The sequence below is a fragment of the Pseudopipra pipra genome, chromosome 4 (genome assembly GCF_036250125.1).
Source record: "Pseudopipra pipra isolate bDixPip1 chromosome 4, bDixPip1.hap1, whole genome shotgun sequence".
In the NCBI taxonomy this organism is placed as follows: Eukaryota; Metazoa; Chordata; class Aves; order Passeriformes; family Pipridae; genus Pseudopipra; species Pseudopipra pipra.
The window spans coordinates 31,393,906-31,538,084 of NC_087552.1; the positions used below are offsets into that span (position 1 = coordinate 31,393,906).

At 40.6% G+C, this 144,179-nt stretch overlaps 3 protein-coding genes across 7 annotated transcripts; 2 read left to right on the plus strand and 1 right to left on the minus strand.

Annotated features, from left to right (window-relative positions):
- Positions 1-2,941: 2,941 nt before the first annotated feature.
- On the minus strand, positions 2,942-5,936 carry TIGD4 (tigger transposable element derived 4). Its single transcript, XM_064652242.1, has one exon. It carries the CDS (start codon positions 5,744-5,746, stop codon positions 4,214-4,216), a length of 1,533 nt encoding a protein of 510 aa, XP_064508312.1. The 5' UTR covers positions 5,747-5,936; the 3' UTR covers positions 2,942-4,213.
- Positions 5,937-5,972: 36 nt separating this feature from the next.
- ARFIP1 (ADP ribosylation factor interacting protein 1) lies at positions 5,973-47,031 on the plus strand. 5 transcript variants are annotated; one of them, XM_064652243.1, is made up of 10 exons: positions 5,978-6,122; positions 10,187-10,266; positions 15,020-15,121; positions 23,467-23,581; positions 26,075-26,170; positions 27,603-27,712; positions 32,223-32,444; positions 35,874-36,031; positions 38,132-38,306; positions 45,440-47,031. In XM_064652243.1, exons 2-10 carry the CDS (start codon positions 10,189-10,191, stop codon positions 45,593-45,595), a joined length of 1,212 nt encoding a protein of 403 aa, XP_064508313.1. In that variant the 5' UTR covers positions 5,978-6,122; positions 10,187-10,188; the 3' UTR covers positions 45,596-47,031. The 5 variants fall into 5 exon arrangements, with proteins under 5 accessions (XP_064508317.1, XP_064508313.1, XP_064508314.1 ...); XM_064652244.1 differs by having other exon boundaries at positions 5,981-6,122; positions 26,075-26,146; XM_064652245.1 differs by lacking the exon at positions 26,075-26,170 and having other exon boundaries at positions 5,983-6,122.
- A 5,470-nt stretch (positions 47,032-52,501) lies between these two features.
- Positions 52,502-88,706, plus strand: FHDC1 (FH2 domain containing 1). The gene is made up of 12 exons (XM_064652250.1): positions 52,502-52,588; positions 56,978-57,610; positions 64,426-64,487; positions 65,063-65,165; positions 73,263-73,348; positions 73,430-73,530; positions 76,073-76,143; positions 76,246-76,353; positions 77,248-77,318; positions 79,666-79,783; positions 81,970-82,134; positions 84,623-88,706. Exons 2-12 carry the CDS (start codon positions 57,128-57,130, stop codon positions 86,666-86,668), a joined length of 3,414 nt encoding a protein of 1,137 aa, XP_064508320.1. The 5' UTR covers positions 52,502-52,588; positions 56,978-57,127; the 3' UTR covers positions 86,669-88,706.
- The last annotated feature ends 55,473 nt before the right edge of the window (positions 88,707-144,179 follow it).

Sequence of the window (144,179 nt, forward strand, 5' to 3'; positions counted from 1 at the left end):
CTGACAGAAAGAAAAAATGGAGACATCTGAAAGGAGAGAAAGATGCGTGTTTTGTTACCAGTTCTCTCAGACATCCTGGGAGACTGCAAGAAAAAGCACTGCTCATCCTCCTCTACAAAAGGAAGAGACAAAAAAAAGTAAGGACATACTCAGTGTTCTTAGCTAAATGAAGCAAGGATTCGGGAAGGCCACTAAATACAGCAATGGAGAAATTAGGGCCTGAGATCACGAGGATGTGTACCAAGAGGGTGATACTGGCTGTCACATGAGACGATTCAAAAATACCACCTGCAAAGATAATATTAGAAATAGGGAGAGTAAGGAGGAAAGCAGCTTGCCAGAAGGTTGGGCCAACAATCCTAACATTAACACTAGAATTAGCAGGATACAAATGAATATTAAATGATAGAAGGCAATGGATAAAAAAGGGCGGAAGGGGAAAAAAATAGAATTCTGAATAGCAAAATATCATCTTGCATCATTTATACAGGTTAGAAGTATGAGGCACCAATGTTGCCAGAAGCAGTGCTTTCAATAGGTTGTCTCCTTCTATGGATGATACAGCGGCAGCCCCACACTACATCTCTCAAGAGAAGTGGATGACTTCAGATGAGAAATCCAGCAACTAGTTAACACACGTTGAAGTGATTCTTGATTAGCGAGTGTTTTGTAAGAACAGCTCCAGAGAGCAGAGCTCTTTGAGCTTTGCTACTGAGCAGAGGCCAGGAGAGCTGAGACCACTTGCCGCCCTCCTCAGCAATCCCAGGTCTCACCCTTTTCAAAGAACAGATTATGAGTTATTTCATTTGGCATTTGGGGTGAGGTTGCACCATCCCATCAGACCACAACTTTCTCAGACAGGTGAGTCACTACCCCGGTGATTATAACTAACCCTTACACAGGCACACAAAGCAACACAAGTGCAGAAGCGGAGGATGCAAACCAGCTCTGGAGCTCACCCCCACAATGATACAGCCAATGAATGACCTGTGTGCAGGCTGACAATTCACATGGATTGTAGCTACGTGTCTGGTGAAGTGTAAAAACTTGTTAAATAATTTCCTTTTACCATTAGAGGTGGGCAACCTTCCTTTCAGTAACAGTTTAAAAAGAAAATGTAGTTTTATAGATCTGAAAGGTATTCAGAACAGCAAACACAAAAAAAAATCACAGTGTAATATTTATTAAAATTTGCAAATAAAGATGTATTTTTGAAGAATATACTTAATTTTACATATTATTTGTCTCAAGAATGAATCTGAGGATGCTTTTGATATATCAAACATACCGTCCAAATATTTTTTCTATTTTGGCCTTGTCTAGAAGTCAGTTATGTTTTTAAAACTTCCTATGTTCAGTTCATACTTCTAGAATTCACTTTGGGTTACTGAAAGCAACCTCACTGACTTGATGCTGAAGAGCATAATAACAGTCTAACCATGGCATAAGCAAAAAAGCTACAGAGAAAAGCATGCAGTTGTCCACACTAATACCTGAATTATTATAGCAAATGATGGCCTTAGTAACCTGCCTTTGGTAGAAAAGGTTCTTCTTTTTAAATATGGTGTAGTCTAGAGCAATATTCTTCCTCTCCCTCCAAACGAAACCACTACAGACACAAAAAGCCAGTGTCCGGGTGGTTTACCCAGACAACGCAAAGAAATCTCTAGCTCAAACTGTGTACACTAAATTGATTAACATTTACATAGCTGAATTGATGAACATTTACATAGCACACCACTTCCTTTTTTGCCGTTAGCATTTCAGATCTGTGAGTCCGCATTTCCCTGTGACAGACACCCAAAACAGCAACAAGCTTCAGAATGGTTTTCAGGTTCTCTGACTATCAATGTGACCAAAATCCAAGTGAAGAAAAATATTTGGGCTCCTAAATAATTTTGAAAGCTATATAAAGTGTGTGACCTACAAAATCAGTTTCAGTGAGTGCATTTTAACTTAGTTTCTCAAATGAACTAGGAGGCTAGGAAAAAGTCGTATATTCTGTAAAGATACAGGATTTTGATGGGTTGTATGTTTTTTAAAGCAAGTTCCACAACTCACCTTCAAAGTCCAGGTCAAACAGTAAATCCTTCCTGTTATTTACATGTCATGAGTATGACAGCACTCAGTAATTTACTTCCCTCATTACCAGCTAACAACGTTATTTCCCATCTCCTGATTTCCTAAGCTGCTTCTTGTAAAGATTACACTTCCTGTAGGTTGAACTCTTGGTTAACCAAGATTTGCTGCTTATATACACAAGTCTTTCTCATTCAGATCCAACATTTTCACAGTCTTCACTCTCTCAGAAGGAAACAGAGGGTCTCTTTATCTGGGACTTGGGCCAATAAGGGCCACAGGGAGTCACATCGTAATAAATATACATATTTACTATATGGATAATAGAAACTTTTTCCTAAACTTGCTTTTAGCTGGAGAAGCTGTTGCAAAGAAACATATTTTAAATCAAAGGATTACTGTAGGAAAATTATCTGCAGGTCTCAAATAAGCTTAGACAAAATAGAAAGTACATTTCACAAGTTTGTTCTGAAGTATTTAAGCAAGCAAAATGTCACACAGCTTTCTAATTTAAAAGACTTTGCATTTGTATTTGAAAAGAATAAAATAATAAATAGTTAAAAGAGCTAATTCAGGAATCTATAAATCTCCATGGAGGACTTTACCTATTGGGATTTCAACAGAAATTTCCTATTTAGTCAGAATATCCTTTGGAAGGAATTCACATCAGGTATTTCACAAAAAAAACCCAGAAGTTTGAGTGGGTTTTTTGGTAGGGGTTCTAGTAAAACATTCATACAGTTTAGCCATATGCATTTTCTCACCAAACCACCCTGGTATTTTCACAGTCTTCCAACAATTTTCTCAAATGCTTTCACAAACTGATAAAATGTCCTACACCAGAAAAAAGGGTAAACAAAGCTTTAGCCAAACTATTTATTGAAAAGTGAAGAATCAAATAAGCATGAGATTTTTTTCCATGGTTTAATTATAGGCACCATAATATGATCGTTATTACACAGGCTTCCTAAAGGGCTTCCATAAAATATTTTCTTCTTCCTCTAAATTAGAACAATTATATCTAACTTCTGAAAAAAATTTTAACTGATAGATACAGAAAAGATTTAAAACAGGTTTTGAAAAAAGCCACAAGCAGGGCATTTCATATAGACTCTGGTTTTTGGCTCTGCTATGATTACGTTGCCTGAAACACATACTCAAAGACATGTAAATGTACAATAATTTACTCAACTTCATACTGCACTTGTGCAAACAGCACTCTTCTTAATGGGACTTAAAATGACAAACCACATTAATGCATTGAATCCTATAGCAAAGTCTTCAAGTATTGTAAATAAAACAAGAGTTCAGTGAGGGTTTTAGTGCAGATGCTGCAAAAACTGATTCTTTTTTCTGTATTTACTGTAGAAATACACGGAGTTGCAGAGGAAGACCTACATCAAATCCATGTACCGAAAAGGCTGAAAGGGAGAGAATGATCTTCCTTTTTGACCTCTTCACAGCCCAAGTAAAGCTTTGTTTGTCTTCTGACTCTTGGATAAATGATTATGCCATTCGTGTGTATCCACATGTGAACAGTTTTAAGAAAACAAAACAAAACAACACATCCAAAGCTGTGGTAACTTTCCGCTGTTCATCACTTGCTCCAAGAATAAATGATGGCCAGAATTCTTGACTAAGGACAAAAATGTTTATTTTAAAAAACCCTTACTTCTCAGAATTTAGGCATGTATTTTCCGTGTTATCCAATTTCTTGCTTATGTATCAAAGGCACCGAGCTGATAAATATTTACTACTGCACCGTCAAAAAACCAAAGACACCAGTGGAATTATTAATGCGTAGAAGTGCTAATCTCTTCCTGAAGAAAGAATTCCAAGTGGTCATGAGTTTATCCTGAGCGCACCGAACTTCTTTTTCCTCCACTATACTTACTACAGTTATCAGTTTCAGGATTTGGCTCACTCCAAATTTGTGTCATTTGTTCCTAATTTTGTGTAAAATTTCGGTTTCAGCCCTTTTCCATAATTTCAAATTTCTTTTGTTATGTACATCTAGTCACCTGAGCAAAACACACCAGAGAACATTTCAGCAATCCTTGTTTTAAACTGTCTTTGTTTACTTACATAATCTCATTTTTTTCTAATTACATGCTTCCCCACTTTGCTAAAATATTTATTTACTTGCTACATGTTGAATAAAATTCTCCAAGTCAACTAGGGAATCATAAAGACAATCATCCGTGTCTTGACTTCTGAGAAACTTCCGAAGGGTATCTAAAGCACTCAAAGCCTCATTTTTCGATGGCAAAACCTGTTCAGCTCCCTGAAATTGATCACCTTCATTCTCATCCTCATCTTCATCACCGAAAAATGTCCCAGCTTTATCTGACACACTTTCTTTGGCACACATCATTCCATTATTTATGTGCACTTCATAAGTTAGCAAGTCATCATCTAGAGCTGCATATTCCTCCAAAGATAAGCCTTCTGGAAACTCCACTCCAGCTGCTTGTGCGTGAGCAATCAAATCAAGATCACTTTCAATCTCTTTGTTGTTACCATTTGTCTCAGTTTCTAATTTGAATTCTTCTCCATTATAACTTTTTACAATAGTCTGTGGTGTTACTTCCCTCCAGCACAGGTACAACATCTCAATTGCATCAAGAAGGGTCAGCATAAACTCTTTATTACCTTCTACACAATCAACAAATCTCTTGATAAGACAGTGCCTGTATTTAACCTTCAGACTTCTGATAACCCCTTGTTTCACAGCTATACATGAAGAGGAGTCTGAAGGAAAGAAAACTAATTTGACAGACTTCAGGTTCTTTACCTCTGTGTGAGCTGGGAGAGAATCAGCAAGAATAACCACTCGGCGCTGCTGTGCTTGAAATCTGCCATCGAGTTTATGCATCCACTGTTCAAACACTTCTGGAGTCATCCATGCCCTGTCATTTGCTTCATAATCCACAGGAAGCGACTTCACATCTTTGAAAGACCGTGGACTTTTGCTTTTTCCTATAACAAGCAGTGGAAGTTTCTCGGAGCCATCCATATTTGCCCCCACCACTACAGTTATTCTCTCTTTGCTTAGTTTACCTACAGAACAAGTTTCCCCTTTAAATGCAAATGTGTTATGTGGCAACATCTGATACAACAATCCAGTCTCCTGTATATGAAACACATTTTTTGGCTGATAATCATTTAAATAATAAGGAAGCACATTCTGGTACCAAAGGGTTGGAGCATCCGCTGTAGTAGTTGCAGCTGCTTCTACAGGCTGAGCTCTGAAAACTAAACCATATCTCGACTTGAAACGATCGAGCCAGCCATTGCTGCACCTAAAATCACTGTGTCCGAGCTGCTGGGCAAAATCATTCGCCTTGAGGCGCAGCATGGGACCGTTCACCGGCACCTTCAGGCACTGCGCGATCCTGTACCACTTCATCAGTGCCTCCTCCAGGTCGGCATAAAAAGCCGTCCTCAGCCTTTTCCTTTTGGGATCAAACCGCAAAGTTTCAAAGGCTTCCAAAACTTTTTCCTTATTCTTCATAATCGAAGACAGGGAGTTCTTCTTTATGCCATACTTGGCTGCAATGTCCGCCTTTTTCTTGCCACTCTCCACGGCGCTTATGATGTCGATTTTCTCCTCGATAGATATGCTTTTTTTCCTCCTCACTATGTGTTCGGGCAGCGCCTCTGCCATGGCACCGAAGTCCGCTCATCCACATCCACACGCGGGCACGCGCCCTCCTGCTCTGCCGGCTGGCTTTCCCGGACGGCGCTCCGATCCCAGGGGCACGGCACTTGGCGAGCCTGGAGCCGCCTCCCCGGCAGCGCTGCCCCCGGTTGCCATGGCCGCGACCATAGACACGGCAGCCCAGAGCGGCCGCCGCCCTCCTCCCCTTTCCGGCACGGCGCTTCCGGCTCCTGCTGCCACCGGAGAAGGAAGAAAATAAAGCCGGAGAGGGGCCGCCGGCGCCGCCCTGCCCGGCTGCTTCTTGCCCCCTCTCCCTGTCTCCGTCCCGCCCTGCCGTCCCCCGCAGCACGACGCCCCCGGGGCCGCCGCGGCGCCGCCGCAGGTGAGGGCCGGGCCGGGGCAGCCGCTGGGCCCCGCGTTCGGGGCGGGCGGGGAGGGCCGGGCCGCGCCTCCCGCTCCGGCCCGTCCGACGTGTCATCCCGCGGGGCTCCCGGGAGGGGCGGGCGGGGGTCTGCCCATCTCGTACGGCCCCGCTCCGGGGGGCACTGGGCGCCCGGACAGGGAGGGCAGAGCCTGAGCTTGGTTCGCGAGAGAGAGAGAGGGAAGCGGTGTGAATTTCGTGCCCCCGAGACTTACTCCACACCCTGGCAATTACTGTTTTAAGTGTGCCAATTTGTCTTTTGCTTGCTGCTCTTCGAGCATGGGAACGCTGTGGTGTTGTGTGACAAGCAGGTGTTGTGTCTGGTGTTTGTTTACAAACTAGACGCAGTTCTTCCAGTGTTTCTTATAGTAAATCTCTAATATGTCATTTTTAACTGGCACCACCTCATAGCCTTTCATCTCGTATGAAGGGCTCTAAGGGGGATCATCCTGAACGTCCAGTTCAGAATGTAGTTTCAGTGTCTAATGTGTGCTTTCTTATGCTTGGTGGCACCAGTAGCAAGGAATTATCGCTTTGCAGTCGGTGGCTGTACGTGTTGACTCTCTAGAAAAGATAACAGAAGGGTTCTTTTGCAGGGCTGGAAAAGGACGTTACTTGATCGGTGCAGCTCCAAAAATGTCTGAATCATATATATGTTTATGTGTATATGTGTGTACACACACACAGTTAAAATGTAAAGATTAAGTAACACAGAAGAACAGATTGGAAGCATTAGGAAGCTGAGGCAGTATCTTGATTCACTGTTTCTTTCTGTTTTGGTAGAAGTTGAAATCATAATGGGAGCCCGTGGCTTACCTAATCTGGAGACGAGCAGAGCATTAAGGCATTCAGGGGCAGGTTGACCCATCATGGGGTTGTGGAAGTTAGTAGCAGCCTTGTTCTCTGGTCTTTATCTCCATCATGTTTTCTAACTCTCAGTCATAATTAGATCTTGTAAGTGGAGCAGCCAGGGAATTCAAGAGCATTAAAAAGAAACTATGGTGTGATTGCAGCAGAAACTGTTTAATGCAGTTCTTTACAGTCTTTTTAAAAAAGCAGTGGATCTTTATCTTGACAAGAATTAGTGAAAGTATTCTTAGTTAGAAATCAAAATTAAGAAAATATGTGTAAAATCATTATTTTAGTGGATTTTCTACAGTGTTACAAAAACTTGTATTGCTTATCTATGCCTTGGAGTAATAAGACAGCAATAAAAGTGTGTAGTAACTTAATTTGGGCAGAAGCTATCTTGCTTTTGCCTTATTGGCAATTAATTAAAAAAAAACAAGCAAAGGAGCCAGTGCATCCTGCTTAGAAAAGGAGATTTGGTTCTTGAGAATCCCATGGTTCTCATTTCTGAAACCAGAAGTCGTTTACCTAAGTGATGTAACTATGTGAAGAATAAACTCCTTATTCAAAACTAATTTATTGTTGATGACATTTAATTCATATTTGCATGAATAAGCAAATATGAATTTGCCTTTTTTATTAAAGGTTCATGAGTGTGCTCTTCTAACCACTAATTATAATTGGTTAAATGTCTCTGAAGTCTTTATCCTAGAGTAAGCTTATTATGTTGTTTATAAGTTTTTGCTTTGCTATGCTTTTTACTTTGCCAGATGAAGAAGTGATATATAAATCCCTAGGAATTAGAAATTGTGTGGTTTTATTTACGGTGAGCAAAGCTTAAAATGACTGAACCTGTAATCTAATATGCATTAAGGTAGCTTCACCATGGGGGGCTTGATTTTAGTCTATGTCCTCTCTTCTACTCTGGTGCAGTATTTGTGTGGATTTGCAGAACTGGTCTAGTGGGGGAAAAATGAAGATCCAGAAGGGTGGGAGTGATACAGACAGGGTTTCAGGCTTAAATTCATGTCAGGATATGGATCAAGCATATTTTTCCCAAGTAGAACATCTCTGAGTTGTTGTAATTGCAACTAATAGTAGTAAATGTTCTAGTACACCAGCCAGTCACCTAACATATTCCAAAGTTGGGGCTGCTTTAGTGGGAAAAAACCCCCAACAACCAGATAATGCAGAATTCATGCTGTCCTGAGGATCAGCAACCTCTGATAAAGAACAGCACTTTGGCACCTGCAAGAACTATGGAGATGCAAAAGTCTGTAGGCATTTCTGTAATGGAACCTTAAATATAAATGATAAATGTATGTAGATGCCATCATTGCTGTAATTTCACATAAATGTCTTCACTTCTGAATCTTGGTGAAGATGTAGAAAGTTTTCATCCTTGCATACAGCATTCAGTGTTTATTTCCCTATTTTTTTGCTGTGCAAGCAGTCATCAGGAAATTCTGTAGTTAAATTAGAATGTGCAATTGAACTTTTTATGAAAGCCACCTTTAATCTACATTTTTTCCTCTTGTGTTTTAAAGGTGGTCAGTGTGGTCGTGCAGAGCTGGATCATAGAGCTGGCAAGTGTTGGCACTACTTGCAGGAAAAGAATATTGTACAACAAAATTGGTGAATTAACACAAATAGTGAATTAATTTGGATTTTAAAAAATGAATTGTCTTTATGCAGTGTCTTCTCCATGAGTTTGTGAGATGGTTCATGCCTCTAGATTAGGTTATTAAAAGTTCTTAAGTCTATCAAAATTATTTTTACTGCTTGTAGCACTTAATATTTTTAAACAGCGTTACTGTGGTATGTAAGTTTGTATATGATATAAAAATATAACTCTAGGAACACAAGCCTGGGAAAACTGAGGAACAGATTGCCTTAACAAAGACTGCACTACAACATGAATTTAGCTTCTTGTTTAACCAGCAGAGCGTGGAAATCTCACGTATTCTTCTAATCCATAATGGACTTTTTTTAGCTACTCAGAAATAAGCTGTTAAGCGCAGAGGTTGTTTTCAACCACAAGCATAGTTTGGACAGGACTGTGGGAAAACAGCACCTCTGCCATATGGTCTTTCATATTCAAAAGAAATTTGAAAAATTAAGAAAGATATGTGAAGGAATTTTGTATTGATAGTAGAAAAATCCAACTTCATTCAGTGATATCTCTGAATGAATTGTTTTTCTGGAGAAAGTGTCTTATTTTACGTTTGATTTTTCAGAGTAAAGGTTAGTCAATGTAATATGATCTGGATGATTTAGGTGATTCAGTTTCTCAGGCTTTGGTCATGCGAGCTGCTTACCTTATTAATTATTTGCTTTAATTAGAATTTTTTATAGCTTAGGCATTTTAAATAAAATATAAATACAAATAGTGATCTCTTTATAATTTTTCTTAATCTGGTATTTGTCTGAACATGTATAAAATGGTGCAATACTTAATGAACTGAAGTCATGCGTGATTATACTCAATACTGACAGACTGTTTAATTTTTAATGATTGGTTGTCTGCTCCTCTCAAACAGCTAGGTGAGTTGTGGTGTCACCTGTAGGTACCAGCTATTTGAAATTGAATTTAGATACTTTTCTTATTTAAGCTATATTAGGTATGTAATTCATCTTCCATGATCACTATACTCACTGAGCTGATTTCTTGTGCATGTGCTCAGTGTCATTGCCTTTCTTTGCCTCCGTAGCTGAGATCTTTTTGAGACTAAAATGAAAGGGATTCTGTTTCTAATAGGCTTAACAGACTGAGCAGCTTAGTAGGTTTCAGTGGCTTAGCATCAATATAAACTTGAAATATTTGGATAAGTTTCATGTAAACAAAGTAGCGATCTTTGCAATGGTAGTCAGTGTATTGTTGCAGGTGACAGTATACATCAGCTGAAGAACCTTGTTTGACTTCCTAGGTTTTATGTTGCAAGCTTAGTCGTCTGTGGGGGAAGGTTGCTTTGGCAGTGGAAACTTATAGTAGATTGTATTCCTAGTCTCTGTTAGATTTGTGGAGAGCTGAAGGCATCAAAGGGAGGAGGTTTCACTTTGGTTTAGCAGAACTTGTAAAAGAAGTGTTTTCTGAAAGCCTGCCTCAGTTTCTGTGAGGTTCAGCGCCCAGCTCCTTTCACATCAATTAATGCATGCCAAACCTATTTGGTTTTCAGGTATGTCAGAACACAGCAGCGAATCCACAACACTTGATGAGTCTCACCCTGCTGCAGAAGAGGTCCAGTCTGGCTCTGAGGTGATTGGGTGATAGTTATATTAGTGTAAAATCAACCAATCCTAACAACAGTTTCAGACTACCAAAAATTCTACATAGCACAGTGGTATTAGTATGGGGCTACGAGCTCATGCACAGCATCTTGAGTGGGTGGGTTGGTTTTGAGACACTATTAAGAACATTCTTATTAATTCATAGTGAAGGATTGCTTCAGCCAGTAGTCTGTTGCTGTGCTGTAGTATTTGTTTTGTAAGTTGAATAGATTTAGGCATGGATTCTGAAATGTGTAAGTACTGCAGGGAAAAGGATTGGTATTTGAAAGGCAACAATCTGTGTAATCTCACTACAACAAGGTATTCTATCTACTGCTGAAGTAGTGAATCTTTTTTTTGGGGGGGAGCAGAGACAGCTTGTTCCTTCTTTATGGAGAAGTCTGTGACATTTTGAAACTATGAACAAATTCCTAAGGTTCCTAATATTATTTAGCTGATCAGAATGTGTTTGGGAGGCTGTTTCAGAAAAATAAACATTTTTTGACTGTTCTAGAGTAAAAATGAAAAAACTAATGCTGATTTTATCACTATTAGAGTTTCAATGCCAGTTAATTGTTTTTAAACTTTTAGAAAAACAGTATAGTGATTCCACAGCTATTTAGCATATCTCCAAATCTGATATTTGTAAACAGATATGTGCAAAGAAAATACTGATTGTTACTGAAGGATGATTCTATTTTTTTCTAAATAAAAAGTCCATCTGAAGCGTCATGTTTTTCTGTAATGCTTGTGTCATTCATGCTTAATACATCAATACAAATTTAGTAACTTATTAAGATTTACTTCAGGCTGTTTCTACATATGATAATTTTTTTTCTGAGGATTCAGTTTCTTTGTATGCTTAGTTTAAGCCAGCTGTGGGTTACACTTGCCAAAGGGGCACTTGATTCAGCAATCATACTCACTGTTTCAACAGAAGTACTGTTGTGGTTTGATGCTTTAGTTTTCTCTCAGATCAATAAGCTCACCATGATTGTGTGAGGTTACAGGAACACACATGCAGAGGTAAAGAGAAATGACTGCTTGTTTTTGGTAGTAGCCTACAGTTGAGTAAGTATTTTGAGGTATTGCACTGCTAAAGTAAGCTGATGCTGTGGCCAAGAGCAGTCCTTCATTCTCAATATATTCTTATGGCATTATTACCCCCTCAGTTTCATAGGTGCAAGTGTAGGACCCATGTGATGAACTGTTTTGGGGAACTGATGTGAGTGGAAAAATTATCCATCCTCTTTTTGAGCACAGGTCACCTTCTTCTAACCTGCAGTGTTTCTGGAATCTTGTTTGCTGTACAGATACATTGCTCTGGCTCAGGGAAGAGGTGAAGGAATGGTGAAAGCTGATAGGAGGAAGAGTTGGGGAAAAGGGCAAGGACTTTTTTTGACAACAGTGTTAGCTTAAACTGTTGACTAAAATGCAGGCGGTGGTTTCTTGTTATGTCTGAGTCAAATTAGCAGCTTATCCCACTTCCCCTTTTCAGCTGCTCGTTTCACGTCTTTGGTACTTGTCTTACCTCACTGCAAACTGATTCAACTCACTGACACTGGAAAATTAACCTGGTGAAAAGGTCCATTGCCAGGTTAGTGAGTTGTGTGTGGTGACTGCAGTCAGGTGAGTGGTTCAGAGGTGGGACACTGTGTGGCTCACAGTAGGGACTGGAAAAGTAGAGTGGTGAAATGTCCTCCTTTCAGCAAAGGAAAATTATATTACAGTTCAAACATAGTATGAAACTGAAGTTAGCAAGTAATTTTTTGCTTTTTCTGAACTACATACATAGTTTGACTCAAGTAGGAATGCCTAAAAAAATAGGTGAATTGCTTCTAGGTTGTAGTGATTTCAAAAGTTGTCCAGAGAAGCTGATGAATTTGATTTTTTAATATATGTATTTGCTAGAGATGTGCGTATGCCTGAGTGTGTATATCTTTGAATAAATGTATAAAAATATATCAATGTCAATATTTGCAAGGTGATTTGAGACTCTTGATGAAAAGCTCCAAAGCCAAGTATTTGTTTTGCCTTTAGTTAAATTTAGAGGTGCATTTTTGTTTGTGATCCCTGCCAAACAAAACGTATTCTCTGACAGTACAGGAGTTCCCCTTTGCACTGTGTTCTCTGATAATTTGCAGAAAGAAGACCAAAAGTATCTGTGTTAGCCTATGCCAATGTTTCCGTATTGTGCAGGTAGCTGTGACAGGCCAAGCATTTGAACAATACCACACTTGACCGTGTCAAGTAGAAGTGTGGTTCCTAGCAGTCTTAGAGCTTAAGCAGATGTGAGATTCAGAGCAAGCTTAAGAAGCTTGATCTATTGGGCAGATTTCCTAAATCAAAATCTAATATGATACATAACTAGAACATTTGATCTGATGGTGTTGTGTAGCAATTCCCTGTGAAGAGTAGGGAGTTGGACTTGATGATCCTTCTGGCCCTTCTTGTGGATGGGTGTCACATTAGCCACCTTCCAATCATCTGGGACCTCCCCAGTGAGCCAGGACTGGTGATAAATGATAGAGAGCAGCTTGGCGAGCTCTTCTGCCAGTTCTTCATCACCCTAGGATGGATCCCATCTGATCCCATAGGCTTGTGAGAATCCACGTGGCTCAGCAGGTCACAAACTTCTTCCTCCTGGATTACAGGGGGGCTATTCGGCTCCCGGTTGCTGTCTACCAGCCCAGGAAGCCAGTTATCCTGAGGACAACCTGTCGTCTTGTTGAAAACTGAGGCAAAGAACGTGTTCAGTACCTCAGCCTTATCCTCATCTTTGCAACTATGTTCCCCTCCATGTCCAACAAAGAATGGAGGTTTACCTTGCCCCTCCTTTTCCTACCGATGTATTTAAAAAAACACTTTTTGTTGTCCTCAACCGAAGTGGCCAGATTAAGTTCAAATTGTGCTTTTACCTCTCAAATTTTCTTTCTACATGACCTAACTACATTCTTAAACACTACATGAGTTGCCTGCCCTTTTTTCCAAAGGCGATAGACTCTCTTTTTTTCCCTAATTTCCTGTAAAATCTCCCTGTTCAGGCAGGCCGATCTTCCCCACTGGCTCGCCTTTCACCACATAGGGCTGACCTGCTCCTGCGCCTTCAAGATTTCTTTTTTGAAGTGTGTCCATCCTTACTGGTCCCCTTTGTTTTTAGGGCTGTTTCCCAAGGTACTCTCCTCGTTCTTTCTCTTCTCTGCATGGGTAAAAGGCAGTGTTCATTCAGAACTTGGTGGACGTTTTTATGCTGCCAATTGAAGAAGCTTATTACACATTCAGATTTTGTCATAGATACCAAAGGAAGTTTGAGTTGTGACCTCTGCTTCAAAAGACCAACTGAGGTGAAGTCTCAGTAATTTACATTTTTTGGAAGAAGTTATGGTAGCAAAGCTTTGAAAGCTATCTGGAGTTGGAGAAGCACGTTTATTGGAGCCCACAGACAGTGCCTAGTTAGAAAAAAGCTGAGAGGCCTCAAAACTTACTGAGGAAATCAATCTCACTAATGTAAATGAAGTGTTGATACATGAAAATGGAGGAAATATTAGCAATGGGATATGACGGAAGATGTTGCCATATTAGAATGATGCAGGTGATGCTCAGTAAGTACCAGTAAAATCTTTGTGTTACATTGTTATCCTGTAAAGCTTCATGTGTGGTTGGAGAAGCTGCTGGTACTTCAGCCTTGTCTCAGGCTGGTTCTCTTCCTGACCCTTAGACTGAAAAGAACTAGTTTGGTTTGATGATTTAGGAGCTTTAAGGGAAGAAAGGTACCTATTCTCAAGTACCTGTTGATGGTATACCTTGTCTTGCCAGTCTTGCACAAGTGCATGGGCTGGTTTGAAGACTTCAGACAACTTTTATGTAAGTAATTGAACAAACACTGCCTTGGTTGTGTGTTGATTTTTCTACTGTTTACACTTTAGATGACTAATGAAGCTCCCTTGCAGAGGTAGGAGTAGCTTTTTGAAAGGGATGAAATTTTCAGTTTCTCTTCATTTTGGAGAGTGTTAGGGTGCCATTCTCTCTTCAGGTGCTTGTAAATGATGTGCGGTTCTCCTGGGAATGTCTCTCCTAGGTTATACCTTAGGTCATTTTTGAAATCAGTAGTTTCACAGCTGCTGCTACTGTTCATGATGCAACTGCATTTGAAAGTAACTTTGATTCTTGAATTCCGTTGGTGCTTTTGAGTTCTTTCAGTGCTTCTGCATTTCACTTCCAAGTGTGCTGCTGTTGACTGCATAAGAGTTGCATACCAACACTTTAGTCAGAAGGTGGCACTATGTTATGGCTAAATAAGAAGCAACTTAAACTATTTTAAGGTTTGGAATCATAGCTTTTCTTGTAACACATGAACTCATTGCACTTTTCTAGTATTTATTGCTGTTTATAGCTAGTACAATTTTTTTAGCTAAGCTCACCTTTTTTATATTTTGAAACACAGAAACTAAGGCTCAAGTGTGCATGGAAAACATTTGTCTGGCCCCACGCCTCATTTGTGTCTTACTCCCCCAATATCAATGGGCTAAATTTTAGTGTTTCTTTTCTGTTAGATCTTTAAGTTACTTCTGACTGAGCTGTGCTAATGTGTAACTGTGATTTGGGGATGTGATTAAACAAATGTATGCAGACCAAGTATATCAGAATATTTCCAATAGGAGTTTGAAATAAAGTCAACTGTTTTCATAGGGATTACTCATTGGATATTTAAGATAAATCACCTGTTTCTTCTTATACTATAGGAAAGTGCAATGGCTCAGGAGTCTCCCAAAAATTCAGCAGCAGAAATTCCTGTGACTAGCAATGGACAGCTGGAAGATTCTCATGAGCACGGCTTTAACAGGGTAAGGATTTTCTTCGCTGTCTGCCGAAGTATCATTATCAGAAATGCTGAAGTTACAGTGCAGGGCATACCAGACTTCACTTGAGGTTTTCTGGAGGTTTAATGGAAAAACTCCTTTGAAGCTCATAGGTCATTGTTAAAGTTGACATAGCATAGTGTCATCATACATTGTAATAATCTTTTTTGTATAAAAGACATGTTAACCGTGGCAAATTTTGATTCCTTCCCCTAACCTTGATTCGTATGGATCAGTTTCCCTTGCGTTCAGACATCCAGCAGAGAGCGCCATGGTACAGCTTGTGGAATTTGGGGTTGGGTTTCTTTTCTTTTTACTTTGATTTTCATTTGGAAACACGAAGACTAGTTAATTGTCCATGTTTATTTGACATCTGCTGAGTCTTAGATTTTAAGGAAATCTCTAAGTTTTAACAGTCCCATACTGACTTGCACTGCAGGATTATTTTTAAAATGAATGCTTAGCAGAACTTCAGCATTTTATTCTGTCCTACTAAAATGCTGATTAGAGGGGAGAACCTTTATAAGTTCAAAAACAAATTACATATACATGCCGAATATTGATACAATAAGAATTTGTTTAATTTTGTCTTCTATTTTTACTTTAATGTAAAAAGTCCTTCAAAGATGATAAATTATTGTTAAAGTTGACTAAAAAAAAACAAAGCACATACTGCACATTGCAGTGCAAAGTGTATTAGTAATGATTTTTTTTCCTGAATGCTAAATGGTGTAAAGTACTGGGTACTCTGTAATATGCAATCAAGTGTATGCATTTCTAATTATTGATTCTGAGCCTTGAGAGTACTGATCTTTAATCCAGGAATTTTATTCATAAGACAGAAAAATGGCATTTAAATATATTTACTAAAATTATGGTTTAAAACATGTATAATTTTAATTATAAATATTCTATTTAAATGTGCATAAATGTGTATTTTAAGAAATAAAAAAAATAAAATATATCGTGAAAACAAGATCTGAGACCATTTGACTATGATTGTATGGTAGCTGTATAGTGAGCATGGCTGTAAAAAAAAGTGTAAAACTTCATGAGATGGAAATGCATTCATATTAAAAATACTGCACTTGTTACTGGGCATTTTTTCTGCTTCTGATGTATGGGGATTTTTTTTATGAATAGCACTGCAATGAGGGAAGGTTATGTTTCTTAAGATTTGTCATTCAACTAAGCTCTATCAGTAACATAATGTAAAAATTAGGACAGTATCTAATGAAATAAAGTTAAAACTACATTTCTATAAAGATGTACCATATGCCTAAGATACATTAGGAAATGTATCTTGAAGTAGTAATGAATTTGGGTTCACCTCGGAGTAGAGAAACAGATTTACTATTTTTAAGCTACTGCTGCTGTGACTTGACTGCTGTCAAAGTTACCTTTTCCTTACATTATGGTTGCTTCTTCAGTGTAGTGCATGCAATACTTACAGACAGCAAGTGGAACCTGCACTCCTGTTCAGTCAAAATGTAAAGGTGAAATTTTAAGGTAGTTTCTGTCTATGACCATATATATATATATATATATATAAAACTTGGAGTAGGTTTTTGCTGGCATGCTAATGATTTTGTTGGCTTGAAGTCAACTATATTTTGAAACTTCTACTTCCACAAAAGTGGGTCAAACATTTGGTCAAATTGCAGAAAACTTACACTATGCAAGCATAGTTGAACTTGTTGCTGTAATTATTTCTCAGTGCTTATTCTGAGATCAATGAAGAAGTGCACTTCAATTATTTTTTTGAACTGTCTTATACAAGTTAACACCCGCATGTGTGACCTAAACTCAGAATATGTGATAAACAGGGTTTCTTCTAAACAAAACAAAGAAAACAAACTTCTTGGAATTAACATCTAGGTCTGTTTACTAATCTGGTAGTCTTGAATTCTAGTATTTAGTCTTCTATTCATCTTGATTCATGTTTGTTATTTCTAATGCTTAATGCCGTGCTTTCCCTTTTTTTCCTTGCCAGATAATTTTTTTTTTAACTTAAAGCAATATATGCATTGCACCACAAAATTTCTCTGCTGAGTTTTCAGGGGTCATTTTTCCTATCAACTTACAGAAATGACAAGCCAAGTACTGATTTTTATGAGATTGCTTAAGAAAGGGGCAGGAAACCACGACTATTTTAATTTGAATTGTTATCACAGTGCTTGGTAAGAGTATGTGACCACAGTAGAGTTTAGAGCACTCAAATTCCAATATACTGATTTTGATTGCACCTTCTTTAGGAGCTGGAGAACAAGGTTATTTTGGCTTCCTGCTTTTTTATTTTTATAATCAGGTACATGTTCATCTAGGTGTTTTACAATTCAGATGTAAACAATAAAATACCATTTATTCTGTATTTTTTTGTCTTCTACAGCTATTTTGCGTTGAAGACTTGAGCAGCTTAGATTGTATGTTTTTGATAGACTGAGTAAAGAGGTAGTTGTACAACCTTTTTCTTAGATTTCTTTAATGACAACACTACACTTTCCTCTAGACTCGTGTTCTGTTTAGCACTTCCATCTGACCTCAGGCTGCTCAGGCTTGAAAATGCACATTTATTTTTCAGCAAATGCAGTATTAGTATGCACTCAAGTGTGAGAAATATTTAATTTTGCAAGGCAGTGCAGTGTTGCTCCTCCTTTGAAGAAAAAACTCCTCCTTTAGTTTTGCAGAACATCAGACAGCATAGATTGTCATAATGTCATTTCAGAAGGAAGCATGTTAGTTCCAATCCTGTGGGAATGCGATATAGCACAAATTGATGCATCTTCTTGGTATAAAGCATACATACAAGGTAACTTAAATAAATGTTTTCCTACCTGTAAAATCTCATTCAGAAATATGCTGCTACATTCTAATTCTATAATAAAACATGCCCATGGAATTCCAACAAGTTTTGTCCTGCCTGTATGATGGATGGAAACTCTTTAACTAAAAAAAGCTGTAGCTTCAGTCATCATTGGATCAAATATCTAATGTTCTTTCATTAAGAAAAAGCTTGACCCAGTGCTTTCCAGCTCTCTGAGCTCTGTTGGAACTCACTTAAGCTTTAAGAACTTGGTGTATAGAACGGTTTGCAAATATTTGAGTATTGCTGGTTTATATAATTCACGTTTTTGTTTCATTTATCCCTGACTTCTAGTTTTCCTGCCATGCTATTATAATTATGTGATTAGCACAGTGGTGTTTTAATGTCACTGTGGGGATTGAGAGCTGAGATCTGTAGGAAGGAGTGAGGAAGTATATTATCTCTATTTTCTATTTCTATATTCAATAACATGCCATACAGTGTGAAAGCTGCATAGGATTAAATTTAATTTTTCAGAAAACTGTTTGGTCTACCTGTAAAGATACTCAAGCAGCTTTAAGTGATTTGTTACATTTAAACTATTGTACAAAATCTATATAACATTCATATCAGTTTGAGTCTCTGAATTGGTTGTTTCAATTGTTTCCTTTTAATTTCAGCATAGACTCTTTTTCATGGATCCTACTGTACTCTTATGGGAACAAAATCATTGTTAAACATGTATATAATACTAGTAATAAACTTCAGACTGCAAAAGATAAATCAACTGTATTGTGTCTTCAATTTATCTTATTAGAATTATGAAATAAGCTCTGGAATCTGATGAATCTGAATGCCTGTGTTCAGTATCTTGTTCTGTAATTTTATTGCCAGACTGCACAAATAGACAAGGTCAATTCTTTTTTATCTTTTGCCTTCTGAAAAAAAAGACACCAGCCTTGTCACTCACATTCTGCCTGCAATATCTGAGTTCATCTCTTAGGTTTTACTAGGTTCACTGACATAGTCGGATTTTGGTAATTATAGTTTAATTAATGTAGGCTGATTTAAAATTCATTTCTGTGTGTCAGTTCTAGAAAACTGTTTTCAGGAAATAAAACAAAAAAGTCAAGTGGTCTTTGTACAGTCTGAAAAACCAAAAATATGCATGTTAATGATGAGAGTAGAAGGGAAACTAATTTAAAACTGGATTGTAGTGTTATGTTAGGTGAATCAAAAGGGATATGGTAGAAGGGGTCTTTTGAGTAAAGAACAATGTATTGGAGAATACATGTATTTATGCTTGAATTTAAACTGATTGGAAGATCTAGTGGCTTAGTGGAAAATAAGAACTGAGTGATATAATAGGGCAAAGAGAAGAAGAAAATGCTGAATATATACAAGGAGCTGTACTTGTACATGACTTTGGATAAAAGGTAAAGTTCAGAGCCCATCTGTCTTACTGGATAGATGTTATGTGTATCTACACAACTTTCTGTATCATTGGACTTTAAACTGTGAACTTTACGATAAGATGGGTTGCAAATTTTTCCTGAAGGCAACTGGAGTCATCCATCATTAAAAAATTTCCAAATCAAATTGCGTATAGTGGCCTGAGTTTAAAAAATAAACAAGCATATGATTGGTCCCGGTTTAGTTGCTCCACATATGTTTATTGAACGAGCTAGTGATGTGGGGTTTTAAAAACAAGGTAGTAAAGGCAAGTAAAACCATATCTGGTAAACCTACTGCTGGTACTAAGGAGAAGATAATGCTTAGTCATGCATTAATAATGGACTGGCATAACTAAGAAATTAATACAGTGATACCTCCTTAGTTGCCCCTTAGTTAAGTAAGTTTCTTCAAAATAAGCAAGTTTTGGCTAGGTTGGTTTCTACTGTTGGGGAAAATACAGTTCTGGTCTTTCCCTTCTTCATTTTAGATTAATATGGATAGCATGGATGGGAAGTATTGTTTTGAAAATAGTCTTGTAATTCAGCCAACATTCCTTCATGAACATGCGTTCTGAGTGACTTCTTTGCTGTGTCTACTGTCTCAACAGGATTGCTATGTCAAAAATGCATACTGGTACCTCTAGATGATCTGTATAATAGACTGATAATATCCCTGTTAGAGTTGTGTAAATAAGGCTAACCTGACTAAAACATGTTTAGTTTAATGTGGTGATTTGAAGTAATTAAAATGGGATTTTAACAAATGGTTGAAGTGGCATAAGTGTTCTGTGTCATGTAAGTTTGGACTGTCTTGAGCAGACCTAATTAAGTTAGTGCAGCTGTTCTGTGTCCCTATATTTAATGCTTTGCTTCTTTGAGCCTTAAGCATGCTAAATGGCTGAGAGTGGGATAGGTAGTCCAGCATTTAACTCCTTGGGAAACTTCTGAGCTGTGTTTTTTTATACCTCTAGCTCTGTGTCTCAGAAGTTACAATACTGAAATACTTTTTCTAGAAGGTAATTGCATAAACAATGTCATAGAATTGAAAATTACGAAAGAAGCGTCTTTCTCTTTAGTTTTTGGTAATGGTGATCTGTTAACAGATTTGTGGTTTTGCAACGTATCAACAAATTTTGATTAATTCTAGAGACTTGGACTTACCTTTTACAAAGAAAGGGAGAAATCTTACACTTAGCTAAAAGAGCAGTATGTTGTCAAAATATAATCACCTTACTCTAGTAGGGGAATCTGTCCTCCCTAAGTTATCCTTCTTTGTAAATTTTTGAAGGGATAAATTGCTGGATACTGATAAATCAGTATGATTACAGGGTTTTTTGCTAGCTTTTTTGTTTATCTACACTTCTGTAAAAAAAAAAGGCAAGCACAATCAGTTGTAAGAATGACATGTCAAAAATTGAAGTTTACATGCAGCACTGTTTATCCACTGAACAGTAACTTGCATGTTTATAAGTAACAAAAAGGTATTGTTTTGATAGTCACTGACTTTGATGACAGTTCTGGTCATGTATGCTATGATAGGTCTTTCTTTTAAATTGTTATGCGAGGATGGCGTTCTTCATCAGGATATATTTGAACTCATTAATAAGTGTTTAAAAAGAGGTTTGAATGCAGTTCTTTAGACTGAACTTTGCCTTTTTGGCAGTGAAAAAAATTAGATCTCTTGGAACAAATACATGTGTGTGTACATACACATATGCATATATTTATGTAAAACACCCTGGTGTGTATATATATACACAGTTGGAGATCTTAATAATTTTCATAATCCAAATACCAAGTTTTTATTGAAGAGAAAGATGTGTTGTAACATTCTGATTTATTTAGCATTACAGTTGGTCCAGCCTCTGTTTAGCTTCAAATTAGAATTACATTGAATGTACAGAGTAGTACAATTGCTTAAGTTTATGTCTAAACTTTTATCTTTACAAAGCAGATGTTCTGCATTTTAACATTAAATACAGATGATTGCTTAGATTCCTATTGCAAACATGCTTAAGCAGGTTAGCTGTCTACATTTGTTTGGCTACAGGTTTAGATATTTCTGAAAACTACAAGGCGCCAAGGTGCCTTGAGGAAAAAAAATAATTCATGCCATGTCCTTTTTGTTAAATCAGTGCATCTTCTCTGCAATCTAGTTATCCTTTTTCAAGTCTCTCTAATTTTTCAGCGTCTGGTGACTTGCTACATTTTGAGTTAAATGGACTCTGTGCATTAGCTAAACTAAGTTGAAGCAAAGGCTTTCCATCGTACCACCAACTGTGAGTACTTAAATGGAAGCCCCAGTGTTAAGTCAGTTGTGAAGACTGAAAACAGTATGTATCCAATGTTGCGATATGCTTAATTTGTGAGATCAGGTTCTGCATGTGACTACTATTTGTTGTTCATGCTGGATGATTTCTTAGTTTTGCAGTTGGGGTTTTTTTGTTTTGTTTTTGTATAATGCCTTAGATACACAAATATGGCATACTTTATTATTAGCCAGTTCATGTAAGTAAAAATATGACTGTAGGAATTGGTTACCCTGTTTGCAGTAACATCCTGGGTTTTTAACGTTAGCAAGATTTCTCTGTCCATTCATATGTTTGTAGCTCTTCCTTTTTTTCCTCTTCCCAGGAGTTTATCCTAAACTAGAGACACCTAACTAAATCTGTGGGGATGTGATCCTGTGATCCAAAGCCACTTATTGACAATCTGAGCCTCTAGGCAGTACCATTCTTATGCACTATCCCGCTTCTGGTTTGTGGATCAAGCAACTACAGTAATAGGTCAAACATGAATTGGATTTTAAAGGTTGTGTTTTCTTTGTAATTAGAAGCATTGCATATATCATAAACAGTTACTACACCTTAAAGCTATGTGTAGCTTTTCTGTGCAAATTTCACTAGTGCTCCTCTATACTTTTTCCACTTTTTTGCCTCTGTATGGAAGCAGAGGGGATGCAAAAAAGTACCTGACTCCAGACACTGACAGTTTTCCAATTTCTTCATGTTTTATTTTTGTAACTGTATTTTACTGTTTTCCTTTCACTTCTACAGTAGTTTTTCAGACACTTCTTACTTTTATGAATTAATGGTTTTAAATTACTTTAAAACCTGAACTTATTTTAAAGCACTAAATATAATTCCATAACACCAGAGGCTTAAACCTCAGTCAGAAGGCTGGAAATATAGTCCAGGAAACCTTAGCAGGAGCTATTTGTAGAGCTGGGCAAGACAGCAAAAATGGGCAATGGGGATGGCGTGTGAATTGTGGTGTATGGATTCATAGTTCATGGTGTATGGATTTATAGGCCTGCTTTGGGTTTCAGTGAAGACTTCAGTTGCTTGAAAGTTGGTTGTAGTAGTTAATCTAGTTCTCCAAAGTTAAACAAGGCGATCTTAAGCAATTTTAAATCAATGAGTTTCAAAAGCAAACAGAAGTAAATGGCAGCTTTATGCTGTGAGCACTTGTGATGTAGGCTCAAAAGGAAGCTGTTGAAGTGATGCCTTTCCAGATGTTTCTCCCGTGTCAAATATTAAAAAGATTTCATGTGCTATTTATAAAAAATAAGGATGCTATGATTTTTAAAGCTATTTCTTGCTTAGAGTGATTTTTTTTTTTTATCTTTAACATTATGATAATTGCTTCCACATTTTTGGTTTTTAAGATGTTGTCTGCTTGATAGTCTTAGATCATTCTGCACCCCTGTCAGTCCAGTTTTTAACTGGAAGCTTTATTAAACTGATACGCTTGCTTGGACCAGCTTCAGACCATATAACATGATATTTCAGGCCACGGTTTTGGTAACTGCTGCTCTAAGAGATGGCATTCTAGTTATTCATCAATATAACAAAAAAGTCTAGAATAAATACTCAGGCTATACTTACAGTGTTTCTCTTTCATTTATGTTTTATTTGTGTAGCAGTAGAATGCTGTGACACCAACGAGGACATTCCAGGCTAAAGACTGAATTGCTTGTCTGAGAGCTGCTGAAATTGCATTTTAATACTTTTGAGTCACTTTAATTATTTTTTTTAACATTAACTTTCTTTTTTTATTCAAATATTTTCAAGGACTTGAAATATTCGTTACCAGTTGGACTTGGACTTTCTGAAACCAAAATAACATCTCGTGGCTTTGACAGTGCCAAAGAGGGAATTGTTGAGGCAGGACCATTTCCAAGTAAAGGTAAATGCTTTTTTGTATTTCTCAGTTTAAAATCTTTAGGCATATTTTTGCATGGTCAGGAACACAATGTTCTGTAGCTGCTTTGAGCAGTTTGGTGTAAATGTACACATTGAGATTTGCATTAGTGACAACCAGTTTATCATCTCTGGTAGCTGGGTTGTTAAAATACAGAATATACACTACACTTGCAGTATCAGTCAAGGGACTAGAGGAAACTACTTAGTGTTAAATTGGTCTGCATTTACAAGAAGGGAGGTCCTTGAGCACCTTGAACTGGTACCAGGCTGAAGAATTTTACTATTACATTGTGTAGAAGTTTTCTTTAAATTTTGCAGGGTATTATTCTGATTCGAAACATAACTGGAGAGTTATTTTTTCTTCACTTACCTAGAACAAATTATTAGGTGGAATTCTTCTTTGTTGTATTAATGTATGCCTTAGAGAGTCTAAGCTAGTATCAAACAATGAGAAATACAAAGTGATAAACAAGCCAATAATGTCAGTGCTTCCTATCTGTCAAAAAGCAATAGAATACCATAATACAGTATGTGCAAATGATATTTGATGAATTATGTAGCTTTGACAGTTTCTGAATTTGAAAGGTTGGAAATTATCTCAAATGCATAGCTGTGAAAATAAGTCTCTTTGTAGTCATAGATTTAATTTACATTTTCCTTCATTTCCTGTTTGGTAAAATTCTTTGCTTAGGAATACAGTGATTTATATGCTGTACATTACATATATTACAAAGTGAATGTTATGTTTCTTTAGCTTTGAAATTAGCAAAATATCTAGCTAAAAACTGGGCAGATGGCAAACTGCTCACCATTTTTGCCTTTTTATATTGTATTAGCAGGATAATTGTTGCAGCTGTTAAGTGCATTAGCCTATAAGGGAAATGTGTATAAGATGCGTTTAAAGCTACTCTAATACGTTTGAAATGCAAATGTTCTGTGAAAATTTTTGTATACAAATTATGAGCTTTGGACACTTTGGATGTCACAGTTTCCCTCCAAGGATATTTTCTTCAGATTTTTCCTGATGTTCTAATAAAATCAGACAGAGAGAAGTGATAAAACCTAGTACTTCCTATGAAAGTATGGACAAAACCTGAATGATTGCCCTATTTCTAAAAATTCTGTTTTAGTGCCTCTACTAGGGCTTCATTTTTGAATGCAGAGTAGACAATACTGGAGGGGAAGGGCTTTTAGGATTTGGGGGATGTTGAATGATGAAGCATGCATAAGGCTGCATTAATACTCTGTCAAATGATAAGGATTTTTTAATGCTTGTCTTGGCTCGCTTGCTGGAATGATTCAGTCTTGAGGCCTTTAGCAGGATCTTGCAGTCAAACTTCTACACCTGGATGAATCCAATTGCAGCTCTTATGCAATGTATTGCTACAGGAGAACACAGCAAGTGAGCTGTCTTTGTCTCATTTTTCTGTGCAGTTGGATCCAAATCATTGGATTTACTTAACCCCATGTTAGTAGTGCTCTGTAGTATGTTTAAAAGACAAAAGCTAATTGTTGATCCAGTTACTCTGAGTGGTGTTTTGGTGTTCCTGATAACTAAATTTTGTTGAAACCACTACTGTTCAGGTTTGATTTCCTTTCCTCTCGTTATTACACTATTAGCCCTGAAGTATATTGGAATTTTTCAGCAAAAGCAATGAAAGTTCCCCCCCAGTATGGGGGTCACTCATCACTACAGAGAAAAAGCTAATTTGTTTGGTTGGTTTTTAAATCCTGAAAATTTCATAAGGATACCACTTCAAATTTATCCACTATGATAGAGTGGCAAAGCTCTGAAAAGCATAATGCTAAAACAGCCTAGAGAACACACAGAGTGCTTGTCATTTAAAGTTAGTTGGGTTTTGTTTGGTTGAGTTTTTTTAAGAGAAAAAGCAAGTGATGTAAAATCTTTCTTTTGGGAATGAGCTTACACACTTCCACAGCTAATGACTCCTATGATCTTCAGGATAACTTATTGCTGCGTGTTTACACTGACTAAAGAGTTGATGTCACTGAAGTGTATCTGAAGCTGGCTGAGATTTCAGAGCTTACTTCACCTCTTAATGCTTTGAGTACCATTCAGTGACAGTGTAGAGTCAAATCTACCTGGACCTAAAAAAGGATGTTTCAGCTGTAGAAACTGTATATAACAATCGTACACGGAATTTTCTGTTTATGGTACGTACTTTACTGATGAAGCTGTCAGTTGTGCTTTGATTACTCTTACAGAAAAAAAAATCGTCATCATGATGTAGAGAAAAAGATTAAATCATGAAAACTTGGCGTAGTTCACATGGACAGCTGCACCTCTTAAAAAGCATTTCCATCAGAAATTACAGCACCTTTTCTGTGGATGCTTCTGTTGTTGCTGAAGCAAATGTTTCTTTGTTTTGAAAAAAAACCCCATGTCTGTGTAAAAGTGTGCGTTGATTTCTATGGGAAGATGATGGATTTTCATGGTTAAATGTCCCCTTTTCAGGTTCCTCAGCATCACCCAAATCATCTGTTATATCTCCTAGCAGTGCAGCAGCTAGCAGACTGGCTGGACAAGGTTGTGATTTAATTATTCCCACAGGTATCAAAGCACTGAGTGGATAACGCCCTCGTCTCTGCTGACAATGTACTAACCCCTCCACATCTCTAATAATTTGATTTACTATTAGTTGGAAATTCAACTTCTGGGGGTTTTTGATGGCTCTCATTTCTGACTTTTAACAGTTCACAAAGTAACCTCTGCTTTCCTCTCTGTCAGCTGCTTTTACTCTGTAAAATTAGAAATATAACTACCAAATATTAATAATAACAAACAGTTAAAAACCAACTAAAATAGGAGAGACCAAAATCTTTTATTTAGGTTAAAGCTGAAACTTTTGGATTTTTTTGCCAAAATGATCACATATTCCAATCGACTAGACTATGGAGGCAGCCATTAGGAATTCACAACACCCAAACTAGGCTTTGCCACTTGACTCATTTTGTGCCTCTGGGCAAATTACTTAACATCTTAGTCTGTTTCCTCCTGTATAAAAGGAGAAAACTTGCTCAGTTGCCTCATAAGGGTGTTGAGAGGGTTAGTTACTTTATGTTTGCACAGCATTTTGAAGATGTAAAGAACATAGTAGGATGCTAAAGGAGTATCTTGAGGCATCTGCATAGACTTTTTTCCAAAATCTTGCTTACAAAAATAACTTGGCAAGACTAAGGTGACTGTAAGTAGCAGTAGGGATTAGAGTTGGGAGTAGTCAGATTTGTACATGAAAATATAAAATGTTGCTTAAAAGTTACTATTTTTAGCAGTTTCTAGTATTTAGGACACTAGGAATTACTTTTGCAAAACTAAAACATAGAATTCACATGATATCTCATACTACCTTGAAAATGCTGAGTAAGGGTAATTTATGTGTAGTGATTGGCCCTGGATATTTTAATATGTTACTTTAAATCTGCTCTTTGTTGATATTTCCATACTGGTGGTTTGTAGAATTAATTGTTCCTAATACAATGAGCTAATAAAATTGAAATAAGTAAGATATTGACTGAACGCAACTTCTGGAAAGGAAGGTGCTCACTGGAAAAGATTAAAAAAACCTGTACTTGGGACAACAGTTTTTATATGCCAATAATTTTCATTTAATGGCCTGCAGGTTGTAAACAGACTTTTAGAATGGCTAAATCCAACAGGATGTTCAGCTGTTGGAGTTTTAAAACATAGCTTAAGTAATAAATGTCTCAAAAGCTGTTTTAAGGTTTGTTAGTAAAACATGCATTCAGTAAGCTTTGTACAGCCTATTACTACAAGAAATACTGGGATATAAAATATGTTTTATATCAGTTTTAAAATAAGTCTTTCTTTCTGGAAGTGATTTTGAGATCTGCTTATTCATCTTAAGTTCATACTGTCACCTTGCTCTGCTTTTGCACAAATCTTACATACCTCCTATTAATCCTTTATAAAAAAAAACCAAACAAAAACCCCAAATCCAAGGCCTTTGCTTTGTCTGACACAGGGAGCAGGGCCCAGCAGAAGAGTGGGCCTGTTGTGTTAGCAGATGAAGTAAAGAATCCAGCAATGGAGAAACTGGAATTGGTGAGAAAGTGGAGCCTAAACACTTACAAGGTATGCAAGCCATGTATTTGTGTGTATGTGTGTATGTATGTATTCTAGAAATGAGTTTGCTACTAGGTAGGACCAGAGCTGTATCAAAGTCATCTGTTGTTGTAGTGAGCATAAGCAAGAATGTGTAGGGAGGGTTTAGTTTTCTTCCAAGGGTAGCGTTCTTTGTTAGCCTTTTTAAATCCCTAGTTTTAAGTGGAAAATCTTTCATAGGTATTACTAATTTAGCAAGATAACGGATGTTCTGTTTCTAATGTCCCCTTCATCATTCAGAATGTACAGATTTCGGCACTAAAGCTTGCAATTAAATCTTTTTGCCATTTTTGAGTTGATTGCTAATACAATAAAATTTTAGCTGAGATGAAAACTTGGTCAGGCCCATTTACAAGTTCTGTATATCTTAACTGCTGTTCTGATGTTCTGTCTTGGCTGTTTGTTTTTTCTTAGTGTTGTAATTGTTGTTTAAATTCATGTGTGTTTTATATGCTGCTGCTTTGTGATCATTTGGGATTTGATGAAATTAAAACAATAACATAAGAATAATGAAAAGGTTCTTAAAGCACACCAGTTTACCAGAAGTGACTCTCATTAAAAAGCCATAAGATAAGGAGCAATTGTCAGGGAATATATTCCTGTCAAGAGTTTTAAACAAAGACAAATTTTGAAAAACAGCTTTTTGTTATGCCTGCAACTTAAATGACAGAGTTGTGGAGAGGTGGTTTGTGCATCAGTCAGATCTGTATCAAACCATGAAGAAATGAAGAATCTGTGGAAAAGAAAGTCTGAATCCCTCCAGTGATCTTTAAGTCCGGATAAGGACTTTTTCCCCAGTGAGAATGGGAAGCAGAGATGGAGACATTCTACCCACTAATAAGTGTTTATGCCGTCTTTCTGTTAGAATCAGAAGTTTCCTTTTTTTAATGTCTAATTAAATGGCTTCTAGGTTTTCTACTTTTCTTGTCATCTAAATTTCGTAGCAACTGCAGAAGTTGCAGGCCAGTGGTATCCTGGGGTACATTAGGAAGAGCACTGCCAACAGGTCAGGGGAGCTGATCCTGCCCCACTGGAGTGCTGTGTCCAGTTCTGGGCTTCTCAGTACAAGAGAGATATGGAGCTCCTGGAGTGTGTACCATGGAGAGCAACAAAGATGATTAAGGGATTGGTGCATCCCTCTTACAAAGGAAAGGGACAGGCCTTGACCTTATTCTCTCTCAACTGCAAAATGATTCTGAACTCACTGACATGAACCAACAACCAGAAGAGTAGTGAAAAATGCTGGGAAAAGTGGTCTTGGATTCTTGTTCAGAGCATTTTTTCTTTGGCTGTAGTCTTTGCAAAGTCTGGATTTTTAGATTTCTTTCATGGCTTAAGCCTCCCTCTCCCTGAACTTCAGAATCCCACCATTTATGGCATAGCAAACAAAGACTAGCACTTTCAGAAAAGTAAATGAATGTTTTCTTGAAATCTATTCCCAAACATGCCCAAGGAGATATGTCAGTTGTGGTCTGTCTAGAATCTCATATTGACTTCTTGTGCGCTCTTTTTTGGAGGAATAGTATTGTTCAGAGACCTTATGAATTCATTTTGAGTTGAGGAGGTATTACGGAAATGGACCTGGAGATGCCATACATTTGAAAGCACTTCATAAGTAGACTATGTACAAAATGCATATTTAATATGGTTAAGGACAGTATTTAAGTTTGTGGACATAGTGCTTTCCATCAGGAAGATCATGGGAAGAAGTCTCCTCCTTATCTCATAATAGCTAATTGTTCATAGGTTAGAAGATGAAGAAATAAAGGGCAGGAGTAAATGGTTAGGAGGAAGTCAGCACTGAGATTAATATCCCTGCTATTCAATGTACCAGACATTAATCTACAAGTGGAGTTAGTGGTGAAACTTGATGTTAGGAAGTTCTTTAGGAATTTCGTATGAGTAGTTCCTGTGCCATGGTGTCTGTATCAGGAGTTGTGAAATCTAAATTATTGGATATGCTCAGAAGCCATTCCCATCTGTGAATGCCTTTGCAACTGTTGTCCCCTGTCACTCTTCCCAGTTGTATGCTCCCTAGTAATCATGAGTTAGTGTCAAAAGAAATTGCCCTTCTTTCCTTAGTCTACTGACAAGATCTTTTTCTGTTCTTTTTTCTGCCCCACCCTTCCCCTTTGGATGAGAAAGAGGTTTTCAGTTTAGCAACAAGATTTAGGCACAGGAAAGTCATGAGTCTTCTTGACTTTCAGCAATTCTAACAAAAAGCTTATCTTTTTCTTTTTCATACAACTTCCTAAACTTTGAAGGGGGGAAAAAAAAAGCAAGCCTGTTTTACAAACCTCTCTAGTAGTGGGCTGTTAGTGGAACCTTTATTTCTGAGACATGCCCAGTAGTGTCTCTGTTCATTTTCAACATATGCAATTTAAAATATATTTCTCTCAAATGTATTTTGGTGGGGGTCTTTTTCTTTGAGTTGTTTTTCTTAAGCTTTGCATTGAGTGACTTCATTTTGAGTAGCATGGTCTTATTCATAACAGTTTTCTTTATAGATACTTTGAGAACAAAGCACAATGGAATTAATGTGTGGAATTTTCTTTGTTTGCTAGTGAGACTATACAGCAACTTGTGTGTTCGTACTAGTGTGCTTAGAGCCAGAGTAATTCAAAACAGATAGGGGCATCTTCTTTATCTTTCACTACATCTGAGTTTAACAAAGTATGCAGTGTATGTCTTTCCAATTACTGATTTTTCCTAATTTGTCACTGCTGGCCATTTTTAGGTGTTTTGCTGTAACTTCTGAAGCAAATACCCCTTGGTTGAAAATAATGTCTTCATTTGTAATTTATTCTTTCTTCCAGAAATGTTGCCTTCCATGATTCAGATTTTTCTCCTGCATTTCCATGGAGGTGTGCATGTGTGTGCCTCAGCTTTTTTGCAAAATAGCCAAAATTTGGCCATTACTTCCATAGTTCCTAGTGAAAGGTTTATTTATGCTTTGAGCACACATATTGCTAAGCTGTATTTTGCAATTTCTGTTGGAGACTTTGGTGGTAAATGTGTATTCTATGTTACAATTTGTTATGCTCTCCCAGATTTCTGATGCTTGACAGACAAATATCACCTAGATTAGCTGTGCTTTTTCTTGTGAATTAGTTGAATCTAATTAAGTAGCCCAAATAGTCTGTACCTTCTGACCTAAAGCTTATGAGTCATGACTAGCTTGTTCTGCTTGATCATTCTTGTGTCTTTCCTGTGTTCATCTATTACATTTAGAAAGGACATAAAAGTTCTAGCAGGTTAAATGTGTGTCTCCTCTGGACATGAGACTGGAATAAACAAAAGTCCTTGAACTGGGAAACCTGGGAAATCCAGTGCTGGTAGTGTATTTGGGGAGTATAATATAAGGTAGGCTTGGGCATTATTTCACAAAAAAAAATAGCAACTTTGCACTTAGTTTAAGTCCTTTCAGAGTAGTTGTGGCCTTGACTACTAAGTTTATTTCCTTGTAATTTTTGTTTCTGCCATAATTTTTAGTTTGTTTATATTGATTATCTCTTCACCTCTTGGGACCACAGATTAACTTCGAGTAACTTACTATAGCAGTAAATAATTCCTGCTTTTCATAGAGAAATTGTATGGCTTTGCTACACATCTGCTTTGCAAAAGGCTTCTCTGTGTCTCAGTCAAGGGAAACCCCAGTGTGCATCTTGGGAGGCTCGCTGCCAAGCTGGGCTTCAATCTCTGGCAGAGGTCACAGATAAGTGGAATGTGGTAGCAGCCTGATCTGTCACAGGCATACACAGGGTGAAAGTGTCTGGCCTTATAAGAGCACATTTTCTGCTCACTGTGTTAATGAGCTGCGAATTTCTAAGAATTTGACTTATGACGGAAAAGGAAGTCTTTCTGAGACAATCATCTCCATTTTATAGACTTGTAAATAAGAAGTGCATTTTAATACTTTTGTGTATTTCTTAGTAGGAGCTCCCAGTTTTCTAGTCAGCTTTCAAAAACGTGCTGAAAACCACCACCTTGTGACTTCCCCCCTAAAAAGTACTCAAAAATAACATTTTTGGAAAGCACAGCATGGATGTTCTGGAATTGGATAATTGGTAGACAAAGCCCAAAAGATTACTAACTAGATATTTTTATGCAGAATAGTAATGCTCCTATTAACTGACTTCAATGCAGCAGGCTAAAATGCTTCTTTTAACTTAATGAGATTCACCAAACCTATAAAGAGATAAGTGTTTTTTTACTTGAGAAACAATTAGTTATGCTCTTGATTTGCTAACTTGAATATTCATCTTAGTAGGAGTTGAGACTTGTCCAACTGTTCTTGCTGAGTCCTGATAAACTTCTAAAGAGTGTGTTGTTTTTTCAGTTTGTTGTGCAAACTTATATTGGGAGGGGTGATTGTGAAAGAATTTGTGTGTAATTATACGTCCCTTGAAGCTGAAAATGGGTGTATGCTGTGTTGTCTTGAATATACTTGATTCTTTATAATTTAATATTTTCTCTGCAGTGTACACGTCAGATCATCTCTGAAAAACTGGGCCGTGGCTCAAGAACAGTAGATCTGGAACTAGAAGCTCAAATTGATATATTGAGAGATAACAAAAAAAAATATGAACATATCTTGAGACTGGCACAGACGCTGTCCACGCAGCTCTTCCAGATGGTACATACCCAAAGGCAACTTGGAGATGCATTTGCTGACCTGAGTTTGAAATCATTGGAACTTCATGTAAGACTTTTATAGTGTTAAAAAAATACAGTGGCAGAGATGAAGATAAGCCTAAATGACTTGTGCAGGGCATATAGTAGTTAGCAGCAACTTTTATAGTAGTTAATAGCATATTACGTGCTCTGTGTGTCAAAAGCCTATGTAATTCACTTAAAACTATAGGAAATTATTGAAATTACTGTAGTTCTTTGTTTCTTAAACATTTGCCTCTAGTTGATGGTTGGACTCAAGAACTGACAACCTTGCTTTGTAGAGAAGATGCATTTTACTATTAATTTTGCTTCTAATGAAATGTCATCAAAGTGTTCCACAGTATTACGTAATTTCAATTACAGGATGTCTTTGGGGAATGTGCCTGGGAGTAAGTAGATTAGGGCACATTACTTCACTTGTGCACATTGAATGTGAGTAAATTATTTTTCTGTAGCATATTTAAGCATTTTGATTTCATCTCAAAGTCCTTTTTTAATCAGAATTTCCCTACTAATAGGACTAATCTGTATTCTTATGTTGTCTGGAGTTGCTGAGCAAGAGAGGCAATCTTTAGATATCTGGGCTGTTATGATTCCGTGGTTTAGAAGTTAATGTAACACTGGCACTTTCTGTTGCCAATAATAAAACTGTCTGCTGTAAAGAGAGAAAAGGTAGATGTTGCTTACAAAGTAGAGTAGCTGGCCTGCTTTTATATTGCTTGTTCTGTACTTGGAAAGTTAAAGCAATTTGATCCTTTGGAAAACCAGTATTAAGTGGCTTATGATTCTCTAAAACATAGCTGCTGGAACAGCTCAAATTATCTTTGTGATTTTAAAAACATCTTTCTTTTCTTAATTGTCTTTTACCATTGAGTTTTAAGGGAGGAGGTGGAGTTCTTGCTTGCACAGAGGAACCTTAAGTGATAGCTAGCTGAAAAACATTGAGACTCCTACACTGGCATACAGGAATTTTTAATATTAATCTGACAGATGAAAATCTGTGAATGTAGAGCACTTCTAGCAGCTAAGAAATTAAATTATCTGCTAAAAGAAGCTTTTAATAATCAGTTTACTCTTGACACAAATACGGGCATGTGGTTTGTGGCAAAACTTACTGATTGTTATGAAATATGTGCTGAAGCTGGATGTTTCTTCCAGAACTTGGATGAAATCTGGCGTCAAACTCGCTTAATGAATGTTGGGTTTTTTCCCATGATTAGCTTATAACTTCTAATGGGAATACTGATCTTCCAGGTTCTTTCAGCATCTTGTACTGGTCTTGGAATTTGTTTCCGTCATTCATCTCTTGTGTAGATTATTGAATGGCGCTGTTGATGAAAATCAAATAAAGGTTTCTGCTGCTGTAATAAAAGTTATCTAACCTGTGCCTCTTGGAGACTTGCCTGATGTTTGTCTCTTTCCTTTTTGTGTTTCCCCTGTTTAAGCTGTACTGTATTACCTTCTGTAGCCTGGCCTACACTTCTTGGATATTTGGATAACGTTGTTGCCTCTAAAACTTGTGCAAGGCTAAAAGTAAAATTTCCAAACAGTTAGTCTTTAATGTTTAACGTGATAACAGCACATAAATTTAAATAAAATAAAAAAAATTCTCAAGGTAATATTTCTTATTTTATTCATGATAACAAAATATGATTTTAATGTGGTATCTGCAGAGGTATTATTTAATGTGAATGTGTTGCTGTTTCTCTTTTGGATACAAAAATAACTCCTGGTTCCAGGCTCATGTGCCTCTACTTATATAGACATATGAGTTCCAATTTAATTGACCTGTGCATAGATTATGAAGTGAGTGTACACTCATGATACAGAAAGGATTTGCTGTCTGTTTCATAAGAGGTATCTGTAGAGGTCATGGACAAAACTCAAAAGTCTGTGTGAAACTGTATGAGCCATTAGAAGGACAGTTTTGTTGGTTATGTTCCTTAGTACTGCAGGCCACTGCAGTCCCATGCTTCTTACCTCCCTCCTGTGAACTGGTGGTGTTGCTCATTTGGGTCTGCAAAGATCTGAGTGAGAGGACGAGCTGGAAAACTAGTTGCAGTCTTGCCTGCAGGAGGGAAAAGAGATGGGACTAAGATGCTGAGAGGGGCAGTCATCCAGCTGTTATCTCTGTCGGCATGCTCCTCTTTCTTCCCTGAGCTAGGGCCTGTGTTAGCTGCATAGCTGGCAATGTTAGAGCAAAACCAGCTGGAAAATATTTTGGGGGGTTTGTTTTGGTTTTGAGGTTTTGGTTTGGTTTTTTTTCAGCAAAATCTGTAGCTATTTAGCTGGCTGCTTTTGCTATCCAAGCAGCTGTGCAAAGCAAAGGTAGATAGATCTTTAGTGGTGTTTACAGGGCTTATCTTACGAAAACTTGCCGTAAGTTCTCTTCATTTTTCTTCTTCTTCAGTTGCTCACTTCCACTGCACCTCCTTTTCTAGAGGATTCTTCCCTTACCATTGCCCATTACCCAAACTGTCATGAACTTGTTAACATGAAATATCATTTGGCTTTGGTGTTCATTTTCTAGACAGATGAAAGGAAACTGGGAGAATACAGCACTTCTGAGTCAGTTGTTGGCACTGTGGAAGCTTAAAAAGACCCAAGTTCCAAATATGAACCTAGTGTGTTTTATAGTCATTACAACCAGAGATTGTACTCTTTTGTGAGAACTCCCATCTGTAGAATATGAAGATGCCATATGGATGACATAAATATAATAATTGGATTCATTTGGCATCCATGCATTAGGAAAATCTTTGCAGCCTTGGTCAGCTTACACTGCTGTTAACAAAGAGACATGAACAAACATGTGTCTAGATGTGACTTAAATGCCTTGGAAATAATTTTGCCCTTGTCCCTTTGAAATTTATGGCTGAGCTACATTAAAATTTTTATTTGCTATTCATTATAATGCTCTGCTCTTCAATTATTTACAGCCTATTAAACTGTGATAGATGTTGAGGTTTTTTGCAGTGCTCTTTTCCAGAATGTAAGAATAAAACTTAATAGCTAATTAATGCTGCATGCCCTTGTGAAGTTAGTTACATTACTGCATTTAATGTAGGGGTGTCTCTGTTCTTATTAAAGCATTACCTAGACAACCACATGAGATGCCAGATTAAAACCCTGCTGAATGACAATGTGAAGATTGCATTAACACTTACTTTTAAGTAACATTCAAGACTTTAGAGTGCAGACGAGTCACATTATAGAACAGGATTTAACATCACACATAGTCACAAAATTGTAAATCACGTTTTACTGATGTTAGAGCAATTTCATAAAAACTGTGAACTGAATGTTGTATTGTAATCATATTGGTTTAATCATAATCATATCCAAACAGAAGTGAAAGAACTGCCACATCTGTGTTTGCATTTTTTTATATAGTTGCTGATGAATGTTATGATTTCAATTGATCTACAGCTTTGTTTTCTCTGCTCTTTGTTTATAGGAGGAGTTTGGCTACAATGCAGATACGCAGAAACTTCTAGCTAAAAATGGAGAAACACTTCTTGGGGCTATTAACTTTTTTATTGCCAGTGTGAATACATTGGTGAATAAAACAATTGAGGATACGTTATTGACTGTGAAACAGTATGAAAGTGCCAGGTAGCTATCTCCTGTGTCTAGCTCTTTTCAATACCAATTAATCTTCAGAAAGCAGGCTTTGTATCAGCTTAGTCCTTGTATTGGAGTAACTAACCTGTCAGATAAAAGCCTTATAATGCAACTCTCATATAATTAGGATTTATGGTTAACTGTAACTGATTGCACGTATCTTCAAATGTTTTGTGAATGTGCTGTTGTAGACTTAATTTTACTTGTTAGCTGTAGGAGTAATTATAGCTATTTTTTCCCACGTGCTAAATTAAGGTGGCTTTTTAAGTAGCGTGACAGTGCAAGATTAACCCTTTTATCCAGCTACATTGCAACAGGTAAAATAATCTCTTTGACTGAAGAACATTTAGTCTTGTGCTTCTGTTGATGCACAATGCATACAATTAACACTTCACTTTTTATGCAGAAGTTTCAGGCTTGGTCAGGAAGGGGAAAATGAAACAGAAATTTCTTAGTGAATAACATCTAGCAGTAGATAATGGGTTTCCTGCCCTGGAGAAGGTTACTTTTGGATGTGGCATAATACTCTAAAACCAGTTTCCTTTTTCCTGCCAGGGACTTGTGGTCCTTTCTGATGAGTGGTTCCATTCTGATTTTCTTCCACGTAATAGGATAAAGTGTGTTTCTTTTAATTCGACAAAGGATGGAGTTTATGCATATAATTTTTTGTGATTTTTTTTTTTAGGTCAGAACTTGCGAATCGTTTGATTTTTGAAGTTCTTTTCCCCCTTTTCTATTTGTTCTGTTCTAATGCTTATTTATAAGCAGAATTTTAAGTTATTGTTTTGATAATCAGATAAACTTTCAAAAGACATGAAAGGCAGAATTATTATGTGTATGTAAGATATTGCTTTATTTTTGACACCAACATATTTTAAAAAAATTATTTCACACATTCTCCAGGTATCCCCTTGAAAATTTATACAAAATACATCTGCTACAATTGTTTTGGTCAGTCATTTTCAATATATAGTTCTTAACTTCTGAAATACCTTCACTACTTTCTGTTCATTAATCAAGTATTTTGTCATTTTAATAAGGCAAATAAATTACAAAGATTCTTCACTTACCTGGTTCATTTTGCAGTGTGAAAACAGGTCACATTTATTTCTGCACGTCTTCTGTCCTGTCCCCAGTTGCACTTTAGCATTCATCTGCTCCCCTCTTCTATCACCTCTCTATTGGTTTGTTTCCTTTTTTGGAATTCAGCTATAAACTCTTTAAATAAAGCCTGAATCAGACTGGCAATGAGAATCAGGAAAAGCCCTGTGAATATTACTCCTTTTGCTTCTGCAAATGTTGTATTTTATTTTGGAGCAGTTACACCAACTGAAAAATTGTTTTATAACCAGTTTTTAATCCTGATTTGTTTCCAAGAAAGCATATTTAAAAAGCCAAAAATAGGGCGGTTTGGCCCATTAAAATTGGCTGATATGCTGGGTTCCATTATGTGAAAGCTACAAAGAAGTATGGAAGGAAGAGCGAAGCTTTGGGCAGGGCTGCACCATCTTTTTGCAGCCTGTTTTTCCATAGGACAGACAAATCCTCACAGAACTATTTGTGGAAGAACTGTAAAACTGTTCCAATTAATACACATAGAGAAGCCTGGAGCATGCTGAAAATCCTTTAGGTCAGAGTTTGCTATAAGTGAGCTGTTCCTCAAACATCTGCTTAAAGGGGATGTTGTGCTCTTGGTGTGTCTTTTGCACTCAACACAAACTCTCCACTGAACTGATTCAACAGAGAAGAATGACCTGAAAAATATTTGCTGTCTTTATCTGTGCTAGTTGGTTGAGATGTCCCAGGAAAGGCTCTTACCACTGAAGCCCATACAAAATAGGGCTGAGAACATGTGGCTGAGACAGGAGCAGAAGAGGGAGGGTGGTTGTTGAGGCAGTCTTATACAGTATACTTCAGGGTGGATTTGCTTGATGAATAGGAGGAGGAAGAAAAAAACTTGCCTGGGTTTTTTATTTTTCCTGCCCTTAACTGTTTTGTTCATCTTCTGTTGTACTTGGCCCTGTACATGAGGTCAGTTTTGAGACACTGCCTTTAGATTTCTTTTTTCCTCCTCCTCCTCTTTCTTCTCAGGATTGAATATGATGCTTATCGAACAGACCTGGAAGAGCTGAATCTTGGCCCTCGTGATGCAAACACTCTGCCAAAGATTGAACAATCACAACAACTGTTTCAAGTGCATAAGGAGAAATATGACAAAATGCGTAATGATGTATCTATCAAATTGAAATTTTTGGAAGAAAATAAGGTAAGCTACTACTTCTGATATTATGTTTAGGAGTTTTGTGCTGTAAGTTGCTGCTTTCTAGAAATATTTTAGCTGTTAGATCTTAAAATGTATATTAATTTAAAAGTAGAGCAAGCAAAGAAAAGGTGAATTTTCTGAGTTCCTGCTGTATCACTGGAGGACACACTTTTAGAGCAGGCAGCCTTAGAAGACCCTAATCAAGCTGCTCCAGCTACAAATGACAAATATTATGGCAACAAGTGTCTTGTTGATACAGAGTCTCAAGTTTGGAAAAGCATTACTTTTCCAATTTACCACATGTAATGGTTAGATGAGTCACAGAACTACTGATTTAACATTCAGAGTAATACTTACGTTTGACAACACTATCATGGAAGTTATGCACAAAGAAAGTGAGAGAACTATGAAGAGGCTTCTTCAAAATTAGGCTTTCTTTAAGGTTTTGAACTGAGCGATACAACATTTTGTAATTAATGTCCTTATAGTTTCTTAATTTTAAACAGGAATCTTGTTGATTTAAAGGAGATTTTTTTTCCATAAGTGTTTATTTCAACCATACCATTTCACCTCTTCCCTCTTAATGATGGGATTCCTACCCTTCTTATTCTTCTATCAGGCAAAAATAGAACTGCCATACAAAACATACTTTTAAACTGCTTTCTTTGATAAACAAGTCCTTTTAAATTGTTTCTAATTAGATGTGAAAATTAGTCTTTCAAGATCTGATTTTTGTTCATAGTCATGGTAAATGAAATGGTTATCGTGTGACAATAATTCCTGTGTCTTCATAGGGAGGAAAATATGATTAAAACTTACATAGGAGATAGTAGGTTGTCAGTTTGTCCATGTCTCTCAGTGGATTAATGTTTTCAGTATGGATTGATTCATTTAATTTAAAAATTTGAACATAGGTAACAACTGCCTGTCAGAGAATACAGGACTGGCCCCCGATGATAACACTAGCAAACCATGCTCCTTGCATGGAAGGAGGCAACTTCAAGGGAAAAATCATGGGATGAGCTAAACCAATTAAAGTGGATTATAATTCTTTTGAATATTTTATCACATATGCAGTTTCATCAGCTACTTAGAATAAAGACGGAAGTCAGGGAAGGAAGAGATAAGAGGAAAAAAGTGGAGAAAATCTACAAACTTTTTGTTTTCCAAAACAATATATGCTTAAAACATAGCTCCAGAGCACTGTTGCTTCATATAGGCATTTGCATTAGGACCCCCTGATCTGGAATCCCATAGGCATTAAGAGTTGGTAGACCAGATCATCAAGTGATTAAAATCTGTTGTTCTTGCTGAACTAGTAGCCCATTAACTTTAAAACTGAAAAAATCCATATGGAAATTAATTTTCTTGAACAAGCTGAAGTCTAATCTAAGTGTCGATACTGTTGCTTAAATTAGAAATGCACCTAAGAACTGAGTTTTAAAACTATGCTAGCTTGAAAACAGGTATGCTGAAGTTGTCTCTTCCCCATCTTTATTTTCATCTTTTAGTAAGTTGTTTGCTACTGTACTTCTGTTGAAATTGTTTGATCCTTTCAGCTCACATCTGTAGAGGAATTCTGATGCTTAAGCTCAAATTGATTGAAAATAACACTTAGCTTGCTTCCTCATAGTTTCCATTACCTATATAACAAACAGATCAATTTATGTTTATACAGATATGAAAGCTTCAGAGTGAAATCATTTTATTTCCATCTTGTACAAAAAAACCTCTTTATCATTTTTTTAAAACTGAATTAAATAGTTTAGGGAACACTAAAGAAGTTGTCTTCCTAGTGAGTCTTGAATTAGTTCAAGCATCCTGTTAGCAGTCAGAGCCTACAAATTTTGTTTCTGAAAGAGATTGTTTTTTCCTTCCTGTCTTTTACACTAGTACAGAGGGGACTCTCACATGCTTAAGCCTCTCTATCAGTGGTTGACATTTCTCAGCTTTGACACTAGAGATGTAAAAATATTTACTAAAGATTGTATGCAGTTTTGTTCCCAAATAAAAAGTTACTTTCTTTATGATTAAAAATTGGCTTAAATATAATTATCTATTGAGAGCTTTACTGAGGTAACCATTACTTTGGTCTTTTCTATTTAATGTGTAGGATGACATTTTGCCATCATGGCAATAGTTTGAAATGAATAAAGGAAGAAGTCCTTACCCTGTAGTGTAGGAGTAGCAATAGGATGGCTTGTGCCTGCCTTGGAGAAGGGCATAAATTGGTGGAGAAGCAGTGGAAATGATGTGTTGCTGTTTCGTTCTGAGACACAGAGCAGCAGTGTATGAACCTTGCAGAGCAAGGGCCTTGGACATAAAAGCTCAGTCTGTGGTTTGCAAATCCTTTGTTTCCTACAGCTGAGAGCGCTGGCACAAAAGCACTGCCTTTTACACTTCAGCTGCCTTTCTGAAAAAAAAAAGGTTTTAAGAAGGGAGCAGGAGCAGCAACAATTCTGTGCTGTCCACTGTTGGGGGTGTGTTTCTGTTAAGTGCTCACACTCAATAAAGTACGTGTTCAACTTTTCAGAATGGCTGTAGGTGAACAGAACTTTGTTTTCTGAGCAGATACACTCAGTCTCCTCTCTTTATGAGAACCTGTTTTAAAGAGAATAGCTATGGGGAAAATGGGAGTATTTGATACTCCAGGAGGAGCAGAAAGAGAGATCAGGAGTATCTTTGCAGAGTTCCCTTGCAACATGGGTTGGTAGAGCTGAGCTGGGTACCAGTGTGGCTGTATGATAACACTTCTTAATTAAGTGCAGAGATCAGATATAGAACAAATAAACCTGAAACAAATTTTTAGTTCAGGTTTGCCCTGTTATTGCTGTTTATGGCAGCATAAATCCATTGGTTCAGTCAGGAACAGTTCAGCTATCAGCAGTGTGTTCCTACTAAATGGTGCTGCAGAGAACCTATAAAGCCAGTTTAACTGGCTGGTGGGCTCCACTTCGTCTGTGTTGCTGCAAATGTCACCTAAGAACCCACAATCTCACTGGCCCTATCTAGCTTTTCCCTATATCAGGAAAAGGCATCACATGGTTGCAGTCTCTTTGTGACTATTCTCCTGGGTTTGTATGTTAATATTTCAATTAAAAGCCCCCAAAGGTTCTGAGAACTGGATTACATTAAAGCTGGAATTGCAAGTTTCTGTGTGTAAAACCAAGATACACAAGATTTCTTTCACTTTTATTACAGCATTTGATCTTGAAGTTAGAACTCTTTTTTTTTTTTAATGTTGCTGCAAAGTTGTGTTGGTTTTATCCCCAGATGGCAAAGTTCTGTAGAAGCTTGTAGCATTCAAAATCAGGAGTTTACAAATATTTTTGTTTGGTTTTTTTTTTAGTAAGGATGATGGCCTGTTCTTAGATTAGATTTCTATCACTGAAAAATTTTTGAAAAGGCATTGTCCTTTAGAGAAAGGGAAAACTGTTACTCTTGTATGCACTTGAGAAGTGTCAAATACCATTCTGCATAGAGAAAGAAATTGAATGTGCTTCTCTGAGTTGCACTTCCAGAGTTTGAGTCTTCACTGCTTTCTTCTACAAATGAAAGCAGTATGCAATCCATGGGAAACCCAGATAATGTAACTGTTTAGACCAAGTTAGGGGAAAGGATTATCCTAGTTGTGAGGAGGTACAAACTGGCGTTTTTGGTCTTTGAGATGACTGAAACAGTCTGAATGAGGAGGATGTAAAGAAACATGGATGTACTGTGCCATGGAAAATATGACATTTAGTGGGAGGTGGGGAAGAGGACAATATTTAAAAAGACTGAAATGTTAATAGCATCCAGAAGAAAAGTGAAAAGTCAAATCCAAGTCTCCTAAGGTCTCCTGTGGAGGACATGCCTGGTTTTTATGCTTATCCACAAAGTTCAGTTCTGGTTTGAGACATAAGTTTGCCAAGTCTATTATGGAGTGCTTACTCTGCTTATAATTAGGAACGAATAGGTATATGTAGTTAATTAACAAGGAACAATGATTTTAGAAGTTGTTCAACTGTAAAGCACAATAGCTTTTTGGTTGGCATGCTAGCCATATATTGGAACCTGTATTTTAGCAGCACACTATTAACATTCTTTGATTGAAAGGCAAATCTTCAAACAGGCCTTTCCTGGAATAGGTGCTACAGCTTGGTGATCAAGAGTTGGCCTTGAGTGCTGTAACCTAACAGTTGCTTCAAGGCTTTTCTGCAAAAAAAGAGGTCCCTTCATCCTCTCTCCCCTTCCCCCCGTTGCCTCCTTTGTTGTTTGTAAAAGTGTTTTTGCAGCTGTGTAGAGAATCACATTGGGGAACTGATCCAGGTAGAAGCAAATATGTTGTTGTCTGGTTAATTTTAATCTAGATCTGTTCCCTGATCCAACTGACTACATAACTGCATGAATGTTTTGCCAACAGAGAGCTAAGGTGAAATACAGTGTGAAAGCAGGACTGGATATGGGAGTGGGTTGGATACTTTCCTAATCCCCAAGCTGGCATGAGACTCTTTCATGGGGAAAGTGGGTAAATTTGAACTTGGCTTTAAGTGAATACCTGCTGTCAAGTTCTTTGCTGTGATTGCAGGTGTTTTTGCAGTGAACATCAAGTGTTTTGAGGTGTTACAGCTTTTTTCTCTTTGCTGGCTGCTGCTTCATAGCAGAGCTTCTTTGTACAGTGTCAGACAGTTAAAGTGGTCTTTTTCTAGAAACTTTATCTCAAAGTTACTTGAATGAAACTGTGGATAAGAAGATCTCACTATCACTTCTGCGATTCACTTAGCAATCAGCTTCTGAAAGAGGAGAGCAGAAGCTGTAGTACCTTGAACCTCTGCAACCAGTTTGATAACGATCACAAAACTTATACCACAATTATCTGGCTTGGGGATAGAACCTCATACAGTGAGGTAGCTCTGGTAGTTCAAAAAATACCACCAAAACAAAACATATTTTTTCAGTTCAAATCATCTGCCTCTACACTGTCAGTTCCTGCCTCTGTGTATGTTTGTGTGTGCACACACATACTTGAGCCTAGGCCTGACTGAATTTATAAAATTATAGAAGACTTCAGGGCAGTTCACAGAAGCTTCGTGTTAAAAGCTACCCTAACAAAGCACCAAATTAGGTCTCAGATTGAAGAACTTTGGCTGGGAGAGTAGGTTCATTACTTCTGTTTTATTTGAATTCCTATAAACAGTATGAGTAAAACTCTTGTAGCATTTTAATAATGTGCTATAACAGTGAATGTACTTCTGTGTAGAATTCCTAGCTTGGATTGCATGAAGTCTTGTATGTCAGTGATGAAAGAATCTGCTCAAGAAAAGCACTGTACTCTCTATCTAAATTTTTAAAAGCAAACCCTTTATGTTGTTGTGACACTTTCCACTTGTATTTTGTCTCAGGTTATGATGGGCACGGGGAATTCCTTTCTAACCATACACATCTCTCCTGTATTTCCTTGGAGAACCTCTTGATGGAATAAACTGTCATTTTACACTGCCTGTTCTTTGACATGTATTTAGTTAAATTAGCCTGAATTATTACGAGAAACATAGGGAGAAAACATAGGGATACCAGTTTTCAAATTGTCAGAGCAACTTAGACTAAAGTTTGGGCCAGCAAAGAGAAGTTATCACTTAAGCAGGATACCAAGGTCTGTACAATTGTCAGTTTACAGTCAAAACTTAATTTGTGAAATGAATCTATTATTCAGTTAAAAAAAATGATAGAAGTTTCAACTTTGTGCTGAAATTTTTATATATCCTTGCATGGCTGCACACACAGACAGCCCTTTTTTCTCAAAGTATTTTTTAAAATATATTTATTACATTTCTGAGTAAATGTTACAGTCTTCTAGTGTCATAGCATGTCAAATATAATGGTGGGGGTTTTTTTAATTTGAGATCTTCTGTTAAATGAAGACTATACGGTATTTCTGTATCAGGTTGCATACACTTCAGAAAAGCACATTAGCCAAATAACCTGTTAAAACAGGCATGGCCTGTGGTTGGCCTGCCCACTGGTTGGCACAGGCCAAACCTGACCCAAGGACAGTTTTGATTCCCAGCATGACAGGAGTAGACTGTCCCTTGTGGACTGTGCTGAGAGATGAGGCAGTGATCCAAAATTTGAGTAGAGAAAGCTTAATTTGCTACCTGCCACATCCTCCTGTGGGGCTCAGTCAGCCACCTTGTTCCTCTGTTCTCTTCTATGTTGGCTAAATGCTGTTGGGCTCAACACCTTGTAGGCTGAAAACAGGCACAGGGCCACCACTGTGGGGATTTGGGCTCTGACACAAGAGTAAGGTTGTGCTGGGCTGAGAGTAAACTTGGGAACAAAAAGGACAGGGTTTGGCTACAGGAGAAACTGCACATGCTTTTTCAGCATACTACTGTTCATTCAGATTTCAGGTTTCCTGGTGTGCTAGGATGGAAATGTAACATTTGTTTAACTTTGACTTCATCAGTCAAGGCCTTATAGCTTGTCATCTTAGACCAGGCTGGAAGAGAAAAACAGTGGTGCCCTCCAGCTGCCCTTGTGCTCTTTCTCCCCAGGTTTTTGGTTGCTGCTATGACCTGTGTATTTTGTTACTAATTTGCACAAATGTTATAGTCAAGCTATTGATGAAGTGGTGTAAATAATCCTGTGTTACAGGAGGTGGGCAAGAAATATTGCTGGGAAAAAACATCAGTTTAATTTTATTTAGGTATACACGAGCTGGAAAACAGCAACGCTGCAAAAGGGGCAAACACATGAACTGTGTACTTAGATAAGGCCTTTTTCATGTACTGTTTCGGGGAGGTCCATTTGGCCTGCAGGCAGGAATCTTAGAGGTTTGGCATCTAATTTCAAGGAATCAAGTACTTGTAATCAAGCTTTTTATATTTGATAACATTATGCTGTTTAAGTGAATTGTGTTTGGTCTGTGCATGCTGAGTTGATATTGACTCTTAAGCATACTTTATGAAAACTGTAAATCGCTGTAATGCTAAAGAATTCTGTATTTGCATTTGGTATTTGTATTTTTAAAATTCTATTAAATAAACCTATATGAAGTCAGAGCATCTCAAATACACCTGTTTTTTTATAACCGACCTGTGATGATGTTAACATCAGCTTCCTCCTCTTAATCTCTCTCTCTCTCTCCTTGCCTGCAGGTTAAGGTATTGCACAATCAGCTTGTTCTGTTCCACAATGCCATTGCGGCGTACTTTGCTGGGAATCAAAAGCAGCTTGAACAGACACTTAAACAGTTCCACATCAAATTGAAAACTCCTGGAGCAGATGCCCCATCCTGGCTTGAAGAACAGTAATCAGATCATAGAAGAGGACCCAATGTTAACCTAAAAATCTTCAAATCTGAGGATAATTAAGGGTTGGGGTTGAAGGACTGTTGTAGTGATTCTTGCACGGACAGCTTTAATTTTTTTCCCCTTTTATAATATGCTAAAACTGAATTTGATAGGGAAGTGGGTGACTTTAAGGTAACCAAAAGTAATTTCTGTCATTTCAAATATAGAGCACTCCTTTTGTACGTAAAGGTTGGTGGTTATTTCTGTAACTGGGATGGGGGAGGGAAAGAGGGAGGGGAAAAAAAACTATTATAGATTTGCACTGACAAATGATGCTTGTGATTTCTGGTCATTTTGATGGCTAGTCAAAGTATTTCCAAGTGGAGGTTTACATGATTTGTACCAACATCTGGTATTTTATAGATGACTATAGAAAACATCTTTAGTAATTTTCATATGACTTTTAAAAAAAGGAGGAAGTTAAAAGAATATTTTGCAAATGAATAATATAAGGCCTATATGCAATATCTGCGTATAAGGCAACAGTAGCAGATGGCTCATTGACTAGTGGAATTGCAGCAAATGCCTTTTTAAAAGACGTATCTTTCCATCAAAGGGTTAAAAACACTAAAGCAAGAATCACTGTCAGTCTGAGGCTTCTGAGCACAAATTTTTGCTTTGCACCAAGTGGTTTGCTGAGTGAGGCCAACCATGCAATGTACTAATTTCATTTAAAATGTTTCTTTCTCTATGAAACAAATACCGTACTAGCCTTAAATCACAGGTATGTGCCTTTTTATAAGATAATATTTTCCACCAGTGTATATAATCCAAGAACCCTTTCAACGTAATAGTTTGTCAGTTCCCAAGAAGGGGAAGGAGACTGTGTAAATGCTGTGTCATTGTACACATAGAGCAAGTTAAAGCTTTAGTTAAACTTCCTGGACAGGTATGATTTTGAGAGGAAATCGGGCCAGTATGTTTTTTTCTGTTTAATTGAAAAGCATACTTCAGCAATGGGAGTAACATGGAGGTTATTTTTTAATTTCTCCATAATTTGTGTAATCCTTAAATGTAAAATTATATGTCAGTTTTATCATAGACATTTTAAATTCAGTATATTGAGTCCTCATTTGCACATGTTATGTTGCTTTCTGTTATGTTAAGTAAAATGAAATACTTCAAATATGTTATTTACAATGGTGTGGATTGTATGATTTATGTACTGTACGTTCAAACGTCTTTCAGCTGACATTCTTAAAGTTTTCAGTGCTTAACACAATTGTAATGTAACTGTAAATCAAACTTTTTAATCATTCCTCATTAAATTCTTGGCCTGACAGAGCCTTCTTTATGTTTTTGTTCTGTCAGAATCTCTTGTAATAGCTCTGTTATGTTCCCCAGAATGTATATCCTATGTAAATTTTGTATTCATATTAAAGGTGTTTGCAGTCAAACTTCCTGGACTTGTGATGGTTAAGAGCAGAACAGAGCTTCTGCAATGAAAGCTTAGTCCTGTTTATGGGAGTTGCCATCCCTCCCCAAGAATTTCTCGTAAAGCAGTAGTAGGTGGTAACGCTGATGCTGTTTTATTTCCAGGTGATTTAATAGTGTGCAAGTTCAACTGGAAAGTAGACTTGTAGTGAAACAAATCTTTCAGTATATGTGGTTCTTGAAATTTTAAAGGAAATTTAATTTCATTTACAATTCTTACGAAGCCATTGACTTCCACTGTCTCTGAATCTGGGCACAGGTATGGTGGGTTGGTGTAAGAAAAGTCAGCTGTTGAGATTCTAGGAAATGCATTGTAGCAGGGATGAAGAATGCAAGCCTACTGACTACAGCTGAAGTATGAGCTTTCAGAACACTGTAGGAAAAGGATACATAAGGAACATGTATCACTTTTTCTGTCTCAGATTCATGTGGCTCTTGCTGTGTCTCCTGGATAGTTGTTGGCTCGGAAGGAACTGATCTTTCAGAAATGGTAAGAGTGAACTTGAATCTGCAATTGCCTTATGAAGGAACGACTCATGTAGCTCTGTGTAACTCTCAAACTTTTGCAATGGCTTAAAACTGCTAGAGTCTCTTCACCTGGATGAAAAGTTTGGACTAAAGAGATTACCTTCTAAAACCTGTCTATGTATTGTTTAAGACTGGGGGAAGGAAGAATTGCTTCCATTTTGCTCACCAAAGCAATTATTCCAATTGGTAGCCTCGGTGAGGAGGGTTCTCTGTTCGACTGACTAATAGGTATTAACTGATAGTAGTCTGTTGTAGTACTTTTAACTTACTTTCTTTGTCCCCACTGAAATATATATGCTTATGAAATAATTCAAGCTAATATCTTATATTCAAAATTAGCTCTTTAGATCTAACCAAATTTAGAAACTTGTATCAAGAGATTGTAAAAGACACTTCCAGATTTTCTAATGGAAAGTAATTATGGTTGTCAGGCTTTCTGATGCTTGCAAAAAAGCTTCACAAATATCTTAAGGTTATAATGCAGCTTTTATCTAGGTAGACATTTGTCAGGATGGGGGAGGGGGTGTTGTTTGTAGAGGAGGCAATACCCACCTAGTAGAGTCTTGTCCATGAAAGGTTTCCTCTCTGTTGATGCTTATAGTGTTGCATGAGGTTTCTCAGGATGAAGAATTCAGAGCAATTAGTAGCATTTTCAAATATGCTGTTGTAGCTGCTGTACCAGAGACCCAGGGAGCTGTTTTGATTCTCGGTGACCACACTGTAAGTTATATGTACTTCCAGCTTGTTTGAAACTTGTTGCTCCTGTTATTTTGTTTGTCAGAATTCTACCAGCAGCTTTTCTGCTCTAAAAATACTCTTTGGCTTAGCCCATGCTTTGCCAAGCTCCTTACAAAGAACCTTTCTGGTTTGAAGAGAGGTCTATACAAGCAGAGTACAGTAACACACCAGCATCATTAAAGTAACAGCTTTTTTTCAATCTTCAGTCAACTGGTTTTCCCAGAAACCTTATCTCTTGACTGTCTGTCCTTCAAAAAATGATCAAAGCAATGTAAAAGGAAAGCTAAATGTTCCCCTCAACTCCGTTTGAACTGAATGGGGGGTATATGCACTTTTTATGCTCTGCTTATCTGCTCTTGTTCCTTGTTGTGGTGTTACAAGAAGTATAAGATATTGTAATTATTTAGCATTCCCCATCTGCAATTATCTTTAGGCTTGTTTCTTTTTAGTCTGGTTATCTTTTCCATGCTGCATGCTTGGTGTGAGGGTTGTACTAGTCACAGATTTTTTTGTATTAGTCATTAATCTCTTCATATTTTGTGATAGCCCCCCGCTTAACTTACCCCACTACTGACAACTAAGTTGTGTCAAATTGAAAGGGGTTTTTGTATGAGAAGATCCAGAGAGGAATTGACTGTTGCTTGGTTTATATTTCTCTCAGTTCTCCGTGTTACTTGGCCTTCCTAATAGCTCCTTGACATCTTTATGTTCTTTCAGGTTGGTCTGGTGTTAAAGCTAGGGATACATAGAAAGCACAGTTGTGTGTCTGACAGCAGTCCTGTTCACCTTTCTACACCTATTTTCACCAAGGTCCTGTCTCTTCATTTCTAGGAGTCTTATGTAGAAACTAAATGGCCAGATAGACAGGGTTACAGGTTTACATGTTTTTGTCATCATGGCAATAGTTTGAAATGAATAAAGGAAGTACCTTACCCTGTAGTGTAGGAGTAGCAATAGGATGGCTTGTGCCTGCCTTGGAGAAGGGCATAAATTGGTGGAGAAGCAGTGGAAATGATGTGTTGCTGTTTCGTTGGAGCCTCTGTACTGAGACGCAGAGCAGCAGCGGATGAACCTTGCAGAGCAATGGCCTTGGACATAAAAGCTCAGTCTGTGGTTTGCAAATCCTTTGTTTCCTACAGCTGAGAGCGCTGGCACAAAAGCACTGCCTTTTACACTTCAGCTGCCTTTCTGAAAAAAAAAAAAAAAAAGGTTTTAAGAAGGGAGCAGGAGCAGCAACAATTCTGTGCTGTCCACTGTTGGGGGTGTGTTTCTGTTAAGTGCTTACACTCAATAAAGTATGTGTTGAACTTTTCAGAATGGCTGTAGGTGAACAGAACTTTGTTTTCTGAGCAGATACACTCAGTCTCCTCTCTTTATGAGAACCTGTTTTAAAGAGAATAGCTATGGGGAAAATGGGAGTATTTGATACTCCAGGAGGAGCAGAAAGAGAGATCAGGAGTATCTTTGCAGAGTTCCCTTGCAACATGGGTTGGTAGAGCTGAGCTGGGTACCAGTGTGGCTGTATGATAACACTTCTTAATTAAGTGCAGAGATCAGATATAGAACAAATAAACCTGAAACAAATTTTTAGTTCAGGTTTGCCCTGTTATTGCTGTTTATGGCAGCATAAATCCATTGGTTCAGTCAGGAACAGTTCAGCTATCAGCAGTGTGTTCCTACTAAATGGTACGTAACAAATGGTGTCCTACTGTGCTAGTTAAATAATTATACATCTTGCTGCCTTTTAAATAATACTAAAGGCTTTAAATTCAAACACTTGAGAGTTAAATAATGCTAAAAACTAGTGTTGCCTTTTTAGTCTTGATTTGCCTTTCTTACATGTGTGTATGCATCATGCTAGTTTTATGTGGTAATTAATTGCAGGGTTTTGTTTTGAGAGGTTAACTACAACAGTGCTTAATTTTGAAACCAAATAGAACTTGGTTGTAACGTGACTGGAATGTCACAAGTAACTTCTTCTCCTGGCTTGGTCCTAAAACTGTAGAATTGTGGGCTTGTAATGAAGATGGTGACATCTTTTGTTCAGATGGTATAAACTGCTTTTTTTCCATTAGATCTCTTCGGTCATTAAATTCATGTTCAGACTAAAGAATTAGAAGCTATTTGTGCTCTAAAGTGGAGTTTACTAAAGACAAGGGCTAAAGAAAAAAAGTAATCTTGAAAACTGTCTTGAGCATTTCATTAACTAGAAATCTTAAAAAATTAACAATATGATTTTGGTTTTGTAGTATACCAACTCATCTAAATGCTATCTGTTCTAGGGAGGTGCATTTGTTGTTTATTATAGGTGGGGCTGCTTGATCTACCTATTATTAAAGTTGCCTAATACTTCCTACTGTAAAGACCTGTTTTCAGTTGTTTGTATCTCAGATTAATTTTAGCCATGTGGGCAAAATAATTGCCTGTTGAGTGTTAAATGTTTATGGAAAAAAAATCAGCTAAAACCTTAATTTGCTAACACAGTGTTCTGGAAAAGTTCAGGGAGAACAAACCCACAGGGTGGGGAAAAGTGAAGAGTTTAACTTCACATCCGGACTGGCTGCCGGGTCCTCTGCTGTCCTGTTCGGTTTTTGACTTTTTCAATACAATGCCATTATGCAAGTCTCTTGTTTGGCTTGCTCTTTCCGTCTTTTTGAGTGAACATTTGTACTCATGACTGGCAGCAATGAAAACAAGTCTCTTTGGCTCCAACACAGGCAGCTGCAGTCCAAGCGGCAAAGCCCTTCCTCGCCGATGACCTCAGGGGTGACCTGACACTCTCGAGGAATGTCCATGCTGGCTCAAAGCGAAGCGTGTCCTCTCCAGCTGCTGCTAAGCCTGCCAAGTGGAGATGTGTGGTGTGATGGGAATTGCCTTTTACTGCAGTTGAACTCTTTTCGCACAGTGAATTTTGAGCTTAAATGATCAGGTTCTGACATTGCGTTCCTTAAATTTTCCTTTTGTTCTAATATTATTTTTTTTTAATTGAGTGACTCAGACAGGCTGTCTTGCCAGACCAGTAGGTCAGATCTGTGGCCACAGAACTGTAAGTCGGGATGGTGTAACCTCAGCAGCCATGGGCCTGGGCTCCAGGCCTGGGACCACAGGAGGCTGTCTGGTCTCCCACTCTTCCTCTGGTTCCTGCCTCCCAAACCCTGAGCACTACACACTGAAGTAAGACACGATTTTGTCCTCCTACTCCTGTTTTCCCACCCCTGCTATGCCAAGGTGTTATTTTCTCTCTCATATGCTGAGCTCGGAAGCTCTGGTGGCTGACTGAGCAACGCTGGAGGTGAGGTTTTTTTCTTTCTTTCTCTGTTCTTTGTCAGAACAGGAAAAGTTTCTGTTTCCACCTTGGAATTTGCCTCCTGTAAAAAGCAGTGATGGCGTGTGTTTTTGTTGACTTGAGTGAGTGAAGTTCTTCACCTTTCCTCCTTTGGGGAAGATGGTTTTATTTTTGAAATAGGATTCAACCTCTTGATAAAATATTTTAGAACAATGTATTTGTTTGCTGTCTCATCAGTGGATGGTATTTTGGCTTCCAGGTATCCACAACTCATGTGCGCTGTCGCCTGAAGCGCCATAACCCCGAGCTATGATCCCATCTTAAATTCATCTGAAGTTCTCTCACACCGCCCGCTTTGGAGACTCCAGGGGCCGAGCCGGCGCGCCCGTCTTGTCTGCCTGTTTCCCCGGGGCTGGCTGGGCTGAGCCGGCGGGGAGCGCCCAGGTGAGGGATGCGGGATGGGACAGGGGATGCGCTTCCTTGGGAGCGAGGGCAGAAAGCGAAAGGCTTCAGCCGGAGAGGGCAGCCCGTTCCCCCAGCCGAGCGCGCTGCCGGTAGCACCGCTGTCCAGTTTCTATAGCGATAGTTGCTGTGATTGCGGTGACAGCGTGCGGGAAATGATGGATGGATGTGTGAATGGATCAGCTCAGCAGGAGCTGGCTTAGACCGAGTCCCGCCGCAGACGCCACTGCGCATCTCCGAACGCGGTCGCGGCGGCGCCGGCTCTGGGGAGCGGGTCGCTCTCCTCCCGCACGGGCGTTTCGGTGGCACCGGCCGGGCACAGAGGGACACGGAGCCTCCCCGTCCCGCCACCGGGGCGCTCCCGCAGCCGTCACCGTCACCTGCCGCGGCCCCGCCCGGCCGCGCCTGCGCTGCCCCGCCCCGCGCGCCCGCGGCGCGGCGGGCCAGGCGCGATGGGAGGAGGCGGCGGCGGCACCGGAGCGGCTGCGCCGCGGGTGAGCGCGGAGGTGAGCGAGGGGGTGAGCGCGGAGCGGGCTCGGTGCAGGGCTACCCGGGCCGGGGGGGGCTCCGCGCTGCTGAGGGGGCTCCGCGCTGCTGGGGGGGCGCGGCCGGGGAGGACAGAGGGGTCGCCGCCCGCGTATGTGGGTCCTTCTCCGTCTTCCCGAGGCGGCGGAGGGGTGAGCGTTCTCTGGGGAACGGGCTCCCCTTCCCGAGGGGTCCGACCTCCCGCTGTCCAGGGCTGAGAGCCGCCGCCGCCGCTCCTCCCGCACGGCGTGGCGGGGGCTGCCGCGGGGACCCCCGGCTCTGTGTGGCGGGGCGAGCGCGTCCCGCAGGGGCGGGTGTCGGGAGCTCCGGCCGGGCCGGGCGGGGAGCGCTCCCTGCGGGCGGGGCGCCTCAGGACGCCGGGTCCGACGGGAGCCCGAGGGGAGCGGGGCGCGGGGCGCGGTGCTGCCCCGGATCCAGCCGAGCTGCCCGCGCCCTCCGCGCTGCCCCGTGGCCTGTGGCATCGGTGGAAGGGAATTGCGGAGTAAGGATCTCTCTCGGGGCGCCTCGGGTGGTCCCGGAGGCAGGGACCTCACAGCGGGGCCAGGCACCTGCTCCAGGACGGAAAACAAGACGCTGAGGCTGAGGGCTGCTCCACTGGAACTCCCTTCCCTGCAGCTGGGACCCCAAGCCAAAACCAGCTGGAATCGAGCCCCCCGGCCCGCTGCCCGTGCCCGTCCTGCTGGCGCGGGGACCCGCTCGGGGGTTCTTTGCCCATCCCGGCCGGCCGGCAGGGTCGTGGTTCCCTACCAGGGGTTTTGTTGGATGCATGAAGGGATGTAGTTTGAAGTTGCTGTGATAGCACAAGCTGTGTCTTCTTTGTAACCTGCGGGTTTTGGCAGGATCAGGGGCTGGTTATCGGTGTCTGCAGTTCCTCTCTTTGCAGTCAGCAACTAGTTGCTCCCTTTGCCCCTTTGTACAGCAGTTGTTGAGATATAGACATCCAAATACTGTGGTTGGGCTTTGGTGTCAAAACCAGCATTCTCGTGAGAACTTGGAGGGCGCCTGACACAGAAACGTGGGCAGGAGAGAACTTAAGGTGTGAGTTAAAGGGAGTAATATCTTGCAGTATGAATTATGAAATGCCCTTCAGTGCATCGGGCATTTCACCTGTTGATTTGTGTATGCAAACACAGTGTGCGTCCGTCTGGGTGGCAACTGCCTTTTTTGCAAGAAACAAATTACTGTAGAGTGTTTCTCTTCCTACCTGGGGAGAAAGTTGTCCCCACCCTCTAAATTTTAAATTACATTTCCAAGTTAGATTAGGTTGGCTAAAACAATGAATGAGACAAAGAAATAAAATTTTTCTTTTATGCCAAATATGGACGCAATTAAAATGTGCAGTAAAGGCGTTACTTTAGAGCTCTTGTACTTCTTGGACTGTTTTGGGTAACAAACATGCAATAATGAAGTGTAATTGAGACATCTTAAACGTTTGTTCTTGACTCCCTTTTTTTTCCTCTTTAATCCTTTGAAAAGTGCGGAGAGGCTCCTTAGGAGTTAAAATTTTGCTTGGCTTCTATTACGCATCCCAGTCCCAGCGTGTCTTAGTAGTTCACAGTTGGAAAGGCTGCGTTGTTCCCCACCTCCTCTTGCTGTATTTCCTGCTCAGAGGCACCTGCTGATACCAACAAGCAGCCCAGTGCCTGTCCTGGCTGCCAGCTTCTCTCCTCTCCCACCCACAGTAATGGTGGGAGCAGTGGGAACATCTTTGAGCCACTCCTCCAAGAGGCAGCACGAGAAGGGAATTCTGACCAGTCTCCTGGTACCTGGTAACTCGAGACTGCCATCCTCTTACAAGCAGGTGACCTCTGTCACCTGAATCGTGCTTATCTGTCAGAAAACAAAGCTGAATGCCAGCCTTTATGCCGTGCCTCTCCTTTCATGCCTTCCTTCCAAATGCTGATTCTTCCCCTTTCCTGGTTCTGGCTGACTGTTACCTCATCTAAAGCAGTACAGGGCTTGAAAACAGTTGGCTTGAAAACAGTTTTTCCTGTTCTATATATCTATCTTTACATCTAGGTTGAGATGTTTTCTTCCCTGTGCCTTCTCCACTCCTTTCACTAGGAGTGTCCCTTGTCTAACTCAGAAGCACTCAGGTCTGAGATCAGTCATTTTCCACTCCTGTGTGTTAGTGCTGGGACTCTGATGATTCATTGCCTACAACTTTGTTCCATTAGGATTTGATCCTGTTTTTCCTAAAGCATCCGGATTTATTGAAAGTTTCAAAATGAGGTTCTTGCACATTGCCAGGGGCATGGTTGGTCAGTCTGTCTCTCTCTCTCTTTTTTCTTTTCTTTTTTTTTTTTTTTAATCTGTGGGAACCCAAGTTAGAAAATAATAATAATGTTGAATACTGCTTTGTGATGGTGGAAAACTAGCTAATACATTTTTAATTTTTAAATAAGTAGTAGGGAGGAAAAGTTTTTTTCCTAGTGGACTATTTCTTTAAATTAATGCAACACTTAATTGCTTTGAGTGGTTAATCTCTTTCCACCACCTTGCACCTGCTTTTTTATGCCTCTCTGCTTCTATGATCATGAACTTGGGAGGAGAGGCATGAACATACAGAGCCCTGTAATAGCAGCTGGGTATTAATGCTGACTTAAATTTGAAACACTCTATCCTGATCCACTTTCTTTGTAGCTTTTTTCCTTTTTACCATGCCATTAAAATATTTTCCATCATTTCTATGATTTAAACATCATACAGGTTTTGATATACGTTTTCTCTTCTTGTGAATACCTGTATAATGTAAGGTATAAGATTAGAAAGTCTGAAGCAGGAGAGAGGAGTTCATTGCTACCTGTGCAAGCTTTTGAGAAGAAAAGGTACAGTGGATCATTTTGTGCTTGTTTCCATTGGCTTCAGTGAAGCTGTGAGTGGCTGAGCCCTTGCAGACCAAGAGAGAATTTGCCCTAAGGCTTATTCCTGTGACTTGGGTCTGTTTGTTCCTGTACGGTGATGGATCTCTGGCAAAAATAGCGAAGTTTTTTCATCACTATTATACAATGTCAAATTGATCTGGGTTGCTATTAGCTCCATGTGAACCCTGCTGAAGAGGCATACCACTAAATAGGTGCCAAATTTCTGATTTGATGTTGTTCTTGTGCCAGTGCATTACTTCAGCTTTTTATGTTGAGTTTTCCTGTGACTGATTTTTGCTCAGAGGCTCTATGTCTTCTGTCTGAATTTGTATTGTGTGGCACTTTGATTTTTTTTTCTTTTTTTTTTCTTCTGGTCAATTCCCAATTTTTTTTTTTTTTGGGGATAGTTTCCAAATTTCCATAAAATCATGGGATTCCTCTTTGATCTGTACTTGAAAACACTTGTTTTCTCTGAGACTTATGAATTAAATCTGTTTCAATAGATTTGGCTTATCAAAATTGTAGGTTTTATGGACATCATACTCTTACTTGAGGGTTTGCTGTCAATGACAGCATCTTCATTTAGAAGGTGACAATGTAGGAGAAAATACTAAAAGCTATTGTGATTCCTGTTAAGTTGTTTCATGAGATAAGCTAGACGTAAAAATTTTCCTAAATATTTAAATCTTTGCATATGTACAATGCTCAGGATGTGTAGGATCCTATTCCTGTCAGCTCCTCTGTCCTTTCTGTTACTGAACTAGCTCTTTTAACTTAGATGCTGAAGTAAATTATAAGGGGCAGCTTAATCAAACTGTGGTCTTTCTTCTCTGAGTGTGTTTTGGGAGGTAGTATAACCAGACCAGCAATACCATAAATTCATCTCAGTGAACATACAGAGTTTAGGGACTGCACACTATTTTTCCCTTATTGGTGATTGTGTGAAAAAGGCAAAAAAAGTAGTACATTAAGTTACATTGTTAAATCTTAGACATAGTTTGTTATTTTAATGCAATTTGGATTTGAGCCGTGAATTCAAAGGATTCAAACAGGGTCTCTTTGATCCAGTTAATCCAGTACCATAGTTAATACTTATATCTTCTAACTGTGTGTGGTCACTTTTAAAAATGTATCTGAAATTAGGAGTAGAATAATATTGGTTTGTTTTAGTAATTTGCGATAAATATATTTTCTTACAAAATTGCACTGAACTGAGATTAATAGGTAGTTTCAATATATACTCTGCATGATTTGAGATGTTCTTATTTTTATATATGTTCTTGAAATCTAGGCACCTAAAGCTATTTAAAATCTTAGTGTGGATAAATATTATACAACTGCCCTGTGAAAGACTTTTGAGTCACTAAATTTCCCTTCTGGATTAAAAACTTGATAGCTGTTGTACCTTAATTTTGGTCTCTTTTCAGTGCAAGGGACAATATCCAGTCTCTCTGATCTGAGTCTCCCTATTGTCCTTTGTTGTAGGTTGCGAAGATGATACAGTCCCCTCTTGTGTTGCTGCTGCTGGCAGACTAGGGTTTAAGAGGGAGTGTTACCAGTGGCTGCTGCGCTCACTGTTCAATGTTTCAAACCCATCCAAGGAAGTAACACTCTCCTCTTTGGAGAGGCCATAAAATGCATGTTATGAATTGTCTCTCCTTGGTCAATGATAAAGAAAATGGGGCTATTCCAGTTGCAACAGGATTAATGAACGAGGATACGACGACAGCATCTCAACTTCCTCAGCCTGCAGCATCACCGCCCCCTCCACCATGTCCCCTCACAGGGGCTCCCCCAGCCCCTCCACTTCCCCCGGCAATGCTGCCTCCACCACCACCCCCTCCTCCACTGCCTGGGCCCAACCTACCCCTGCCTCCACAGCTGATAAATGGGCATGACAACCATGGCAAAAAAAAACGAATGCGGAGCTTTTTCTGGAAAACTATCCCTGAAGAACAAGTCCGTGGTAAAAACAACATCTGGACAATTGCTGCAAGACCACAGTATCAGATTGATACAAAGACAATTGAGGAACTTTTTGGGCAGCAGGAAGAAACCAAGCCCCAGGACTCCCGAAGTCGATCTTCAAAGTCTTCGTTTAAAGAGACTAAAGAGGAGGTAAGAATTGAAGTATAACCTCTTTTTTACATAATGCTGTGGGAGTTATGTGAATTCTGCCTCGCCTTTGTCTCTTTCTCTGTCAAGTTTCATCCTTACGGCAAATTTGTCTTGATTTGAAGGAGAGGGGAGCGATGGGAAGGATAAACTCTTTGTTCTTAGTGGCACATATTTGTTTTTCAAAGAGCTAACAGTGTTTTATTATTTTAACTTGGTAAGTGCTGTGATTTGATCACCTGTTAAAATAAATATGAATAAGTGGAGGGAGCTGAAGGCATCTGTATTTACTCTTGTTGGATAGCCCTTGAGTTTCCAGTGTGGAACATAGGTGTGTTGTTGCCTTTCTCTTCAGCTCTTTCCCTATGTCTGTGGTGCAGATGAGATGTTGTACATGCAAACATGCACCAGGCAGGAGAGAAGAGGGTCCTGTTGCAAGGGTTAATGCTGTATATACCCTTGGTGTCCTAGAGACATCAGGAAGGGAAGCACCAGAATGACAGCAAGGATATAAAACATAATGTAGTGATTAAGGGTATTTGTTATTTAATTGAGGTAAAGTTTCACCTTTCATAAACATGGCTTTCCTGCTCATGAAAACCTTATTTCATCTACCCTGCTTTTTCTGGGCATTAAAATAACCTTCTAACAAGATCTGAAGATTGTCACTGGTTTCTGTTCTGGTGGTGAGGTGCTACATACCAAGTACTCTCAGGTTCAACCACTCTCTGTGAACTGATAAGTAGCTTTTCTAGTTCTTAAATCCTCATTTATAGACAGGCTCTTTGTGAAGCCTGAATTGAATTGTCTCAACTGATCTTTCTGTGAAGTAATTGGAGGGCTGAAATGCAGACTTAATCACTGGTGTGTGTCTACATACATGTTAGCTTGTAAAAAAAATACAGAGGGCATGGGGTTAAGACATGTAACAATGCATCAGTTTTTAGTGAGAAAATAGGGACTAAAAGTTGCTATCTTGCAAGATTCGTGAGATGTCAAAATAAGATCAGCAGGGACAAGATGAGAAACCAGTATACTGATAGCTTGCATGTTGTACATAGACTAAAATGAAAGGTTTTGAAAGGCATGTGTATTGCAGGCTCTGAAGCCCTGACATCGGGAAGTAGTAATTGGAGCCATCATCAGAGGTAGTCATTACCTCTGTGCTGTGTTCAGGCTATGTTCATCTTCGAATCAGGAGTGTAGTGAGTGGACTTCCTGTGCCATTTACAGATGCTGTGTTTTCCTTAGAAGCTTCCCCTTTCAGAACTGCTGTGTAGTGAAGATCTAGTTCTGGTAAAAATTACAATAAGTTTCATAAAACAGAATGTGGCTCATAGTGGTGCAGTAGCTGGCGCAGAGAAAAACCCCAGTGTGCTCCAGAACTCATGCAGCCTTAGAGATGAAAATTAGAGGCCTGCAAAATAAGGGATTCACCAAGATACAGTGCCTTGGAAACAAAAACCTGCCTTGCTGCAAGTTAATTGTTTTTGTGCATCTGTCTGGAGCTGATATGGTGGTCCAGTGCATCTGCACTGCTTGATGCCTGTGCACACTGGTTCGGGGCTCCCTGAGTGACTTTGCGCGTGGCAGGTGGTGAGGCAACAGCACTTGCCTCTGAGTGATGCCACTTAAGTGACAAAATGTTCAACACCGTTGCTAAGCTTTGTCAAGCATGCTGCAGCAGTGTGTCAGACAGTGACGAGCAATTTCTTATGTGTTAATGGACTTTGCAGTCCTATCTGCTTAGCAAAGAGGGAAGGAGATAATCCCGAGGAGCTATGTGTTATTGGAAGTGCGGAAGTACAGATGCGCAACAGCTCACCTGCTTAACGTGACTACAGACAGGCATTGTTCAGCAGGAGTCTGGAGGTCTGAGGCATGGGAAATGTTTGTGATTCCCATCGTCCATGCTGTCAGGTGCTGCTCGCTTACTTTAGTGCAGAATGATTATCCTCAACTCACTGTAGTACAGCCTACACAGGCTGAAAGGAGTTGGAGGCAGGCTGAGGTACATGGTGTCTGTGTGACCTTGTGGAAAGCGTGTTAGCGTGGGGCTGAGGGAGCTGTAGTTCTCTTTGTGGCTGTGTTACTGGCTGACAGGGAAAGATGGACAAGATGTTTTTTTGTTTCGTTACCTCTGTTCTTAGTTGATTTTAGAAAGTGCTTTATGGTCTAGCAGTGAAAATACTCTTTGGAGTTTAAACAGTGGAATTAGCCCAGTTGGCATAGTATGTCAGCAATGAATTTTCAAGATTACTTCAATTGCTTGAACTCTACTATCACTTAGATCCAAATCTGAAAAAAGCAGCACGTGTCCAAAGTGCTGTACAGAAGTGCGTGGCTGGAGAGTGCTCTGTTGTTGCAGTGGGGTTCCCCTCAGTGCAGTGGTGTAGCTTCAGTGAAAGTGGTAAAGGGTGACTCTTCAGCCAGTGTTGAGGAGAGACTGTGGAGGAGACTAGGGGGTTCATACCTTTTCCAGAGATAGCTGTTGGTTATAAAGTTATGAGCAGTTTTGGGAGAAGTCCTACACGGGTGGGAGCTTACAACACTACATGTCCTTTTAATTCCTCACTCGCTGGTGATTTATACAGGGAATTTAGCTGTAACATTGTCATTATAACAGAAGTCCCTTTTGAGGTTTGAGTCAAAACTCCTACAGCAAATGCTTTCCTTTTTGTAAACAATCCCTCACCAAACCCTTAGGAGATTAATTAACATGTTTCCTTGACTAAAGGCTTAATTTGCCCTATGGTTCCATGTAATTTGAGCCTCTGAAAAATAGGGGGTGTAGAAGTAAAGTTTACACGCCAATTTACTTTCGCCTTCCTTCTGTGGTGTCACAGTATGGCACAAAATACACTCACCCAGGCTTATAGCAAGCCTGGCAGCAGAGTGGGCAGAACAGCTTGTCAACCAGAGGAGCTGGTCTTGCTTTGTCCTTCGAACTGTCCCTCTGCTCCTGTCCCTTACCTCACCCCATATGTCTGCTGGCTCTGGACAGATACTGGAAAATATAATACAGATACTGGATCCTCTGTAAACATATTTAAGTAAGTAGCTCAGCAGAATGCCGTGAGGTTCTTCGTTTGTTTTCTGCTCTTTTAGTGAGTTTTGATGACTTGTGAAAGGTTGCAGTGAATACCAGCGCCTGTACAATGGAGAGAGGAAGAAAGAGAAGGAAGAGGGAAGGAGTGAACAGGATGTCTCTTGTCCCCTCTCCTAAACATGCCTTCTCTCTGTTTTCTCTGTGCTGGCTCTGCTGCACATTCCACCTTCTTGAAAGCTGATTCAACCAGTTAATCCAGCAAAGAACTAACAGCAAGAACCAAATGAGATGAGTACCAGTGCCTGCCTGAGGGAAAGAGCAGGTTAGGAACGTGACAAGGGAGAATGACATGGAGTGGGACAGCCCTTTAGTAAGCTGCCAGGTTCACTCTGCTGCACTGTGGAAGTACACCTTTCCTCAACTATTCCAGGCAGTGCATGTGGCTCAGAGAATAGAGGCCAAAATATTAAACTCGACAGTGATTTAGTGCATTGTAAAGTGAAGTGGAAGTTGAAACAGGAAGTTGTTTATATTCTTCCTAACCTTCAGCACCAAGCCTGAGCCACCAGGATATTCCATGCTTGCTCTGATTTGTAAACTGTATCCCACCATGTGAAAGCCCATTGTTCTTATGCAAAGAATACATACAATGTTTTGCTTTCACTAATCTGTCATAAATCCTCTTTGTCATGTTCATGTTCCTGTTCCTCATTGATGATTTCATGGCAAGAAACTCCTGTTGCATTTCTGCAGTCACTACAAAGCCAGTTTTGATGAGAGGCTTTTTATGTCTCCCAGAACACTCCTCTGAATCTGTCGTGTTGATTGCAAATTTGTGTCAGGGTTCAGGAGCTGATATCATCTTACCATCATCACAGCTCCACCATGGTACTCAAGCTAATTTTCCCCTTCTGTTAATACATTGAAACAGTGAACATTTCAGTGGTGGATTAACATTTGTTGAACTGAGGCTCTGTTACCTGTGCCTGCTGCAGATTTTGGAAACATGCTGGGTTGAATACTATGGCGATGAAAAGCAGATTCATGAGTGAATTGGTGTCCGTGAATCGGTGTCCTTGCTTTAAAGATTGCACTGTTTATGAAGCAGAAGTGGCAAGTGTGTGAGCCTGTGATGCTTTGCATTGAATGGCAAAGTGCAGGTGTCGACATGATGGAAAGTGTCTGAGGGAATTGTAGTATTTCCAGTTTCAGAGAGTTGAAGAAGATGAGAATGGAGAAAGCTCTCCTGAATTTATCTAAAGTAAATCATAAAATCCATATGAGAGTTTTCTTTGATATGAAGAATCCCAGTGAGAATAGGAATGTCTGTTCTCAATTTTCAGTTCAGTTCAGTGTAACTTTGAGTCAGTAAGTCCAAGGGTATTACTGGTGGATGGCACTTTAAAATCTCTTTAGATGGCAAGCAGAGATCTGGAGCATGCTGTGCCGGCTCCAGTGTTGAAGGCCTTTATGAACAGAAGATAGGAGCAGACTGAGCAGAATTTAGAAAAAGCTGCAGTAATGTTTGAAGGGTGAAAAGCAACAGCAGACAGCTTTCTGCAAGGGTGAAATCAAATGAAATCTCAGGGGAGAAGAAGAGTAGACATTGCAAACAGATGTTGAGACTAAGATTATGAATCTAATATGCAACTGAATGTGAGATGGATGATACCGTATTTGTGTGCAAGGAGTAGAGTATTTATGGAATATTTGCCAGGTTCCCCTATTCTCCTCCTTACACTCCCATCTGGAGACTCCTTGAAGGAGTTATGACAGCTTTTTCAAACACTTTGGATAAGCTCAAAGTAGACACCAAGCCAAGAATGACCAAAACCTGGGATGTGTTTTGATTGTGTGCTTAAACAAGAAATCAGGGGGAAAAATTGTGTACATGCATATACAGAGCAAGAACTGTGTATAAAATCCTGGTACATAAGAACAGCTATGACATTTTTATGTTGTACTGATAATACAAGTGCAGCTGTATATGTTCCTGACTGTTGTTTTTCTTCACAGAAAGATGTTTAAAATTTCTCTAATTTGTTTGAGGTTGTACTGTAAATCCGAGTTGTGCCATAAAAACCAAAGTTTTACCCAACTTATGGTCAGTCATCTTGTTAGCAGTTAGTGACTGACTGAAAATAATATATACAGAAGGTTAATTGTGAACATGTTTAAAAATCTCCAGCAAACCAAAAGCCAAATTGTGATGGCAAAGCTTATAGGCTTAGTACAGAGAAATCAGAGAATTAGGAGTGACCAGAGCAGTTGGAGAGTGGAGTTACAGTTTGAGAGGTCAGTGAGAGGTCCCTGCAGTAAAACATTTGAAAAAGATTAGATACTGCAGGCAGAGAGATAGTTGAACAGGTCCTGTGTTAAGGGGCTTTTCCTTAATGATCTGTTAGGGGCCACTCAACTCCCAAGATAACAGGAGAATAAACCGCGATGTGTCCTCTTATCTTTGCGTATGCTAAAACTGAAGGGCTTCAGGCTAGCAATCTAATTTAATCTAATTGAAACTAATATGCTGATATTTCCTGAGTTTTCTAGTCTTTGTTGTTTTCAGAAGTTAGGAAATTCCAGAATCTCAGAAAACTTTTCAGTATGATTCACTCTTTTCAGCAGATGAGGAGGCTGTCTCCTGGGTGTATGCTGAGGATAGTCCATACCTATATTTTCGCCGTCACCAGCTGACTGCAAGCTAATTCAATTTCATGACAATGCCAATGTTGCATTTATATATGTATTTCTAATTTGAGCACCGTCACAGAGGTCAAAATGCCTTTCCAGTTGTCAAAACCTCAAACATGAGTCCCATAGTAGTCTTGAACATCTATGTGTACTGAGCTGTTTTATTGTAGCAGTCAAGGTGGCACTGTTAAGGTGAGACAATTCTCTTGTCCTTGTAAATCTCATGACTTTTGTAACTGTTATCACCAAAATAGCTGTGGTAAAATTTTAACCTTAAGGATACAATTTCTAAAACAAGTCAAACTTCTCAGGTTTAAGCTTGTATACTGTTACAGGAAGAAAAAGAGATAACACTTTTATTTAATTTTTTTTTAATTAGTGGAAAATGTCGTGGGTTTTTTTTCTCTGCTTAGTCTCCAGAGTTTATACACATAAGATGATGCAGCAAATCAACTTTAAAATACAAAGTAGGGGGAGACTGTTATTTTATTATGGATTTCCTTTTGCTTCCTTTTGAGCATTATCTGTCTCAGGTTTTGATTCAAGATCAACTTACTTATCTTTCTGTGGATCAGCGTGGCTGTTAGTTTGCATGAATGAAATCATTAGTGCGTACTGACCTCTGCTTAGAAATCCCATCCTCACATTTGTTATAAAACCTCTGAAATAACTTGGGTTTTGAAGTGTGGTGCTCCCTAACCTCGAGGCCTTCAAATGCAATACAACCTATTACCTGATAAGCAACATTTCACAGATGCAGCGGTATGAAATAAGCAAGAAGAATGTTTTTACTTTGTAATGAAATAAAAATATTGATTCCTTCCATACATGTTGCTGTGGATTTTTTTTTTTTTGCTGCACTTGGAAAAAGATGTTTGAGTGTGCTGTGCATTTCCATAGTAAAAACTACTTTTGTAATATATGATCTTTGTTGATGAGAAGTGACTGTGTGTTCATTTGGCCTGTGATTTGGTGGCAACTGAACACAATTATCTGTAGCAATTGAAGAAACAATATCTGCATTATGTGCTATTTTCCTAGGTATTCTTAGCTTAATCTCTCTTGCTTTCTCTCCCAGGTTTCCATTTTGGATGCAAAGAGAAGTATGAATATTGGGATATTTCTCAAACAATTCAAAAAGTAAGATTTGATTTTTCTGTGCAGCTAGTGCAAGCTACAGATGTGTGAAATTCCTTATAGTGCTCATCAAATGTATATTGTGCTCTGTTCCTTGTGGAGTTTACAGTTCTGTTCAGGTTTGTCAAACGTAATTTGACATAATTTGTTTTCTAATATGTTTAGTTTTGAGTTCTTTTATGACTTAGCACCAATCATTTAGAGTTTGCTAATGTTAACCAGTGGAAGTCAGTTTTCAGGGAGTTAGTTAAGAGTTAAGGGAAGCTCTTGTATCTCATGCAATACTGCATGCAAACTGCCTTTCACTGGCTTCCTTTCTTTATAAACAATTAGTAGAAAGGGGAAACGTGAGGAACTTTTAAGAGCAAGCTATTTCATTGCTATATGTATTCGCTGAAAATGTTGCCCTTCAGTGAAGGCATCCCTGAAAGTGGTGTCAGAACAGTGCTACTGTGGACACTGATGCATCCATAGCCTCACTGTAATTCCACTGAGTAGCCCAGGCACGTTTTTTATAATCTGTGTAACTATTCGCCCTGCAAGTGTTAGAAATATGTATGCTCAATTGTTTTTTCAAGGTCTGCTGAATCCATCATTGAAGATATTTATCATGGAAGAAGTCAGCCCTATGGTTCTGAACTGCTACATGAATTTCTTAAATTATTACCAGAAGCAGAGGAGGTAAATAATGGTTTTACATGGAACTTATTTTTTTGTAGAGTTCTACTGCCTGGAATTCCAACAAGACGGTCTCTGAAAGAGGATGCCTTCCTGAGGCCAGGGCATAGGAAACCACTGAATGCAAATATTTAATCTTCATTTGACATGTAGTGTTGAGGTCACAGTGTAGTCATTCCCCTCACATTAAGTAATTTCACCTGCTTTTAAGGAGTTGTTAAGATTCTTTAGCTTTTGTGATGGTCTCTTTTGTCCCACTGACATCTTAGCAAGACCTAGAACCCTCCTGTGTGCAGATGGCTCTGCTCTGGGGATGTCAGAAAACTCAGAATCAAAGTATATTCTAATGCAAACAAATTTCACTTCTTTGGCACCTGCCTCCCGCTTTCCCATTACAGTGCCTGTGAGCTGAATGTTGGTATCCCTATGCTACTGTCTTTTTGCCTTCTGGTTCCCTGCCTTCTTGGTGCATCTGGGATTTGCCTGCTCCTGGGCCTGGGTCATTCGGTTTCAACAGTGTAGAAAGGCAGCTCCAGTGTGCAGCACCCATTGAATTTGCTAACACAGCTTCATGCTCAAAGGAGACATGTTAGAAGGCACAGAATTACCACAGCACCTTCTCAATGTTCTCGTGCTCTCCTATGACCAACATGCACGTGCAGCTTTCTCCCCTCCTAATCTCAAACTTCAAGTCTATTCATAGGGTGAAGCTTCATTGACTGACCTGGGAGCCCTGCTTAATGATGTACAGTTCCTTGTCTGCTCACATATTTGCACTGACCCATTTGTATGCACTTGAGAGTAATGTAAACCACAAACTCGACAAAATTAGCATTAGAATTGCTTGAGTGCTTCACATCAAAGTGATGGCTGAAACTTGGGAAATTGCTAAGTTAAAGTCCACATACAGATCAACCTCAACTCACATGCTTTACCACTTCAAGGTCATAGGAAGCACTCTGTTTCCTCTGTGCAGCAGCAAATCTCAGATCCAGTCAACAGCAGAACGTTATACTGTTTTGCTGTCAAATTTATAACTCTAAATTGAGTGCCTTTGCAGAGAATCTTTTAAAAATTGTGGTTTTATACTTGATTAAGATATCGTTTGGCATTGGGGGGATATCAACAAGTTGAAATGTAATTAATCAAAAAAAAAAAAGGAAAGGCAACAGTAGTGCTGGGACCTCAAACCTATTCCCCCTTCCCTCTTTGTTTGAATTGTAGTACATATTCCTGTCTATAAACAGAATTTATCTCCTTCCTCTGAAGGAGTCAGGCAGAGGTGAACAGTGGAGTGCTAACTTAAAGTGTCTTCTAGTTAACTTTGTGTATGTACAGCAAATTAGATGGAAAGAAAAGTATTTTTTCTTTTTTTTTTCTGGTTTAGATCTTGGTTGTTATTTTATGACAAGTAGAAAATCTTTCAAATAATGTTTTCTGTGTGATACAAATGTTGTTGTCCAGCTAGAACTGTTATGCAAGTCATTGAATTTAATCAATTTTGTCTGCAATACTCAAGTAGATGCTTTAGCTATCCAGGAGGTGCTGCTAAGAGTGAAAAGGTGTGTTTATGTCCTAGTATATGGTTTGACAACAGACCTGCCCCTCAAGATAGTGGGGCCAGAGAACTTAAAAAGTACTTTTAAGGAGTCACTTGAGAAATTAATAAAAGATACTTTATGGTGTGGTAGAGTATTAGAAATTAAGGGACATCAGACATTAGATTTGTTGCTGTTCCCAAGGGAAGGCTGGAAAGAGGCTAGTTTCCACTGTGTAGGTATTTGTGTGTATTTAATTAATTCCATGCATCAGAAAAAGGAAAAACTTCTGTTCTCTTTGTTAGTCTCCCCATAGTTATTTAACATTTGGGGAGTTTTCTCCTTCAAAGCTGGGTGGATGGTGGCAGGCAAGATAGGGAGAAAATCCTGAGTGTAAGGGACTGATGCTTCTGCTGGTATGGAAAAATGTTTCCATGCCTTCATGTTTTCATGGTCAAAGTGGTCAAAGAATAAATGGGTCCAATAACTCATTTACTATTGTGGCTCCTAAAATTTTAGTGTAGGCAGTTAAAAAATTCATTCTTTTTATGAACCTCAGGGCTTTTGAGATTTGTTTTTTTCAGTGTTTTTTTCCTAAATGTATGTTCATTGTCTGCCTCTGAGTCTGAATACCTGTCCCCTGGAATAGTGATTCACCATTTGCCAAGGGAAAGGCATCAGAAATATACAACCCCACATATAAATAATCCAGAATAACTAGAGATACCAGGTAAATTGGTGTTATTTGTTCTCTGTTCCCTCTTTTGTTTAACACTCCCTAATTTCTTTTTGTCATATCATGTGAGACAGCTTTGGCAAGGTGTCGTCACATTGGCCTGTCCTTACACAATTCCTGTCCTCAGCAAGGATTCCCTGGGATTGCCCTTTAGATACTTCCCCTTCTCCTGAAGACCTCCTTTGTTGTTGTAGGGATTGAGAATTACTGTGAGCAGAGACTTAAGCATCCTAAAAGGTTAGTTGCTCTTCAGTTACCAGTGCAAACTGCCTTGGTGTAACCATAGGTGGGCTTCTGGAGTTCCCCTTTGTATGCTCTTTTCAGCAGCTCAGGTATTTTTACAGTCACATTTCCCAGCAGCACAGGTTTCTTGCACGTTGGAATGAGAGCCAACTACCTGCTGCTGTGCTTGTGATCTAAACCAGTAACTGTGTTTGGAAATGTCTTCCGTTTTTTCTTTTATACAGCACCATAAATCCTTAGTCTGTAAAAGTGAAAGAAGGGAGAGGAATCCTTTTCCTGGTCATAGCTGTAGAAAGGGCAACTCTGGGCCATTTAGTTTCTTCTTTTTCACCATGACCTTTACAGTTCATCTAATGTGAATAAATGCCAGTAGTCTAATCTTATCTTATCTAGAAGTGTTGTGATACACAGTCACATTACCTGAATGTGCCCCTGGTCAGTAGTTTGACATTTGTGACACATTTTGCATAATTTCAATTGATAGTATCTCTGGTACCTGATGGATGTTCCAGCTTTTTTTACAATATAGGCTAAGTACTTGCATTAACAAATACATTTATCATCTGCTGTCCTTAAAATTATTCTTTTTATTTCTGGTATTGTATTGTGGCAACCCTATTTATATGCATAAATAGGTGTCGGTGCTGGTAATTTTCTAGCTGTTTTCTAAGAAAAATCCCAACAACTATCAAATCTGTTGGGATTTTTGCGTATAAATGGCAAATACTGGCTTTACTGAATGGTTTTCTCAGACTGAATAAGACTGCTGTTGAAATATTGGCACTGCTGTGAAGTCTTTCATAAAACTGAAAACATTTGGGTATTTTTAAATGTTGAATTTGAAAAAGTTGACAAATACTTGAAGCTGGCAAACCTGGAGCTTGCTGCAAGGTTCCGCTCAATGTTTTGTTCAGGGCTGTGGGTATGTCTCCAGTCTGGCCACTATACAGTGGCTAAATAAAAAGACCAAGCAGATGTATAAAAATTCTCAATACAATAACAAGTAAGATAAGATCACTGATTTTGTATAAGCCTTCTTAGAAGTCCTGCTGTTTGTACCATACTGTGCTAAGCAGTTTTGTAAGAGAAAGAAATGCCTATTTGGAATCTCCTCTGCTTCATCCTTTTTTTCAGTTAATTTTTTTCCCAGGGAACCTTAACTAAGGAATGGCCTTCTCTGCTGTATCACTTCTAAAAAGATTCCTAACTGTTTCTTAACGATATCCCGTTGAAATGGCTGACAGCTTTTATTTACTGGCATCCTGACCAAAGCAGAGAAGGAGCTTTTAGCTGCTTTTATGTGCCTATCATCGCACTCCTCAGCAGGCCCAGACTGGTAAAAGCTGAGAGTCCAGTGTTTAACGAGCTAGAATAGCCTGAATTTGTACTTTAAATACATACAGAAGAGAGCATATCATACTGGTAATCAGCTCACCCACACACATGCACGCCCAGGTTATCAACACAATGTCTTAACTTCCTTTGTGATGTCTCAAGCCTGTCCTTTGCTTGTATACTCTGTTTTCAAACCCTAGTCATCTGTCACCTGCTGTACTGGAACTGTTTCTGTCAGACAGCTCTACCCTTTTCAAACCATGTCTGTGTAGTTAACTGCCCCCTCCTTTTCTCAGCCACTGCTGTATAGGGCTGACCATCCTTCAAAGCTTTCATCTCCTGCTTCCTTTTTTGCCCTTTATGATAACCTGCAGGTTTTTCTCCATGTCTTTTTATCATTTGCTCATGGTGGTTTGCCACTGCCCAGGCTTGTGCCCCATGATGCCTCACTGCCTAATACATTAGTTTCCCACACGCCCTTCCTTGAAGATGGATTCCACTGTGGTGCCTTTGGGGGGTTTGGTGGTTTTTAGCTGTCTTTTTTGTGAGTGCTCTGAATATTTGCAGTGGCATGGAACTATTAAATAAAAAAAACTCAGAGAAAACGTTTATTCCTGCGTAGAAGTACAACATACCTGTTTTATGCCATAAAGTAAAATCCCACTGTGAGTGTTACTGGTAGCTCAAAAATGACCAAAAACTTGAATGCATTAGCGTTCCTGTCTGCGAGGTATAATGACATACTTGCAGTAGGCATATCTACTGCAATTGTTCACAAATCAAATCAAAGATCAGGCTTTCTGTTTCATAACTGTTTTTAAAATTAAGCAAATTACATGTGAGAACCTTCTGTATCTAAAATCTGATTTAGTGTGCATGGGCATGCATGGACAGTGCAAATGTATATTCCATATACAAATATAATGAAAAATTAAATTAGTAGCTCTGCACCCAATTTGAGTAATACAGAACTGAACATACAATGTAATTACACTCTCTTGCATATATACATTGCACTGCCATACCTCTGTAAGTGACTGTCTACTGTTGTGGAAAAAATTTTGTTGTGCTTGAAAAGAGGAGGGCAAGGCCTGAACCGAGAGAGTTACTCATTGCAATTTTACAAGAAGCCACTTTTTGACATCTCTTGTGTTCTCAGACTAATACACCTATCTACTATATCTGTTAATATGATTAACAGTGAACATTGTTGTCGATCCCCGTAGTTTCTTCGCAGTTCCTGGCTGCATTTGGTATTTAACTTTGACCCCCACTTCTAAGAGCCACCAGAGAATCTCAGTTCTCTTTGGGAAGACTCGGACAATATGGCTGCAGAGGGAAGAGGCCAGTCCCATGGGATTTTTAGTAGTCTCCCTTGGAATGTATAAGGACAAACATAAAAAATGTGTTTCAGTAATTTTTAGCTTTGGGGCTCAGCAGCTGTTTTTTTAGTTTATAGGTAGCGTCAGTAAAGTCAAATAACTTTCTTTTTTGCTTCATGGTCATATAACTGGTCTTTTTCAATCATGAAATTTGTAATAAAGAGGGATCAGAAAATAAATTGTCCTATCTTTACCTTAAGCTATTTCCCTGATTATTTACTTCTTTAAGGCCAAGTTAACAGAAGATTTAGTCTTCTATGTGAAAAACTTACACATATGGAGAATCAGGCTATGCTATGCTGAATTCCAGGGTGAAAATGACCTTATAACTCTATCCTGTTCCTGTTTTGTCTGCTTGTGGAATGGGTCACTTTCCTCCACCATGTTTTGATTTTGGACTTGTTAGGTGAGATGCTTTGCTGCTTGTTATAAAGTTAATTTTGAATGCCTAAGGAAAAACTGGGGGTTAAGATGGTTGATGTAGGCTGGGAAAAGTGTAACCAGTTGTTGAGCACATCTTTGATTTAAGTCTGATTATATAGGCCATCTTCTGGGTTGACCCAAAGCTTTTTGCATTTTGACATTCACACCCCATGCTACCTATCAAAAGGCAGCCTCATCAATGTCTTCTGTTGTGCATGTTTAGCAACATTCCTTCTCTGAATGAATTCTGGGATTTAGTACTCCCTTGCAGCACTCCAGGCATTTTTCCGAGTAGGTAGAAGAAAGAGGATTTCATCCAGTGTTTGTAAAACTAAAATTCCACACAGAAAACATTGATTGCTACTTACTGGCAGAAGTATATTTAAGTATAGTACAGGTAGCATGAATAAGTTAATATTCCTTTGAGTATCTCAGGATCTCTTGTTCACTTTTTGTGCAGTTAAGTCTTCAAATTGCATCTTCCTATAATTACCTGTGGCTGATATGATCTTGATTTTGGTGACTTGGGGTGGGTTTTTTGGTGGGCTACTTTTCTTTCTTTCCTCCCCCTCTCCCATATCTGAATACCTGTATCCTTTTCAGGCAAACTCTGATGTTTGCAACATAGTAAAATGAGGTTTGAGAATTTGCAGGGTTTTTTGTTTAGGTTGCAGACCACTATTTTTTAAAAGCTAGGTTAAAGAACCTGTAAAGACTAAGTGAGATAGTAGACATATTCCCACTTCATGATGTAGAAAAAGTGTTCATTTTGGGTTTGTTTCTTGCTCATTTAATACTTTAGAATTATCAGCATTTTCAAGTCTCGTCTTTCCTGTTTTTTGTTGGCAGACTTCTTGAATTACTCAGTAAATTAGTAGTTTTCTCAGGCCTCAAAAAACGGGTATACTGTTTATCTTTAGAGGAGCTTTTGTCTGAGTGTCTTGAGTTAAATGGGGAGGTGTTAGGAAATAGAGCTAGATAGCCTGAATAAAAATTGCTCTCTGATTAGAATTCTCTTTCTTGGTCATAAGTTTTTGTTAGTTGTTTTTGTTTGTTTGTTTGTTTGTGTATGTGTTTTTTAATTTGAAAAGGAATTCTTTTCTACTCTGGATTTAATCTGTATTTTTTGTTTTTTCTTTCTTAATGTGTTGTCAACATCTATTTTTTTTATGATGTGGAAAAAATGTGAATAAAGCAGAACAAAGTGGTTAAAAGAATCCTTTTCTTCTGCTAGTTCAGAATTTATTTTATATCCCTGATTTTGCATAGCATATGTTGTTTTCCACTACAAATCAGTTACTTTTTTACAGTCCAAGCAGGAAAATAACTTAAGTGATTAATTTGGAAGCTGATTCCATAAAAAAACCTCTTGATATCTTGGTAAATCATGGCAACATGATAACTGTTGATGTCCTGATGTAGTGTGCCTCTCTCCAGGATAACTTAATATGCTTTCTAAAACTGAAGACCATCTGTGTAAATGTGGTTGTTAATGGGCTTTAAGTGTAATGCTATAAAAAGGAAGGATGATGGGCTGATGTGTAAATCAGTGGAAACATGCAACTGCTGCTGGGTGTGAACTTGTTGGTTGAATGAAGAAACAGGGTACCTGAGAGTGGGTCTTTTGGACCCAGTTGCTGTGTCGGAAGATGTGGAAGAAATTCTAGTTACACTTAAACACATGTGCATGTATTTTTCAATTCTTCTATATAAACAAATAGTGAGTATGTGGGCAGATCAGCGGCTTCCAAATCATGCAAATATATGGATTTGGTGGAGCTGGGAATGATGATTGCCAAAACTAATGCAGTGATACTTCCTTTGCATGTAAATGGTGTTTTCAGAGTACTGATAACAAATTACTTAAAATGCAAGATTGGCTTTATCTTTAAAATATTTCATGTGAATGAAAAAATACAAACTCAAGAGGATGCAGTTTATCCCTTAGGAGTGTTTTAGGGGAAATGGTTGAAGCAAGTATCTTGAAAAAACCCCATAACTTAAATCTTAACTTCATTGTGCCAAAGAGATCCAGGCAGTCCTCTGCTGGAAGTTCTGAACACAGCTAAACTATGCCCAAGTATATATCACAGTTATTGAAGAGTTGAGGATCGTTTTTCAGATCATCAGCAGCGTCCTAAACAAAGTGATGAGAGCAAACATTGCTCAGAAATCAGAATCACCAATGAGAATGAAGGCATTGTATTTTCTTCCATTGGACTGTGTTTTTTGGGAGAAGAGTGATGTTATTTTTAAAAGTTTTTTTTGTGGTTGGGGTGTGTGCAAATTACAGGAGCCTGGGACAGTGAAACCATTCAGTCACTGGGTGGACTTTCCAATGCCTTCTGTTAAATTTACTGCTTTTCAAGTTGTTTGCTTCCAAAGTCAAGTTAATCTTGATCTTTGGTAAAATTCTTTGCTAGTGTTTTTTTCTCTTTTCTAGGTAAAGAAATTAAGAGCTTTTGATGGAGATGTATCAAAACTGTCTCAAGCTGATTCCTTCATGTATTTACTAATCCAGGTGCCAAAGTAAGGAGATAGCAGGTTTATTCTGTTCATGATAAATGTTGTCTTTTGGCTGTCAGTTCTAAACCTGTTTGTGTACTCCAGCTATGCTCTTAGGATTGAAGCCATGGTGTTGGAGAGGGAGTTCTCACCCTCCTGTGCTTCTCTACAGGATGACATGAAAATTATAAGACGGGCAACAAAAGGTAATTAAATATGTTGGGACATGCCTAATACTCTTGTTTTTGTTAGCATGTTAATTAGTCTGCATTACGAAGACTAGAGCTTGAATTTCAGGTACCTTAGCTATTAAAAGGAAGCTAACTCCCCTCTGACAAATGCCATCAGGGTGTGCCTGGTGAATCCTTGCTTCCAAAATCAAAAATCTGGAGACTTTGGACACACTAGCAACAAGTTCATGACCAAAGCCCACAAGTACTGTATCTTAAACTTAGAGAAGCAAAGGTGTCCATGACCAAATGAGGATAAGTCATCTTTTGCATACAGTTTGCTCATTCCTGCACCATTCTCCTTCTGATGGAATATGCTTGTTACACTTCTCTGCTCATTCTTTCAGAGATTCATAAAGAAAGTGACTGTACTTTCTAAATTTCTCTATATGCCATTTCCTTTTGAGGTGGCAGTATTGATAGGCTAAAATCTTTATGGTAGAGAATACTATTGCTATTTGTATGTTTTCTGTTTCTGTTCTCTATGTTTCTCTATATATCTATTTTGTTCTTTACCTTTCACAAGTGTTGAAATGCTGCAGGTGATTCTTTGTGTGTCTTCTACTCTGCAGGAAAATACTTAATTTCCTGTTTTCAGTTAAACATTAATGCTGACTCTTTCCAGTGTCTTGAGTGACTATTTGCCCTGTTCCTCAATAAGAAATTCCGATTTCATGCTGGAAATGTTTTTGACAGGCTAGTAGAGCACTGCTTAGACTGCTTCTAGTGGTATAAAAAAGGCACAGTACTAAAATATTCAACTATTAGCACTGGTGATTAGGATAGTCCTTTTAAGTGAAAGCAAATGAAAAAAAGCCTGCTGTGTTTTTCCCACCAGTGGGGATTGAACTAGTCCTTGAGTCAGGAAAATGTGCCTTAGCTTAAGATGAGGTTTGAGTTTGGCCTTTTATTATGATTTCTTTCAAATCATTGTTCTTTGTGTTTTGAGCAGACATATGTGAGGGCATATGTTATATGTAAAAGCAGCTGCACCTTAATGTCCTTCACGTCCTTCACCCAGGACATCTGTAAACTTATGAATTAATTCCCTCCAGAGGAGACACTTTGGTCTCCAACTCCTGCATCAGGCCAGTCACGCAAATCAGACTGACTGAGCCTTCCCTGTTTTCAGTCCACTTGTGTCATGTGCTCTCCATTTGGACTTTTCACTTCAGGGTTTGTTGATAGCCCGAAGTTGTTTAGGAATTATGTCTACTTTTCTATTGCTATCTCCTAGGTTTCTTTCCTTGTAATTAAGCTGAGAGAACACTCACTTAAATTTTAATGCTGACAATCACTAAGGGTTAGGATGGTCTAAACAGCCTGATGGATTCTCATCTAGCCTGCAAATGGATGTATGTCATAGTGACGCGGAGCAGGCTCTTACTATGCAAAGTCTTTAGAAATTGCCTTCTCTTCTTGGCCTTGTGAAATTTGGTATTCTTTTCTGTATTCTCTTGTCTTTCTTCCTCCTTGCTTCCTCACCTATAGCTTGTTAGATCAAAGGTTATTTAATTAGTTCTATGTGCTTAGGCTCCTAATACAAATTTACAAGGGCTACCTGCTTCCAAAATGATAGATTACTGCATTGTGTTGAGCAGTTGAATGCAGGGTAAAAATTACAGAATGTGAACTTGGAAACAAAATAGATTTTTAAAGTATTTATGCTGCAGTTAAAAGGATTCAACCTTTTATTATGTTCATCACTCTAAAGTATAGTATATTACATTAAAACCAGCTCATGGTGATTTTCTTGCTGTATGGACACTTGCAAATTTGGAGTTATTTGGTTTGCCATGCCACTTGTGTAATGCCAATTTATTAACTCTTTACAGTTCTGAATTTCTGCATCTCATTTCTAGGGCAATCTCTCTGGTGCCTTTTAAGCACATGTATTGTTCTTTGCTCATATGTGTAAATGAGCAAAATGTGTAAATGATTTGTACTAAATCATCTTTGATATGACTAAAGTAAAATAAATGCTGTTCTGAGTTGGTGATCATACAGAAATAAAATGATGATTCATAGATGGAGTGGGATAAGAAGGAAAATTTAAAAACTGCCTGTTATCTTTTCAGGCCTCATGGCCAAGTCTGCTAAAAAAAGAATAATTGTTCAAAAGCCCGATCCTGGCAGATGGCAAATGGATCCTGCAGGGTGCAGAACATTTGCCTCACACTGGAATTAGTAGGTGGTGAGGTTACTTAACCACTTGCATGAGACACTTCACACATCGCAGGATTAGGCCCCAAATGTTTCCTTAGCTGATGGAAGTTCCCTTGGAGATACTACACTTGCTTAGTTAAAGTCTGAACATACACTCGGGGTTTGTCAACTGTGCTCATGAATTGGAGTTATATAGTACCGTTATTTTTCCCACGACCTCTTCAGTTTATTGTAGTTTCATGTTAAAATTAAAAAAAAAAAAAAAAGCTTGAGATGAAGAGGAGTTTGGTAACTGACTGTGTATATTTCTAAACAAACACTTGTTAGACAGCAATTTTCTTGCTCCTTACAGAGCTAATGACTTGTGAGGAACTGCATTCCATATTGCACTTGGTCCTTCAGGCTGGGAATATTATGAATGCGGTAAGTGACATCCAAAAGGGAGATGGCTGATGGACCATACTTCCTTGTTAGTATTGCAGTGCACTGATGTCATGCCTCAGCTGTTTGCTCATTTCTTTTTAGGGAGGTTATGCTGGCAACGCTGTTGGATTTAAACTGTCGTCACTGCTCAAGCTGGCGGACACAAAAGCAAACAAACCTGGGATGAGTCTGCTGCATTTTGTTGCTCTGGTATAGAAAAACTATTTTGCTGGTATAAGCAACTGCTACAAATGTAGGTCCATAAATGATAGACAATAGAAGGGGCCATGTGCCTCAGAAAAAGCAGCTTTTTTACAGCTTTGATCTAGTATTCACCTTTCTTCTCCTGCCACAAAATTCACCAGTTTACCTCTACCTGGTCATCCTATCCAGAAACTCATGGAAAACTTAAGTTTTTATATCATGTAAAAACTTGCCTTCATCAAACTTCATCATTGTAGATTTTCTCTTATTGTCCTGAATTCTTACACTGTGGAAGTGGCTTATTTTGGTAAATATTCTTTCAATCTTCCTATTGAATCATTTGAGCAACCTTTTTGATAGTTTTTCTCCCTTGATGACTGACACAAGTTTGTAAAGCTGCTGCAGACTTTTTTCAAGCTATTTTTCTTTCCTTTCAAACTTCTTGATTTTAGAAGGAAGAGGATTTAAATGCTTCTATATGTGACTTTGATTATCTGTGTACAAACTGGCTTAACAAATTTCCAGCCAGCAAACAATAGGGTATTAATTGATGTTTGCACAGGAAACATTGTATCTGCTCAAACAATGGCATCAGTAAATTGTTCTTTCCTTGACATTCCTTATTAATACATGTGGCTTATGTTCACTGGCAGAAGCAGCTATTATTGCACACTGGAAAATGGAAGCTGGAGTTTAAAGTTTCCAGTTCTAATCCCTGCCTTTCTTTAAGGGATGTCCTCCACTCAGTTGTGTTAGGATGAATGGGAAGAAAAACAATGCAAGAGAGAAACCTTTAAGTGCCCTCCCAGAAGCTTTAGAACTGTCAGACTTAGGGGCTTTGGCATGGTGGTGGAATGTTAATGGATTGTGTATGTTTTGGTTTTGTTGTGTTTGTTTCAGGAAGCCCAAAAGAAAGATGCTGCTCTTCTCAACTTTTCAGAAAAAATTGGGAGTGTTCATGATGCCGCCAGGTGAGTTAAAAGAAAACTGAGAACTTATGGTTAGACCGTGACTTGGAATTTTCTTATTTGTGAAGCAATGAAGCTTGTTCAAGAAAGTCTTGGCACAAAAACAGATCTTTACAAATGTTTACTGTAGCTTTGAGGGCTTAATTTCCATTTACTAGCAGAAGTATGCCTGCAATGTGCCTTCAGGTATGAGGTTTTTTATTACATGATCTCCATAGAGGTTTGATAGTTCTGTCTCTGTCAAGTACATGTGCGTGTTCATTACTTTTAAAGGATGGAACTAAAAGCATGTTACTGTTTTTTCTTAAATTGAATTTTAATCTGTCCCTGAGCAGGCTACTATACTTTTCCAAATCTGGTATCAGGTACAGGTGCTGGCCCTGGCTTTGCTTAGATGCTTTTTGAGGTTCCATTTGCTTCTCTCTATTTGCTGTCTTGGATGGAAAATCTGAATGGCTTGTTGGCTCTGTATTTTTTATCATCCTAAAGTCTCAAGCTGCATAATTTCAAACTGAACCTGATTCGTACCTCAATAACTGTACTTGCTTATGTGAGACAGCATGATCTTAATCCCAAATCTGGAAGCCAGCAATGCTGAAGTTCTGTTCCCAGTTTTGCTACTTCCTTACTCTTGAGCTTTGGGCAATCTATTTACGTTCTTTTCCCAGCTGTAAAATGGATCTAGTCTCTTAGATCTGATGGAGAGTTAAGTAATGTCTGCAAAAGACTGAAATCTTCTGAGGAAAGGAGTGGCCATGGAGTTAATAAAAAAAATTTTTGAGGGACCACCTGTGTGGCTCTCTGCCATCCAACCCACACATCTTTTTGGCAGTCTGCCATGTGGCCTGCTGGGGAATGTAGCTTTCCTTGCCATCCAAGCCCCCTGGCAAACAGCAGGGGAACAGGCAGAATACCAAATTTGGTGATTTTTTTTTTTCCTAACCACTTTGTCCTTTGATCACATTTGTTAGTGCTGAAAATCTTCTGTTGTAATTCATGCTGAAGTCTATTCGGGGAATGCACTCTGTACAGGAAAATGAAACAAAATTAAATAGTGCCTCACCATTGGGCATGAGGAAGATCTTTAGAGAGAACTGTCATGTACAAGTTGCTTATAAATCGTCCCAATTAGAGCATGTTAAAACAACTACCTTTATGTTCTTTATGTTTTATTGTCTTGCCTTCTTTACTTGTAGGCCATCCTCTTCCTCCTTCAAAGGCAGAAAAAAGTAGCCTGTATTTTCTACTGCTTTCCTTAGTTGCAAAAACACCTATGATCTGCCCAGAACAGGGAACTAATCTTTGCAGATGAAGTAAGCAGAGAAAAACCAGCACACATTATATTCATTTGTGTGTGCACTGACAAACTTATGCATGCTGTCACCATCTTGCTGCCACGTGCACTTCAGTCCGTCTGCCACAAATTCTTCAGCTTTACTATTCGGAAGTCATGCTGCTGGTGAAATGACCTTAGTTAGGAGTATGCGTACAGTTGTTAATCTTTAGCATTTGGGAAACCATAGTGCTTCAGTTCCTAGACAAAGCCTAGTTTTCTTGTGAAGGAAATGCCATAGATTTAGAAGCATTTAGTCTCAAAGTGGCTGAGAGATTTAGGTGGGAACTCCTATTGTATGGAACGTGGGTCTCCCAGGAGAACGCTTAGATTACATCAGATCAGAACTCCTTGCTGTGATCTTCAATTTCTGAGTTACCTCTCCATAGGAGCAGCTCTGGTACGTAGTAGAAGGATGAAATATTATGACTGTTGGGTTTATACTGTGTAGGCTGTGTTGCTGTGACTGCTTAGAAGAATGTAGCATGCAATTTCATGATGCCAGATGCTACTGCAAAATGGGTAGTCCTGGCTGACAGTCCCTTGTGGCCCCCTTTTTGTGGCAGCTCCTGCACTCAAACAATGATGTAATCAATTGGACCAAGCAAAGGAAGCAGATTGGCTCTTCCGTTTCCCTAGGTTAATTTTCGGTACACAGATGTGGCTTGGCCATCTAGAAAATGAGCGCTAGCACAGGCACCAGGGAGAGAAAAGGAACATCTGGTCAGACGCAGGGTGGCATTACCCTTTCTCGTGGTAAGGGTGGGTAGGACTGGCTGGAGTTAACTGTGAAACCACACCCCATGGGAATCTTTTGAGGTTGCAAATAAGAAGAAATGTGCTTATCTCTCTCCTAACCCTCAGTGTCTGCTCTGGAGAGATTTCCTGAACAGGCAGGTCTTGTTTGATGGCCAGGTTGCACCTCATGTAAAACATCCATTTTTGCAGCATGTTGTGGCTAACCTGTGGGCCACTCCTTCTCCTTTGATAAACATTCTCCTTATATGCTATTTTTAGGTTATCCATCGATAATGTAGAAGCAGAGCTCCACTCGCTGTCCCTCAAGGCAAGATCTGTTAAAGACAGCATCCGACGAGACCCAAAACTCTTTCACCAGATGGAAAGCTTTCTCCAGGTTTGTAAGATATTGGTGTTAGTGTCACCTGAATGCAGGAGCATTCTTCAGATGAATTCAATTTGTATGGACATGTTAATAAACAGAAGTGTTATTTTAATACGCCTCCCCTATCAGCTGTACAAAGGTGTTCCAACCTCATGCTATTTGTCAAGTAAGAGTGTTGGACTGTGTTTTTACAGGGAGGGATACTGAGTGTGCATTGCCCTAGGCTTGTTAGGCAAGCATGTTTAATACATGTGTAATGACTGATGAAGATCAGTAGTTAAAATATAAGACAATTTGGAGCGGTCAATGGTTTTGTACTTTGCAGCTGCCCAAAATGTAGTATCTCTGTGTTACATTATACTGGAACACGTCAGTTTTAGCTGAGGCTGTGCAGTAAATATAAATCTTTGTTGCTGGGTGTTTGAAGAGATACTAGCAGCTGGAAGGTTAAGGAACTGTTTTCTCTACTAATTTACCCTTAGCACAGTGTCTTATTGTGAGCCATTCCATTATTTCCAGGTGGGTTCACCTTTTTTTTTTTTTTCTTTTAGTACCGCAATGACTTTACAGGCCTGAATGTGTATAGCACTTAACTTTAAAGCAGAGTTCTTGGTATTTTCTGAGTATGTGGTGATGCTTGGAGAAATACATATTATGCTTCAATTAAATTATTTTTCTGTTTCATGTTATAGATAATTATTAAAAGTAAGAAGGCAGGTGTTGATCCGGAACTTAACCGCCCTGATTTTCCACTTGCAAATATAGTTAATAGTCCCTGCAGTTTTGTAGGAGATGAAAAGCTGATGAAGAAAGGGGTGGGTTAAGATTGAAATACTTGTCCTCATTCACTCTGAATTGTTGGCTTTTATCCATTGCACCCAGACTCTTTAATGTTATGTTTTAACATGTTTGGGATTTTTAAAAATTTAATAGCTGGTTTTATGTAACACTACAACCTTGTTTAGGCCACATTCCAAAAGAAATGTTGGGAAAAAAATGGTTTTACAAATGCATACCTTACATAAACACTTCCGTTTTTTGTTTCTAAATTAAGGTGACAGCCAAGCTGATATAAAAGTCAGCTTTGACTATCTCACCCTGATGAATAAAGTACCGAATATGTGGGAGGGACTAATTTTCAATGTATGCTTTTATCAATTGTCCAGTTTATCTTCAGTCCAGGTTTTATTGTGAGCCTTTTTTTTTCTTTTTTTTCTTAAGACTAGCAAGTCATATTTGTTCCTACCCTGCTGGTATAATCTACCAGGTAACTTCCCGAAAGCAGGATTGGCTCAAATGGTCATCAGTGCCTCCAGCTACCTTTTCCCACCCCAGTATTACATTATCAAAAGTATTTAGGTGTCCATGAGTTAGATTCTGAGAACATACTTGTCTGAAAATTATCTTTTCTCATCAGGTTACTTTAAATCACATGTGGTCTCAGATCTGGCAATGGGCGAGGATAGAAGCGAGTGGCTGGTGATGCAGATAGAGGAGACAGGAGCACCTGAGCAAAGTGTTTTAAGCAGTTCTGCTGCTCAGAGTCTAATCACAGCCTTATTCTCTTCCTCCTCAATCTCTTTGCACTGATTTACTCCCATCCTGTCTGTATAGCTCTACATTTATGATTCAAAGTGCTAGTTTATGGAAACATTTTCTGGATGTCTTAAAATATACATATTTTCAGCAGTTCCTTGCCTTTCTGGCATGAAAACCTTTTTTTGTCATGGTCTAGGGTCACCTTAGGAAGCAATTGATTTTGTGATGTATATCCATGAATCTATTAATGTGCTTTTCTGGAAGAGTTGGGAGGGGAAATCAATCCTTTATGCTTAGTTGAAAGTTGAAGGGGAAATGGGAAACTAAGGAATGAAGAACTTTTAAGGGGCTCCCTGGTGATCTGTCAGTGTCCTAGTACAGTCTTTGATTTTACTCATCTAAAAATTAAAGTTCTAAGTTTGTTCAAGGGCTTTTGGACTTTTTCCTGGTGTTTATCCATTTCTCCTGACCTTCTTTACTCTGTTTGCTGAAATGACATGTTTCCTCATTAGTAGGAGTTCTCCTTCAAAATGTTAATTTCCCAGGCTCAGGAATAAGTTCTGGGTTGGAACATGAACTTTAAAAGTTCCTAATATATACATGACCTGTAGTGACTTTAATTTTTGTGTGGTTCATGCTGTATATGGTTTTTGCTGCAGTTTGCTGTAAGACATCTAAAGGAACTTGAACACCAGAAACGAGAATTGCAAAAGGAGGGAAATGCTCTCATTGACTTTTTCTGTGAAGACAAAGAAACTATGAAGTTGGATGAATGTTTCCAGATATTTAGGGACTTCTGCATAAGATTCAACACAGCTGTCAAGGTAAGAATGCTGAAGTATACCAAGATGAAGGAGGCATTGGTTACAGTTTTGATTCAGCAAAGTCTACCTATTGTTACCAGTATTTTTAGGTTTTTATAAATAGTATGAATTAGTTGGATCCACACATTTCTTTATTTCTGTGCCTTATGCAATCTGCATTTGACAGCACTTTGTGTAACAGCTTTAGTTCAGAAAAAAAGAGAACAATCTGGATTCGTAGCAAGCTGACAGGATGTTCAGCTAACATGCCCGTACCATCAGCTTACCTAAGCTTTGCCACCCAAGACAGCACGTAGTTACACGTGTGTGTGGACATTATACAAATGTACAAAACCACATGGTGATCACTGCTGCAGTCAGTTTAGCAAGAGATGACTTCATGCATATACGTTCAGATATTTGGGGGATTTAATTCATGGTCACACATTACGAGTGGTTGTTGGATAGCTATTAATTTGAGGTCCAATGGGGGTTTTCTTTCTCTCCGTAGTAAGCAGCTACACTCTAAAAAATGACAAATCAGACTCTTACTTGGAAATATTGAGAAGATTTGCTTACTAAGCATGGACTAACCACTGTTCCTGCAAAATTAAGAGAACAATTCAGAATAAAGATGGCAGTTCTGACAAATGAATGTGATGTGTGGACTGCAAAACCAGCAGTTTAAAGAGATGGCTTGTACCACAATGGCCATATGCACATATTTCAAATGTTTAAACATTTTTTACCATTTTTTAACATGTCTTTATGTGCTTAAAATAGATTTTTCATTTGAGTAAAATCTCCTAAAACATGTTCTGGGTGGGGTTAAAATTTTCTGCGTCTAATATGGAATATGATGGTAATAATATCTACACCTCTTTTTAACCATTTGTCTTTACAATGCAGTATTTAAAATTGAGCTTTAGCATTTGGCAAGAATTCATTCTGTTGTTCCATACGTGTGAAAGCAAGCTATCTGCCACAGACATTTTTCCTTTCTTAGCTGCTCAGGTTTCTTAAGTCTCTAATGCATCTTATCTTTCAGAGCCCAGTGTAGTCTCAAATCTACCTTAAGAGGTGTAGATTAATCCATTCATCAAAAAGCATTAGGCTTTTGTTTACTGAAAGCTTTCAGGTGACTTCTTCTAGTTATGCAGCTCTTCTGTTGTCACAACAGTGGGAAGATCAAACTAGACAGTGCTTCAGACAAATAGAGGTGTGTTTTTTTTAAACAGTGTGCCAATGATCAGAACAGATTTAACAACATGCTGGAAAACTATGTAATTTTCGAACCCTCTGTCAAGACCAGCCTCCCACTTCTTTGTTTTACTACTGCTGTACTGGCTGCAGCAAACCAGGTTTTTCATTTCAGAAAGTGACCCAGAAAGCTCAACCAGAGGTACAGCTGGATTAAATCTGAAGCCTAGAGGTGACAGTTAAATTTTGATATTTGCAGGAAATCACCGGTAATTATTTTAGTAAAAAGGTGTTACTGTGTTGTCTTTCAAACACAAACTACCTCTTCTATGGCTTCTGGCAGCCTAGCTGCCAAAATCTCTATCCTATCCTGGGCAACCTCTCTACAGTAGTTGCCAGTTTTTGAAGCCAACAGTGAATATGAGATCCAGAATTGGAGTGAGACATTGATAAATGGTCCTTGAGTGGTGTCAGTTGATGTCTAAGTATTGTGAGGCATTGTGTTAACTTCTCTATTTGCTTCCATATGCAATTAAGCAATGACTTTTTGCAAAATATCCAATCTGTAATGATAGAGGGAAGTAGCACTGTGTAGAAATTGCACTTGCTGAGGGACAGTTGTAATTGTAGTAAGGGTGGATGGAAGGACTGTGGTGTTAACTGCGAGCTTGTCAGACAAGTTTGTCTTAAAATACAAATGTAATGATTAGATAGATGTTTACTCACCTGATAAAACTGCCAGCTTTAAACTTAGTAAGGACTTGAAGCTCTCCATCTTATAGCAGGAACTGTTTAGCTGGACCAAAAGTGGAAGCTGGTTGGGCACTGGAACAGGTTCCCCAGGTCACAGCACCAAGTCTGCCAGAGTTCAAGAAGCATTTGGACAATGCTCTCAGGCACATGGAGTGATTTTTGAGCCTGTCCTGGGCAGGGCCAAGAGTTGGACTTTGATGATCCTTGTGGGTCCCTTCCAACTCAGGATATTCTACGACCTGACATGTACTTGGATGTGATAGATCACGTTGCTGGTCTTTGCAGGGACTTGTGCATTTTTTGCCTACGCTGACCAGACTGATGTGTTGTCAGCATTAGTTATGTGGGGAACTGCTCTCCACAGGGTTAATAGTTGCAGGCTGTGGTTGCCATGGTGATTTCAAGTGTGCATATTTATTGGAGGTTGGGAGAGGGTGATAGCAATAGGAGCTAACTTCGATGGGAAGAAATAAAGGGAGCAATAAAGCAGCGTGTCTTGTTCTCATGCATAGGACACTGTCCTCTGGAGTCATGTATTTATGGTTTTCCCGTTTAGGAAAACAGGGAGCGAGAGATGCAGGAACTTCATAGTCTGCAAAGGCGAAAGGAGCTGGAGGAGAAGCGTCGATCCTGGGCAGCTGGAGAGCTTGGGAGCTTTGGGCGGAGCAGCAGTGAAAATGATGTGGAGATGTTGGCCAAAAAAGGACTTGGCGAGTTTCTTCCCTTCTTGCAGCAGAGACCTCAAAGCCCTTTGTACAGAAACACAAATTCTAGACGCTCTCGACTTTCTTTGGGGATTACTGCAGACAGGGAGTTGCAGAGTTTCCTGGAAATCTCAAAAGACGAGGATCCAAACAAGTTTAACAGCCTTCCCCGTGCAAACACCCGACAAGCAAGACCAAACGTAGCCTGGACTGAATCCAAAGAAACAAGAGATCTCAACTTAAATACCTTGAACTTACACCAACAGTCTGAAATGGAAGTGAAAGGTGGTGGCCTAGTGCAGGTGCCTCCAGCTCAGCCCAGTCACTTCAGCAGCTCAGCTGGTCCTGGTGCCCATTATTCACAGAGGAGCACTGACTACAACATCCACACTTCCAACGTTTCCTGTGAGGAGTCTACAGATTTAAATGCTCTGGCCCTGGCAATCGAGGAGCGTGAACTTGTTAAAGGATTGCATAAGTTTGATATTCAAGGAACAAAGCCTGCAGAGGATGCACCTTTAATATATTTAGAGGATGGTGGTGGAACAGACTTGGAGACTCTAGATGATCTAAGCTTTCATTCCCAGAGCACTGCCGATGACGACCTGCCTCCAGCTTGCAGAAGTTCCAGAGAGGCCCACGACCATCAAGCCAAGGCAGTGGGTTGCAAGAGTGAAGCTTCAGAGCCCAGCAGCAGCAGCCCCATGTCTGTGGATACAAGTGTTTTGGGAAGTAGGGAGGATGGGCCAATGTGCTACGTGTCAGATACAACAACTGATTGTTCTTTGACATTGGACTCTGAAGAGGGAAATGATTTTAAATCAACAGGTAATGAAATAAGAAGTGAGGCTGTCAAAGCATGCTCTTCTGGGAATGATGCTCAACACAGGGCTAGAACTCTCTTCTCAAATCTGAATTCTGCTTCTGGCAAGGACCTGTCTCTTCACACCTCTCCAAATGATAAGGATGATGCCAATAGCAAGCACATGATTCCTAAAGAAAAGCCCATAAAAAATAAAGATCCAGGAGGACCAAAGAGAAACTCTCTAAAAGATAGATCTCCAAGCTCCTCAAAACCCAGTGGCACTCGCCCTAGCCACACAGCTCCTTCCAGACCTGTCAGAACTTTGAATGCCTCTGAGAATGAAAGTATGAGGAAAGTGGTGCCTATTTCTCGGTCAAACAGGGCACCGAGCAGTGTGAAAAAGCCAGAAGCCAAGCCAGTCCTTCGTGAAACTAGTACAGTGGAAAGTCGGCTGTCTCATCGCAGCTCTGTCCGAGGCACAACAGACACACTGCCAAGAAGTCCTTACAGGCACAGCATGTCAGTAGAGGAGCCAAAGTTACGAAGGGGCACTGTCACCTCAAGCAGTGCTCATTTTGAGAGGGACAGAGTCTCTCTCAAGAAGCCAAGCTCTAAACCTGTTAGGAGTAATGTCAAGTCAAAGACAGACGAAACAAAGATGTGTCGCTCCAGTGGAAAACCCCAGACTCCTACAGATGACACCAAGGTTGCCACAGTCAGTATTCCCAAAACACCATCTGCTGTCCCAAACTTTGCAAGGAATACAGTGGCCTCTTCTTCAAAGCGTGCAAAAGTGGATTTATCCAGCTCATCCAGACCTCCAACCATCACAAGGTCTGTGTCTCAGAGGCTGCCTAAAGTGAAGCCAGCAGCAACCTCTGATGATCCAAATCCAAAGGAGAACAGTATGAGTACCTTAAAGAGAGCGAGTAGTGCCAGAGTGGTTGGGAGAAGCATCCTGCAGGGAGAAGCCGTCAGCACTACAGCAGAGCCTGCACCAAAGGAGCAGGGAACAGTGGAAAAGGCGTCTCTTAAACTGAAAGATGCAAATCGGACCACAATTGGTAAAATACTGAAGCCATTACTGAAATAAGGGAGAGGTGTTTTTTAACCTTGCAATGTGAACACTTGTTCAAGCACTGGATGTCTGTGTAGTGAAATTCCTTAAAACAGTAATATTGCCGATAAATGGCATCATGTGCTCATTAAAGTACAGCACACTTTGGAAAAGGTCAAGTAGTTGTGTTCTGGTCTAAATCCTTTTTTATGAATTTGAATGTATTTGAACCTACTGTGATGGAATGCAAGCAGAACAGCAAATCTTTGTGTTTATGATACAGAAGGTCACCAAAAGCCAAAAAGTTTTAAGAAGTTTTAACTACAAGATGAAACACTTTGTGACAGAAAACATGGATATAGGCCAGTTTTTTTGTGTACATAAGATTCTTCCTAAGACTCAAGCCTTTGTGCTGGTTGGTTTTCTTACTTGATGTCAAAATGAATCCTGTGGAACAGTACTGAAAACAAACTTAGGTGATTGTGCTTTCCATTGCTTTCAATTCCTTGGATTCGGGAGCTCTTTTTGCCTGTTGCGAAGTCCATTGCTGGCAATTGGACAGACTGGGAACTGCTGGCCAAAAAAATTTAGAACAAGACATTTGCTGTTTTGTGGCTATCTTTAACCTCTCTGAAGAATTTATAGCATGTTTTATGAATGTGTATGTGTGTCTGGAAAAGGCTTTCTGCTGGACAGGAGGCTTGTTCTCCAAGAATGTGGCAGCATTGTCTTGCATGCACACGTAGATATGGCTGGTGCTGCATCAAATAGCACAGCTGGAGGCTGTGCCTGTTGGAAGGGCCATCTGTAACCATTGGGATGATGACTACTCCTGACTTGTTTTAATCACAAGCAAACTTGCCAGCTTTTGGTCATACAGAAGTGCCATATATTTATGATACATATCAGGATGTTTGCAGTTCAGCTCTTGAAGGCTGCAATGTAGTGCCGAGCACTTTCTTACCATTCCATGTTTCCACTGGTTTATGTACTACCAAATTACTTGAATGTTGCAATGGCTCTGATTGAGCCATTAGTTTCCCTGCCTCCTCCTCCTTCTCCACTCCCTCTCCTTGTCAACAAGAATATTTAGCATGAAACACAGAGCTTACGCATGACAGTGTTTTTGTAGAGCTCCTTGGTTGCTTCAAATGTGGCTTTTAATGTTTAAAGACTTTAAAGGAATTAAACTAGTATTTGATAAGCTTTTTGCAAAATAAAAACACTTTTTTTTCCTGCAGATACAAATTTTAACTCCTGTCATACTAAGATAAAGAGAATGGGGGAAAACTCATTCAGCATGCTGTGCATCTTCCCAAGAGAAATGTAGGTAGGTAGGGAAACTGCTGTTCTCCTAAGCATCTTATTTAAAGAGTTGCCTTTTATTCATTTACGAAGAAAGCCTCATTTAAGAATAAAATAAAAAATAAAAGGAAAATCTCTTTGGACAAGTGGCATTGACTTATTAGTGGTAGATCTGTTTGTCTGCTTTATCCCTCAGTGCTGGGAGAGCATAATTCAGTGAGAATGAGCCATTTAATTGCTCACATTCTTCTCACGGGCTAGTATCAGGGACAGCTAGCTTTGAGGTTTGAATTTGGCAAGGCACCTTTAGCTCCTCCCACGTACCAGCAAATCTTGATGCAGACATCATACCCAACCACCATGAAGTATTGCATAGGGCCTCTTGTTTGAGTCTGTCCCACAGGGAGAATTTATATAGCCCGCTTTTTGGTAAGAGCAAATATTTTGCTTGAAATGCCATAAGCTTTTTGGATACTGCCTCCCTTGTGGGTTAGATAAAAAAGCATCTCCCTTCTTATTTGTATCTGTGTGGATGTATGCACATCTGCAAGAGCAGATTATTCTCTTTTTTCCTTTTTTAAAAAAGAAAAAAACAACAAATTTTATTGGTAACAAGCTTGAAAAATAATTTAAATGTGTTTGGAACATGTAAATAAATTTCTATAAATCGGTGTAAAAGAAAACTGACTGTATTTAATGGAACATTTATACATTTCGGAGTAACTCGGTAGTTTAATAAAGTTCCCATTTACTGGGCATGAGGCTTGTACTTTCTCTTTCCTGTTATACTCTTGGCTTTGGTCCTGGAGATCTCAAGCGACTGAGTCTGGGTGTAGGTGACTGAGGAAAGACTTTACAGCAGAAATCGTGATTTGTTTTTGTACTGAGAGTGCAATTGAATGTCAGTTTCTGAATGTTTCTGAAGTGGGACTTTCTGCACATCTTGGGGTATAACATGGAAGGCATTAGATGGTAGATGCAGCACTTTGTGTACACATTGTATGTTGTGGCCAAGGCAAATGTTCATGGCACTAACAAGTCTGGATCTGTCGCTATCTTCATGCCTTTGAGCTTAGCACACTTTATTGAGAAATTCTGGTTTACAGCTCCCAGGACTGTGGAAATAAAGAATGACCTGTTTTGCAGGAGCAGGTGGTGACTTTTACACTGCAATTCTGAATTTTTCAATTTTGTCCCATTCTCCCATTATTTTTTGTTCTTTACTGCACACAAAAGAACATCTTTCAGCAGAAAAAAGTGAAATCCAGCCAGCCTCCTTGTCCTTAGGGAGGCACTTCCTCCTCTCTGCTATGGAAATGATTTCTGGACTGGAATTGCTGCTATTTGCAAACTTGTTTAGCCCCTGACTTTTCTAGTTTGGTGAGTGTGTCTCTCCCCATTTGGAGTGGCAAGCACCTGCTGTCTGCCAGTGCTGAGTGATGGCTGCTGGTGGAATCTACGTGGGAAAGCCCTTCACCAGCAAAAGGTGTGTCTCAAAAGTTTATGTTTCTTTAAACTTCATTTTTATGTCAAAAGGGTTTATAATTACCAATTCATTATTTAAACTACCAGCTGTCAGAGACAGTGATTCCCTGTAGCTTTAATTTCCCATGTCATACAATTTTCCCAAACACTAACAGGTCAGGGCACCTGGTTGCAGTTGGTTTTCAGAAAAGAACTGAAAGCTTTTCTGCAGCTTTTTTCTGCTGAATGGCTGATGCTTCCAACTGTGACCAGGGGTACATCAATCTCCTTTGGTGGCTGCTGAGGTGGCAGTGAACTGGGGGAGCCTGGGGGACCATGAGGGAATCTGGTGGAGCTGGTGGAGATTCAGAGGTAGAGGAAAGCCGTGGGAGTAAGAGGTGCTGATTCATACTTAGAGGAATTTAATATTCACATCTCATGTGGGAGCTGCATACAAATGAGGGGCTCAGTGCATCCCTCATTACAACAGCTCATTAAATTATCAAGAAAGACAGAAAGGGTTCCCATCACACCTCCCACAGTGTACAAGTCCGGACGGTGTCATTCCAAATAGCACACCGGTGTCTTTCTAATCCTAGGGTACATCAGTGCGGACGGATGCAGACAGCCACACGCTGGCTCCCTCCTCAGCAGAGCCGAGGTGGCCCCAGGCTGGAGGCGCAGGGCGCGTTCCCTGGGCGCTGACCCCGAGCTCGCACACCGCGGCTGTAATTGCACACCCTCGGCCGGGCTCGCTGCTCCGGGCTGCCGCAGAGCCCCGGCTGTCCGACCCCAGGAAGACCTGCCCGCCGCTGCATGTGAGAACGTAATCCCTGTGAGAGAGGCCCAGCTAAACACAGTTCCTTTCAGATTTGGCTGCTCAGTGTTTTCCATTAACTTGATACATGCTGTTTACATCCCACTGCCGCCAGTGCCAGAGATAACTGCCTAGGGAACAGCTCCCTGCAGGTATTGTTAACAGCTGCTGGAAACAAAGGAGTTTGTTTTAGCCACGTCACTATCTAAATAGCCAGAAATACGTTACTTTTTTATTACTCGTGAGCTGATATTAAAAACTCTGACATGTTTTCCTGGTTGAAAGATGCATTCGGGAAATCTTGTACGCCATTAAAAGTGGCAGCTGAGCAAATATCCTTGCAACTTCAAAAGAAAGTGACACTGAGACAAGGGACATGTGAAGGTTCTTGCTGTAAGGTATGTGATCACCACCACCAGTACCAACCACTTGCGCTCAGAGAAAACTGATTCCAGCCAGCGGTTTTTCCTTGCCATATAGTTGGTTTCTGTGTCTTTTCAGGCTGAAGGCTGAGGTTGCAGGGTAGACACTGCCTCAGCTGGCAACTTGCTCTGATTTAAAAAAAAAAAAAGAGAAGAGAAAAATCCTCATTAATCTCTAGCTGCTTATGTCCTTACTTGTAGCACTGAAGCACTGGGGATATGAGCATATTGACTTCAGTGGTGCTGTTCAGGGTGAGTTAGGCAGTGGCTGAGCAAATGCTCAGCAAGGGTGGCCTTGTCTGCATGGAGGGGAGAGAGTTACATGGGTTTCTGAGACCATTCACACCATCTGAAGCAGACAGACTCCCTTTGAACAGAGATGTGCCTCTTCTGCTTTTCATCGGGTCTGAACAATAGGTCCTTTTTTTTATCCTATTCCAAAAAAAAAGGCAAAAAGCTTTGATGCCTCCTCGTGGGTCAAGTGGAGCAAAGATATGAACTCTACCTACTCTGGTTTTTGTCTTTTTTAAAACAATAGGACTTTGACTCATAAATAGAGCTGTTAGCTTCAAATAACTCTCTGCTGCACAGAGGCAGCAGATATTTTCAATGGCTGCAGTGATCCAGCAGCAAAATAGGCATAAAAGCAAGAACTGTTTAGCTCCCCAGTGCATCCCAGCAACTGCTTTCTCTTTGCTCTGAAATACAAACCTCTAGCAAGTGAACCCAGACAATGTTAATTTGGGCACCCAAGAGGAGCTGGCTAAAATTTGTTTGATTCCACTTCTAAATAATTACTCACAATAAATTTTATTTTTCAATAGTCTCCCATTTTTTTGTCCTTAGAAGTAAAAAAGTGACCTTCAACAGAGAGCAGTAAAGGGGGCTGAGGGATGTAAACCTTCTCTCAACATCACTTCCCTGGTTCTTGCTCTCACAGTCCTTTTGTGTAGGGTTAAGTAAACAGATTAATTGATTCTCTATGTGCACTTTCAATAGTTTCTTCAAAGGAGTAAGATTTTACATCTTTCAGGTCGGGTAGCACAAGTTGTGGGAAGGAACTGAATGTATTTCCAGGATGGATACCTGCACAATAGGTGTTACGCGTTACTGAAGCCCAGTAACTGATGTGCTGCCTAGGGAAAAGTGCATAAGGGAAAATGTGGCAAAAACAAATGTATAGGCACAACTGGAGACAAGTGTTCAGAACCCATATGGGTCACTTTCTCTCTCTGCTGTTTCTGGCAGCTCTAGGTTTAAATCATGGTCTCCAGGAGAAACTAGGACTCCCCTGTGCCTGACTCCACCGAATCACTGCAGAAAGCAATTCTCTGAGAACTGCTGGAGTCGCTTGAGTTCTGGGGCTGAAACTAGGACACGTTGCTAGCTTCGTGTTTTGGTTTCTGGTGTTTCTCACGCAGCATTTTAAACTGATTCAGATATATTCCCTATGCAAATCTTTAATCCCCTGTTTTCGGATGAAAAATTGGTGTAAATGTGGTTTTGATTTTTTCCCCACCCTTTTACAGCTGTATTTGCCCCTTTACATCCCATGACTGCTTCCTCCCACTCCTGTTTCCTCTGTTATAATTTTCCATCCTCTGCTAATAACTCATTCCTCTCTTTATCTTATTTCCATGTGGCAGGCATTCTATACTCTTCCATTTGCTTCATCCTGCTTTCTTTGTTTCTTGACTCCAGTGGCTGCTTTGCTCCATCTCTTGCTTTCTTCTTTCTGCCAATGTGAGTCCTTCCCCAAACGTCTGTCTGCAAAATCTGCAAGCTGAGACTTTTTGCTGCCAGCTTCCAGTAAGGTGTGGGAATAGATCAACAAAATGAACTCAGTTTTTAATGCTTGCATGTCTGTATTTTGCAGCTTTGCCTTGTCACTGCAAGTGAGTAGCTGGAGGAGGCTGTTACCCAGAAGTGCATCTTTGCTTCTTTTCTATATGAATGTCGCTCGTCCCGCACGCCAAGCAGCTTACGGGGGAGCAGGGGGAGCTGAGGAGCTGAGCACGTGGGATGATTTTGCAGAGGTGGGTGAGGAAAGTCTGTTCAAATAAAGGTGTGACTAATTTAGCTTTGCGGTGTCTAAAAAGCCCTAATGAAAGACTGTCGAGGACAGCTTAAAAAGCCATTTGCGAAGTGATTTCTAACCCCACCCATAGTCATGGTACCACAAGCAAATAGATTTGTGCAGTCAGTTTGGTGCTGCTTCCCTGTGCACCAGAGCATAATAATTGTATTACTCTATCTTAAATGTGCACACAGATTTTCATGATATGGGTTAATGCTCCAGGAGATTTTGCATTTCTCTGACAGGACAATGGACCTTTTCATAAGAGATAGTGCATGGAAGCCCAAAGATGGGTCTTGAAGCATATATACTCAATTTTAGTTCTGCTGGAAGTGACTAATTACTGCATGAAAGGGAGAGCACTTGTAATGCATGCACAGTGTATTTTTATAGGGTATGCACTGCTTATTGCTGCAAGTACTTGGTGTCGCATGTGTTCTTTCTAAAAACAGTTGAATCCTGTTTAAGAACGTCTTTCCTCCCAGGAGGTTATAGCCTAAGCAATTGAATAGTTGAGCTGAGAAGGCATCTCCAGAGGCCACCCAGCCCAGCCTCCTGCTCCAAGAAAAGCTAACTTCACACGTAGGTCACTTTGCTGAGGGCCAAAGGGTGTTGTTCTTAGCCCAAAGTGGTTATAAAAGGGAGGCGTAAGATTCTGCTACTGAAATAAGGGTGCTGAGGATGGGAAAACGCTAAGGAAAATGCCCATCTTCTGCAGGTTATGGCTTGAAAAGTGTTTGCCACCTAGTTCAAGCAATATATTGTAATTTTTAATGCTAGCCTATCTTAGGTGGCTGATGGTGACCTGAAGTCAGTCAAGCAAGTAAAGGCAGGAGCTGGGCAAGAAATTTGAGAGAACACTCAAAAGCAGAAGGACCCTACTTAATGCAAGAAAGAAAGAAGTTTGGGGCTTAAGAGAAACCAGAGGGGGAAAAGGAACACTGAAAGTTGCAAAGGCTTCTGGGAAAGAGTGGATATTTGCAATTTGGATGAAGAAAGAGGAGGAGAGGTGGGAGATGTTCAGTAGCCAGGCTGAGAATCGGCCCAGCACTGCTAACCTCAGCGCAGGTGAATGTGGGCAGGTGCTGGTAGTGGCATAATTGATCCATGGGAAACTGAGAAATGACCCTCTTGAGCTCAACAGCTCAGCCCTTCCTGGCAGATGTTTTCTTACCCTCTTCTTAAAGGAATAACCCAGCCAAATACAATAAGTAAGTTACAGTAAGTATTCCCAGTGATGAACTTGTGTCCTGCAGGATGGGATGCCTCTTTCTGTATGTACAATTTAAGCAGAAAGTCTCCTGACAAATGTGATACTTCTGATGCTTGTCTTCCCTTGCAATGCAGCTTTATGAATGAAACCAGGACCCTCACACTTACAGAAGAACCGCTGTGGTCATCCCAAGTAATACAAATACTTGTATGGAGTGTGTAAAGCAGCAGCTAACCAGGAAGCCTAGAAATCTAGAAAATATTTTATATTGCTGCAAAATACTGCCTGGGTTGCTGTGATGGATTTGATGCAATCTGTTGTGAGAGACTTGTAACTTGACTGGATGGAGCGTGGGCTGGATCATGTAGCAGCTCCTGATGGTGCTTTTAGTGGTCTCTGCAAAATATGAAACTGGTTCATACTCCAGTGGAGATGGTCCCAGATCAGAGCTCATGCCCTGAAGGACCTCATAATGAGTAAGGCAGCAAAGGAGACAGCTGTAGGGAAAATACAAATACACAAGCCAAATCTTAACCCCTGCCCTCCCTGTGTGTACCTTGCAGTAGGAGTGTAACCAATTTTCACTGACCACTTGGACCCACTAAACAATACCAGCCAAACCAGACCCCTGCAAGACAATTTACAGATTAGTTGCCAGCTGGAGATACAGCACAGAGGCACAGACGAGTGGCCATGAGCGGAGTGTTAGCAAGGGGAGCTCTTTAAACTATTGTGAGGAATATCCCTGAAATCTTGGGCTGCTCCTCGTGTGCACAACAAGCCAGAGGAGCGAGGCCACGGGGCACAGCCCTGTGCCCATGGAGTCCCAGAGGCTGTGGTGTCCCCAGCCCGCACAAAGAGAGTATCTGAAATAATGTGAAATGTGGCATAAGCAACCCGTGGGAGAAGGGCATGTGGAAATACAGCAGGAGACATTTTGTAATTGCAGAAGCCCAGCAATATTACAAAAGACCATAAAGCAGAGATTTGCAAGAATGTGTAGCTTGAAAATGCAGCGTGAAATGGCAAAGTGGGTCCACAACTAATCACAGAGGTCCATTGTATGATCAAGTTTAACCTCGTGTTTAATGAAAGTACTTCTCTGAATAAGTTTCATTTAAAGTACAGTAAATAGCTTTGAATAAAATGTCCAGCCTTAATATACAACATTTTAAATGACAGAGAAGTCACCCCAGCCTTTGGTAAATAGTTCCAACACATACTCAAGCTCTCTGTTTAAAACTGTCATAGGATTTCTAACACAAATTAATCGGGGTGGAGTCTCTAATTGCTGGTAACTGGATCTGTTACAGTGCTGTGTGCCAAACTGGCAAGCTCTTTTTATCATATTTCTACTTCACGGATTAAGCCTTTGCAAGAACAGAATTGTGATTTCCCCCTGTTGTCTTCTGCAGCTGGTCCAGTCCTCCTGTCCCTTAAGCTAGGAATCTGCATTTTTCAGTAAATCTCTCTCCCTTCCCCCTTGGGGCTGTGTTGAGCATTCTGTAATTAAGGAGACAGTGATAACATCTAATGATTCATTTATTGACATTCTTTAAAAAGGAATCTCTTACTCTGTCCCCTCTTTTCCTGGGTTTCCCTCCCTCCTTCCCTTCCCTAAAGTTGATGACAAGCCTGGAGCTATTCTGCAGATTAAATGGTGGCTATGCCACCTGCTTCTCAGTTGACCATTTTCTGACTGTCTTGACCATTTTCTCTACTTTAGGGCTGCTTTTTAGAAAAAGAGACTCCTTTTTATCTTTCTTTTTTACTTTTTGGTGCCTGCATGAGCCATGCTGCTCCACAATTGCTTCTGTTCAACTGGGCTAATTGTCCCTCAGCTGAGCACAACACCTTTGCTGCAGTGCCTTGAGGTGAATATAAAACAGATGGCCTCATCCTGGGTCATTTGCTTTATTGATGTTATTGTGGAGTCCCGTGCTATGGCAACCAAAGGACTTGCACTCTTTGGATCTGGAGTGGGGTGGAGGGAGGAGGGACTCTGCAGTTGCTGTTGAGGTGAATATAAAACAGATGGCCTCATCCTGGGTCATTTGCTTTATTGATGTTATTGTGGAGTCCCGTGCTATGGCAACCAAAGGACTTGCACTCTTTGGATCTGGAGTGGGGTGGAGGGAGGAGGGACTCTGCAGTTGCTGTTTGGGACCAGCCCTGCTCCAGCAGCCGCGGCTTGGCCGGTGCCAGCGCCCTGCCAGCTCGCTGCGGTGCGGGTGTTTATCCAGCACAGCGGTGAGTCACATGTGCCATGCTCCACCAAAGCCACCTCCAGCAGCTTCCCCATGAATCACTGCAGCCTGAGAAGACTTGCAACAATTCCTGGGCCACCAGAAGGATGATCTCATCGCCTGCTGAGGGCAATAAGGATAAAGTCACGTGGAGCTCTGCTCTCAGAGCCGGCGAAAATGGCATCCCAGCAAAGAGCTTGCAGGTGACCTAACTGGGTATGTGATTCAGTGTTACGGGACCAAACAAGGCAAAGATCCTTCAGGCAGGGAAGGAAGGAAGGAAGGAAGGAAGAAAGATACCGCAAGACACATAGAAATAATTTGAAGTGGCTTTCATAACAAAACATGTAAGGCAAGGAGGGATGATGTGGCACAGGGTCTACAAAAGACTTAGTTTTAAGTAATTCTCTTAGTATTGACTGTTTTCATCTCTTTTATGATTCTCCAAGTGTTATTGCCTATTCTGGATGATTACAACGTGAGGTCTGATGATGTAATCTTTGCATACTGTGTCCTGCCCATAGAGCTGAGTTACTGTGATACTGGTTCAAACTCACTTGCCAAACCCAGCTGAAGGATTTACTCAAGTTTAACCCCAGCTGATATTAAGTGCTTTTGCCTCTTCTAAAAAATTAATTTGTGGCAATTTTCCATTTCCATTGGACTTGTCATTATTTCAAAGAGAATGCTGTTTTCTGAGCAGGCATCAAGTGGTCTTTTCTGATTTCAAATATAAAAAATTAGTAAGCCTGTGCTCCTTCTTGTAACACAAATCTTTAAATGCTATGAAAAGTGCTAGTTATTTATTTTAAATGTGTGGATTTCTAAAATCAAGACCAGTGCAGGAAATTGGTAACTTTTTAAAATCATCTTGAAGTTGCACAAGGCTGAGAATTTTACAAAAATTAAAAATCAGCTCTTTTTGTTTGTTAAGAAAGGTTGAGGGGGGTGGAATTGATGAAGCTGGAATTTGTGTCTATTACAGTGAAGCAGCTCAAAGCTGCTTCTTGCCTCTATTGCTGGCAGCTAGAGTTCAGACCTAAAGAGAAAGTGGAGGAAATTTAGTCCCACAGATCCCTGGGGTTTCAAGGTGCCACATCTGCTGGTTCTGAAGTATGTGCCCAGGATGCAGGCAGCCAGCAGGCTGCAGCGAGGAGCAGTCAGCAGGGACCACCTCCCACGCATATTTGCTCCTTGAACTGTGCATGTAATGGCCATCATCCCTCTTCCTGGGCAAGGCATCATCACATGCTGGTGCTAATTGGATAGTGCTGACAACCCCCAAGGTAATATTTTGGCAGCTGCTTTACATTTCTTCACTCTCTTAGGTGCATGTTGGTGGCCAACCACATGCAACAGTGTGGGTTAGATAATGAAATCATTGGGGTAAGCACTGATAGGACTGAAGAAATTGATCCCAGATGGAACTTCCTCACTGTAGACCATCAAACAGTACCACCAAGCCCTCCCGCTCACATCCACTAATTTTCCCTTCCCCAGGCCCGATGTCATCTTGCGTCACGGAAAGGCCTCATGGAAATTTCAGCTGAGGATAAGCATGGTGGTTCTCAGCAGCATGTTGGTCCAATGGTATCAAGCACCATATGTGAAATATTTGTGAAAATTGGCCTGGTATGTTTTCCTCCTTCCATTCAGCTTCCCAGTGATTTTAACAGATCTCATAGCAGCCTGATTGCTTAGTTGGTAAAAGGGATGAGCTGCTAAACTGGAGCAAATAAGCCTTTACACCTGTGGGATGCACTGCGTGACTTGTGAAGGTCTCTAATGGTTCTGTAGGTAAGATGGAAACTATCAGATAAAAGGCTTTTTACCTTCACCAGAAGAGCTACTTTGCTAGTGCAAGCTACTTTGCTAGTGCATCTGAGCATGGCTAGTGCATCTGAGCATGGCCCAAGCCAGAGCTGGAGCACCAAGGGGCACTATTTGCACGTCCTCCATGAATACCAGCTCTGTTCTGGCTTGCAGGGTTTTAAGGAAGTGAGTTGCAATCGCGATGACATCAGGCAGCTAATACCGAATTCAGGCTCGGTGAACTCTGAACATGCCCGCTCTGTGGAGGTGAATCTGGAGCCTTTTGAAAGGACTTTCCTTAGCTGCTGTGCTTACTCCTTTGAGTCATAACTGCAGCGTTCGTGGCGCTCCCAAATGCAGCAAATGACTTTGGGAGAGATGTCTCAACAAATTTCAGTGCAGCGTGTTGGGTAATCTTGAAAATTCTCATATTTTTCTATTGAGTCTGTTTTAAAAAGTCAGAGTGCGTGTGCATAGGAAGGGGGGCAGTGTGGTTGCTGCTTTCCACGTTTCACTCCTACAGGAGCTGGAAATGTGGCACTGGCAGCTGGTTCCCCGAGGTGGCCCTTGCTCTCTGAAAGCTTTAGAGATGAGGAGGTGGACCAAGGAGCTAAAATCTTTGAATCATGGCTATAAATGGAAGAGAGGTTTTAAGATATTCTCCACTGAAATGGCTGAAAAGCAAAAGTGTTTGGAAATGCTCTGAGCACAGAGGAAACAAGTTGTTTATGATCACGCAGCTCTCTTTGGCCTGCTTTATGCACAAATATGGCCAAAAATGATTTTTGAAGAGCTACAGAGTGATGGGGAAGGACAAAGAAGCAAGATCTCTTGGTTGGTTGCCTGGCTTGTCAGAGGGGAAAAGGAACCCCAGAGCCTTATGCTGGGTAACAGATACTTTGGGGAGGGGATGCTCCCAAGGTGACTGTAGGCAGATGGAGGTGAAGTACAGCTCATATATCCCTGCTATTCACTGTAATACAGCCAAAGCAGTCTGCTCTCAGTTCTTCACCGATGCCTGAATGTCACTCACAGCCTCCGTGCCACTTGTTGTGCCACTAGGCCTTGCTGTGTTGGCAGTGACCAAGCTGAGGCCGTAGTCCTGCTGGGCATAGGAGGCAGTGTAGCTCCCACCTCTGCTTTCTGCTTTCCACACAGGGGAGTGCATGGGTGAGCATGGTGGGAGCCTCACACCCCCCAGGAAACTTGTTCCCAGTGCCCCAAATCAGTACTCAGCTCTGCAAGATGTGTGCAGGCACCTTGTTTTCCTGAATGAGAAAGCTCAGCATGCCCCAACATTTTTTTTTCTCCCCCATCTTTTATCAGTTTATTTGTTATAATAGGATTATGCTTGTATTCTTCTTGGCCCGATCCCAGGGTGCCTTCTATCGGCTAGGAACAGTCAACAGACACAGCCAAGCTGTCTTGTTTCAGGATAGCTATCTGAGGCCATGTGAATTGCACACTGCAAAATTAACTGTGACTGCAGGACTCCTCACTGTTGGCACGATGTATTAATCGCTTGAGATTTCAGCATAGCCCAGCATCTGAACCAAGGGCTTCCTTTTGGTATGTGCCTGGGTCTAATGAGGGACATTTACTATGAGGTGTCCCAAATATGAGATAGAGGTCTACACAAACCACTTTACGTAAAGGCATTTTGGATGAAGGAAGTGTGTATGGATAGAGAAAATATTGTAAAGACTTCCTTCTTTCTTTAGACTGTTTTACATCACCTGCTGTACACAGAGCTGTGCTGCTTCTCTGGCAGTTTTTGATATTCTGAGCTTTTGAGAAGTAGGGTGCTGATGCTCCCTAGTGAAGAATCTGTGGCTCTATGGCCACACATTGGAAACAAAGCTTTGCTATTTTTTTTCTTTTTGAGGGAGAAAGAAGGAGGAACATTGAGGGAAGAGTATAGGGGATGAAATGAGCAGAGCCAAAGGCATCAGTAGGTAGTGACCAAGAGGTATGAAATGTCAGCAGGTAGGAGCAGGTGCCTGGTGTGATTCCTTGAAGAAGAAGCTGCTCCAGGAGTAGTCGAGTTAAGGCACGTAAGTGGTGAGTTGTTCATCATTACTCAGGGGAGCAAGACAAATGAGAAATCAATTGAACATCAAACCATTGTTACTGATTGCCTGTTTTGAAAATAAATGATTCATTGAGTGCTTTAATTGATTCATATACATGGCTAGAATCTCCAGTCTTGATCTATGGACCTCTCCACTAGTTAGGCCGGAAAGTCTTGCTCCTACTCACTTTATTTGTGCAACAAATATCCTTTTCTCTTGGCATGGATTAAGCCAACCCACTTACAAGCGTGTTTCTCTCTATGATTGTTTACTTTGCCTTAAAGAGACTGATGATTCCTCTCACTTACATGGTGCTTTTCTAAAAAAAAAAAATTTATTTTGTAGTAGAGGAGCCTGGAATGGATGAGGATGGCTGTGCACAAAGCGCTGGGCTCTGTGCCCCAGGGCAAGTAGATGACCTCATCCTCAGAGAGCTGCAATCTACAGTGTACCACGGATTTACAGTGTCCACTGCCAAATAAGTGGGAAAGAGAAAGTTTGGTAACTTAAAAGTCTTTTGTAACTCCTTGTGAGATATACTGTGGAGTACTTTGTGTCTTGAAATCTGTATGCCCTCTGTAGAGATAAGCGGCTGCTCACAGGGGCTGAGGAGGCTGTGCCTTGTCCCTGCTGCTGTGTCTGTTATCCACACACCTGAGGAGGAGATGTTGGAGATCTGCCTCTACTTTGCCACAGCTGTTTGACAGGGTCGTCAAAACAGAAGGGAAACAAGGGGATGTGTAGGTGAGGTGAAGGGATAGGCAGGGAGCTGTATCCTGGCTTGTGTAACCAGTGGGTGGTACCATGGTGGGGAGAGGTGTGAGGAGACCTGCAAGGACAGGGAGGTCCCCTCTGGCTGATTTGGGAGGGCACGTCTCTGGCAGTGCTGGCTGGAGGGAGAACAAGTAGAAAAAGGAGGGAAAAAGAAATTTAAGAGTTATCTCTGATTTTATCAGGTGGCTAAGGCAGAGGCAGCCTCTCACTAGCCCTGTGTGACCCCAGCCATGCGAAAGACAAATGACCTGCCTGCCACTCACTTCACCACCCAAGCTGTATTGTGGCTGCCAGTGCTGTTGGGTTGCATGGCCCTGCCTAGGTCTCTCCGTGTGCCCTGAGGCCAGGCTGCAGGGAAGCAGTTCGAGTTGTCTGGGGAGAGCCTTCTCCAGTTGAAAATACTGTAATGCCACTAAGCTCCTTGACCCACAGCAACAACAAGTGATATGGCGACAAGCAAACTGAGGCTGAAACAGCATGAGAAAAAAAAAACAACAACAAAACAATGGCAATCTCTTGCAATTATTTGCCATCAAGTAGAAGAGTCCTAACTTAATTGCCCAGGGGCTGATTAAGGATGGAGCCTGACAAGTTGCTCATAGGAGCTGTTATAGGATGAACTGGATTGCAGAATTTATCTGTCAGAGAAATAATGCTTTTCACCAGGTTGTTTTTTCAGCTTAACGCTTTTTTTAAAAAATTTTTTTTTAAAAACAGTTAACACTTTGATTCACTCAGCTCTTTGCAGTGGTGCTGGGGCTAGTGGGGTGGGAGAGGCAGCACAGGAGATGGGAGCAGCAGGGTGGGCAGGAGCTGCTTTTTTTCTCTGTAACTGCAGTCCACACCATAGCTATGGGGCTTTGGCTGGCAGAACCCACATCAGCCTGATGAAAAGGATCTCCAGCCTCTCTATGCACAGGATTCCTTTGTGATTTGATCAAATGACTTGGCTTGATCTGTTTGGCAGTAAAATGACTACAGTGCTGCCACGTATGTTTGTCTTTTTTTGGGTGACATATTTTTGCATTGTAACGGAAGGAGTTCATGTCTTGTGTCAGTCTGTTTAAGAAAGCCCTAACAAACAAGAATAAACCTAGAAACACCTCCTGGTCTGTGCCCAAGCTGTCTCTGGTGCTTGGAGGCCTGAACCTTCCACCACCTGACAGTGTAGCAAAAGCAGGTTATCTGCCTCTCTGCTTCACCCAGGAAATTCTGATTTCTGCAATAGTTTGAAATTTTGAAAGCCTGTAAGGGAAGTGTCTGAGTCCTTTGCCCCTGTCCAGAGAAGCTTTGCAGGCAAGCACTGATAGGACAGCCCCTGTGCTGTACCTTGGTGGACACTGACCGTCCGGCTGCAGGAGCCGAGGGGACAGCAAGCTCTGTTGAAGCTAGGTCTAGTTGTTCCTCTCTTTGATGTGTAACTCCCCTCTTTCAGCAACATTTCTGTGAAGACAGTGTCGATTGGGTATGGTGTTGGAGAGCAGGGTTAAAGATTGGGAACTTTGACTTCAAAATAGGATGATTTGGGGAGGTAGGTAGCTCGGGAGTTCAGAAAAAGTAGTCTGTGGTGAAAAGAAAGAAGAAAAGAAAAGGATGCTGAGAATGGTGCTAGGCTGATAGACAATGGGATCATATAGCTATGGACAGGGACTAACATCTGGAAGGATGCTGGTGTGCTTGTGCTGCCTGTTATTTCTTTTCTCTGTACTGGTTAAAAGACAGCAATGTAAATCTGGGGAGGATTCAGCGTTCCCCATCTGAAGGACATATGTGAGCAGGGAAGAGTCTCTGTAAGCCTTGCTTCAGTGCTAGTTCTGCAAAGAGGCTGCAGGAACTCATTATTCATGATTTTATCTTGCTACCTGAAATACATAAATAGCCTAAAGGTTCCTCTGATGGACTTCTTCCAGCTCTTTGATGTGCCAAAGATAATTTCAGTACATACTCCCTCAACCTGTCCCCACTCCCTACCTAAAGTTTAATGTTTCTACTTGTTATGTTTACCTGTCTGTACTAGACTGTAAGGTCTCCAAGGCAGGGACCTTGCTATCTTTCACACTGAAGTACCTTGAAGGAGTTGTAACATCAACAGCTACAAAATGTGATATAAATTATTGAAGCAATGTCAACTAACACAGCTCAACTCTTTGGCCTTTTCTGCACCAGGTGAGCTTTCCGTGGGGCTGCCAGCTGCTCCTGACACCAGCTTGGCATGGTCTGTGCCAGCAGTGCTGGCAGCCCAGCCCCAGTGGGCAGCCACCGTCGTGAGAACACATGGTGCCCTGCAAGTGAATCCTGCAGCTGTACAACGAGCAGGCTGATATAGCCTGTGCCCACTTGTAGTCAGGCTCCTTGTGAGGTGCCAGCAGCGGTGAGACTTTTTGGAAAGCCTCCACCTGTGAGAAATCACACTGCCAGTGGCAGGACCCTATGCCCCTGTTGGTTTAAAAACTATACCCAAGAACTTCTAATAACTCAAGAGTCTCACAGTGCTCTGGACTTCGGTTCCCTTGTGTGAGAGTGTAACAATGGAAGCAAACAGATGGATCCCTGACTATAGGAGTTAATACAAAAAATAGGCAGAGCTGAGCAACACAATGCTCCCCTGCCCCAGCTCCTGCATGGTTCTGGCACATCCCTGAGGCTAGAGCCCTGATCCCACAGCATTTTCTGGGAGCCTGCCCCTTGCACAAAAAGTCCACAGTGGACTTATAGCCGGGTCTCTCTCACTGTCCCCTCTTTGGAGCTGATTTCTTAGCGGAGCCTGGGATGTGTCAGGGAGAGACCTTGTTTTTATAACCTCCTGTTATGGCTGGAGGTGATGCCTCTGCAGTGACAGCTGGGGAGCAGGCTTTGATCTGGTGCATCAATGCCTCCTCTGGGAATTCAAGCCTCTGAGTCTTATTTGCCCTGGGCAATAGTCAGGAGGATTTCCCCTAAATAAAGAGCCATCAAACCTCATCAGCTGTCTTGCTATTCCTGTGTCACCGCTCTTTGAAGACAGCATCTGCCATGGAGAGGTTAGCCAGAGAAATCTCTGAGTAAAAGCCCAGTGTGCAGCCCAAAGTAGCTCAGAACTAAGGGGACATGTCCTGGCATTGGCTCAGCCCCACGGCATCCCAGCAGCTCAGGGACTAGCAGCCATCGGGCCAAGAGCCCAAGTCCCAGCTAACTCTCTGTGGTACCATCAGTAGGTACCATCAGCAGGGTTAACCAGCATCAAGTGGATCCCACACACCCAGGAAAAAACCTATGCAGAGCCTGCCAAGTCCTGGTGACGGGGCAAGTTGGGCTGAGGCTGTGGGCAAGCAGTTGTTTGATGCTACAAGTGGTCCCTGGCACCCACTGATAACATCCTGAGGCTGGGCTGTCCTGCTGTGGTGGTGGAGAGAGCAGGGCTTGCTTTTAGGTTTTGCAGCTCTCATCACTGCAGCATCCCAGAAATCAGAGGAACAGGGGCTGATGGAGAAACAGGGTCAGGTCAAATTCTGCTTCTGGCTTTACATACCCTTACTTTCCCTAACTGTAGAAATGCTGATAATGCCTTTATGCTTTTCATGCCTGTTTGGTTTCTGAAGGGTCGACCATGATGTTTGGAGGTAAACCGCTGTGTTATAATGCTGTTGCACATACAGGTTGTTTTTCCTCTTCAGAGAAGCTTATTTCCAAAGACAAGGGAGTGGCAGGATATTAAAGGCCCTGTAAACTGGTTCACATGGGGAGCTGCAGACCCTACACCCAGTCAGACTGCCTTGCTTGGAGCTGGCTGTATATGAGAAGTGCCTGCAGTTTTGGTTACTTCTTTTGCACATCTGCTCCTGCAGACTGCTCAAGGCTCTTCCATATTTCTTTCAATCAGAGCTATTCTTTCACTGACCCAGGCCTGTTATTCACTGATGAATTGGATGCTGTTCATTGCAGCTTGAAATACTATTTTGCTACTCTTAATGCTTCCCATTCATTTTCTGTGGCGATTGGATTCATAACAGCAGAGATGCAGCTTTCATTGATACTTGATGCAGCAGCAGTACCCTCAGCAAAGGCTTTTTTGTACATAGGGCTCCAAACCTTTCAACCACGCTATCATGGAAAGTCATAATGTCCCTTTTCTGCAATGCCCCAAGCCACCTGCAGCCCCTGAAAGAGCACATTGTTTCCCCAGTTAAAGAAACAACACGGGCAGTGTCTGCACTGGTTGCAAGGGAGGGCTCTGGGTAATCTCTTTTTGCCCTGCCCCAGTCCTTCACCTCCCACCTCCCCCCATCCTGTTTGAATCCCGCTGAATTTCAGACCCGCTGCTGTTTAAAACTAAATGGAAGGATGTTTGCAGGGTGGGTTATTTTAGCTGCTAAATGAGCCTCCTGGTATTATGCTCCCAGGTGGGGCTGGCTCTCCTGGGGTGGCAATCCTGCTAGGACTAATTCCTGGGTGCTGGGGTTTTATATGATCAGGCACAGTTTTATTCTTGCTGTCTCTGGAAAACCATATGCCTCTAAGGGACTGGGGTGGGGGGAGTGGGGGTGGTTTTCTTTCTCCTTTTCTTTTTTATTTTCCAAAAAAAGCACTTGTGTGGGGAGAAGATGCTGCACTACCTTTTGCTCAGAGAAAAGGAGTCTGACAGCTTAGCACTGCTCAGAGACAGGAAAATTACTTTGTCTACTGAATATTCCAAAGAGATAAAATAACAGGGCACAATCAAAATCCTCTGTTTAAAAGAAGAGCTGCCCCACTCCTGCTAAGCCAACAATTTATTTCACTCATCTTTTGCAGAATAACTTTAGAGAAGGAATGCTGGAAATGTCTGCAAATGCTTTCTCCTAAAGAAAAGGAAGATTCAGACTGTAATCCATGTTGGCAACCAGATTAAAAATCTCTGCCACGACAGATATTGTGGGCATATCCTTGTTGGCCCTTGCCTGTTTCACCTACCGGAAAAAGGAGTTGTCACCTGCAGCTCAGCGCTGTCAAGCGCCACCCAGCAGCAACACGGCTGCCATTTGGCGTGGTGTGATACCAACCCTTGCTTGTTTTGAATAAACAGAGCTATGTTTTGAAGAGAATAGCAACGCTGTTTAAGAAAAACAGAGTACTTAAAGAAAGATGGATTATAAACTGAGCTAGAAAAATGCCAGAGATGACAAAGATAATCCCCAAGATGGCACACAGCAGCCCCACGGAATTTGCGGTGACTGGAGAAGTGGCTGGTGCGTTGTTATCCCAAGAGATACAGGGAGGTGGGCATAGTGCTTTGAGTCATGGCTTTTTCTCTGCCCTGCATTTTGACTTTCCTCCTAGGAGTTGTCTTGGAGAGGCTGGAGTACTGTAATCACCTCTACATCTCAGGAGCGAGCGAAAGTCACCTTATGTGCCCAGCCCTTGTAAATATTCCCTGCCTCCTTTCAAAACCCATGCCTATATTTGTGTCCTGTTCAGTTTCAGAGAAACTGATGGCACAGAGTAGGCACAAGCCTGCTCCCCCTGTGGTGTGCAGGGCTTGCGGTGAGGGGCTCTGGTGAAGTCAGGGTCCAACAGCATTGTCCTCAGGCAGGGCTGCTGCAGGCAAGCAAGGGTTGAGGCCATCCTGGGATTCCCAGACACAGTTCCTACTAAAGCCCTGCAGAAAAAAAAAACCTGGCACGAGAACAGCTTGCCGGGATTCCCCTTTCCTGCTATTCCCCTCGAGGGCTGAGCCACTTGTTTATCTTGTGGGAGAAGTCCTCGGCCACAGTTAGCTTTGCATATTTGATCCTGTCTGAGGTCATTTCTTCTCCTATCTGCAATATTTCTATTGCAAGAGCCTATAAAGGTTTCATTGAGGTAATGCTTACAATTACTCAATGAACATATTACCTCTATTGTCCACATGATCCCCAATACAAATGTTGTGGCAGTCACCAATTGTTTGTGGGCTTAGTGACAGAGGTGTCAAGAAGCAAGTGCCAGAGCTGGCCATGGCTGCCACTTCAGAGCCACTGTCTGCAGAAGCTGTGGGAGCCAGGCATGGTGCTACCACCCCTACACCAAAGGCAGGGTTAGTGCCAATGTCCCCAGCACGCCTGCTGAGATGGCTGCAGCCAGTTTTGGGGCATAAACCACAGCAGCAAGTTTGATTTTTTAAAGGATGCGGGACCCAATGTCTTCAGTTCCTACCGAGCAACCTCAGGGTTGTGGGTGTGCGGCACTCCTGAAATTCAGGCTGTACTTGAATGGGAAAAGGCAGAGAGACGTATGACAGGAATGATCAGAGACGTGCAATGCTATCTGTATGAGAGGAGACTGAATCAGTCAACTTCAGCCTAGAAAAGGGAGAATTTGAAGCTGCAGGTTGCAGAGTCTGCAACGTGACAAACAGCAGGAGGAATGGAAGCAGTTGCTCATGAGGCAAGAGCCAAGGGATGTTAAATGAAATCATCAGGCAGATATTTTTTAAGGCATAGAAGAGGAAGTCTTTTTTTCACACAACCATAATTAATTGGTGGAACTCATTGCCATGGGATGCTTCAGGTGCTGAAACTATACATCGGTTCAAAAAGCAATTAGGCAAATTAATGGGAAAGCAGGCTATGGAGGCCTGTTAGAGCTGCTGCTGCAGATGCAGCCTGTAGCTTGGGAAGTCCCTGAGCTGCCTAGTCCTGGGATTTGCAGGGTTGCATCAGGCTCACCCCACTCTTCCCCCCATAACCCCTACGGGCCAGAGCTGCAGAACAACTGCAGCTGTAGTGTGTCTTCTTTTCCCAGGGCATGCCGTGCCAGACTGGAAATACTTCTTCTGTAAGGATTTTTCTCAAATGTAAAAAATCAAAGGAGTTCTGAATATCATTGTGAGGTACTGGGAGGGAGGAGAGCTTGGCAGCACTCACTTGTCTGAAGTGCATTACTGTGGGAGCATAAATTGTCCCTGTTTGGAGAGCTGTGTTTTTGCCTTCCTCCCCCTTCCTGACTTTCATATGGGCAGCAGTGTTGCCTGACGAAGGGCAAGCTGAGCCAATAGTGTAGGTACTGACACAGAGAATGCGAGGCTATGGGGGGCAGCAGGACAGAGAGGGAAAACAAGGACATATTAGCTGCCCTAGCTGCGCCTTCAGTTTTGCTTTCCTACACCTGGACACCTTGTCCTTCCCCCCAGCATGCTCTGGTTCATTGTGGCATGTGAGAGTGACACTAGATGCAGTTGTAACATCAAGAAATTGCAAGGAAACAGCTACCATGTATACACAATTGGAGAGAGAGAGGGATAGTCTGCAGGCTGTGATTAAAGCTCAGTGCATTTACATTTTAAATGCTTCAGTACCTAGTCAGTTTAGATAGCTTAACCTCTGAGAATTAGATAGCTTAATCAGACAGAAATAGAAGCTGTACAAAGAAGGCTCTGTGAAACCTCAGGGCTCTGGGTACAGGAGCCCCAAGCTTGAATTCATTTTTGTTTAATGCAGCAGTTTGCTAGGCATTTTTTAGACAAGCCTAAAAAGTACCGAACAGATATATGTAAAACAAGACCTGTGATTTGTTTATTACATTAAAGAACACAGAGCTTTAGGATAAAAGGGTATAAAATAAATGCCATGGGAACCCAAACAGCAGCACTTTTTGCCTGGCACAGAGAGAGGTAGAACATGGATTGTGTCGGGTTGCCTCATGTGAACCCGCCTGCCTGAGGTTAAGAGATGCTAACACTGGCCCTAGGTCTGCCCTACCCCAAGGTCTCCTGCTGCTTTGCAAGGAGTCACAGCTTTGGGGCGGCTCTTGTATGTGGCCATCCAGACCCTCTGCTGCATGCAGCGCATGGGAAACCTGATGGGGTGTTTGCTGTGGCTGCAGCAGGGATCCCTCAGAGGCTACAGGTCATAAGGACACCAACTGCCCTGATATGGGGACAGTCAGTGGATGTGATCTACAGAGAATAAATCCAGAGTGACTCCAAGGCTATCGCAAACAAAAAATTACCTTTGGAAACTGGTCTTGAAAAATAACAGAGGTGACATCAGGGCTTACTTGTGGCACTGCATTCCTGGGCTTCCACGAAAATTTCTGAGCCCTGCTGTATAATCTGGTCTCTTACTCCTGATTATCCTATCTCGGTCACTTGGAAAAGCTGTATTCACCCAGGAAAAATGCACTCGCCCCAAGGTGTGCGCGCGTGGGATTATTTACCCGTGCTCCGGAAGGGCAGAGCTGCTCCGCACGGGCAGAGCTGCTCCGCACAGGGATGGGCAGTGCGCGCCCTGCAGGGAAACCCTGCGCAGGCTGTGAGGAGACCATGCTCAGCCTTTCCCCCATTGGACAGCAGGCACTTACTTCACAGAACGGAGAGCAGTGGTTGTAAGGAGGGATCTGCAAGGTGCATGGGCATCTCTTATGATCGTCATGCATCTCTTTGTTTTGTTTTTGTTTGGTTGTTGTTGTTGTTTAAACTCTCCATCCTGTTAATATCATACTTCTTCCTTTGTTGTCCTCTGTTTATTCTGGTTTTTTTCTCTCTCTTTCCTTTAGTGATGCCTGAGAAACACCACAGAAAGGCTCATTTCAGGCACTCTTCCCCCTTATTCTTCCTTGCCCAGTCCAAGTGCACTCAGCTAGGTTCCTCTCCTTCCATTTTGCCTGTTTTCTGCTTTGAGGCTGGCTACAGGGTTTGTCTCTGCAAACAAGCCACTCTCGGAAGGGTGGTGGGAGCTTCTTGGGATGCAGCAGCACATCACTGCCCCCCTGCCCTCTCCCTGAAGCTGAAGCTGTGCTTTAAGGCCTGAAGCAAAGCGAAAATCTCTGCAGTGTCTATCCCTAGCCAGATAGCACAAGGCAGCAAGGAGGGAGAGGCTAATCTATTCAGGTCATTAAGACGTGGGTAGAACTCAGCCTGTCTTAATGATCCCCTTTGAAATCCTATACGTATATAATTCATCTTGTGCTCCAGTGGATCCTGCCTGAAACTGGTATTGCAATTTTGTTTCCGTGCATCTGCTTTTGTATTCAGTACTTTGAGGTAGTTTACATAAATGGGTGGCTTTAATTTGTGTTCCCATTGTAACTGCCTTGCAGCTGTGTGGGGTTAGGCTCCCTCCACCCAATTTTTGACAGGGGCAGACTTACTGAGGGTGTAAGGAGCCCTGGCTCTCGCTCACAGCCCTCCGTGAGGTACCAGCAGGCATGTGCTCTGTGGCAGGGGATGGGACATCCCTACAGTGTTGCCTGCTCCACTCTCACATCCCTCCTGGTTGCTTGAAGGATTCTGTGCCACCCTGACCTTGCAAAGTGGGGCCACAAAGGCTGTGACAGTCTGCATCAGCCTGTGAGGGACACCAAGAGCTGGCTGGGATAGCTTTCAAAGCTAACTGGCTTTATTTGTACAAGAGTTTGTTTGGTTTCCTTTATGAGTGAGCCTGAAGGATCAGATTGTTCCCAGAACATGCTTTCCAGGCTGACTGAGTTGCCATTAGCCATGACCATCCCCACAGCCAGTTGTTGGCTCCTCGGTCCCATTCCACACCAGCATGGAAATTGTGGCAGGGTGTGGGACTTCCGCAACATCTACCACAGCCTCATCTCTGATCTTGATTTGGGGTCTTTGGATGTGGCCACAACAGATAACCTGGGAGAGGCCAGACAGGCCACTTGTAGGCATGAGTATTTCTACTGTTGAGAGGCACCAGCTTTATTTTGGCAAACCAAATCAGGCTTTTGCATGTGAAGGCAGAGCAGCAAGAGGCCTCCCTGACAGTTGTTGTACTTTCATCCTTACCTCATGAAAGGGTCCTAGGAAAGAGACACCATGTTGCTACCTGCAGGGCACCTCACACTGCTCTGACCAGCTTTAATTTTAGCAGCTTGACAAAACTAGGTGTATGTCTTTCATGTCTCCCCTTGCAGTCTGTCTCTGGAGGCTTCACTGGAGCTTGTGGCCTGGAGCCTGTATGCACAGTAGACAAACATGAGGAAACGACAGGAAGATTTATATTAATTCTGCACTTTCTCCAATACTTAAAACTATTGCATTGATCTCAGCTCAAAGCTGAAACTTTCACTGTAAACAACAACTAACAGATGCTGGACTTCAAAACAATCTCTTGTCTGTCCTAAGAGGACACACAACATCTTGGTAAGTGCAGGAACCGGTCCTGGGGGTTACAAGCAGAGAAGAAGAGGCAGGGAGGAAAAAACATCATCACCATGTTTAGTGCTAAACCTGTGGTGAGCAGTGTCAATAGTAATATACATACAGAGAACACACATCTTTCTTAGCTAGATGTTAAAATCATTGTTAGAGCTGGCTGAAGAATTGATTTTGGAGTTTGGTGGATGAAGAGAAAACCTGAGACAAAAAAATGTTGTTTCTGGCAGACCCAAAAAACAAGGGGTCATTCTGTCTCCAGGCTATTCAGCTCTCCTCAGTGTCACCTGTAAGCTCAGCAGCAGAGTCAAAACAAAACTTTGACATTTCATCCTGGTGAATCTTCTCATGTGATGGCAGTTTTTAGACAGATTTTCCTCTCCCCCAGACAGGGAGCAGTGCTTTTCCTATCTGAGCCCTGGTATCCAAGAGCACTGGCCTGGCAGCACAGCTACCCGTGTGCCTGGCTGGGCTCACTGTTTTGGCAAGCGACTACCATGGGGCAGAGGCTGTTTTTACAGCTCCCTGTCCAGCTGCCTGTGCTGGGAGTCTGTGTGTAGGTAGTGGTTGTAGGGTCACTGTGCCCCGGTTATCCCCATCAGTGCGTAGACTCAAGAGATGCCACCTGAGCCTAGGCATCAGCGTGGACCAGTGTAAGCCCGTCAGAGGACAAGGGATTTATTAGTCTCTTTTTTCCCCGCATCACCTAGTGGGCAATTTCAGCCTTTCTGTTAGCAAGGAAGAGCAGTTTGCCCAATTCCCCAGCTAACTGGAAGATGCTGCTAACTGTGGCCATATGACAGATTTTGCAGTGTTAGCTGTCTTGCCCCTGCTGAAAGAGCCTCTCTTCCACCTTCTCCAGCACAAACCACTGCCTTTCAGTGAAAAAAGTACCTTCCATTCAGCTTTCTGTATCAGTAAGCCCTGTACTCAGCTGTGCTCTGTTAGTGAGGGGCTCTGGGTGGAAACAGAGATACCAGCACCCCTTGTGCAAAACCGCTCAAGAGCAAAACTAATTTATGCTTGCTTTTTTTTATGCAGGGTCTCAGGGAAAGGTGTTGCAACTCATAGGCAGGATTGCCTCTGAAATGAAAGGTGATCTGAAACTGGCTGTGAGAAATCCTCCAGTTGCTCTCTGCCATGTCTCTAGCACAGGTGCCAAACCCCTCCTGCTCCCTTTTTATTTCTCTCTCCGCTTTCTTCTTTCATTTTTTGCACTGAGTTCCTTGACTGCACCACACTGTATGAACTTGTAGTAGGATTAATGTGAGTTGAAGCCTGAGGCTATATTCAGCTCGGATTTATGTCAAGAGGCATGGGGTCCATGGTACTGGAAAGCAGGCAGGCCAACAGCAGCTGAAAGTGCTCCTTGTTACCACTGGCAGCCTGGATGTGCAGGAGATAACATCAGTCTTGTGGGGCCGGGAGCTGGAGATCCCCAGACTGGACACTCACATGGCTTTGCCTCTGGGACAATGCCATCCTGCCACCATCACCTTGTGTCTGCGAGAATGAGGGAGGATCTTCTTCATATGCACCATAAACCGAGGTTGAATTGAGCTTTAGGGCAATGTGCTGGCTGCTCCATAAACTTGGGGAGTGCAGCAGCCAGAGGAGGGCCCCCAAAAGTGCAAGGTGACCATGTGTTTCTTACAGGGCAGAGGCAAATATTGCAAACCCCTCGGGCCACGTCTGTGCTCAGGGCAGGCTTTGGCATGCTTAGCCCTGCCACCTGCATGCTCTTGCAGAGAGTCACCTGGACTGCCGGCTGCCTAGCCAGGGCACACGGGCTCAGTGCCATCTGTGTCCAGCTCCCTGAGCACTGTAGGCACAATGGTCTGGACTTGCATGAAGGTACCTGAGTTCTCCCTCTCCCAAAGGTGCTCCAGCAGAAGTGGGAGTCCTGACCAGAAGCTGGTGTGCGAGCGTGCTGGGTGGCCGACGAGCCTCGGCAGGTCTGGAGGCAAACCTCCTTGGTGGCGCAGGCAGTGGTGCAATGTGGGAAACGGAGCACTTCTGACAAGGAGGCTGTAATGTGACAGCGCCACACCAGAGCTCCCATTTGCTTAAGTCAGGTAGCACAGCCGAAGTTAAATGATGAATTACCTTCGTCTAAGGATGCCATCTAACTTCACCTAAAGCCCAATAAGGTAGGGAAAAAGAAAGTTTTATTTTCCAGCTTCCCCAACATCAAATATCAGCTACAGTAGATACTGATTTGCTTTCTGAATTTAACTATCAAATTAGATTAGAAATAATTAAAAAGCTATCTCTGTTCATTACAGTGGGATAATATATGGCTAAACTCCTGAAAGTTATCAATCTCCTCACAACTGCTCACCAGGCACAGAGGGCCCATTTTTTTAATCAGGCTATAATACTACATTTTCAGTCCTGTGTGCTCCTTGAGGCTTTCTGTAAAGCATTAGATGGTCACATCAAACTTTGGTGCCTGCATGTAGCAAGGCTCACTCATACTTCTGTTTATTAATAATGTGGCTACCAAAGGTCACCTGTCACAAGCAATTAAGCAATGTGACACTGGTGACTCATCCCACGTTCCTGGGAACACCTTGGCCACAGACATGCTTTTGTGAGTGTACCACACCCTTTCTTGCAGGCTTTAACACACCTTGACTGCAAAGCATCTTAGTATTGTTGGCTTGAAAAAAGTGGTCCTCCAACTGGTTAGCCACTTGGCTACCATTATAGGAACCTACTAGTGTAGCATCTGCTTTGCATAATGTACCGCTACAACATCTCAATGGTGTCTGCCTGCAGACATTTGCCACCTTACAGAGCTGGGATGCAGAAAGCATTCATTGTGTAATAATCTCAATCTGAGGTTCCCATAATATGACGCACTCATGGAATAAAAAAATTAAGAGATTGCTGTATCTCTATCTCTGTAAATATATCCACTTGATTAGGTAAATATAAAAATAGGCTTATTTTGGATAATACATTTAGACTTGAACAGAAACAGTATATTTGCAGATTCATTCCATGATTTGTTAATGACTTTTTTTCTCACATGCCCATGTAATTTGTTTGAGTGCATTGCAAAGGTTAAGATTTTATTCTGTTTTTACACTGGTTTCTCCAAAGTTTATATTGGACCCACTCTAATGCAGAGTTAGCTAATCCCTATTCCCATTGCAACATATAACCTAAATAACGTTATGTTACAAGCTATGGTTGTGTTTGCATTCTGCTCCCAGCTCATTGCAGTCCACTGTATTTGTCAACAGATAATATGAAAATTCAGGTTGACAATATGCATCCTAAATTTTTTTTAGATATTGTAATTACCTGATTTGCTAATATATTTTATTTTTACCTTTCTCCCACTTTTTTTTATCTCCTCTGCTTGTAGCATCTTTAAAAAATTAGAAGCAGATTTCCTGCCACCATATTTGTTTAGCTATGGAAGCATTTTGTAAACAAGACCTGGCAGTGTCACTTCTCTCAAATGGGGTGTGCCAGGGCTGTGTGTTTCCACTGAGCCAGTTTTCAGCCTCTGAGCACCACTACCCATGCAAGATGAGAGTGACAGTTGTTGCCTGCATTATGATTGTTTCCCTGAAACTTCTGCTCTGTCTGGACCATAAGGCTGAGGGTCTATTTTATGATTGCTTTTCCCTGTATTTCTTTCTCTCTGTTGCACTACCCCTCATCAAGGAAGACAGGCAGTTTCGTGTCTAGTTTGCTGTCATTGGATCATTTGAAAGGCTGGAGAGGCAACCACAGGGAAAGCAGAGATGCTTCCCACCTGTCTCCCAGGCTCTCAGGAGGCTGTTGATGAGCAAAAGTGTTTCACTAAAAGGCCAAGAGCTGCCAGACTCTCTGTTCCCTAGATAATCAAAAGAAGGCATTACAGAGGAGATTTTTCCACCATAAACTGTGGAGCATGCAGAAGCCCTTCCTTTCATTTCCCAAACTCATTTCTGGCTGCCAAATCTGCACGGACTGACATCATCCTCTGCTAAGGGTGAATCAGCGTGGTTGAGAAGTACGGTTTTGCAATCTCTTAATGACAATTCGCCACAGCTTGTCCCTGTATCAACTGGCCAGGGAAATATTAGTGCCCAGTAAGCAAGAAACAAGTCGCAACCTGCGACTTGGGCAATGCCGCTGATGCTGCAGCTGTGCAGATGGCCTGGGAGGAATTTTGTTCCTCAGCTCCATCTAGTGGCACTGGCTTGGGAAGGACGGCGGTGGCCGTGGGAGGGGACACGGCCCGTGGGGACGGTGAGAGTCCGTCAGGCGGATTTAATTACAGCTTTTCTCCCTTTGGGTAGATGCATGTGTAAGCGTGCATATCGCTGTGGATCTCTATTGTAATACATACACAAAACGGTGCAGAAGAGTTCAAATTATGCAGAATCACCAAAATTATGCACAAAGCCGCTCTATGTAACTCCTTGTTCTCCCATAACTCTTCTGTTTTCTTTAGGGGATGTTTTGTGCAGTTGCTGCATCTTGTCTCAGCCAGAAGATGAGCTCTGGGACCACTAGTGGGTGTGCCTGAGTGTCACCTCATGAGACAGGTCCTAGATCCTGAGCTAGGGTGCTCCCTTCCCCTGAAATGCAGTAAATAATAATCCAAAAGGGGTGGTAAGGTATGAAAGCAACTAAAGCAAGCATGATCCTAAGTAGCAGTTAGGATCTGGAATCTGTTGGGGAATGTTTGGCCTGGGTCTCAGCTTCGATCCCAGAAACGCTGGATATGGAGTCACAAAATGCCATTTATTCCCGGCCAGGGATGGGTTGGGCTTCAGGGAATCTTGGAAAGTCAATTCAGCTTCAGGAGCCAGAATGGCTAAGATTCATGTCAAGCTGTTGGCAGGTTGTAACACTTTTTCTTTGAATTTTTGTATTTCCCATGGCAACTTAATGTAAGAGAACCAGAAAGTGAGAGTGACTCAAAGCAATGGAGAAGGGATAATGCCAAAATCAGCAGGATTGTGAAAAGCCTATTTGCATTTTTCCCTAGGGATGCTTGTTTTTAATATAGAGAGGTGCTAAAACTAAAGATATTTGCTTATAATGACATGGGTTTTCTTAATGACATCCTCAAATAGGAATTTCTTGGACATACTACTCCATTTGGAGATCGGAGTGCATAGCAGGGATTCGCACTCTGCACTTCGCTGAGTAGAGGCATGTTTTGAGTAGCTTCTTGAGTCCTCAAGATCAACAAATCCATATGAAAGCAATGCTCAGCTTTTACACACTGCAGAACCTTTCAACTTCAAAGTGCTTCGCACACATTAACTCATCTGAGATGCGTTCCGTCATGAAACTGTTATGCCTTTGTTTTTTTGTACCACACTATTATTATATATATTAACCTGGTGCCTAGAGGCCCAACTGAGCTCAGGGCTCTGCTGTTCATAGACGGAATAAGAAAACAGCTTCTCTCTGTATGAGCTCATGATCTAAAAGAGTGGCAATGGATGGGAAAGGAGAGAGAGGCACTGGGAAGTGAAGTACGTCTTGTGTCAATCAACCAGCAGCTTGCAGGGCTCAGGCTTTCTCACTTCAAGGCCGGCACGCAATCCCTTGGCTTCCCTGCCTCCTGTTAATGTCAAAGTTGGCAAGAAAGCCTGACAGCCATTTTGCCTCCAGATCCGAACAGGCTAATACAGACAAAGTTGTGTGCGACACTCTCTCAAATACTCTTTTGCCTGGGTTGTTTCCTTGTGGTCTCTTAATCCAAACTAAAGGTTAGTCTTATTGAAATCACTCTTTACACATCATATATAACTGCTCCCCCCCAGTTATAGTGTCCACTGTTTGTGACCTCAGCTGGACGACTCACACATCTACCTTAAAGGGCTGTGTATACACACACGTGCTGAAGTGGAGGTAAAGTCAGGTCTGACATTTCTCTGCTATAGGTTACCATTGCATCTGCACTGCAGTCTTGAGAGTTTGGGCACAGAGCAAATGGGTGGGTTTGTGAAATCTGAAATGCTGCTACAGAAAAGCTTTTCTAGCAGCTTAGATAGTTAATTTAACATTTTGAAGATAGAAAAGAACAGAAAAATAGCAAATATTATTATTAGCATTACTTAACATAAAGAATTTGCCCATGCCAGTGAGGAGCAGTCCCAGGCACCAGTAAATTCAGAAATGTGCATCTAAAATGCTAGAAGGCTGTGCAACCTGGGGTATCTTTGGGTGGGCAAAATTAAAAAAAAAAAAGACACAGAGAGAAAAGAAAATCCAAGGAAGCTGCAAAATACAAATAAATTGGTTGCAAACCGTATGTTGCAAATAATACTCAGGAGTCAACAGGTACAAGAGCATATGTCCAGATGTCGGGTATTAAACTGCATACCGGTTTGGAGACTTGCTACCAGGACCCTTGAAGAAGGGGGACCATTACCTTCCCAAGTAATTCTGTGGAAAATCAACCCTGAGAATCAGGCAGGTCCTAGGGGTTTACTACAGACTGCAGACCTTTCTGTGGGATTTGACACTGACTACTACTTCTGTGGCAGATCTCTGGAGGATGGCTCTGGGGCAGTATGAAAAGGTTGGCATTTTGAACTACCTAGGCAGACACTTTCCTCCTAGAATAATTTCCAGCATGTTTTGGAGTATTATCTTAAAGTTCCTTTGACACCTAGTTCATTGAGCTTATATTTTATCCTGGTACGAGGAAATATACTTGTATAAGTCTTTTTGGGGCAGAGGCTTGTTCTGCTTTTACCTGCCTAACATAATAAGGCCCCACCTTGAGGGGCCCTAGGCGCTGTCCTAATAAATAACCTTGAATTAATTGCACATTCATCTCCTTTAACCGTGTGGGAGGAATAATGCTAGTGGACCTTTTTCGTCTGTTGTCACTTTTCCAAAGTTTGCTTTGGACGTTCATGATAATTGAGGCATGTGCCATAGAACTTGCCCATGCAATCTATCTTGGTGAAGAGCTTCACTCCTGTGGCTTTTCTGGGGCATGACACCAATTTTAAAAGCAATCTTCTGCTCTGGTAACTCAGGTCATTCTGAAAGCTATCTGTCCCTCTGACAATCTGTCACACTGGCTTGTCAATGGCAGTCAGGAACAGACAAACAGCAAATACACAAATTATCTAAATTCTGGAGAAGCAAATAAATACTTGTAAAGATTTTGCTTCATTTGCACTTTGGCTTTATGTAATTTATCACCTTTCAACGTCTTGCCTGCACTTTTTAATTACTGCAACCCTTCCATCATTTTTGTAATTTTAAAAAAGCCAATTATATGACAATCTTGATTGCCTAAGAGTTCTAGTAAAACGTACACATGTGTATGTAAGAATGATTGTTCTTTCTTGCTTGTTTTTGTACCATTCACCTTACAGATATCTGGGTTATATAATTGTTCCCTTTGGCTCAAGATCAAGTTTTCAGATTAATGATGGCTCTGCTGTAGTGCACTGGGGAGTTGACATATGGCTAATCCACCTGACAGGCTCTGGCTCCTCATTCCTTAAAAGCATGTGGATGGAGGATTTTCATGTTAAAACGGCACTGTCAGTCATGTATTAAATGAAATCAAGATCCCGATCTCCATCTCTAAACCAGCATTAAGAACAAGTTCAGCGCTGGAACACAGTGCTACTGCTCTTACAGATGGGCTTGCAGATATGTAGGAGTCTCAGCTTCCTCTGGCTACACTTAGGAATTCTGAAAATCAGACGTATAAAACTCAAACCCACCTTTGTTTTCCACAAAGTAATCATAATTGAAAAACACCTTTTCAAGCCTTCTCTTTTCACCCTTTCTCTTATGTATGTAGGACATGATATTTTGTGTCCTACCTCCAGTGAAACCTTACCCGTCAGGCTTCCATGCCTAAATTTATTACTTACTGTTGCTTAATGTGTAATGAGACAGTATCCAGCAGAACCCTCCAGCACCAAAGTGACAACCACTGAATGAGTGGTCAATACTCTTTAAGGGGTGTAAAACTGAGACAAAAAAATCAGCTGAAATGTATGCTTATCTCAAGTGTGTCTTAATGCAACACCTAAGTGTAAGGATGTGACTAGGTTGTGCCCTCAAGTATTTGCAGGAATACAGGCTCAGGTCCACCCACACAGCCCACCAAGCAATATTTCATGTGGGTATAAGGTATGTGTGCCCATTAACAGCAATTTGGAAGGGAGAGACCTGATTGCTCCTTTGCCAGTTGTTGTTGGGTCATTGATGCAAAAAAGCTGATAGAAAAATAGCTATTCAAAAAATGCTTCATAAGATACCCCTGGTGGTGTCCCTTGAGATGGACAAAAGAAGACTATTCTGGAACATGTATTTTCATTCCCCTCTTCAAAGGGAAAATACTTGCAGAGTTCAAAAGACAAGTAGTAAACAGAAATGCTAAGAAAAATGCTATTTTCAGGATTTAGAAAGAGGATTCTAAAAAGCCAAAGGCTTTGAGAAAGTCTGAGGAAAATAATACAATTAAATTATCAGATCGGTTTGCAGGTAACCAAAAAAAAATACCTTGTCATAAAAAAATTACAGGACATATGAAACAAAAGAACTGGTAAACACTGAGATGCTGTTTTCCATGTGAATAACTATCAGTTCATTGCTATCAAAACAAGACATAAACAAAACTATGCCAAAGTGATGCTGTAGCATAAGATGGTAGAAGTATGTAGTGGTGGGGAGAAATAAGAGCAGGAAGTAAGGGTTTGACTTACTGGTGCTGCAGGTGGGGAAACAGCATGGGGACTGAGAATGCTCCAGGAAGGGACAGGGGGAATGGTGCACTTTTTGAGTGGAAAAGACAGAGAACAGGAGTCCATTTAGACCAAGATTGAAGTCTGCAGGTTAGCCATCATTAGATTTTATAGCTTAGTTCCTTCAGGTGTTGAAACTCAAGGGGTTGAGACATTGCATTAAAAACCTGAGTTAGTTCACCTACTGTGAGCAGCAGCTCTGTGATATAAAAAAACCACATATGCTTTCATTTAGCTCATTATATCAGTTAAGTGGTTAAAGAAGGCAATGCATCCAAGGACATCTGAAGATACTATTGTGTCTCTTTGGTGCACCCACTTCAGTGTGGTCCTACCACTAAGCTTTGGCAGCAATTCTTAGAATAAAATTGCATTTTTTTTTTTTAATTAATAGTAAATTCACAGGTCTAGATCTCACAGATGGGGGCAGAGGAGAGGCTGCCTTTGACTTTTTTGTCAAAGTCGGGTTGCGGGCTAGAACTAAAAATGTTTTCCCTCAATGAATATTTGCTCTGTGGATTGATTTGACAGAAGGGGGAATCTGGGGAAAAAAACCCAAACCCACACACACAAAAAAACAACCCCTCCCCAACCAAAACAAAAACCCAAACAAACAAACAAAAAACCAAAAAACAACTTGGGTTGGTTGCTTTAGGCTTAGCAACACGCAGACTTTGCAACCTGCATCCCGCAAACACAACCCCGTTATCCGCCCTGGCACCGATGCCCTGACGAGCCGCGATGGGCGACTGTAGCCTGGGCAATGAGAAAGGTCACGAAAAGCCAGCAAAGGCGGCCATTTCGCATCGCTTCCCGCTAGCAGACTGCATTCACGGAGCTCTTTAGAGAACACTTTAGAGCTTTTTCTCCTCTTGCTCGTTAAGGGGAGAGAGGAGCCCGGAGAAGGGTTAATTAACCCACCCGGAGAAGGGTGGGGGTGGCAGGGATGCAGCTGAGCTCTATCCCCGCTGGCCTTGGGCAGCGAATGGGGCTTTTCCGCTGTGGTATAAATGCGTCCAAAGGGGATTTAGTCGGCTGTGGGGGAGGTACTGCGAAGAAAACGCTGTTTGTTTGTGGCGGGGCGGGGGGAAAGCCCGGGGACCCCCTCACGGCCCGGGGCGGCGGCGGCCCCAGGGAGCCGCTGGGTGGCGCCAGAGGCCTCTCTCGGGCCGAGGGCCGCGCCGGTGGCCGGGGGCCATTTTGGCGCTGCCCGCGGCCGGGCCGTGTGAGGGCAGCTGAGTGCAGGGGGTTCACTCGAGAGGCAGCGAGTGTGGGGCACACGGGTTGGCATGGCACGGGCTGTGTGTCTTTTAATATCAGAGTAAGAGATGAGGCTGGGATTGAGCGCGGATAAGAATCTGTGTTACAGCTATTCGTCGCGTGGTTCATGTGCCTTTCCCTGGGGTTTTAGATTTCTGCTTGAAAATGTTACTTTTTTCTCTCGTTATATGCATTAAAAAATGGTCATGCCTACTCACTAACCTGCTTAAAGGAGAAGGTATAAAGAAACCCGAGACTTGGTGGTGAGAGAAGATGAATGTTAGGGAGTATTGGTGACTGATAAAAGACCTGGATCTCGGCACTGTGAGCAAGATCCTGCAACTTCTGAAGTAAACTACAGGTGTGCACCACAGGCTGAAAACTGGTGCTTTTGGCAGAATTTCAATTTTGTTTTCCCCTTGATCTGAAGAATCAGGCTAAAGCTTCTGTTCTCCATGAAGACATCCAGTCTTGGTTTGGAAACACCAAGCAAAGATTAAAAGTCTTCCCCCAGGGTACTTTACTTCTCTGGTTAATCACCTTGTAGATTACAATTTTGTGTGATTTCACAAATTAATTTTCTTAGCTTGAACCAGTGGGGTTTTGTGTGTGTGCGTGTCTGTCTTTGCCATGTTAATCATCTCTCTAATAATTTCTATTTTCTCGTTTTGGAGGATTTATATCCTGTAGCCGAGTAATCTCTTTGTCTTCCTTTTGATAGCCCAAACAGCTGGAGCTCCATAGGCCTCTCCTGAAAAGTATTTTCTTGAGGTCTCACCTTTTCTTTGTGTCTCTTTCTACCTCCTCCCAAGTTCTTAATCAAAGACCTGAGAAACAAGCTTCTCTTCTCCTGCTCCCCTCCCCTACAGCACAGTGCAAAAATACAGACTGTACATGCTCATTTTATTTCCTCAGATATGTATATAGTGTCTTATTTTTGTGTAAACCCAAATTTTTTCAAGTTCTTTGTTTTATAGAATACACTGTTGTCTTGTGAGGCTGGTGTTTGCTGTTCTTACATTTATTGCATTGTGTTTGCTTGAGTGCTACGTGTTACTTGAGTTGAATTTAGTTATTATCAAGTTCTTCTACCCTTTGTCAGTCTCAGTATGATACACACATGTGTATGTATCACACATACAAACATGTACGTGTGTTATGTACAGTTCTGTTTCACAGAAGAGGGAGGAAAAAACCTGTTTTTATGGTCTGTGTACCCAGAATGAAACCCTGCAGAACCCCGCTAGAAACTTACTCAATTGATCAAGTTTCCCCACTATCTTTGTGAGTTTGACAGTTAGCCAATTTTTAATCCATATGTTGTGCTTTCATTGGTGTTGGATAAGAGCCGTGTTTTAAAGTGGAGTACCCTGCAGCACTGTGTCAAGGGCTCTATGGAAGTTTTTACACTTTCATGATAATCATTAATAATCAATCTCACAGGCTCAGAGAGTGCAATCAGGTTTGTGAGTTGGTGTCTATTTTCCATATAAGCGGATAGGCCAGCCCTACTTATGTTTCCATCCTTTCATCCTCTATTGATTGCATTGATTGTTTTTTGCCATTATCTTACCACACATTGAGGGTTATAATTACTGAGGTCAACCCAATCTCTTCTTCAGTGAGTATCAGTACAATGCTGCAGTCTTCTGGCACATTCCCAGTTGTTTGAAGGGGAATCTCTTTTCAGCATAATCGGAAGAGGTATGAAATTAGATACTACTCTGTGCCTAAGTCTCATGAGCAGCTTGATGCCAAAGGCCTGGATAAATAAAAAGTAATCATGACACTGATACTGTTCTGTCAAAGATCCTAGGATTTGTTGATCCTCCAGAACGTGTCTTTAAACCTCCATTTGACCTTCTTGTTCCTGTAAATTTTATACTCTTTAAAGCTGTAGTGTGGAAGGGTGAATACTGTACAGCAGTGTTTTGCACAATCCCTAGCATGTATTGAAACTCTATTTTCATTCTTAGCAATTTATTTTATTTTTTGTGAAGAGTAACTGAAGGACTGTCTGTATCATTTTACCAGACTGTAATCTTTAACTGGGTTGTAACCAATTAATCTGAGAGCAGACACAGTTATCAGTGCAAACAGCCATCTGTTCATATCCTCCCGTTTAGCCACTGTACAAAGTAGTCTGAAAAATGTAGAGCAGGAAAGAGAATAGGCAGATAAACTGGTCTCCAGAATGATCCTCCAAAGAATCTTATCTTTCTTTCCAGGGAGAAAGGCATATTAATTGAATCCTCAAATTGCATTTGTGAAGAGGAGTTTTATAATTAATTTCTTTCCGTTTTGTCTAATTCTATGCTATTGGAGCTGTAATTTTGCTAACTGGGAAACTTGAATTTGCCATTCCCCAACCCTACAGATAGATACAGGCAGCCATCTTAGATTTCACAGTATGGTTAAACCATATCCATTAATATCTAAAAAATTATTCAAGAGTTTTGGAAGACAAAAGATCCACACATACAAAGATTTATTTAAATAGAGATTTTTTTATTTTCTTTTTTTAATTTGGATCAGTATTGCTAAACTGATGAGATTACACCCGTACTGAGTCTCCTGAGCCATGTACCAATGTGATGAGTGAGGGGTGCCTCCCTCCTCATGGTTTTTCATGGCAAATGTACTTGTGGGTATACCTAGGAGTCTGGAACAGGAGCTGAAACTTTACTGACTATAGACAGCAATTTAATTATTGATTGGAATGGAAAGCCACTTAACCATTGGTCTTCATAATGTGCTTGGTGAACAAGAGGAGAGGGTTCTGATTTCAGTCACACTGGTAATTTCTGGCTTTTTCATTTAGTTCTGTGATACACACTGTGACTTTTGTGCTCCTGAAAAGAAAGAAGTGTTTTGTATGACAGGTGCTTTGTGAGCGCAAAGGAATAAAATCGTTCCTCCTCCTCCCCTGATTTTCCTGTTATTCCAGTCCTAGCTTTAAGTCCTTCCCTGAAGCACAGACTCAGCAGCGCTGTGGATGCAGAGCTGTGTGGTGACGTCAGTCAATTGCATGTGCGTCAGAGCTCAGAAATGCAATATAAGCTATTAAATGAGGCTCTTGGCTAAATTTGTAGCTGCTCCCAGTCTATAGAACTGCAGCTGCTTTCTCTGGTGGTGATGTCCCTTTGGGCTTGCACCTGTACCCCAGGCGTGCTGCTGTCACTACTCTGCATGGAGCACCTATGGTGGTGGTTCCGCTCTGTCACCAGGTACAAAGCTGGTGTGCCCAGAGGTGTGTAATGAAGGGATAAGGGGCAACAGTGAAATGTTACAAGGAGAGAAATTCCATTTTGATGTGGGGAAAAAAGTCCTCCCTGTGAGGGTGGCAGAACACTGGAAACAGAGCCAGAGACGTGATCACTCAATCCACACTGAACCTCGAGTGGACAAGGCCCAAGATCTCAATATCTACTGTGAAGTTGGCCCTGTGTGAAAAAGCATTTGGACTAAGTGACCTCCACATGTTGCTTTCAGCCAAAATATTTATTTTTTTTTTTTTTTTTAGTGATTCTTCTGCAGTCACTGGTACCTGTTTCTCATAACAAAGTTCATTTTGGCTATCTGGATGATACAAGTCAGTTTTTCACCCCAAGATGATTCAGAAGTGTCCTTATGTTTCTCCCTGAAATTTACCTTTTTTTTTTTTTTTTCAGGCTTCTCATCTTGGTGGCTTCATCTCAGAAGTTGCTCAGTAGCTGGATTCTTGTCTGCTTCCCCAGGTGTGGGGTAAGGCCTTACGCTGGAATACAAGCTATGGAGCATAAGGAATTGAAAACAACTATTAAAAGAGGTGATTTTGAACGAATGAGTGTGTTCTTCACTAATGTGAATCTCCCATTTACTTCAAATTACAATTGTTAAATTAGAAACAGCAAACATTTCTTTAAGGTACCTAAGCAACAGCTGCTTTTCTGGTTTCCATGCTGGGAGTTAGTGGCTTAGGTAATTGGGTTCATTGCTATTTGGAGCATAATCAGCAAGCATTCAGCTTCCATACAGCTAGCATATAAAATTTGCAAGAACTGCATACCATGCATGTTCAATCAGTGTAAATCATTTAGCAGCCCACATAATGGATGTCTGGCTGTTGGACTAAAAAATTCACTTGGTAATACAGGCAGATGAGTCATGAACAAATTTTCCAGTTTATAAAATTATTATATCCACAAGAGACTCGGAAAGCTGAACAGATGTTAGCTTTCCAGCCAGTAGAAGAGAAGATGAAATGCTGTTGCAGTATTTTCATGTATTCTGAGTATTTTTATTCGGTACCAAGGTGGCATTTTGCTGCATTTAATAATTATTACTGACAATAGCCCAGCTCTAATCACTTGAGGAACTGGACAATATTTTTCTGTTCACTGAAAGCTCATGGTAGTGGTGATCAGATGTAAACAGATCTGTCTTAAAAGTAAGTTTGCACCAGGGTTTTAGCAGACTCTCCACTGCCTGAGTAGGAAGCTAGTGAATCTTGTCTGTGCTTGAGGAACGGTGTACAGTTGCTGTGGAAGTCAGAGCCTTGCTAATAATTCCGCAGAGATTTCCTGGGATTAAACTGTCAGAGTATGGCCCTCATTTAGACCACTGACATTAGAATAGGAGTGTGTTGCCCAAGTATCAGCAGCTGCAAGGGATGCAGATGATGAACTTCCTCCTTGCCAACGGATGTCATGTCCCTAAACCTTTTCATTCAGTATCTCTTTGCCAGTCAGCAAATGCTATAAGCAGTGAAGCATAGATCTGAGCTCTCTTTCTTTCCTTTCTTGAATAGCTCCTGTGTAATAGGAGAGGAAACACTGCCCCTTTCCATTGCATACCTCTCCTCTTACTTAAAATGTCACAACATTAAGGAATCAGCAGGGAAATCAAACATCTTACAACTTCTTATTTGAAATGAGACCTTGTTTAGCCCCTCTTCAGACAAAAACTCTCCTCACTATCAGTTATCTTTCCTGAATTTCGGCTAGATTCTCAGAAATTTTTTTTTTCTTTACATCTTTCCATCCACTCTGCCATGCTTGGATGTGTATCCATATCACAGATGAAATGAGCGTGTCTTTGTAAGCAGGACCTTTAGCTGGTTTGTTGCAGAGAATAAAATGCCATGGGTCAAACTCACTGATTCTTAGTGTTTGCCTGGGTTGAGTCATTAAGCAGAATTTGGCTCTGTAAATCCTAAGGAAAAAATGGTTAATTTTTATATGATATTTCAGTTGCAGGCATGGGGTTGTTGGGTTTTTGTTATTTTGGGGGTTTTTTTTGCTTTTTGGGACACTGATAACTTTAAAACAAAAAGCACTGATCAGAGATTTTGAGTTATTCTTGAAAAGCTTTTGAAACTCTATCAGTTACATTAGAATAGGAGAAGAGTGTCTCTTGGGTTTTAAAATGTATATACTGATACTCTGCACTTGTTTTCAGTCCAGAATAGGAGAAGAGTGTCTCTTGGGTTTTAAAATGTATATACTGATACTCTGCACTTGTTTTCAGTCCAGACTCTCGAAGTGCTCCATAATAATAGAGTTAGTGCTGCTACTTCAGGAGAGGAATCCTACTCCCACAGAAAAATGCAGTTATGGAAAGCTGCCTTTTTAATGCTGCCATGAAAGAGCAAAGCACTTTGCAAAGATCTGATCTCCCCAGACTCGAAGCTCTAGCTCCAAGTAAGATAAAAGATAACAGTTGCTCATGGATGTAAAAGGAGGAGGAGGAGGAATAAGAGAACAGGGATTATAGATCAAAGCTGTAACATTTTGCAAATCGTAATGTGAGAACCTTCTCTAGGTCATGGATCTTTTTCATTCCATTTGTCTCTTCTTCCTGACTAGCAGGTAGGGTTCTCTGTGCATAATTCTGTTTCTCCCTTCTCCCTCTACCCCTCCCTTCTCTTATGCTTAGAAACCCTTGTTGCAGGTCACGGTGATGTGAGCTGGCTGCTTAACTGCTGTACAGAATCAGGATAAAAAGAGTTATTCCTAAAAGGGCTGAGGAGTGATTTGTGTGAATCTCACAAAATCTAGCCTCCAATTCAGTTATTCTTTAGTGCTAATGGAAATAATTTCTCATTTACAGGGACAGACTTGACATGACAATCAGACTCAAAGTTGCCCTTTGGAAAAAAGGTAGGGTTTGTCCCGAGAACATCGGTATACCCAGCTGCTAAGAAAAGCCATCCTGGGGACTGACCTAGGCTGGTTGGAGAATCAGTTCATGCTGAAGTGTCTCTAGTATCTCTGCCCTGTCTTGCATTGTGCTACAGCTTCAAAGCACTGAGAAATAACAAACATGAAAGACTTTAGGGAGCTAGTGAAATTCAGCAAAGTTCACTAAAAATGGAGTAAAAAAAAAAAAGTCTCTTGTAAGGCAATCGATTATATTAACAACCTAGCCATGTTTCTTCATTCTCTTTCTAGAGGCAGAACAAAGAAATGACATAGACTTTTATTCCAGAAAAAGTCATTCTCCAGCAAGACAAACAAATTCTTCCCAAACTTTGCTAGTGACAGAAGGCAAGGAAGGGTAATTGATGAACCATTGTGCAGATGCTTACAGAGCTGTTAAGATTTATGTGTGAAGTCTGTTCAACCCTGAAGATGCAGTATATTCTGTAAGGAAGAAACTGACAGGTCAGTGGGAGATAACCTTCTCAATTTCTCTTCCTGTCAGTGTAAGGTGGTTTCGGACCTAAGAGTGAACTGCAAATTACCCAGCTGCAGTTTGTCAGTTCTTGGGGCAGTAGACTGCGACAGTTTTTTTCTATGTGATTTTTTTTTTGTTAGAAATAACATGTCCAAGTCTATGACTGGACTGATACAGGAAGATAAAATCATCATGTACAATATACATGACATGAGTCCTGGGATCCACCATTTAAATATTGTGATGTTGAGGAATTACAATATTTGTGTTGGTTAACTTGATGCTTTGTGTTTAGGTATTTGAGATTCCTGGTAGCACTACCAGGGACTCTGTTACCAGTCTAAAGATACCAATAGTCAGCATGAACTTTCAAGTATCAGGCACTACAGCTAAGGGATTTTTATGACTTTCTTCCTCTGAAGGTACTAAAGGCCTTGAAGGAGCAATTTGTGGGAAGCCTTCAAATAAAAGGTAATAAAGTGAAAGGCTGTTTTACTTTCTATGAGCATGGAAAAAAAAAAGGAGAAGAAGAGTCTGTATTTTTAGGATACTAGAGAGAAACACAGTTGATAAGGTCTCAGTGTTTTAAATTAGTCTGGTGCTGAATATGTACCAGTTAAGTAAGGGAAAAGATATTATCTGTACTGAAAAAGAAAATCAAGCCACTCTTTAAATTTATTGAATTTCTACAAAGTAGTTACATACCTAGTAAATCACTTTAATTTGTGACAGATAATGTTGTACTAAAGAAAATGTAGTGGAGTTGTAATCGGGTTTGGAGGTTATAAACTTTGTGGGAAACCAGGCTATTAGGATAAACTTTTTAACTTGGCTCAACTTGTTACCCTGTGAGGCTCCTGTCATTAGACTGGTATGCCAGGCTCCCTTGCTGAGTTGCCATCTTTTTCCACCTGAAATGTGTCCTGCTCCTGTGCCTCCCTCTGCCAAGATATCCTATAGCTCTTTATTTGTAGACCTTTTCCTTTTTTGCACAAAAACAGGTTCATAAAGTTGACCAAAGTGGAGGGAAAACTTCCTGATGTTATGCCATTATTGTAATTTTTAATGATACATGGCTGTCTTGAGACATTTTGTCATTTCTGTCCTGCTTTTTAAGGTTGCTACTTAACCAAGGTAAACCAATATGTTAATTGAGTAGATGTTCTGACACCCAGATCAGCTTGCAGGATTCATGAGTTATTAGAGGACAGGTCCAAATCTGTCTGAAAAAGTCATTGAGATTAATTTGGAAGATGAAGCACAATTATTACACAGTACAAGCCAAAGCAAGGTGAGGTGCAGAGAGTTAGGCAGGGCTCTTACATCAGCAGTGAAACTGCCCACAGTGCAAGTAAAAGCACTTGCTGAGAAAGCAGCAGTATGCAAGTGCATTTCTTCTTGCACACAATTTGCAACTTTGTACTCAATGCTTTTCTAGGACATTCATTTAAAAGAAAAAATAGTTTGACCTAGCTTTGGGGAGGATCTTAATGTTTAGCCATTTTTCACTTGCTTGCAGGAGTTGTTTCTATGCAGATCTCTTATAATGGCACACTGGTTGCACACCTTGTGCAGCTCATGGCACATGGCCAACTCCACCTACTTTCAGGCCAACTTTGACTGTTCACATTATCCAGAAAATGGAATGCTGAATGGAGATTTTTTTTTGCTCTGTGAAGAGTAGAGGGTTGCATTTGAGTGTTAATCACATGTTCTGTTAAATTTGAAGGCAGGAGTTGAAGAGGAAAAAATGTGGTAGAAGGCTCAGCAATGTTGTTTAGCTGCTGCAGGATTCATACAGGATCAGAGTTCTGGCTGTATAGATCAGGCTAAAGGCCTAGACAACTTTTGGCCTTTCATATAGGCTGTGTTCCCCTCCTCACTCCTGTTTCAGTCTCTCTTATTTTGTTTATTGCCAGCTAAGAAGTCTCACTTGCTATATATGCTGAATGCAGATTGTTTGAACCAAGATCTGCATCTCGACTAGTTCTATGAGATATCTAGGTCATAAAGTAATTAACAATTAAACCGACAATTCAAATAGAGAAGACCTCCTGGCATGAAGACATAATGCAAGTGTTAATAGTTCTTGTTTCAAAAGCAGTGTTGTCTTAAAGCCATAATAGGGAATAGATGTCATTTAGGATACCTGAGTGGGGAAGAATTCTGAAAGTGAGATATGAATTCAACTTAAAAGGCTCAATGCTGTATGTGATAAGGGACCTGTACATGACACCTAGACGTTGCACACCTGACCTTTCAGGGGGGAAACTTCTGCCTCTGATCCTTGTACTTAGGTCACTCTAAATCAGTCTGTTCCCAGATGTATCAGTGCAAAATGAAAATAGATGCCTGTAGGATGGGAATTTACAGAATACTTTGAATGAATGATTTTTGTCTGAGCTGCTAATGCAGCTGTTTCAGTGAGGAGACTGGTTGGATTGTAAGCCTTTTGGAGCAGAGGATGTTTTCTTGTGTAAGAGGCTCCAGTGTTCTTCAAGGCCCCATAATCCTGTTGAAGAGTAACCTACAGTGTGTAACCTACCACATGCAAGTTGCTCACTTTTGTGGCAATGACACACATGGAATTAGGATGTGGTGGTGGAGGAGAAGAAGTAGGGGAAGCACTAATGGCTTAACTTTTTACATGTACCTACTTTAGCTACTGATTATCTGATAACAGGGGAAAAAATGCATGAAGAAATATTTCTTCCTCTTTGTCTATAAATGTATATAACACACAAGATATATTTCTGCCTGCTTTTTTAAAATTCTCTGCAGCACTCTCTCCTCTGTGAGCATACAGGATTATGCATTAAGACAGAATTAATCCCTCATTGCGAAACACACAGGCTCACCATTTGCCATGGCTTTGCTCTAAGAAAGGGATTCAGACATTGTGGTCTCTATCAAAGAATGGCAGATTCTTGGCAGAACTTTTTTCCATTTGTTTCTGCAAGTGAAACAGTTAATAAATCAATCATGCATCATTACTGGATTAGCAATCACACCCCCAAATACTAAGAACTGTTCACTCTTTCTCCTGAAGATTACCTTTAAATCCTATCAAGGGGCAAAATGCCTTTTGCCTTGCCTGGCATTAGCACCCTACTGACCTACAGGCAAAGTCAATAGTCAGTAAACTAGCTCTCTGTCATGGTGAAAGAACAGCGTGCCTTAACCAGATCCACCGTTTCTTAAGATGATTTGAGTTTCTCCTGTCAGTGCCTCCACTCTTTATTTTTTCCTTTGTTCTATTTTTTCCACCTCAGCAAGTCTGAAGCTGAACAGAAGGAAGTTTGCCACAATGAATCACTCAAGAGTCTGTTGTGGGGTCACACAGGCTGGGGGAGTTTTGCAAAGCTGAAGACTGCAGAGGAGCTGGAACCAAGAAAATGAGGAGAAGGTAGGCACTTAACAAGTTCTTTCTTTCTTGTTAATAAAGCTTATTTACCTCTTGTCTGCAGTGGAATGTGGTCTGTAAAACTGCCTGCTCCTCTTGGTCTGAAAGCTAAGAAACAGCACTGGAGAAAGTTCATAAATTGATGAGAGGATTCACGGTCTGTGAGCTCTCCTTGTCTGCAGTTGCAACGGAGAGTTACTTTAAGTAACTTAAACTTTTGGACGTACAAAATAATACTTTTATCTTTTGTTTTGAAATGCTCACCAATTAAATGGCTTAGCTCAGTAATGACTTCTTACTTTGCCTTATAAGCTACTTTGTGTTTATTTTTATGGTGTTTGATTCATTATCACTGGGATTCATTTACAAAAGCACTGGAGTATTATATGCAGAAAATATAAAAAAAATAAGATTGCACCTAAGTTATGATGTGTTTCATTTTTAAGGAGCAGATATTTTTAAAATATTTGGGTTTGAAACCTACAATATATAGATACCAAACTATTTTGAATAGTAATTTATATTCTTATAGTTTCATTATGTTTTACTGCATGGAGGATTCATGTTAATGTATCTGTTAAATATTTTTCTCATAGCCTCACAGGTTTTTTTGCTAACCTGTTATTAGATTCAAAGGATGGTCTGGAGATTTTAAATCTTCTTAGTATGCAGACAAAGATAACAGGATATAAACTGACAGGTATAAACAGTGATTTATCTTGAACACATACCCAATGATGCATGATTGTGCAAGTAACTTTTTCAAATGCCTCCTAGTAAATATGCAGCCACAGCATGTTTGCTGAGCTATGTTTTCTGATATGATCAGTGTGGTTATCTTTTGGAATGAACAGTTAGATAGATGAATGGGCTAGCATTCAGATCAGGGCTCACTATATCTGACTCTAAGGTGTCAGATTGTTTAATCCAGAACTGTTATTTCCTTGAATCACAGAATGAAGTCTTCACCAAAAGTTTAGTTTACAGTGTTTCTTTTCTAGAAATTGCAAACAAAAATAGTAGGTGGAGCCAACATGAGAAAGCAAAGATGAGTGCAACTGGACAAAGAAGAGAGGTTAAGTGTTTGATCATTGAATTGAAAAGTAAGAGAAAATAATTATTTGAGTTGAATGGAACAACTAACTATGTGTAGGGAGAGAATCGTGTAAAAAACAAAATCTGAGAGGCACCCAGATTAAAACCAAACTTTGGTTTGAACTAAGTCCTCCCTTAAATAAAGACCTAAATAGACCAACTTGCTACTATTTAGTCCTCCATCCTCACCTAGTACGTGTTCCTCTGTGGACAGTCTCAGCTCATAGACTGCATTGAAAATTCAGATTATGGGCTCATCATTGTGAATGGAATATTTTGCTGGCTTTCAAACCAACTCTTCCCTTTCTGGTTTTCTGGCTGCTTGAAACTCTGCTTCATGGTGTGTTCACTGACAGACCTGCTGCCTGTTTATGACTGATGATCTCCCAGCCCAGCAGACCATGCACAAGGTCCCTACTGCTGTCATGCCAAGCACAAAACGTGATGCAGGAGCCAGAGGGCTCATATGTTGTTTCTGTAATGCTGGGTTGCTTTCTTGCAGACTCAGATCACTTACTGCATGACATTTCATTTGTTCTCTTTGGGCTTCAGCTTCTCCTCAAATGAGGTAATAAAGTTTTGCTTACTATATAAAAAATGTGGAGGAAATGCAGTGCGAGTGCGAATATGACTATACGGCAGCTACTTGTGAAATGATGTGACTATTTTAGATGAAACATGATAAAGAAGATAGAAAGGTCTTAAGATAGTTTTCAGTCATTTTCTAAAGTCATGAAACCCTGTAGTGTTCAAGGCCTTGGAATTTTAATTTTTCTTCCCCAGGTGCTTAAACTTCTTGACTTATTTTAAAACAAAAGGGACATTACACTATTTTTTTCCTAGCATACTACTACTGTACACTTGTCTTTTTAAAAAGGAAGGAATGAGATGTGCTGTGTAAACATTTGCATCTTGGCTTTGGATATGGCGTGCAAACATAGTGTGATGTAAGGAAAGGTCATTCAGAGAATAGTAGACTCTAAGCTCTGTGGTCACCAGGAAAATTTAAATTCAGTTCCTGCTTTGCCACAGGTGGTTTTTTGAGGTTTTTTTATCATCTTGGGCAAGCTGCTTTGTCAATAAGGTCTCTCAAGACCTAGGCTGCCTCATTACACAGGAGGCATTGCAATGATGAGTACATAATGAGGCAGATCATGACAATGAGCTGCCTCAGGATTGCTCTGGTGGGAACCGTTCGAGTACCTACAAGAGTCACCCCCTCTCCCTGCAGCAGGCCCTGCCCCGAGGAAGGTGGCTTCATATCTGGATAGACGATGAGTAGTATTTCAGCACTGTGAGTTGGTTCCCAGGCTAGTGTTCAGTGGGCAACAGGAAATCATGTGTCCACAAAGAACCAAATTTGAAATGCTGAGCCATGTTGGCAAGCTGGAGAAAGATTTAGTGCTTCCATCTTGTGACATATAGCGTGTACTCCATTATATTTCTTCATTGTCAGTACAGCCTCAGGACACTAGAATCTTGAGCCATGACTAGGTTTTAGAGGTGCTCTAGTAATACAAACAATACTGCTACCACTAACCAGCTTGATTTTAATAGCGGTCTTCTCTGCAAAACCCCAAACCCAAGTTAATTACACAAGGCAGGGGAATGTGGAATTATTTCAATTAGACCAAGACATCAGCCCTCTGTCCAGAAAAACAGCTTTAAGCACAACCGTGCTGGAGAAAGTTCACTCTAGCTCATTAGAACCAATTGTTAAGATCACAGCCAGCTCCTGAACTGTCTTTTCAAAGCTGTTTTTTCTGCTGGTTACTGTTGTCTGAAGAGCTGCTCTGCCTCTGCTTGATAGCATCTCTCTTTCCTCTCCAGCCAAGCTGAGACCAGTAGCTCTCACCTAATGGTGACTCTGCTCTCTGCACCTGCCCTGGCCTGGAAAATCAGAGTTTGTAAACCTTCTTTCATGCTCTTGAGATAATTGTGTGCTTATGTGCTGATTTGTTAGGATAAACATAGGTAGAGGAAAACATATGCGTGCCTTTCATTAGGTTTAGTAATTACAATTTATGGCACCTTCTAGTTCTTGAAATCTGTGGGACCAATATATATCTTATGTCCCAATAATATTTAAGTAAGCTCTGTCTGCAGAAGCTGATTTTCCAGTTTTTCTCCTTTACTGGTTAGGAGTACTGAGCTCTTGATTTTGTTCTGCCAAGTGAGACCTGCTGGATTTTACACCTGCTGCTCCCTCACCTGTTTTGAAATTAGTCTGGATATGGCTACTGTCACACTACCATAGCCAAGGACTCCTCACAGGACTGAGATTACACTTTTGAAACAAATGAAATTTGCAGTGACCCAAGTTACATCAATCAGAATGGAAAATTTTACTGCAGTTGTTCTAAAGGTCAGTACAGGATTGGTATTGATGAAATGTTGCCATCCACAATTTCTTACATCTCCTAAGAGCAGGTTGTATCCGTAGTGGTATCTCCTTGGTCTCAAACAGCTGTGAGGTGGCAATTCTTGGGCTTTGAGTCAGTTATCACTTGTGATATCCCATTTCCTGAATGGGTGTGAACTTTGAAGAAACGAGTACTGCCCAACTGTCCACAGCCTGTGGACACAAGAAACAATTTATCAGTTTGATAGTGTTAGGAGCAGAGGAAGGTGATATAAGGCTGAAGAGGAAAATGACAAAGAAAAAAGAGACAGAACAACTTGACAGCTGCATGGAGATGAGGAGAGAAATAAACAACATGGATTTATTCCTTATGAAATGGGATAGATGGGATTAAAGAAATCCTAGGAAAGTAATAGTGAGAAAATGTAAAATGTGCTTGTATGTAGTAAATATGTGCATAGAAGCAAGAGGGCCTGAGAGGAAAAAGAAAGCAAAAAAGAGAATATATAATGAAAAAGGTCTTGCTGAGCTGACAAAAGAATACCCCTGGAGGAGAGGAATGCAAAACTGTAAGGAATTGGATATTGTGACTAGCTTGAGGCAAAGCACAAAACCTGGCAACAGGGGAAATGAAGCTCTTTGGAAGAAGGAAAAAGTAGCTTTTCAAATAGAATACAAACTACATATATTTAGAGTTAATTTTAAGTCTTATTCTATTGAAAGTTGGTTGATCAGATATTATGCTAAATACTTATCTTTTCTTGGGTAGAAAAATAACGGAGAAGTTTAAAGTACTCCAATTTTTTAATAGCTTTTTCTACAAGGTCTCATGTTTTTATTACCACTTCTGGATGGTACAGTGAATGATCCACATCTGCCACCCAAGAACTTGAATTTTCAGCAAGTCTGGCTTCCTTGATAAGGGTGTGCCTGCAGTACAGAGGAAAGATGCCCCAGACAGCTTAAGGCAGGCTGAATGTAGTTATTGTTGCACTGTGGCTGAAACAGCACAAGCCTCAGTGTGTCCTGCATATGTCTAAGTAATGTTTGAGAGCTGAAACCTATGCTGTTGTCACTGCTCTTTTTTCATGTGTACATCAGGTGCAGGACTATAGTGCAGGTGTATCAGGACTGAACTTCGTAGATGTGAAAATGATGTCAACGTTTATAAAAATGCATTAATTCATAATTAAGAACATTTAATGTTCTATGTACTTGCTTCTGCTTTTCTACCCACTGATAACAGCTTTGTGTCTCACTAGTCCTGCTTACTGCTAGGAAACTATATACCAGAGGAAAACATGCCATTTCAGCAGGGCTGACCATGGAGGGAAACCTGAGCTCCTGAAAGCCTTCATTCACTTTAAATGGAACTCATAGTCTGGGCAGTCTAATTTTTGTTGGCAGGAAAAAGAATATAGTAAAATGATCATCTTATTCTCCAGCGCAGTGAAGGTCGTAAAAAGAATGGGTTTGAAAATGGCTTCCTCTGTCTCTATCTGAAGAATGACTTTTCTTTAGAAAAGGAGTTGCTTTATTCAACTAGGTTTTTCTTGAGACCAAAAGATTTATTTTCAGGTAGCTCAAACCTCTAGCATTATTGGTTCTAAAAATATCTGTTCAGAACAAGACTTGGAATATAACTTAATACTGTTTCAAGTAAAGGGTAAAACTCCAGTTTAGTCCTTCGTTAATATAGCAAGTGGTGTTTTATGTTTTTAAAGTAAGTTTCTAATTTATCCTAATGCAGGCAGAATAAACTCTGTCAGTTGAAACTGGTACATTTGCTAGGCCCAAAACACTACTGGAAAGTTACAAAGAGGAATACAACAAAAGCTAATTTTTTTCAGGTCTTTGGAAAATCTAGTTGTTACCTCTAAGGGTCATTGCCGGAATTTCAACCAAGTTAGAGAAAGGGTTATTTGTTCCTATTTCTGAGAAACCACATTTGATAAGCCTGTGGACTACTGTCCTCATAATAGTCCCCTTATGTATTACTCTTGTATTTCTACAAAATAGCTCTTTAATGTATTGTCATACCAACTTACTCCTTTCTATTGAGAAGATTTCCACAGACAAATTATTCTTGCTCCTTTTGTTGAACAAACAAGCCTTGTGGTATAGCTTGTTTCATTTACTCATATTTACGTATGCTCTGAAGGAGAAACATCTCTAAGAAACACTGAGTTTGACCCTACCACTGCCTTTGTGTGATTGGTCTTAGAGACACAGGACTATGTACTCAAAAGTGTTTGTCAGATCAGAATATTTAGCTAGAAGTGTTAATCTTCAGGCTCATTTTAAGAAATGCTAAATGCCTGCTGTGATGACAGGATTGTTCAGGGGAACACCACTACCTCTAATACTCAGTCTTTTCAATAGCTTAACTCTGGAACAAAAACATTAGGGCAGTCAAAGAAGCCATTTTAGACAAAAAGAAAAAGAAAAAAGAGTCTTATTTCTGTAGCACCTTAGTTCCCTTCAGTAGTGAAGTGCAACCAGTTTTTACCAGCCACCTTTGTAAACTCCTTTAAAATGAATGAATGGAAGTGTCTGAATAGCTGCTTTGTCTAGAGCGTGATAGTAGCAAATGTTCATACTGTGAGACTCCTACTACTGAAAGCAGCTTTAACACACAGCCTGCTTGGAAGGCAAGTAGCAGGAATCTGGCCATTTGCAGTGGGCCAGACTGGAGATGCCTAAAGATGCAAATTGTGATCCCCCCCATCTATGAGGAATATGGGTACAGCCTCCTGGTTGCATATGCACTGAAGATGGAAGAAAACTTGTTTCTCAGTACTTTTTCTGCAGGCCATTAGCATGGATCTGCTGCTGTCTTTTAGCCACCATTGGTATAGGATGTAGTGATTAAGGCTGGCAGGATATCAGAAAAGGGAACCCTAATTTTAATTCAACATTCTTGAAGACTGTGATGGCTCTGTTATTTGCTAGTCTGTAATATTTGTACAGTAGTATAACAGTCATGGAGATGTTTGCAAATCCTAAAAAATTAGTCATGGAAATCCATTCTCTATTGTTTGCTATTGATTATTTTCCATGAAAGTTTCAGCCACCCACTCAGCAAAAAAAAGGCAATGGTTGAAAAGCATACATGTAACTCAGGCTGGTATGTCCATGAGCATCCAGCATCTGCAAAATGGGCCACCAAATTGTTTGGCAAAAGCATCCAGGGACAACATGTGTTCCTTGACAGTGAGAAATATTTGCGAATGACTGTGAATTGGAGAAGATCAAAACTGGTGTCAACTGGCAAATAGTATTCAGCCAGCTTCAACATTGGCAATTAAAATCTCAAAGAAGCTAAGTTCCTGAAAGTGTGGAAATTAGTCTGCCTCTAGGGCACATGTCTGACATAAAAATAATGCCTCTTTTTAGTCAACCTTACATAGACATGCTAAGAATATTCAGTCCAACCAACATCAGAAGATAAAGTCTCATTTTCTGCTGCTGTGCAGCTTGTCCACTTGCAGACAAATGTCCAGCACTGTGAGACTGGAACATCAAAAGTAAACCTCACTATTTCCTGAAGGAATCTGTGGGGGAAAACATTAAAGCTACTTCAGTGTGGTTACAAGGTGCTTCATGTCAGTTGGATGTTGAATCAGTGTAATGTTTCAGCAGTGAGGTGTAACAGAATGACAGAATCTTCAAGGTTGGAGGAGACCTTCAAGATCATCTAGTCCAACTATCAACCCAGCACCACTATAATCACTCCCAAGTCACATCCCCAAGTGCCATATCCGGATACCTCTTGGACACTTCCAGAGACAGTGATTCCACCACCTCTCTGGGCAATTTATTCCAATGCCTAACCACTCCTTCAGTGAATTATTTTTTCTGTTATCTAATCTGAACTTCCTTGGGCTCAACTTGAGGCTGTGTACTCTTGTCCTTTCACTTGAGACATGGCAGAAGAGGCCAACCCTCACCTCACCACAACCTCCTTTCAGATAGTTGTAGAGAGTGATAAGATTTCCTCTGAGCCTCCTTTTTGCAAGTTAAACAACCTCAGCTCCCTCAGCTGCTCCTTACATGACTTACTCTCTAGACCCTTCACCAGCTTTATTGCCCTTCTCTGTTCAGGAAAAGTGATAAAAGCAAGAGGTTTTCTGTTTGTTTGTTTGTTTGTTTTCTTCCTGACAATGTAATTGCTGGCAAATTAAAGGCCAAGTAGAGTGTTGGAAAAAGGCATGTCATGTGCAGGAGGAGGTATAAGATAAAATCTCTAATAGACAAAGTTGGAGTTCTTCAGACATCTGAAATCATAGAGCTGAGGTAATGTGCAAGAAATGACACAAAGCCTGAATAGTGGGATGCTTCTCAGCCTAATTATAAACAGCTTTATCCGTAGGCACATGAAGGCATCCATTTGCAGATTGAAGCTCCAGTGCTTATATTCATTACCAAAGAGAAAAAAACTTTTTGTGATGTTATGGCTTTTGTAATTCACTCACTTTTTTGTACAGAGACTGTCGAGGTGACCTGTTAGTAGGATATAATTAAGTACGCAGATCTTGGGAGCTGCAGTGCTTTTACCATACTGGATGTTCAGCACTGTGTAAGCACAGTATAAAAATCTGCATATCCCAGACAGGGCTGTTCTGTTTCTTCTTTGAATGTTTCATTGCTTGGCTAAGTTAATTTACACAAGCACAGCATGATCTTCCTTAGCTGCTTCCTTTCAAGCTAAGGGAAAACACTTGATAGAGGACAAAAAGTCTGATTTGCAGCAGATCAGTCAAAGCAAATTCCATTTTAATTGGAAAATGTGGAGGCATTTCTTCTTATTTAGCCATCTTGCCTGCCAAATTCGTGCCTTCTATCTCCAGCCATTTCAGCACAAGTCTCTTTTATGTTCTTTGTGTGTGTATGTTTAGAAATGGAAAAGTTTGTGTTTATTTTTCATACTACTGAACTGCTTTTGCTTAGATTCGATATCTTTTTAAAGACTAGCTGGAAATTACCAGCTTGAAGCATGAGTTTCAAAGCTCTTCATAACTGACACTGTAGAATTATCAGGAGATAAGGAGAGATGAAAGGAACTTTCAAGGGTAGTTATTAATTTTGCTTCTTACCTTTGAATATTAGTTACCTACAAGGACGACTGTTTCCATAAGGACTCCATGCTAGCTTTTTGGACATCAGACTGTTTCCCAGGATAGCATTCCATCAGTAACTTCCTGTGGCTCACTTGTCTTTGTTTACCAGAAGCTACCTTACCCTCATTTGTGCTAGTGTGACTGACTTCAAACCTAGATCTGTGAAATGGTCCATTTAAAAAGGAAATAAAATACGTTTGTACTTCAGTAAGGCCAACACATTTTGCAGGTCTGTTTTGGAGTGCAGTCACACAAGTTGTTGCATTGTACAGGGTACAAACTTCTGCCAAGGGGCTGTGGCTGTGAGGAGCAGAACTAGGATATTCTGTTGAAGGAACAATGACAAGGAACAATGGCCTGAAAATACAAATTCTCTTTAGAGTTAAAAGGGCAGTATTCATGCCATTTCTGCAGGGAGTCCTCTGAGTATTTTCTCCTATTACAATGAAGGAGATAGTCCCTGTCATAGGTAATTCCAGTTTTGCTAAAAGTATGTTTTATGTACCTTTTAAATGTAGTAGAAAGTCATGACTGACTTCAGTGAACACTGAATCAAGTCCCAAACCCGTAACTCCTGTTCAATGATACAGGCACTGAAAGACTCTAATCAAGTGGATAGAAGCACTTTTGCAAAGGATACCAATCATCATACGGCTCAGCCTGGTTCCTTGTCCTGGGTCCCTCATCAGCATGACTGCTGTCATCTCTTTGCCTTGCTTTGCAATATCCTGAAGCATCATAAAATCCCTCAACCCCATGCCCTTTGTTGCATATAAGCATATTCTTTGACAAACTGCCTGGAACAGACATACTTCAGCTAGCATTGAAGTCTATCTAAATAGGAATGTTTTGAGGTTGTTTTGTTGCTGTTGTTCTTGTTTTGTGTGGGAGGATGGTATGTTTTGTTGATTTAAGATGTTTCGGGAATTTTAGAGACTTTTTAGTGGTGCATTTGGTGTTTGAAAGCAGCTGGATTCTTTTATCTCTAAACTTGGCAAATGAATTTATTCCACAAACCCTTTGGCATTTTCCAGAATATGCTGCCAACCCTGACTTTTTAAAATAACTGTAGATTTTTTTTTCCTTGTGCTGTCATCTTGTTGCCCAGGTATTTTTGGTATAGAATAAAAGCTTGAAAACATATTCATAAAGTGGGCACATTTCAAAAAGAAGTCTGAGTTTTTAAAGAAAAATGGGATGAGAAACAAAGCCATATCAAAACAGAGAGCTGCTGGGCATTTAGGATCAAATGTGGATCATCAGTTTCATGCTGTGGCGTGTAGAGAAATCTTGGAATTCACTTGTAGCCAGTAATTTAGCACATGGGAATTGTTTCTGTGAAAATCAAAAATCATAAAATATTGCTGTCCATGCAGTGAACACTGCCATTTTGTGGATCAGTTTTCTATGCAAATGGTTTTTATTTTGTTTGCATTGGTCTAATTCAGAGTTCCCAGTGAAATAGGAAGGAATCTGAGCATTTGGAATGTCACCACAAATATTTCTGTTGAGTACTGTAAATGGAAAGTCCAAAATTGTTAAAAAATGCTTCTCTAATCAAACACGATGCAGAGTACATAGCTGCAACTCATGAGCCCTATAATACATAACCTTACAAACCTTTGCTTTTCCATTTGTCTGGATATTTGTGTTGTATTGATAATCTTGGGAAAGAGCAGTGATGGTAAGCAAGCTAAAAATGCCCCTAAAGAGGTGATGCATGGGAAATTTTGCCTGCATTGCAGTCTTGTTTACATGGGACTTGCAGTTGATGACTACTTTTTCAGAGGGAGAAGTAACTCTTGCCATTGCTGAGGAGCATTCAATACCAGGGGATGTTCAAAACATTTCTGATGCAGTTTAGGAATATATATGTACATATCAGGTTCTTGCTTAGTGCTGCCTGGCCCAGGTGGAGCACTATGTCATGCATCATTGAGGAGGTGTGGGTGATAACCACGGTCCTGGCATTCTCCCTTATAGGTCTCTTGCATGCCAGGATATCTGCAGCTGATGCTAATCAGTGGGAATGACATTTCCTCCCCACTGACACTGGACTGCCAGCTTCCCAGCAGGCAGAACAGCTTAGAAAAAGGAGGTCCTCCTAACTTTTTTTTTATTATTCTGTATGATTAATTGCAGTGGGGTCTGGACACTTGAAAATGGGTCCAGTAGCCCTGTCTTAATGATCATCCACACCCATCAAAGCAGAATGTTTTATTTATTGCCAGCTGACCTAAAATCCCTCATAAGATAAAAGCGGAAGGATAATATATTTACATAAGCCAAATGTAGACAGCAAAGTTAGTAGGTGCAGAGGCAGGCCAAAAGAAATAAAAGCAAATCTTGATATCTACCTTTATTTTAGCTCAGATTCAGCTAGCAAGCAGTCAGAATACTTTGATGCTTTATGGCTGGGGTCCAGTTCTTGGACAAGGCCCGCTACTTTGGATTCAAATGTCACTTAAAAAACTCCTATATTTAGGGGTTACCTGTATGTGATAAACTGGCCAAACTTTTCTTGGAATTCTGTTCAGATTCAAGCATTCCCCCTCTTCCCCTTCCTCTTCCTCCTTTCTTGTAATTCATCACTTTCTTAGGGCTCAGTTTAAATATTCTCATACAGGACAAGTAACAGTTCACCTTGCTGTAGAAATGCTGATGTGTTTCAGATGTTAGCTAGACAGCATTCTCATTTCCAGATGAAATACAGGCTGTTTGCTTCACTGGACTACAAACAAATCATTATCCCATTGTGCGATAAGCATTTTTTCATCTGACTGATGATGCTCAAACCTCAGTACATAGCTTTTCACAAAGCCATAACCTTATACCAACAGTGATACAGGGTAGAGACATGTAAAAGAGATCAGAAGTTAGTACGTTACCAATTCTTCAGGCTCATCATGCCAATAACTAGCATCTTTGGTGAGACAGTGGATTTGAGATTAAGGGTTCCCAGGCCTTGAGAAATCCAATGACAAGTTATTTTCTGAACCAGCAGACAAAAAGGGATGGAAAGGATTTACTATTGCGATCAACTTTTTAGGTGCTGTGTACAACTACAGAAACATTGTTGCCACTAACAGAAACACTGTTTTTCATGCTCTATTTATGCATGCCCAGGATAAAAGTAGATTCTACATTATTTAAGGAAGTCAGGGGCAGGGAAGGAGTGCTTTCATTGCTGCTGAGGAGAAGGGAATATACAAGTTGTTTTTTTGGATAAAAGGTGATTTTGCTGAATTATTCAGCAGTAAAGCATTCTCTCCATCCAGCAGGCATAAACGATAAGAACTCTGCCCTAGTTTTCCAGTGTGAAGGAGTTGCGTACTGTAGTAGTGTGGTATATGATGGTCTTTTACAGAGAGGGTGTAGATCAAAGGTCAGAATGAAATGTGAAGACCCTTGACCACTACTTTGTAATGGCTCAACTTAATAATGTTACATGTGAGAACAAAAAGACTTCTTTGTATTAGTAGCTCTACTCTGTTCTTTATTACTGTATGTAATTCCAGCTACACCCAAGGGACTGAATATCAGTGGAACTATGCTAATGAGAGAAGAAAATGAAAAACAACAACTATCCTGACTTTTTAGCATATGTATACGTATGTACTATTTTCCAGGGTTTTTGCATATGTAAATGCATATGCAATTGATTGAGAGTTGCTTAAAAACTGTGTACAGCACAGCATAAATGATAGATAAAAGCATCTTACGAAAACCTTGGATTTTGCCCATTAGTGTTTATTGTAACCTTTCTGTTTGCAATGGAAAAAACCCTTTTTTACTTTCTCCTTTACTCTTCTTCAGACCATAGACCCACTTCTTAAGTGTTATGTATGAAAGCCCAACTCCACTGAGGCCTATAGCAAATATCCCATTGACTTCATTGAAACCAAAATTTTCCCCAATTTATAAAGTGGCTAAGCATTACTAAACCACACATGCCATAATGCACACCCAAAATGCCAGTGGTTTCTTCTTAGGGATTGGCAAAAATGCTGTTGCTAGATCACGGGCTATTAAACCAGTGTTTCTGTTGTCAGATATCCAGCAGAACCATTGTTGCTATGCAGAGGAATGTTATTAAACACTCCACTCCCAAAGCCGTTCTTAATGTCAAATGGGAAGTGTACCTTTTTAGATGCTACTTTGGGGTTTAAATATATTTACCTATCCACAGTGCTTTGGAATTTAGCTTTTATGAATACATGAGATTCATCTGCAATTGCCTAAAAATGTCAGTATTGGTTTTTAGCTTGGTTTCAAAATATCCAAATGTTGTGTATCAGAACAGTATGGGATAACCAGCCTCTGAAGATCTGTTATGTGCATCTCCAAAATGTTTCTGTTTTGTTTCAGTAGAACTTTCTAGGCATAGAAGTGTAAGAATTCTTGGTTCTAAGACTTTCAATAAGGACAGTTAACTAATTCTGGTTATAAGGTATGAAACCTCTCTAGGAACTGAAATAATTTTGTATAGATCACTGTACATTACAGAAAGTGGTATTGTCCATCACTTCTGAATTGATGTTGATACAAACTGCTCAATGAAAATCAAAGAGTCTGTATTTAATACCATCTTTAATCGGTATTGAT

Coding starts and splice junctions, on each gene's coding strand:
- TIGD4 (XM_064652242.1), bottom strand. CDS start 5,746: ATGGCAGAGGCGCTGCCCGAACACATAGTGAGGAGGAAAAAAAGCATA.
- ARFIP1 (XM_064652243.1), top strand. CDS start 10,189: ATGTCAGAACACAGCAGCGAATCCACAACACTTGATGAGTCTCACCCT. Junction 32,445..35,873: donor TGAAATCATTGGAACTTCAT/GTAAGACTTTTA, acceptor CTTTGTTTATAG/GAGGAGTTTGGCTACAATGC. Junction 36,032..38,131: donor AAACAGTATGAAAGTGCCAG/GTAGCTATCTCC, acceptor CTTTCTTCTCAG/GATTGAATATGATGCTTATC.
- FHDC1 (XM_064652250.1), top strand. CDS start 57,128: ATGCATGTTATGAATTGTCTCTCCTTGGTCAATGATAAAGAAAATGGG. Junction 64,488..65,062: donor TTTCTCAAACAATTCAAAAA/GTAAGATTTGAT, acceptor TGTTTTTTCAAG/GTCTGCTGAATCCATCATTG. Junction 82,135..84,622: donor GATTCAACACAGCTGTCAAG/GTAAGAATGCTG, acceptor TTTCCCGTTTAG/GAAAACAGGGAGCGAGAGAT.